Below are 126,538 nucleotides of genomic sequence, written 5' to 3' on the forward strand. Positions count from 1 at the left end.
GGGAGACAAAGGCAGATTGGGGCACAGTCCCCGAGGCAGGATGCGGCTTCAGGGTGGATCTGGAGGGCAAACTGGAGTCCTTCATAACTTTTGTCAACATTAGATCAGATTCCCCTCAACTCTCTCAGCCTCCGGTGCCTACCTGTAAAACAGCTGGGGCCATCTGCAGCTCACAAGATTGCTGTAGATTCGATGATGTGTCCATTGCATTTTAAGAACTAACGGCTAAAGCTGCACAACGCAGTAAATGCTGGCTTTGCTCGTTCAACTTCCTCTTCTCGTCCACGTGCAAAACTCGAAGCTGCTCTGAGCAAAACCAGTGGATGAACCTCATATGTAGCTGTCTGGGATGGGAGACCCTGCCCAACTCCACCTTCCTTTTCAACCTTCTCCCCAGAGGGAGAGGGATCTGGGGTGCCATTTAACGGGTCTCCCCACAGCCCAAATATCTGTGGTTCCTTCCATAGAGCATTCACTCAGGCTCTTCTTCCTTAGCCTCCTGTTTCCTCTTCATCCTCCAAATCCTACCCACCTTCAGGTCAAACGTCCTCCCACCCTCCCCAGTGGCAACTCTGTGATCACGCTATAGAAGGGGATTGGGGGCCATCTGGTCAGAAGGGAGCTCGGGGACTTGTCTGGATGCTGTCTTTGTGTAGCACTTCACATGAAAAGTTAAGGAAACCCAGGAGTTCCCGTCGTGGCTCCGTGGGTTAAGGACCCAACATTGTCTCTGTGAGGATGCAGGTTCAATCCCTGGCCTGACGCAGGCTCAGTGGGTTAAGGATCCAGTGCTGCTATAAGCTGCGGCATAGACTGGTAGCAGCAGCTCTGATTCGACTCCTAGCCTGGAAACTTCCATGTGCTGCAGGTGTGGCTACGAAAGAATGAAAGAAAGAAAGAGAAGGAAAAGAAAACCCAGGTCTCGCGTCTCATAGAATGCCTCAGAGGGGGCTGGGGGCAGCTCGCCTACCCCTCCTTGGTGCCTGCCCTGACCCCAGGCCACATGGCTCTGTCCTGTGGCTCTCACTGCTGGCACGTTCTCACCGGCATTGTTAGTCCATCCTCTTCCTTGGGTACAGGCAGTCTCCTCAGGCGGATTGTCAGCTTCTGGTGAACAGGGTCCAGTGTGGCTCTCTGGGGTCCTGCGAGGAGCTGGCATCAGGACGTGTGTGTGGACAGACATGTGACATGGCGAGGAGATGATGAATTGCGCCAGCTATGCTGCATCGAGGAGTGCTGTTGTGGGAGTCGGGGTTATTAGCCGCGGCAATCGTCGTAATTCCCGTGGCCCGGCTAATGAGTGGTTGCGTGTCCTGGGAATGGGATTCCTTGGATTCCCAGAGGATGGAAGGAGCAAGTTTTGGAGAGAGCCGGCAGATGGGTCAGGTGAGCCCAGCGGGGCAGGCAGGTGACCGGCTGACTTGAAGGAAGGAAGGTAGATGGGGGCGGGGGGGGGGGAGCGGGAGGCAGGGGGATACAGTCCTTGGGTGATGCCAGGTTATTTTTAGTGCTCACTGCGCCTGTGGGACACGTGGCAGGCGTTCCCTAACTCCTCTGGGAGTTGATTTCCCCTAAGCAGACAGCAGCACAGGGAATGCTGAGAGAGGGTGTGCCCGGCCGGCCCGAGGGCGAGGGGCGGGCAGAGAGCCCACCAGGAGAAGGGGGGAGGGGCGGGGGAACTACAAGCCTGTCCCCGAGGGAAGGCTGTCAGGCATGTCTGGCCCAGGGATGGGAAGTGCCAGGCCCTGCCTCCACCCTGAGACCACACACCCGCGGCAGAGTGTGCTCACTGCGCAAGTATTTATGAGACACCCATTACCAACCGAGCACCCTCAGGAGCACTCATAGGAAGCTTTCTTTCTCCTGGAGCTTATGTTCACAGGCTTAAAAGTAAACAAGCTAGGAGTTCCCATCGTGGCGCAGTGGTTAACGAATCCGACTAGGAACCATGAGGTCGCGGGTCCGGTCCCTGCCCTTGCTCAGTGGGTTAACGATCCGGCGTTGCTGTGAGCTGTGGTGTAGGCTCAGATCCCGAGTTGCTGTGGCTCTGGCGTAGGCCAGTGGCTACAGCTCCGATTAGACCCCTAGCCTGGGAACCTCCATATGCCGTGGGAGCGGCCCAAAGAAATAGCAAAAAGACAATAAATAAATAAATAAATAAAATAAAAAATAAACAAGCTAATGTTTCCAGCCCATAGTAAGTTCCATAATCACCGTAAGTTGGAGTGAGCCGGCAGAGAGGGATGGAGGGCAAGGGGACCCGGTTCAGATTGTGTGGTCGAGGAAGGCTTCTGTGAAGAGATGACTTTTGAGTAGTGATTTTTTTTTTTTTTTTTTTTTTGGTCTTTTTGCCTTTTCTGGGGCCGCTCCTGCATATGGAGGTTCCCAGGCTAGGGGTCTAATCAGAACTGCAGCTGCCGGCCACAGCCACAGCCACAACCACAGCCATAGCCGCAGCAATGCCAGATCCAAGCTGCGTCTGCGACCTACACCACAGCTCATGGCAATGCTGGATCCTTAACCCACTGAGCAAGGCCAGGGATTGAACCCGCAACCTCATGGTTCCTAGACGGATTCGTTAACCACTGAGCTACAACTGGAACTCCTGAGTCATAATTTGCACCATGAGTTCGAACCGTGACATCCACTGAAGATCTGGGGCAGGGGTACATTATTCAGGCAGAAGGAACAGCAAGTGCAAAGGCCCTGAGGTGGAACAGAATGAATGACCAGAGCAGGGAGAGGTTCAAGGTAAGATCTGAAAGGCAGGTTAGGGAGAGATCATCACAGGCCTGGGAGAGAGTGCAGGTTTCAGGCTGACAGAAGGAGCCACTGGTGTATTTCCCGTCACAGAGGGTGGTGATCTCACCATTAACAGGTGGGTGTAGTAACCGCATGGAAGCCGCCCATGGTCTGACGAGGCTGGGCTGGGAATATAGTTGGGAGGCAGAGCTGACAGGAAGTGCGTATGTTTTGAATATGGGGGTAGCGGTGGGAAGAGGACCCTTCCCCAGGGAGCCCAGACGTGTGGGGCCTTGAGATCTTTCTCACCAGATGTGGAGGCCGCTCCCTATCTGATCCAGCCTTAAGTTGACAGACCGGGCTACTGAAGAGAGAGCCTTAGAGGCTTCCTGGTCCTAAAGAGAAGCTGTAGATTCTTCAAGGTCCCTCTGAGGTCCAGTGGCGGAGCTGGCACTCAAACCCAGGCCTCTGGCACGCGGCCCTGCTGCTGCTCAGCTGAAGATGGCAGGGGGCAGGGCGGGGGGGGGGAATCAGTGCTGGAAACAGCCTGACCAGGCGTGAAGATGTGATGAGCTCACCCAGGAGAAGCATCCAAAAGCAGGGGAGTCTGGAGAGGCAAGAGGAGAGGCCAAGGCCCTTCCGAGATAGGGCACTGCCCTGGGAGCAGCCAGAGGTGGGTGGGACATCCTGGAAGGGCCACGGGGGCATGGAGAATGGGCCAGGGCAGCACTTCCAGGCTGGCACGCCTGAAGAGGACCTCTTAGAGCAGAGCCTGTGTGGGCTGCTGACCTCGGAGGTCTTGGAAGAGAGACAAGTAGGAAGACCCCAGAGAACCTCCCTGCAGAAGTTTCTAGAACCAAGACCACAGGGGTAGACAGAGAGTGGGCCAGGCCGCTGACTCGCCTGGGCCCACCCAGGTTGGTGTACCTCCATCCCCCCTGCACCTCCAAGGGGCTGCTGGCGGCCCCTCCAGGGGGAGATGAGGTAAGGAAAGAAGCCGGAGACACGCGGGGAGAAGGGATCCAAGGCAGGCGGCCTGCGTTTCCTCTGCTCTGCTCAGTAAGAGGACCAATGCCTTCGTCCTACTCAGGGGCTTTCTCCAGACGAAGGTGTTTTGTGCACGATCACCTGTGTTGTCTCCATCTCACAGACGAGGCTCAGGAAGTTTAAGGATTTCGCTAGGGTCACACGGAGTTTGAAAGCAGCAGAGTCAGCATGTGAAGGCAGCTTCTTCACCGCCGTGGGCTCCTGTCTCCGATTCCGTCTGTGACCTTGAGTAAGGCTCCCTGAGTCTCAGACTCTCTGCCTGTGAAATGATGGAGGCGGGTTAAATGAACCCCGTGAGGCCTTGTGGCTCTCGGCAGGGGCCCAGAGTTGCTTCTCTAGCAGGGGTCTGATGGAGGGGGACAGGGACTTGTCCAGGAGCAGTGTTCGCCATCAGCCGGGGGGGAACGAAGAGGGTGGGCTCTGCCAGGGAACTACCTCCGCTGAGGCTGGATGTGAGGACTGAATGTGGGTAACTCATAGAGGGCCTGGCACACAGTAGGTGCTCAAGAAGTGGTAGCTCTAATGTGTCCTCAGAGGGAGTGGAGGCTGTCCTTTCACGATCTAGCCATTCACTTGGGCAGCAAATATTTATTGAATCCCTCCCCTGTGCCAGACACTATTCTTTTTAAAACATTTTTTATTTTATTTTATTTTTTTATGGCTGCACCTGTGGCATAGAGAAGTTCCTGGCCCAAGGTTTGAATCCAAGCCTTGGCTGTGGCAACATCAGAGGCTTTTTAATCCATTGCGCCGGGCCAGAGATCCAACCCACACCTCTGAAGCAACTCAAGCTGCTGTAGTTGGATTCTTAACCCACTGCACCACAGCTGGAACTTCAAGACGCTATTCTTTTTTTTTTTTTTTTTTTTTTTCTTTTTATGGCCACATCTGCGGCATATGGAAGTTCCCAGACTAGGGGCTGAATCAGAATTACAGCTGCCAGCCTACACCGGCACATGCCAGATCATAGCAATGCCAGATCTGAGTTGCATCTGCAGCCTACATGTAGCTTGCATCAACGCTGGATCCTTAACCCACTGAGCAAGGCCAGGGATGGAACCCTCATCCTCATGGTTGTTAATCGGGTCCTTGACCCCTTAACCTACTGAGCCACAACTATTCTTTTTTTTTTTTTTAGGGCCACACCCACAGCATATGGTGGTTCCCAGACGAGGGGTCAAATCGAAGCTGTAGCTGCTGGCCTGCACCACAGCCATAGCAATTCGGGATCTGTGCCTTGTCTGCAACCTACACCACAGCTCATGGCAATGCCAGATCTTAACCCACTAACGAGGCCAGGGATCAAACCTGTGTCCTCATGGATGCCAGATTCATTTCCACTGAGCCACAATGGGAACTCAACTATTCTTGATAGTGGTGATGCAGATATGCCCCCAGATAACTTTAACCCCCTGCCTTTGTGCAACTGATATTCTAGTACAGGATGCAGACCAAAAAAAGAAAAAAAAAAAAAGGAGAAATAAGTACCATATAGATTATGTTAGATAGTGGTAAATGCCAGGGGATAAAATGAAGCAGAGGCGGGGAGGGAGGCAGTGCCCTGGGGTGAGGGTAGGGGGTGGAAATCTTTTTTTTTTTTTGACTGGCCTTCGGGCATATGTTCCCAGGCCAGGGATCAGATCGAGTCACAGTCCCAACCTAAGCTGCAGCTGTGGCAACGTCAGATGCTTAACCCACTGTGCCGGGCCAGAGATCGAACCTATATCCCCAGCTCTCCCAAAAGGCCACCAATCCTGTTGGGAGGAACTCCAGGGATGAAAATCTTTTGTGTGTGTGTGTGTGTGTGTGTGTATGTGTGTGTGTGTGTGTGTGTGTCTTTGTGTCTTTTTTTTTTGAGGGCCACACCCACAGCATATGAAGGTTCCCAGGCTGGGAGTCTAATCAGATCTGTAGCTGCCAGCCTATGCCACAGGCACAGCAACGCCAGATCCTTAACCCACTGAGCGAGGCCAGGGATTGAACCTGCAACCTCATGGTTCCTAGTTGGATTCGTTTCCGCTGTGCCATGACGGGAACTCGCAGGGGTGAAAATCTTAAATCAGGATTGGGAGTTCTCCCTGTGAAAGGGAGCTGAGGGTTGAGACCTGAGGGAAGCAAGGGAGACAGCCAGGGGAAAGTGCCCGGGGAAGCGGGAGAACCAGGCCTGAGGACAGATTGTACAGGGTTATTTTAAAGGACCCTCCCTCTGGTAAATCCAAGGTTTTACAGTTTTATGGGTGTTAAGCCCACCCCAGGTTGCAGGTCCCTTGGGCCAGGGCAGAAATCTTTCTCCCCACCACTGGGCTCATCTGTAGCATCATCCTCGGTCTGGCAGTGCCAGGGCATTGAGATGCCTGGCCCAGTGCCCTGGGGTGCCAGGGAAATTGGTGGAAACTGTCAGATTGGATAGGTGCTCCCTGGAACCAGTGCCAAGCCGCTAAACCCAGGGTGGGACCCAGGGCTGGCCTTCGCTGACACCTATTGTCCCAGGCCTGATTGCATCTGCTGGGTGGGTGGGTGGGTGGGTGGGGCATAGGGAGGGGGGTGAGGGGAACTCCATTTGGACACACCCTTGGGCTTTAAAGTTGGGAGTTAAATCTGGGAGGAATCATTAAGAATCCAGTCTGGAGCAAGAGGTCAGGCCCAGAGGCTGCCCGAATTCTGTAAGTTTTCTTTTCCTTGGGAATCACCGCCCCTCCTTGGCTGGGTTTTGTGTGCCCTAGGTTTCTCCCTGGAGCGGAACCGAGAAGCTCTTTGGAAGGACCCATAGGTGGTCTCGAGGAGTAGGGAGGAGACCTTGGGCCCCCAGAACAGCTAACTGGGGAGGGCGTAGGGGGAGCATTCTTCCAAAAGAGAGAATGGGTGGGGACAGGGGAGAGAGAGGCTGGGAGCAGGCCTTGCGGCAGGAGTGGGTTTTAAGACTGGTTGACCGGGATCTTTAATAGCGGTGTGGAAAAGGGCATGGGGCGTTAGTTACGAGTTCTGGTATGGGAGGGGACATGTGACAAGATTGGGAGGGGACAGAGTTCCCTGGTGGCTCAGCAGGTTGGGGTTCCATCCGTTTCACTGCTGGTGCGAGACTTCGATCCCCGCCTGGGAACTTCCTCTTGTCATGGGCGTGGCCAAGAAAAAGAGAGCAAGGGACTGGGAGGAGAAGCTGGGCCATCTGACTGTTAGTGTGTACCCTTAGGCAAACATTAGGAGCCTCAGTTTTCTCTGAGCCAGAGAAAAAACTGAGTAGGAATTGTCTGTTGTCGTTTGAAAGGATGAAATGAGACAACCACCTCTCCCAGTGTACTTCCTAGGTGCTGGAAGAGAACTAGTCCCTTCCTGGAGAGAGGGGACCATGATTGGGAAGCAGGGCCAGGCTGGAAGCGCCAGGGCCCCCAGGCCTGGACCTAGTCTCACTTAGAAGAACGTGCACACACAGGGAGGGCTGCCATCCCTGGACACTGGAAGCAGGATTCAGGGTTAGTGAGACTGGGATGGCATTGGTAGCCAAGCCTGGTCACTGGTCTCTAGGACAGGGTCACACTTGGGGACCTCCAGGAGATGAAGGAGTCCTAAAAATGGGTAAAACAAGCTGCCATGAGGAAGTGATCAAGGTGAGTCCTTGGTTGTGGTCAAGGTGAGTGGCTGCTGCCCAGGCCAGCTGAGTGTGGCCAGGGCTCAGTGTGAGTTTGGGCCTGGAGTGGCAGTTCTCCCAGTGCTTCCAGAGAAATAGGGAATACGGACCTGTAATATGAAATCTTTCCATTTTAAAACGTTGGGAATTGGAGTTCCCGTTGTGGCTCAGAGGATTAGGAACCTGATTAGTATTCATGAGGATGCAGGTTTGATCCCTAGCCTTGCTCAGTGGTTCAAGGATCCCACGTTGCCGCAAGTGGTGGCCTGGGTCACAGATGTGGCTCGGATCAGGTGTGGCTGTTGGTGTGATATAGGCTGGCAGCTCCAGCTCCAGCTCTGATTCAACCCCTAGCCTCCTAGCCTGGGAACTTTCATATGTCACAGGTGTGATCCTAAAAAAGACCAAAAAAAAAAAAAAAAAGAGTTGGGAATTAACTAACAAGACAAAAGAAAAAACCAACAAACCCCACCACTTTGGCTGGTGACCCTCTCCTCTGGCAAAAGTGGCACTGAGGGCAGGTCCCCAGTTGAGTGCCCTAAACCTTTCCTGGGAGGCTGGTCCTCACTCTCCTGCTCTTGGAAATGAGCCCATGACAGACTCAGTTTCCCAAGGACCAATGGGAGAACAGAGTCAGCGCTGTGTGGTCTGGGGCCAACCCCTTCCCCTCTCTGAGCTGCAGCTTCCTGCTCTAGGAAAAAAGAACCTGGTCTGAGGGGCTCCTGCCAGTTTGGACAGTGTGTGACTAAGTCCCTCAAACTCAAGGAAGATGTGGTATTGTGAGAGTGACTCTTCGTGGGAGCCATGCTTCTGGGATTGGATGCAGTGCACTCCAGCATTTTCTGTGTCCACAGCCTCAGCTGTATGCTGAGAATGGACATGTGTCATAATTTGGAGCTTTGCATGGTCCAGTGTAAATGTCATCGCCTTAATAACTATGCTTTGGAAGCCAGTAGAAAGCCTTAATTAATTCTTGGTGACCAGGAGAGGGACTGGTGCTCTTTCTCGATTTGCAGATTAGGAAGCCCAAGCCCCGAGCTGGGAGGGGACTTGGCTAAAAGTGTACCCACTTGGGACCTTGATTCAAGTGTTGGTCCCATAGCAGTGTGTGGGGTCCCTCATTAAAGAGGACTGGGATTGAGGTCAGCTCTGTGCCCATCACAGTTTGAGCTACTGGAGGAGGAGAAGGGAAGGGTCTTTGGCTTTGATTTTTCGGTAGGGGGATAGCACAGCACAGCTCCAGCTGCCTGTCTGGGCCTTTTGTCAATGTCCCTCCACCTCCTGCCGTCCTGTCCTGTTAAATCGTTGGCCCCTGAATCAAACTGGCCTGTGTGCTCTGCAGCACTCGGAGCCCCTAACTCACTAAACATTTTCCTTTTGCAGGAACCCACAAAAACACCCGCCTTCCGAGGGGCCCACTGCAAGGAGGTGAGAGGAAAGAGAACCTGGCCGAGGGAAGAGGAGGCTCTGAGTCTAGAAGACCCCAGCTTTCTGTATGCCCTCCTCCTCCCCACCCCCACCCAGGCTTTTCCACCTGTACCCCCATTGGCTCAGGGTGCTAGTGTCTGTGTGTGCTCTCAGGACCCACACGTAAGACTCCCTTCCTGCAAGGAGCTCCTCGCCAGCCTGGGGGTGGAGGGCGTGTTTCCTGGCTACAGACACCCCCCACCCCGCCCCCGCCCCAGCGTCCCCGGGAGCGGAGGGCTCGGGCCCTTTAAATCCTCCGGGGCGGCGGCGGGCCGGGGATGACATCACCGGGCGGGCCCGGGGCTCAATGGGAACCGGCGGGCGCGCGCCGGGCGGGAGCGCGCGAGCCGGCGGCGGGGGCGGGCAGGAGGGCCCGGAGGAGGGAGGCGGTGGCGGCGGCGTTGAGAACCTAGAGCCTGAGCCCGGCCGGGGCCGAGCAGAGCGGTGCGCGGCGGCGGCAGCGGCGGCGGTAGCTGGGCCGGGAGAGGCTGGCGCGCCGGGCGGCTCTGCGAATCCTCCGGCATCCGCCCCGGCGGGTCGCCCCCGCCCGCGGCAGCCCCCGAGCAGCGGCCCGGCACCGGCGCCTTCCCGGCGGGGTAAATATTGGGGGTCCTCGGGCCCGCGGAGGGGCGCAAACCTGGGGGGAAACCGGACTCCCTCCGCCTCTTTGTTTTTGCGCGAGAGGGAGGGGAAGGGAGGGCGGACACACGCGCGTTCGCACTCGGGTATGGGGGGGCAGCCCGGGCGCCGCCCGCTCGGCCCGGCGAGGACAAAGGCGCGGCTGGGGACGAGGAGGAGAAGGAGGAGGGTGACTATTATTTTGCAGGCTTGCCCGGGAGAGCCCCCCGCCCCCGCCAGTCCAGCCCGCCTCCCCCTCCCCCAGCTGGACCCTTCAAGGCCCCAGCCACCCGAGGTGGCCACCCCGGGCTGAGATTTGGGGACGCTGAGGGAGGGGCTCCTGGACGAGGGTGCTGGGGACACCCGATACTGTTGATTCGGGATCCCCGACCAGACCCTGGGCTTCAGCAGGCTCCACCAGACTATCAGCAGCGTCCCCCACCCCTTCGCTCCTGGGTCGGGTGCTCCAGACCTAGGGGTCAGGAGGGCTGCTCCCGCACGATGGATGGGGGCGCTTGGGGGCCCTAGGGTGATGGGGTGTGTGGTCACCCAGCCACCGATTCTCTTTTCCATTGTGGAGAGAAAGAAAGGGGTGGGGGTTATTTATCAGCTCAGATTCTCCGGTTTCTGCGCGTGAGAAATCCATGTTTTGCAAGTCTCTGTGCAACAGAAAACTCTGTTTGTGCCTGGGTGTCTTCAGAGAGAGGATTCCCAAGCTCCTCTTTGCACCCAAACTCCAAGCGGGGTGAGCCCCCTCCCCAACTTTCCCCTTAGTTTTCTTGCCTATTTTCTTCTCGGATCAGCCTTCAGGGAGAAGGATTTGGGGACAGGGGAAGGGGATCCCGAGTGTCTGAGGTGCACCCCATAAATGCCTGTGTTTGGGGCTCCTTTGCCTTGGTGTCTGGGGTGTCTCTCCAATTTTTATTTTAATGGTCCATGGTCAAGGGTGGGCAGGAAGCAAGAAAACTGCCCTTGTGCCGTTCTGCTTGGTAGTTTGTCTAATTTTTTTAACCAGTTGAAACTCCGGAATCTTCATCTTCACCTTTTTTTTTTTTTTTTTTCTTCATTTCATTTATTCCAATGCTGCCCTCCACCCCCAAAAAAACCTAAAGAAGGAGCAAAGAACTGGAAAGCCTCTCCCATTCCTGACTCAATCAATCCTCTCTCCTTTCCTCTGGGAGGCTTTTAGGGGGCCGGTGCCGGGACAGTCTAGGCTGTCCTTGGGCCCTGGGCCCCCCCTCCCCGGTGTAGGACGGGTGCTGGCGGGTCTGGGTGGCTAGCACGGAGCAGTGGCGGTTGCCCACAAGGCTGACGGTTTGCACCCTCCCTTGTCGGCGGCTCTGCCGGCAGCCTTGCCGGCAGCCCGGTGAGTGGGGAGGGGCTGGGGGGTCATGTGCAGTGTATTTATGTAAGACACCCAGACGGAGGGCATGGGTATTTATATAACCCGGCGTGGGTATTTATGTAATATAGGATGCGGGTATATTTATGTTCCTTTCCTAACCTGCGGCTTTCCCCGCTGCCATGTGTGGTCTCGGAATTGGCGGCGTTGGCGGAAAACAGGACTCGGGGATGTTTGTGTGTGTACACACTCCCCCCCCCAACCTCAGCAGGGCTCAGTGTGTGTCTGCGTGTCTGCATTTCTTTCTTCCTTTGGCGCTTGCCTTGGGGCCCGAGTGTATGTGGGGTGTGTGGCTTGTGAGTTTCCTGCGAATGTGGAGTGTGTTCTTCTGGCAGCCGTGGCGCCTCAGCTGGGGCCAGCCAGGCGTGTGGGCAGAGGCCCTCGGTGGAGAGCCCGGCGTTTGGCTGGCACGGGGTGGAGGTTCCTTCCTTGTGACCGCTGGTGAAGGGCTGCTGGCAGCTCCCTGGGAACTAGGTGCTGGTGCTGGCTGGCTCCTTGCTCTGCCAGGGGCTGTGTCGGGGGGGGGGGGGGGTGTTCCAGCCTGACCATCTGTGGAGGAGATCTTGCCCACCTTCCCTCCCAGGTGGGTCTGGCCTTGGGGGTAGTACTTGGCACGGGGAAGGGACAGAGCCTGTGTGCCACTCACAGCTGCTTCTGCGCCTTCCTGCTTGGCCTCTTGGCCCTGGCGTGAAATAAGTCCTGTTTGAGAGGGTGGGAGGACAGCAGGGACCCGGTCTGGGTCCTAGGTGAGGCAACCACCACTAACTGGCTGCTGGGGGACTGGGGGCAGGTGGCCTCCCTGGGCCAGAGTTCTCTGACTGCTGAGGGCAGCCCCTCTGATGGTTTTCTGTACCGGCCCTAGACACTGAGACCTCGGGGACCCCGCATCCCTCTCCTTACTGCGGAGGTTGACCTGCCCTGCCCCCCAGAGCGGAAACCACCTCCTGGCCTTTGAATTCCCCCCTGTGCTGGCCAGAACCTCAGAGTGCCCAGAACTTTGCCCTAGGCCAGAGCAGAGGGTGAACCCAGATGGCCCATGAGCTTGAACACCCACGGTGGGGTCCAGGAAGGCAGAAAGTGCTCCCCAGCCCTCCTCCCACCCCCCACCCCCCACCCCCACAGAAGCTGGCAGCTCAAAACCTGGCTCTGGTCCCCTCAGCGCTCTGCAGGGCTCCCCTAGGAGACCCACCTAGTCTTGAAGGAAGCCTTTCTTCCGAAGAGATCCACGCAGTTCTGCCTGAGGTTCTTGGTGTCGTGAGGCGACACAGGGAGGGGACAGGAAGGCCTCTGCCCATGCGCCGGTTCTGGGCCCCTTCCTTGCCTTTCCCCTGAGTTGGGAGGAGACGTCTTGCAGGGCACTCTGCCGCCGGGCCAGGTCTGACCTCTGAGAAGACCAGCCAGACTGGAGACCTGGTTTCCAGTCTTGGTGCTAGAAGCCTGGGGTGGGGATGGGAACACGGGGACAACCCTGTCATTCATTTCTGAGTCCTAATGAGGCTCAGGCACTCCTTTGGGGACCCTCCATAACCTGTCCTCCTGTCCCTGAAGGTTGGACTTTGCTGTCGGTTGCCAGGGCAGCTCCCCAGGATGACCAGCTCGGGCGTCCCCTCCCCAGCCTTCCCTTTGTCCTTGATTTCCCTTCCAGGGTCTTGGTCCACTGTGACTGCCCTGCCCCTGAGAGGCTCCTATTGGAGGGTCTGCACATGAGTGTCCCCCGAGGAGATGTTCCCTTCACTCTTTCCTCCCCAGCCTCGGGCCTTGTCTCCAATCCCCTTCTGTCTGGTGTCTGGCTATACCACCAACACCTGTTCTAAGCCTGCCTCAGCTATTTCCCACCTGTGGAGCCTGTGGGGCTACCTGACACCTGGTTGCCCTCAGGCAAAACGAGGCTAAACCCCGTCCCAGATGAGGGAGGGAGAATGGTGGTTTCCCAAATTTTTGGTGGCTTTGCCTGGCCTTTGGTGGGGGAGGGGTGGGTCCAGGGGCTGGGCCCCCTTCCCAGCTCCCTTCCTCCCTGACCCAGTGTTTCTGCTTCCTGCAGCAGGAGTGAACCATGGAGCTTCGTGTGGGGAACAAGTACCGCCTGGGCCGGAAGATCGGGAGCGGATCCTTTGGAGATATCTACCTGGGTGAGTGTTCCTGGCTCTGGCTCAGTGCTTCGGGAGCCCCTGGGACAGCCCTCGGGACTAGAAGGAGAGATGCCAAGATTTCACGCTCTGAAGCCAGAACATGGCTCTTGTGGCATGTTTTGGTCATTTTGTCTCAGAGCCATCCCAGGTGGTGGGGGGAAGTAATAGGCTGAGGGTGAGGCAGGCCCAGGGGCTCCTCAGTCAGGGCAGGGTGGGGTCCCCACCTGCAGGCTGGGCAGGGGAGGGCATTTTTAACTGGTTTCTAGCTGCAGTTGGCCTGGGTCTGCAGCTGGGCGTGGGAAGGCCCGGGCTGGGTCAGCACCCCCGTCTCTTGTCTCCTGAGGGAAGGATGCTGGTGGACAGAAGAGGCCTGGGCTGCTACTTGCTCCCAGCTAGGCCCCCGCTCTGCGGTCCGGCCTCCTGGAATCCAGCCCAGGGAGGCTTGGGAATGACGCAGGCTCCCCCTAACCTCAGGGCGGGGGTGTCATAGCTTTTAGGATCTCTCTCCCCGGATGTGCTTCCTGTTGAAAGTCTTGCGCTTGCTCTCATGTTGTCATTTGAAACAAATGACTGACATCTCAACCCTGTCCTCCCCCTGAGAGCAGGCCACTGTCTCAGCTGCCCTGGGGGCAGTTGGGAGGCATGGCCCTTCCTTGGCAGTTGTTGGTCCGCAGGGGAGAGGTTGCGTTGGTAATCGTGCGTTGGAGAGGCCAGCTCCTCAGCTTTATCCCCACTCCTGTCCCTGTGCCCTCGGAAGCATCTGCCTCTGTTTCCCTCCTGGGAAGTGAAGAGTAGGTCCGTTGGGTGCTGAGCAGTGGAGACTGACAAGGCAGTGTGACATGCTCACTGACACAGAACTCCAGACGTTTCTTCTACCTGGTGGTCTGGGTCCCTACCCTCTTAGGGTAGGAAGTCCACTTCTCAGTGAGCCACCCCTTGCCCATCAGAGGGGCCAGGTACACACACATTTTCTGGGCAGTGCCGCCCTGGGCCGGCCCTGTTTGAGTGTGGTCTCCCTCACAACAGCTTTTAGAGATGGTGCCAAGCTGGCCCCACTTCACACATCCGGAGGCAGGTGCAGCACGGTCAGGTCCACCACCTGAGGCTTCCCAAACCAGAGGAGGCTGCTTTCCCCGCAGGCCCCCGCAAGAGTGAGAGAGCGCGGGCCGGGGAGGCAGACGCTAGCCCTGGCTGTGCGCCGTCCCTGAGGTTTGTGAGGCTGATGCCCGGCGGACGGAGGGCTGTCATGCCGCCCAAGTGAAATGGCACGTGGGAAAGCATCTTGTCCGCTGCGACGTGCAGGTCATTGTCAGGCACCTGGTGGCTCACTCTCCTCTGTAAACACTGCCGAGCTGAGAACCAGGGAAGGCACGGGACAGGCTGCAGCTGTCGGAAAGCTTTGCTCTGTGACTCCCGCTCCTCCGGGAGAGGCAGGTGCCAGGTTGTGTTCATCCTCAGACCCCGTGCCCAGCACCCGGCACTCGGGTGTTCCGTGGAGGCCTCGCAGGTGAATTTGTGAGGAAGTGGGGGCTGATTCGGCGAGACGTGTGCAGTGGCCTCACTTAGGGCGGGGGAGAAGGCTGGGGTATCAGGCAGGGCAAGTTCGGGTCCCCGGTCTACTCGTCATGTGCTCTTTGACCTGGGATAAGTCACTTTGTCTTTCTGAGCCTCAGCATTCTCACTTGTGAAGGGGGTACCCATCTCTTTGCTGTTCATGAAATTGGGGGTGGGTATAAAGGACTCTTTTCATGGAGGCTTTGGGCTCAGAAGCCTGGAGCCACTGGCAGCTTTTGGCAGATGCATACCTGCTCCTGGACAGCACCCAGTCCCAGGCCTTCTCTTCGCAGAAGGGAAACAGGCCCAGAGGTGGAGGGGCAACCCAAAGTCGTCATTTAGAAAGCCAGGGTCCCTCGCCCTTGTGGTGGGACCTCCCTGGAGACAACACTTCCTGTTTATCCAGTAGTCATCTAGTTCGTTTTAAAAACTAGGTCCAGGGAGTTCCCATCATGGCGCAGTGGAAACGAATCCGACTAGGAACCATGAGGTTGCGGGTTCGATCCCTAGCCTCGCTCAGTGGGTTAAAGGGTCTGGTGTCGGCACAACCTGTGGTGTAGGTCGCAGACGCAGCTCGGGTCTAGCGTTGCTGAGGCTGTGGTATAGGCCGTAGCTGTAGCTTTGCTTAGACCCCTAGCCTGGGAACCTCCATATCCCACGGGTGCAGCCTAACACACACACACACACACACACACACACACACACACACACACACACACACACACCTAGGTCCAGACTTCTACACACACACACACACACACACACACCTAGGTCCAGACTTCTACACACACACACACACACACACACACACACACACACACCTAGGTCCAGACTTCTACACACACACACACCCACACACACCTAGGTCCAGACTTCTACACACACACACACACACACACACACACACACACACCTAGGTCCAGACTTCTACACACACACACACACACACACACCTAGGTCCAGACTTCTACACACACACACACACACACACACACACACACACACACACACCTAGGTCCAGACTTCTACACACACACACACACACACACACCTAGGTCCAGACTTCTACACACACACACACACACACACACACACACACACACACACACACACACACCTAGGTCCAGACTTCTCTTCATACAGGCTTTGGAGTAAATTTGACCAAGGTCTGAGTGCTAACGCTTCTTTTCCTCACTGTGTACCTTTGAGCAAGTCATGACCTCATCTGTAAACATCTGTCAGATGTGGTGAGGCCTTCCTGGTGGTAAGACGTGACGGGCTCACGGCATGTGGGACCTGTACCTGCTCGGCCAGCAGTGGTGCTCTTGGTTGGGATTTGTTCCTGTCAGAGGAGCTGGGTCCTCCTGGGCTGGTTCTCCCCTGACTGTTCAGCCTTCGCTGGGTTGCACGGGCCTCTCGGGCCTGATGCCGTGTCCTGCCAGCTTCCTGGGCCCCTCTTGCTGGTGTGGGGACAGTAGTGGTTGTAGGGCCTCCCCAGCTGGCCTTGCTGACTCCCTTTGTTCAAAGCTCTGGCCACATTCTTGTCGCAAGTGCCAGGGCCAGGGCCTAGCTCCAGATGGCCTCTGCAGGTGGGGCTGGGCGTGGCCTCCAGGCCCTGCTTTCCAGGATCGACTGAGGCCGAGCATGTTGGTGGATGCTCTTCTTCTGCTCCGTCCTCCCTGGCCCCTCAGCATCATAAGGGGCCAGCCAGGAGAGCAGGGCCAGCTCTGTCAGTGCCTCAGCGTGGCTGCATGGGGTCCAGAGGCGGCCGATCCTTTGCCACCTGCTCTACCAGCCACTGTCTGTGTGCCCTTGGGAACTCTGGAGACCTCTAAGACCTTCAGTTCTAAATGGGGCAGGAACAGTGCTCCCCAGCAGGTGATTGTGGGGGTACTTCGTCCCCACCTTCAGTCCAGCCAGGCCCTTGACTGCACTGTGTGAGTGTCATCATGAGCCCCACGGGCGGCCGGGTATCCCCCTCCTCACGTAGAACTTGCCAAGATCCTAGGCCCTCTTGGGCTGGCCAGATCCAGGCCCTTCTCTGAGTCCAAGTTTGTGTTCCAGACTTGACTCATCCTCCCACAGGGCTGCTCTAACTGACAGGCTACTTCTCCTGCCTCTGCCGGCACCTTTCCTTAGTCGGAGTTATCCTTGGTTCGCAGAGAAGGAAGTCCTTCAGGGCAGGGCTGCCTCAGCTGGCCCGAGGCTCAGTGTGTGTGTTGACGTAATGAATGAGATGTTAGGAAATTGCAGGAGACCAAAGCAGGGGCTCTAGAGACGAAGGTTCAGATCCTGGCTCTGCCCCAACCAGTTCTCTGTGACCTCGGGTCAATTACTTAACCTCTCTGAGCCTCAGGTCAGTAGTTGGGAGAATTAAGGGAGGTCAGAGGAAAGACTGGTGGCTTCCTGGTAGAGTTCAGATGTAGTGAAGGCGTCTGGTCGCATGGTGAGACCCATGGGCCGCTGGGCGGCTTTCCAGCAGCCCGTGGGGGTCAGAAGCCTCTATCCTGCAGTTTAGGTCCCTTCTCGGGGCAGTCAGGTGGCATTTGGCCCTTGACCTTTGGTGTCTCAGTTGCCACGTGTGTCAAATAGAGATACAGATGCTAGTACTTGGCGGGTGGGGTCAGAGATTGAGGGGACAAAGGGCTCCTTCCACCCTCCGGCTGCCCGTCTCTGGGATGGGCCTTCCCGGCACCTCTCCTCCCTGCGCACCTGCCGAATCCTAAGTGCCAGAGGCCCTTCGGCCTCTTCCGCCTGCCTGGGCTGAGCCACGTTGTCCAGACAATTGCTGCAGCCTCCTTCCTGCTCTCCCTCCCCCACCTCAAGTCCTCTCTAATCTATGAGTGGGTCTCAAGGGAGGGGGGCCAGATTTTGTCCCACAGGGAACATTTAGCAAGGCTGGGAGGGGTCCTGCAGCAGCTGGTGCGTAGAGCCAGGGATGCTGGTGAACACCCTGCAGGACACAGGACGGCCCCACACGTCAGCAGGGCCTGTAGTAAGGCATTGATGCCTGGCCCCAGAGCCTCAGGCTGACTGATGGCCAGGACCTTAGCTTGGCATTTGAGACCCTTCCCGTCTCTCCCTGGCTCACCTCTTCCGCTGGCTTCTTCAGCCACCTTGAGCTCCAGCTGCACCACACCACCCGGAGCTGACCACACCCCACTCCTGTAGGGCCTTTGCTGTGACTGCTGTCTGGCACAGTCCCGCTCACACAGCAGGAGCTCTTGCAGCCTTTGCTCCCACTGCATGGCTGGCCACCCCCACCCTCCTCCCCCGCCACATCCTCACTGTCCCCCAGAAACATGCCAGGCTCTCCCCAGTGATGAGTGCTGATATGTTAAAAGCACTTTACAGTTTCCAAAACACTTTCTCTCCCATTGCTGTGGGATTTAGGAATCTGCTTTTTTTTTCAATTTTCTTTCTTTCTTTGGTGTCCCACAGCATATGGATTTCTCAGGCCAGGTATCAATCTGAGCTTGCAGGGTAGGTCACAACGCTGGATCCTTTTTTTTTTTTTTTTTTTCTTTTCTGGCTACACTCGTGGCATATAGAAGTTCCTGGGCCAGGAATTGAATCCAAACTGCAGCTGCTACCTATGTTACAGCTGTGGCAATGCCAGATCTTTAACCCACTGTGCCGGGCCAGGGATCAAACCTGCGTCCAGGCACTGCAGAGACACCGCTGATCCCATTGTGCCACAGTGGGAGCCCAGTGTATTTAATTTCAATTTTATGTGGTTCAGAAATGAAAACATACAAAACCAAACACCAAAACACACCAAGTGAAAGAATTTGGTCACAGATTACACACTGTGTGATTCTGTTTATATGAAATGTCCAGAGCAGGTACATCCACAGAGATAGAAAGTGGCCTAGTAGCTGAATAGAGCCGGAGGGTTGGGGGGACATAGGGAGTGACTACTAAGATATTTTGGGGGATGGTGAAAAATGTTCTAAAATTCTATCGGTTGCATGACCTTGTAAATATACCAAAAATACCACTGAATTGTACACTTAAGGAAATCACATGAGCTCTAATGTGAATTATATCTTAACACAGATGTTGAAAAAAAAACGGTACCAGGTAACATGGTATCAAAGTACTCTCCTCCCCTGCCTGCATCCCGCCCAGATCGGGTGCTCCCCAGCCTTTACTGGTGTCTCGTGTTGCGTTTCAGTGTTGCTTTATGTAGATACAACCAAACACAGATACATATTGTTTCCCCACCTTTTTTTTTTTTGTCACAGCGGAGGGAGAGTGTAGAATACATACTGTTCTGTACTTGGCTTTTTCACTTCCTGTATCTTTGAGATCTTTCCACTTCTGCACAGAGAGAGCTTCCTCATTCTTTCTCCATTGTGTTGGGTTCCATGGATGGGCCATTCTTTATTTAACCCATCCCCACTGCGGGATGTTTGGGTCGTTGCCAAGCTTTTGCCCTTGCAAACAGCCTACAGCGGATGGCTTCGGCCAGGCCTTGTTTTGCACTGTGAGGGTGTTGTGTGAGGGTGTTGCGTAGACTCCGCAAAGTGGAAGCTGGAGGGAGCCAGGTGGCCCTGCAGCTGGGCTTTCCCAGCTCATACTGGGACTGCGAGGAAGGAATGCCCACTGCCCACAGCCCTGCCCACAGACAGTGTGTGCCGGCTTAGGTGGAAGTGGTCTTACAGGAGCATATTAACTTGCATTTCTCGTCCAAGGAGGTGGGGCATCTTTTCCTGTGAGTAAGCCATTTTTATTTGTTTTTAAAAAATTTAATGTAATGCAGTTTTTTTAAATGAAGTACAGTTGATTTACAATGTTGTATTCGTTTAGGGGTACAGCAGAGTGATTCAGTTATACATGTATATATTCTTTTTCAGATTCTTTCCAATATAGGTCATCACAACGTACTTAGTATAGTTCGCTGTGCTCTATGGCAGAGAACTGGCTGGGACCTTTTCCGTGTGGCAGTGTGTATATGTTAATCCCACACTCCTCTAATTTACCCCGCACCTCCCCTTTTCCCTTTGGTAACCACACATTTGTTTTCTATGTCTGAGTGTGTTTCTGCTTTATAAATAAGTTCATTTGTATGTATCGTTTTCTTAGATTGTACACATAAGCAATACCATGTATTTGTCTTTGGCTGAGTGAGCGATTTTTATACTGATGACTTATTTCTCTGTGAAGTGTCTGTCTCACTCCTTCACCCTGTTTCCTATGGAGTCATTGGTCTTTTTCCTACTCATTATAGGAACTCATTGTTCATCAATGATACCAGCTCTTTGTCATTGATCAGAGTTATGAGTATGTACTATTTCTTAGGACGTTGTTCCTGATGTTTTTGCCAGGGATTCCTTTATTGGAGAGGAGGGAGCCAGTTTTTTTTTCCTTTTTAAGGCTGCAGCTGCAGCCTGTGCCACAGCCATGGCAACACCAAATCTGAGCCTCATCTGTGACCTACACCACTGCTTAAGGCAATGCTGGATCCTTAACCCACGGAGCGAGGCCAGGGATCGAACCTGCATCCTCACAGAGGCAGTGTCGGGTCCTTAATGCACTGAGCCACAACAGGAACTCTGAGCCATATTTTTCTCGAATGGCTTCTGGATTTTTATTTAATTTTTTTTTTTGTCTTTTTGCTATTTCTTGGGCTGCTTCCGTGGCATATGGAGGTTCCCAGGCTAGGGGTCTAATCGGAGCTGTACCTGCCAGCCTACACCAGAGCCACAGCAACGCAGGATCCGAGCCGTGTCTGCAATCTACACCACAGCTCACGGCAACTCCGGATCGTTAACCCACTGAGCAAGGGCAGGGATCGAACTGGCAACCTCATGGTTCCTAGTCGGATTTGTTAATCACTGCGCCACGATGGGAACTCCGGCTTCTGGATCTTAAGTCAGGGTTAAAAAGCCTTGCCTACCCCCAAATTAAAAGACAGTGTTCCCTTCTGCATTGTTTTTTAAATTATGGTTATTAAATGTTGAGTAGATAAAAAGAACATAAAACATGTGCCTGACATAAGGCACCCTCTCCACCACCCAGGGGGCGGAGGACGTGCCTGTCCCCTGGAAGGCCCCTGGTATGCCACCCTGCCCCATCCTCTGCCTCCCCACACAGAAGTAACCGCTGCCTGGCGTTTTCAGTTAGTCTCTTTTGTCAGAGGGTTTTGTCTTTTGTTAGAGTTTTGGTTAGGGATGTGTGTTTACATCCCTAAACTATCTTTTTCAGTCGTGTGTGTTTTGAAATTGAGAGAAATAGATCTGTGTTTGCATCATCCTATCTCTTCCTTCCTCTTTTTTTCTCTTAAATTGAGGTGAAATTCGTACAATATAAAATTAACCATTTAAAAAGTACACAATTTAGTACAGCCGTCCGGGTCTTGTGCGACCGCCACGCCTATCTCGTTCCAAACCATTCTCTTCACCCAGAAGAAGACCCTGTACCTCAGAAGCAGGCACGTCCTATTTCCGCCTCCCCTGCCCCTGGCAAGCACCAGCCTACTTTGTGTCAGACATTTCATAGAATGGAATCATACAGTGCGTGGCCCTTTGTGTGTGGCTCGTCACTGAGCACAGTGGTGCAGGGTTCATCGCCGTCGCTGTGTGTGTCGGTGCCCCGATGCCTTTTAGGGCTGAGTAACACTCGCCTGCAGGGACGGGCCGCGGCTGCCCGTGCCTCTGTTGGGGAGTCAACAGTAGGGTTGTCTCCACCTTCTGGCTCCCAGAGCGGTGCCGCTTCCTGCTTCTGCAGCCACGTCTGTGCCCTTCCACTGCCAGGGCCGGTCCTCGGGACACCCGCGCCGCCCCGTGGCCATCGTTCTGTGCAGATTCTTGTCCTCCTGGTGCTCATGTTTCTGAAGGACATACACTTGGGAGCAGACTGGCTTGGTCAAGGGTTTGTGAATGTTAGCTTTACCAGATAAACACCAACCCAGTTTCCACAGTGGTTGAGCTGGAGATCCCATGTGGCTCAGCGGGTTAAGGGTCCTGTGTTGTCACTGCAGTGGCTGGGGTTGCTGCTGTGACACAGTTCAGTCCCTGGCCCAGGAACTTCCACACGCAGCCAAAAACAAAAATAAAGTGGTTGAGCAAACTTACACCCTGGTTTGTCCCCTGCCACGTATGATCTTTTGCCCAACTTAGGGCTTGTGATGCATGCTGTGAGCCGTGGTGTCTTCTCAGATGCCTGGCCAGGTGTTCCAAGAACGTTTGTGGCATAGCCCCGTCTTGTCCCCTGATTGGAGGTGCTAGCCTTAGAAGGAGACGTGTCTTGGCCTGGCTTGGGAGTCCTCATGGGCTCCCACTCTCCAGGATAAAGCTCCCTTTACTGTGAACTTTTCAGCCCCCCCACCCCAACCCCAACCCCTTTCGAATCCGGCCTTCCTGCTGCCCCAGCCACCAGTTCTCTGAACAGTCTGTAGTCCTCACCTTCCCCTGGCACGTGCTGCAGCTCTGGCTCTCCCCTCCCTCCCTCCCAAGCTGGGTCGGGAATCTGCTGTATGCTCCACGGTCCTCATGGTTCCCTTCTTGGATACAGAGCTGGGCCCTCTGACACCTTTCCCAGCACTGAGTTGGTCCTGGTCTCGTGACCCTGGTCCATTGCCCCTGGCAGGTGCCAACATTGCCTCTGGTGAAGAAGTTGCTATCAAGCTCGAGTGTGTGAAGACAAAGCACCCCCAGCTGCACATCGAGAGCAAGTTCTACAAGATGATGCAGGGGGGAGGTGAGGGCCAGAGGGGACCTGGGGGGTGGGGGCGGGGAGCCTGAGGAGCTGTGTCCCCATGCACACAGGAGGGGCCCTGGCGCTGGTTGGGGTGGGAAGTGACCACCCCTGACAACCTCGCATGTGTTCTGCAGTGGGAATCCCGTCCATCAAGTGGTGCGGGGCCGAGGGTGACTACAACGTGATGGTCATGGAGTTGCTGGGGCCCAGCCTCGAGGACCTCTTCAACTTCTGCTCCCGAAAGTTTAGCCTCAAGACGGTGCTGCTCCTGGCGGACCAGATGGTGAGTCCCCCACCCCCCCAGGCCGGGGACTGTGGGCCCTGTAGGCTCCCGGATTCCCTTCCAACCTCCTTGTTCCCGTTACGCCACTGGGCGCTGGGTACCTACCTGGAAGATGCTGGAACAGGAGGGAGTGACAGGGATGTAGGACAGGCTTGGTTCATAGACCAGGATCAGGGGACCTTGACCGTCAGCCATGGGGGGGGCCAGAGGGGTTAAAATGCAGATTCCTAGTTCTTCTTCTTCTTTTTTTTTTTTTTTTTTTTTTTTTTTGGCTGTAGGGTACAACAGCCTATCTGAGGTCTCCTCAAGTATGCTTCTGAGGGATCCTGTCCTTTCTAGTTTTCGTTCCGCTGCGCCACGATGGGGACTCGCCGCCTTCTTTTTTTTTTCTTTTTTAGGGCTGCACCTGCAGCATATGGAAGTTCCCAGGCTAGGAGTCAAATTGGAGCTATAGCTGCTGGCCTCAGGCACAGCCACAACAGTGCAGGATCCGAGCTGCAGCTGCAGCCTACACCACATATCACAGCAACACTGGATCCTTAAGCCACTGAGTGAGGCCAGGGGTCAAACCCACATCCTCATGGATACTAGTTGGGTTCGTAACTGCTGAGCCACAATGGAAACTCCCCTTTAGTTCTAACTCTAGACCTGCTGGGTCGGGCACCCAGGAAAGTCCTGGGACTCTGCCCTCCTATGCCTATAAAGCCTGTGTCACGCAGGCCTGGGTGCTGTCCCTGTGTGGTGACTGTAGGTGAGCTGCTGAGTTGCCCCAGGAGCATCTCCCCTTTGCCGGATTGTTTTGGAGTCACAGGGGCGCCATGCAGGGCCTGGACCAGAGCAGGTGCCCATGGAGAGCAGTCCTTAGATCCTCAAGCACTTTATAAATTCAAGGGAAGGAAACTTTAAAAAAATGTTTAAGGAGTTCCCATCGTGGCACAGTGGTTGGCGAATCCGACTAGCAACAATGAGGTTGCAGGTTCAATCCCTGGCCTTGCTCAGTGGGTTAAGAATCTGGCATTGCCGTGAGCTGTGGTGTAGGTTGCAGACACGACTCGGATCCCATGTTGCTGTGGCTCTGGTGTAAGCCGGTGGCTACAGCTTTGATTAGACCCCTAGCCTGGGACCTCCACATGCCGCTGGTGTGGCCCTGGAAAAGGCAAAAAGACCAAAAATAAATAAATAAATAAATAAGAAAAAATTAGAAAATGTTTAAAACCATAGAATTTCAGCCATGGAATGGTCCATGGAGATCTCGTTGTATAGGGGTCTGTGTCTGTGGCTGCCCTGCAGGAGGTCTTCAGACATCCTTTTTTTTTTTTTTTTTTTGTCTTTTTGCCATTTCTTGGATCGCTCCTGCAGCATATGGAGGTTCCCTGGCTAGGGGTTGTATCGGAGCTATAGCCACCAGCCTACGCCAGAGCCACAGCAACGCAAGATCCGAGCCGCGTGCGTCTGCACCCTACACTGTAGCTCACGCAACGCCAGATCCTTAACCCACTGAGCAAGGCCAGACATCGAACCCACAACCTCATGGTTCCTAGTTGGATTCATTAACCGCTGAGCCACGACGGGAGCTCCAGGACATCCTTTAGTTTTAGGCTAAATGTGTGTGTGCAGAGAAGGACGTGAGGCTCATGGGAAGAGACTCAGAAAAGGTTTGGGAAATACTCAGGAGCGTGACGCTCAGGGAGGGGACTAGCCTGCCAGAGGACACAGTCTGTGCACACGTTTTAATTTAAGTCGTTAACACAGCATTTGAAGGAAGACAGGGCCTGTGTGTCTGCCTGACCTCAGTGTCCTCTGGAAGCCAGGGACACATCCTGCCTGCGGGCTCCATCTCTGTCCCCGCTGCCAAGTTTATGCTTCACTGGTGCTCCTTGACCCCCAGTCTCGTGATCTGAACAACCTGCAAAATGCTTCTCTGGTTCCCTTGGGGACGTTTCATGTCCTCAGAGTGTGGAGCCAGGCAGGTGAGGCTCACGTGCCTTTATGGGCTTCGTTTCTAGATCTTGCCGTTAAATTTCCTACCTTCGGAGTTCCCACTTTGGTTCAGTCAGTGGGTTTAAGGACCCGACATTGTCTCTGAGGATGCGGGTTCAATCCCTGGCCTCCCTGGGTTAAGAATCTGGCATTTCCATGGCTGTGGCCTAGGCCTCATCTGCAGCTCCTATTTGACCCCTAGCCCAGGAACTTCCGTGTGCTGCGGGTGCGGCCATGGAAAGAAAAAGAAAAAATGTCCTGCCTTGCTTTCTTTACCTCTGTCATAGCAAACTTGGAGAACTCTTCCTTTGGAGTGAGTTTCTCTTTACCTTCACTTCCTCCAGGAAGCCTTCCCTGACCTGCCCCTCGAAGTTATCGTACACTGTTGCAGGCTGGTCTTTCTCCCCTGCCCACGGCCGGGACCACGGATGTGTTTTCCATCTCTGCAGCCTCAGCCCAGGGCCTGGCCCTGAGCGCCTGGGGAAGCCCCCCCAGGAACACTTGCTGAGTGACTCGCTTTCCCCTCCCCCAGATCAGCCGCATCGAGTACATCCACTCCAAGAACTTCATCCACCGGGACGTCAAACCCGACAACTTCCTCATGGGGCTGGGGAAGAAGGGCAACCTGGTGTACATCATCGACTTCGGGCTGGCCAAGAAGTACCGGGACGCCCGCACCCACCAGCACATCCCCTACCGGGAAAACAAGAACTTGACCGGCACGGCCCGCTACGCCTCCATCAACACCCACCTGGGCATCGGTGAGTGCGCCCTGCCCGGGAGCAGAGGGCACCCACAGGCACCCAGCCAGGGCCCTGGCTCTCTGTGGCCTGGCTTTATTCCCCGCTGCCACGAAGACAGCCCTCCTCTTTCACAAGAAGAGCTGCAGGGTGTGAGCATCTTCTGTCTTTCCTCATCCCCGCAGCAGCTTGGAGGGCAAGGGTGCTGCCCCGTGTTTCCAGGGTGGGAAACAGGCTCACAGTGAGACACACGATGCTTAAGGTCGTACAGCTTAGCAGGCGCCAAAGTCAGATCTGACCCCCAGCCTGTCTGATGCCTCTGCTTGTGTCTTATCTGCAGGGCAGGGCAGGCAAGGAGGCACTGGGGTGCATGAATGAATGAATGAATGAATAAGTGCCTGAGCTGGAAAAATTAGGCCTAGATTGAGCTGAAAAACCTCCGCCTCAGGCCTCTTCTCCGTAGAAGAGGGCAGTGCCATTGCCTGATTGCTGTGGGGCTGCAGCAAGCCAGCACGTGACCCGGGGGGGCGATGCTGCTGGGTGCCAGGATGGGTTGTTCCCCTCAGTCGAGGAGCATGTCCTGGGAAAGGGAGTCCTGGCCCCCAGAAGCCTGAGTGGACCCTGCCCCCTCACCTTGTCCTTGACTCTGCAGAGCAAAGCCGTCGAGATGACCTGGAGAGTCTGGGTTACGTGCTCATGTACTTCAACCTGGGCTCCCTGCCCTGGCAGGGCCTCAAGGCGGCCACCAAGCGCCAGAAGTATGAGCGCATCAGCGAGAAGAAGATGTCGACGCCCATCGAGGTCCTCTGCAAAGGCTACCCCTGTGAGTAGCCGGCATGGGCTGGGGGCGTGGTGCCCATGGGGCTCCTCCCGCTGCCACTGCCGGCCCCAGAACATCCAGCGCAGGCCCTGCTGCTGTTCGGGCCCGGCTGGGGGCCCTGGCTGGGAGCTGCCCAGGCCCCCCACCCTCACTCCTGCCCACCGCACTCCCACTTCCTGGGAGTCTCCTCTGCTGCTCCCACGGAGCACTTCTGACACTTGCTGTCACCAAAGGTCGGGGTTGTTTCCCCCTCACCAAGCAGTTCTCTGTGACACCGGCTGGGTGTCCTGCAGTTTGACTCAGTTCTGACACTGTCCACCTGGAGGTAGTGTCGCATCCCAGAGGTTGAGGGCTCGGTCCCACGAGGCTCTTCCCGCCACCTTTGAGGGCAGTCGCAAGTCAAGCTTGCCACCTGGGCTTCTGATCGATGGGCTGTAAATCCGAGGTTCCCATGACTCCCTCCTCGGATTGCGTTAATTTGGCTCACAGAACTTGGGGAAATACTACATTTCCCAGCTTATAAAAGGATGTGAGATCATTGTACCACTATAAATGTAATAAATTCATCGAGTAATAAATTTTTTTTTTTTTTTTTTTTAAGACGTGAGGAAGGACACAGATGAGGGAGTTCCTATTGTGACACAGTGGAAGTGAATCTGACTAGGAATCATGAGGTTGCGGGTTCGATCCCTGGCCTCTCTCAGTGGGTTAAGGATCCGATGTGAGCTGTGGTGTAGGTCGCAGACGCGGCTCGCATCCTGCGTTGCTGAGGCTGTGGTGTAGGCCAGCAGCTGTAGCTCCGATTTGACCCCTAGCCTGGGAACCTCCATGTGCCATTCCCTAAAAAGCAAAAAGCAAAAGAAAAAAAAAGACAGAAATGAACAGCCAGTTGAAAAGACACATGGGATGAGGAAGCTCCTCTCCCTGTGGAGTTGGGGTGTCACTCTCCTGATGTGAATGTGTTCAGCAACCGAGGGGCTCTCCAAACCCTTACTATTGGGATGTTTGTGGAGGCTCCATCATGTCAGCATAAGCGGTCAGTAATTCCATTTCCAGCCCCTCTCCCTTCTCTAGGGAAATGGGTAGGGGTGGGGGCTGGAAGTTCCAATCCTGGCAACCAGCCCCCTCCAGGAGCCCACCCTGAGTCTCCCCCTTAGAACAAAAGCTACTCCCAGTGCTCTTTCCACTCCGGAGATTATACAGGCTTTAGGAGCCCAGGGGCAGAGACCCATATAGAGATTTTCTATCATAAGGACAGGGGCGGGTTGTTGGGCGCTGGCTGTTGAGGGCCCTGGGAGCATGGGCCTCATGTGGCCCCTTCTGTCACCCCCCACCCCAGCTGAGTTCTCAACATACCTCAACTTCTGCCGTTCACTGCGGTTCGATGACAAGCCTGACTACTCCTACCTGCGCCAGCTCTTCCGCAACCTCTTCCACCGGCAGGGCTTCTCCTATGACTACGTCTTCGACTGGAACATGCTCAAATTCGTGAGTCACCTGGAGGCCAAGGAGGGCTTGGGGGACTGGACTGGGAAGGCGAACGTGACCTGGTGGCGGGCGGGGCTCCCGGAAGACGGGAGCTATGAGCCGGACAGCGCAAGTGACCTCACTGGGGTCCCGGGGCCCGCGTGCTCCCCCCACTCCAGCCTCACCCATGCTGATGACACGTGCCACCGTGGTCAGCGAGGCCCCTGTGGGATGCCTCCTCCCACCAGACCCAAGAGGGCTTGTCTGGGCCTGCCCTCCCTCCTAGGGTCCTGGAGGGGGGGTGCCTGGATGGCGCTGGCCGGCCCCCCCGCGGTCTTGATCATGGCCTACACTGTCCTGCTCTTGCTCTTCTGCACGTCCCAGGTGGCGGCCTTCACTCGGGCCCCCTTGGCCAGCCTGGACCCCTTCATTGTGCTCTCTTTCTTCTTGGTCATGGGCCCCTGGGTCTTGCTAGGCGCCTCTTTCATCTCTCTCTCTTAAGAGTGGGGGTGGTGGGGTGGGGAGTAGTGTTGGTTGGCTGGGCCTGGAGCTCAGGAATGTGTGAAATCCTGTGTCTTGTTTCGCATCTCTTCTGGAAAAGGGGGCTTCCTCGAGCCAGGCTCAGCCCCGTGACAGCGAAGCTATTGCACTGCCCTGCCCCCGCCCCTGTCCCTGTGCCGGGCCCACGTACCCACCCACATACTGGTAAGGACCCTCCAAGACCTGACCTCTCCAAGACTGACCGCTTGGCCGGGCGAGCACAGAGGCTGAGCCTCTGCTGTGCTCTCTCTGTCCCTTCCAGGTGCCCGGCGCCCCTGGGCACCCAGTTTCCCGCAGATAGGCCCATGGAGGAGGTGGAGAAGTTGCCTCCCCCAAACTACTGGCCTGTGGTCTGGACTCCTGGGCCCCAATTCTGACATCAGCAAGTGTGCCCGAGCCTATCGGGGCCAGGCCCGAGGAGACGTCCCTTGGCATGGTGGGGGCACAGTGGAGAGGGTGTGGCAGAGAAGGTCCTGCTGCGAGATTCCTGGGGACAAATCGGCTGCCTGATGAACAGAGCCTGAAGGAGAGATGATGTTCCCTGCCCTGGAGGGCCTGCCGAGAACGGGTACCAGATGCAGCCTCAGCCTGACCCTGTCAGCGGCCTCTGTCTTGAACCCGAACTCATTAAATGCCCGCCCCCCCCGTACTGCAGTTCATCGTCGTGTGCCTCTCTTTTCACGGCGGGCACCTTCAGCCCACGCCGCCAGCTGCTCAGGACCGAGGCCTTGTTCTCCAAGACGCTGGGATTGCACTGGCCTTGGTCTCCTTCTCTTTCTGGTTCTCAGACAGTGGCCTGGTACTGTTCCCTAAGGAGTGGGGCAGAGGTTGGGCAGAGGATGGGAGTTCATGGCCAAAGGACCCAGGGGTGACCGTGGGGTGCCTTTCACCCCAGACCTTTGGGCTGAGAGCACAGCCGAGGGCCTGGGGCCAGCTCTTCTTGCCCCTGGGCACTGCTCAGGGCGCTGGGCACTCACTCATTTATGTAGAGAGGTGTTCCTGTGTCTGGTTCTCGGCTGGGTTTGGCCCTTCTTCTTGGCACAGCTCCAGCAGAGGGGTCTGCGTTATCCAGGCCTGTCACCTCCCATAGGGTAGCCACTGGCTTCTTGTGGCTGGCTAAGTGAATTAAAGCTGGAAACATACTTCTGCAGTTGCCTTTGCCACATTCAGAGTTCAGGAGCCACAGGTGGCTGCCTAGTGGCTCTAATGAATACCCAGCAAGGCGGTTGTGAGCACATCCCTCATCACAGAGAGGCTGCGGGACCTGCCACTCCAGACGGCTCCTCAGAGAGCCTCTCATGGGACCATAAAGCCGACAAGATCCCACCTCAAGCCAGGCTAGGAGCTCCCTCTCCACCCATTGCTGGCACCCCGACCCCTGCCTGGGGTTCTCTTGGAGGCAGGCCCTGGGGTCAGAAGCTGAGCAGAGGTGCCAGCAGCCTTGTCCTGCACTGATTGATCTCTGGCTTGAGGGCCATCGGACTGGATAATTGGGCACCTTTGACCCCATCACCACGCCGGTGAGCTCACCATGGAGCCTCCAGCTGCCTGCGACGGAAACATCTGCAGGCACGCACTGGGGACCTACCACACTCATCTCAAGGCCAAGCCCCTCCCACATCAACCCCCACACCCCTGCAGGAAGCCTACGCCAGCACCTACCAGCAGGCTGGACACTCCGCTGGGCACTGTGGGCTGCAGACTCCCGTGGGAAGAATCCTGCCCTTGACTGAGAACTTGCCTCTTTGAAGTGCCCACCCCATATGGTTGGGTATCAGGGCCCTGGAATCCCTGGATCCCGGAGGCTGGGATGCTGCTCTCAGGATGCAGGGCCAGTGTCTTCCAAGGTCCAACTAGCTGGCCAGGTGGAAACTCAACACAGCTAAGGACAGGAGTCTGCACGACGTGGGTGGATGCCTGTGTGACTTTGACATTGACCTGTACTTTCTTGTGGGCAAATAAAAGCCAAGAGACCTCCCTAGTGTGCATTTCCTGAGGCGTCGCTTGGGTGGGGTGGAAACAGGGAGAGTAGCTCCCCTCCTGCCACAGGGCTGGGTCAGCCGATCCTGCTCTGGTCACAAGGGGCAGGGGCTCCAGCCCTCCGCTCAGCTTCAGCCTCTGTGCTGTGCGCCTCTGTGTGAATACCCTGGCTTCGCTCAGCCTCAGTTCCCCAACTGTGGAGTGAGCGCATAGCTGCCTTGCGAGTTGATGTGCCCCCGGGACATGTGACGAGTGGGTGCTGCAGCTCTTACTTCCAGGTGTTGCTGTGCTTCCGGCTGAATTGCTCTCTGTGCCCGTCTAACTGGGTGGGGGCCCTGGTTGAAGGCTGGAGGTCAGGAGATGGTGCCCTGGTGCTTCCACGCCTGCCTGGCCAGGCTTGTTGGGGGAGGGCTGGGAAGTGCGCCCCTGAAGTCTGCTGAGTCCTCCCGAGATACAGAGATCAGCTCAGAACAGCTCTGTGGCCCCAGGAGGGTCATGAGGCCTCTCTGGGCCTCGGTTCCGCACTAGGATTCAGGGATCATTCTGATCCCCGGCCACTACCTACTAGAGTTGCTTAAAGTTGAGGGCCACGCCCACCTCATCACCCAGGGATGATAGGGCTTCTTGACCAGTTCCCTGGGAGAGACAGGGTTGCAGGAGCCTGTACTCCATGGCCCCTGAGCAGTTCCCCAACTCAGCCCGCAGCTCTCTCCTCCACAGATGCGGCCCCCCTCATGCCAGCCCCCCGCCCTTCCCTGTGGACGACCCCAGGACCAACTAGGTAATGCGGCAAGGCGCTGCTCCCAAGCCGTGCTCCTCTTTCTGGGCCTTTCTTCTTTCCTCCTGTGCTGGGGGTGGCAGTGGCTGGAGGGCAGGGGCCCATGGCTCCCTTCTGTCCCAGCCTGCCTGCTGGGCCTCTCTCTTCATGGGGCATCTAGCCCATTCCTTTTCCAGCTCCCATCCCAGGTCAGGCAGTGTCTGCGTGGGTCCCCCGGGCCTCTTGGTTGTGACCTCCCCCAGCACCTGCCAGAGCTATTGCCAGAGCTATTGCCAGGTCCGGCCCTTTGAAAAGATCCCTGGTTAGGGACTGGGGGCCCTGGTTGGAGTCCTGGCCCTGCCTTCAGCTAGCCTCGTAACTCTCTGGGGCTCTGAACACCTCCTCTGCTGTGTCTGGAAACCCAGAGGGGAACCCAGGTTGGGAAGGTCAAGGAGTGCCCTTGGTCGTCCTGAGGTGTTGGCCCTCCCAGCTCTGACTCCAGCCCCATGGGACCAGGGCACAGTGACCTCCCTCCACCTCTCAGGTCCAGCTCTCTCCTTCCAGGCAGTTGTGTGGCTTTGTTTCTCTGCGGTGTGATTGTGGGTCATCTCCAGGTCTTGGGCTTCCTGCTTTGTGGGGAGGAGTTTGGACCAGAGGGTTTCTGAGATGCTACTTCCCCGAGATGCCCACCTGGCCTCCCTCCCCCTGCTCTGCCCCCAGGGGACTGCTGGGTCCCGGAGCTCCCTGCCCTGGCAGGGCTGACCAGGTCTCCTCTCACGCCCACAGGGTGCAGCCCGGAACCCCGAGGACGTGGACCGGGAGCGGCGAGAACACGAACGCGAGGAGAGAATGGGGCAGCTCCGAGGGTCCGCAACTCGAGCCCTGCCCCCTGGCCCACCCACGGGGGCCACCGCCAACCGGCTCCGCAGTGCTGCCGAGCCCGTGGCTTCCACCCCCGCCTCCCGCCTCCAGCAAGCTGGTGAGCGAGCGGGCACCCAGGCAGGGCGGGGGGAGCCGAGGGGTGGGGCTGCCCGGCCCTGGACACTGAGGGCCGCTCCCCCCGCCTCACCCTCCAGGCAATACTTCTCCCAGAGCGATCTCCCGGGTGGACAGAGAGAGGAAGGTGAGCATGAGGCTGCACAGGGGCGCACCTGCCAATGTCTCGTCCTCCGACCTCACTGGGCGGCAAGAGGTCTCCCGGATTTCAGCCTCACAGGTGAGCCGCCCTCACTCCAGCCTTGCTGTGCCTCGGCTGAGCCAGAGACCCCCCCCCGCCCCAGCACGGAATCAGGGGTCCTGCTCTCTCGCCTCCACTGATTCAGCGTGGCCTCATTGCATCTTCTGAGGAGTGACTGCCCAAGCCTGGCCTGGGTGGGCAGCAGGGAGCTCATGGAGGAGGGGCTCATGGTCCCTGTCAGCACAGATGGAGTGACGGGCAGAGCATGTGTGGTGGCCCTGCTAGGGTCACATTTGGACCAGGAAAGTCGAGAAGGCAGATCTGGGGTTGCCCAGGGAAGGATCCGACAGCGGTGGGCCAGAGACCTGCCCTGGGCTTCCTGCCTGCACCCGAGGCGCCTCGGCAGGACAGGTCACACGTTCAACTCATGTGTGGCCTTGAGCAGCTGTGTTGCCTCTCGGGGCAGTGTTCTTGCCTACAAAGCAGGAACACCCTGGGTCCTTGAGATACACACCCCTGCCTTTGACTCCAGGGGCTTGGTGGGCGTGGGCAGGGACTTGTCGACATGCTGTTGCCAGCAGCTCACCCCGTCCCCCCTTTCTGCCTCCCTCCTCATAGACAAGCGTGCCATTTGACCACCTCGGGAAGTGAGGAGGAGCCACCATCGGACCAGTATTTGCTTAGGTGAGTGGATGTCTGCTGTGTCTAGAAGCACGTGTGGCCCCAAGAGGAGCCCAGTGTGTGTCCTCTGCCCAGGCCTGGCCCATACCAGCTGATTTCTGCTGGAAACCCCTCTCTTTGCCATGGGGCCAGTCCTCCATCCCCGCTTTGTCGTAACTATTCTAGCAAGTTGGTAGCAGGCACTGAGCCTGGGGGCCCACAGGCCGACCTTCCCCAGGGCTTTAGCCGTGTCTCTGTCTCTGGGCTGTTAAAAGCTTTGTTCATGCAAAGTCCTTAGAACAGGGCCCTGTGCTTAGGAGCTGATCTGCTCTCAGAGAGGCCCCTGGTGGCCTCCTCAAGCCCAGGAGGGGCCGTCTGGCCAGTGTGAGCCTCAGTGGGACTTGTGGCTACATTTGGCCTTGAGGCAGGTACAGCAGCTCTGCCCTCTGCCCCCCCCCCTTTGGGAAGGGAAGTGGCTGGGGATGTTGGGGTGGGGCGAGGGGCTGGTGGCGCGAGGTGGGTCTGAACTCCCTGGGGAGTATATCTGAGGCTGGCAGTAGCTTGCAGTTCACGAGCTTGACTCGCACTAGGACATCCTGGGTATGATCTGCTTCGCGGAAATTTGTCCACAGTTAGCGCTGGGACCTAAATCGGTTTACCTTTGGCAGACCTCAGGCCCGGGAGCCAGTCTGTCCATGGCAGGGTGGGCAGATGTGTGGCTGGGGGTGGCTGCTTACCCACAAGAGGAGGAGTCTCTGTCTCTTCTGTGAAAATGGAGGGACCAGCTCAGAGCCTCAGGGGCAGGAAGACAGACGCTGAAGGTGGCTGGTGGGTGGGTGGTTCAGGCAGATGTGCACCTGATCTGTCTTCTCTCTCCCCTTTTCTAGTGTCTTCACTGTATTTTCTTTTAAAAAAAAAAAACCAACAACAAAAAGATGGGGAAGAAAAACCACTCAAAAGAACAAAAAAAGACAAAACCCAGCACAAAACTGACGATGGATATTGTTTCGATTCTTTTTTTTCTTCCCTTTTATTTCTTTCTTTTTTCTTTTTTCTTTTTTTTTTTTTTTTGCCAATGGCAAGAAGACGGGCTGCCCTCGGCACAGAGGATCCTTTTCCTCCGCATTTCCCGCTGCCCACAGCCTTGAGGCTGCCAAGCGCTCCCTACACCAGGCTACACCTGCCAGACGCCACGGCCCCACCCCTGCCGACGCCCGACATGGCTTGGAAGGGGGACGTTTCTGCACTGGAGAGGCCACGGGTCCTCACGGGCCCTTGCAAGGTGGCCCAAGGAGCTGGGGGGAATGGGTTGGTTGGCCAGAGGCAGGTCCCCACTGGGTGTTTGTGAGCCTTGGGGCCACAGGTGTGTGCAGCCCCCACCCCCTGAGATGATGGTCACTGACTTTCTGTGCTGGGTCTTCTCCAGTGCTTCCCTGACCGTTCGGGTCCCTTGGCCTCTCCATGGGGACCTTGAGGAGGAGGGTCAAGAGTCCCTGTGGGCGTGTGTGTATGTTTCTGACCTGTTATCTCCCAGGATGGCAGGTGTCCCACCCACCTGCCAGACCGACTCTCTGTTCTTATCCCCGCTAACAAGGATAGGGGTGGGCAGTGACCTCATGTCCCTCAAGAAGGGCACAGGCTTCGTGCCACCACCGAGCCTGACTGTCATCAGCCTGTGGTCCCCCTTGCCTGGTCTTAGGGCAGAATCTGTGGAGACTGCTTCCAGAAAGCCTCTAGCTCTTGGGTTATAGATGAATTCCCTGGTTCTGACTCTCCTGGGGCCTCCCCTCCCTGCGTGCTGCCTCTCTGAGGAGGAGGAGCCCAGGGTCAGGGCTGGGCACTGGATTTATCCATCCCTCCTAGTTAACACCCATTCTTTCTTTATTTTGTTTTTTTCCTGTGTGTATTTCCTAATTTATTTACCTCTGTTTCCCCTTTTTTCTCTTTCTTTTTTTTTAATTAAAGAGCAAAGCTTTTTATTACTTTGTAATTTAAAAAACTGAAAAAAAAATACTGAAGAACTTTGGGGGGAATTTTGTACTTTTTTCCTGTGTAAATATTGGACTTTTTTGAGCTTTATTGTGGTTGTTAATTTGAAGTAATAAAGTAGAAAAGGATAAAGTGACATGAGCAGTCCTTGGTCCACCTCTGCTCTGGGGGCTTCTCCCCAGCAGACCTGGGGGCTACATATGGCTGGGGACACTGGGGCGGTGGTTGGTACCTCTCAGGGCTACTTTAAATCTGTACTTAAAAACCGCATATGGGAGTTCCCTTCATGGCTCAACAGTTAACGAACCTGACTAGGATCCATGAGGATGCAAGTTTGATCCCTGGCCTCGCTCGGTGGGTTAAGGATCTGGCGTTGCCGTGAGCTGTGGTGTAGGTTGCAGCTGTGCTTTGGGTAAGATCCCTGGCCTGGGAACTTCATGTGCAGCGGGTGAGGCTGAAAAAGAAAAAAATGGTAATAAAGAGAAGAAGCTTTCTTTAAAAAAAAAAAAAAAAGCAGCTTCTGCCTCAGAAGGATGGACTAGAGTCTGCATCCTAACAAAGTTCCAGGGGCTGTGCCCACAGCCCGGGACCACGCTGATCAGGAAGGTGTCCACATTTCTGGAGTTATCTCACCCAGTAATTCTGAGTTAGGTGTTACTCTCCTGCCTTCAGAAGAAACTGAGTGAGGGTAAAATACTGTCCAAGGCCACAGCTCTCCTGGGTCCAGTGGCAACTGTGCCACAGATGACCCTGGGCGTTTCCTTCAGCCAAGTTTTGATAAAGGAACAGCCCTCAGCCTTGCCTGCCTGTGACCAGCTTGTAAAAGAATTTGTCAGCAATCCATGTTTATCCAACACACATTACTGTCCTACTTCTCATGCAACCCAAGGGCCACTTTCGCCATGGTCCACCCGCAAGCAAGAGCTCAGCCTGGGGAAGGGGTGGAGGGCTCTGAGAGGCCCCCCCCCAGAGCACTTATAAATCCTGGGTATAGCTCAACAACCCCCCCCCATAATTAAGGTCCCTTCCAGTGCTGGCATTTGAAGACCCTGTGAACCCATAGCTGGCTCAGGCCTGGTAAAGGGTCTCCTGCTGGCCCTCCATTGGGGGGCTGAGGCGGAAGTGGGTCCTTATTCCCAGTCACCAGGGATGGAGGGTGCTCCTCAAAGCTTGGGGTCCTGTAATGAACCACAGGAGGCCTTGGAGTGGGGTGACTAGTCAGTGACTCCAGCCCCAGACATCAAACAGTAAGTGTGTGGGAGTTCCCTGGTAGCTTAGTGGTTGAGGACTTGGTGTCATTGCTATGGCTCGAATTTGATCCCTGGCCTGGAAACTTCCACATGCTGCAGGCACGGCCAAAAGAGAAAATATTACAATTTTAATATTACTATACCTATGGAGTAAAGAGGTTTTGACAGGGTTTTTTTCCCCTTTAGAATGTATCTAAGGAAAGACTGGCAAAGTACAGTGCCCAGAAGTAACTTGAAGTTATTCTTTGGGTTCTATGTAGTGGTTTTATTAATTTTAATAATGCGTTTGGGTCCCCCTCCCTTTTTGGCTTAAAGTTTGGTTTGGGGAGGTATTACATGTGTAATCACAAAGCCGGATGAAAGTCACGTTGCAGAGAACCCATCCCGGCCCCTCCACTGTGTTCCTACCCACGATCCTCACTGGTTTCTGGTTTCTCCTTCCTGTGTTTCTTATTCAGGGAGCTAATGTATATGGGAGGGGGTGGTGGCTGACAGCCTCTGAGGAAGTGATATTTAAGCTGAGACCAGAGGAGTGACCAGGATGCGTCAACCATGCAAACAGTTTATTTTTATAAAGTACGCCAAACAATTGCCCAGAAATTTTGCCCAGACTGGAGGGGGCAAACATGCCACTTGGTGAATCATTTTTAGTCATGCAACAAACAAACATTGACTGGGCCCGTGGATGCCAGGTCCTGGGCCAAGGTGGAATGGATGTACAGGGTGAGGGGAGGAGAGCCCAGGGCTCGAGTCCAGAGAGCTGGCTGGGTCTCTCTGCAGCCTTGGGCATTGCCTGAGTCTTGGTTTCCTCTTCTGTAAAGTGGAGGTGATAATAGCTGCTTCAGAGGTTGTAGGATTAAATACAACCACACATGTGCATAAGCGCTGAAATAATTGGCGGCTCACAGTGCCAGGCCCTGTTTCCAACCCTCTGCTCATTAACAGTCTTAGGAGGTGGGTGTATTATACCCATTTTATGGATGAGGACATTGAAGCACAGAGAAGACAGGCTGGCTCCATAGCCCATGCTCGCTTGCTCTTTTTTTTTTTTTTTTTTTTTTTTTTTTCTTTTGAAGTTCCTCAGCCAGGGATTGAATCCGAGTCACAGCTGTAACCAGAGCCACAGCAGTGACAGCACTGGATCCTTAACCTACTGAGCCACCAGGGGACTCCTCCACAACCCATGATCTTAGCTTTCACTATAGCCAGGCACCTGGTAAGTGCTCAGCAATGGGAACTACACGTTTCAAACACAAGGTGTGACTTGGCTTCCAGGGACCAAGGTCAGGGCAAAGACTCAGGTTAGCAAATGGCTCATCCCAATCCAAAATCCAGTGTGAGAAGCCCAGTGAACGAGGGACAAAGGAGGAAGGAAGGCGATGTCATCAGGAAGGTGATTCAAAGATACCTGACCTGAGCCTTGAAATGTGAGTAGTTGACTGGATAGGGGTTGAGGAGGGGACAGACATTTCCGACAGAGGAAACAGCATATGCAAAGGCCCAGAGGAGCCCCCCCCCCAAAGAAAAGGGGGGGGAAAGGACTTCCCACTGTGGCTCAGCGGGTTATGAACCCCACTGTTGTCCATGAGGATATTGGTTCGATCCCTGGCCTAGCTCAGTGAGTTAAGGATCTGGTGTGGCTGCAAGCTGTGTGTGGTGTAGGTCGCAGATGCAGCTCAGACTCCGAGTGGCTGTGGCTGTGGCGTAGGTTGGCAGCTGCTGCTCCCACTTGACCCCTGGCCTGGGAACTTCCATATGCCATGGGTTCGGCCCTAGATTGAAAAAAAAAAAAGAGAGAGAGAGAGAGAGAAAGGCCTAGAGGCATGAACTAGCCTGATTTACTCAAACTAGGGAGCACAGAGGGGAAAGGAGACCTACAGCAGCCGAGGCTGGAGGAGGCAGAAGGCAGGCAGAGGCCAGATCCCACTCGCCTGACTTCCACGCCCCTGTGCCTGCACTGTGGGGAACTGCTGATTAGAGAAGAGGGCACGACGGATGTGAACTTGAGGAATATGAATCTGGCAACAGTGGGCGGGGAGATTGGAGGATGGAGAAGAGATGGAGAGGTCAGGGAGCTAAGGTCACAATCATCCAGAAGGCAAGGATGACGGAACCGCTTCTGAACAGAGGTCTGCTCTTGGCCCAGAGAGAGGGAGGACTCGCAGGCTCTGAGGCCACCTGCCTGGGAGCCTGAGGGCACAGCCAGGACCGCCGACAGAAAGCTGGAACCAGTTGGGGGAGAACCGGGTTCTCAGAGCCAGACCACGGGGGCGTGGCCAGAGAGGGAGGAGCCTGATGGGGGCGGGGCTTCAGGAGGAGGGTGTGGTCAGCGGGCTCAAAGCAACCGAGCCGAGGAAAAGGGGGGGAAGCTGGCCGGAAAGCAAGATTCCTACTGACCATTTCCCCTCGCTCCTTTTCGTTTTTTAGAATTGAAGTATAGCTTATGTACAGAGAAACACACATCGTACATGCGCACGGATCCAGTGCTTCTTACGTCTTTCTATACAACTTCTGTAATCACCACCTGACGGGATGTGGGCGATTGTCACTGCCCCAGCAAGTTCCCGCACGCCCCTTCCCGTGCAGGGTGCCCCCTGAGACACACTGGTAACCACTCTTCTAAAAACCAGCGGGTGGCCTTTTGACTTGGGGGTGGGGATGGGCGGTGGAGAGTGGGGACAGAGGCAGAGCCAGCGCTGAGAAGAGAAGCTTCTGGCAGGACAAACTGCCTGGAACAAACTTCCCTGGGGATGAGGGGTGGGAGGAGGTGGTTTTGAGAATCCAAGAAGTCTGCTCTTGTTTGGAGTCTAAAGAACCCTTGAGGAGGGGGTTGAAGACGGGGTGGCAGAGGGTTTGGAGAAAGAAGATGAGGAGGAGACGCCAGGAGAACTTGGCCTGGGACAAAAGGAGGGATTGGGCTTCCTCTGAACTTAGTTCGGTCAATTCCCCCCATAAAGCTAAACTGCCCAGCCACTGGCCTGCTGCCTCCTGGGTGGTGGCCTCTGCTCTCCTTTCCTACCCACATTTTGATGCCCCCCCAAGCTAGGGCCTCCCACGGGGAAGTGGATCAGGCAGACCCCTGCCTGCGGCTCCTGTGGGGGCCCCTCCAATGTAGCTTTAGCTAAGTGGAGAGCCTTCCACCCCCACATTCTCACTCCTTCTCTCCCTCCCCCTCCCCCATCCACACTCTATTTCAGAAACAGATATGGGAATAGTTCCAGCTAAGAAGGCTGAGCCCCCGCGTCACATCCTCTTTCCCAGAGCCTGCAACACAGGCGCCCACAGGAACCCAACTAATCACTCAGAGGAGTAAATACATTCCAAGCTCCAACCTCCAACTGGCCCATCACCAGACATCTCTCGCCCAAGCCACACTTCTCTGGGGCCTGCTTTCCTGTCTACACGTGGGTGGTTGAGGGAGAAGGGGTCTGGTGAGCAGGATAAACGCTGCCATGGTGACACCTAGCTGCCGTCCCCTCCTCTTCCTCTGGTCTGCTCCCTGCCATCTTTCCTTTCACCCTAGCGAGGCACCAACAGCATCTTCCTGTCCTCCCAACTGTCCATGTGAGGCCGTGTCCCATGGCCTACTGACGTTCAGGAAGCCACACATCTGGAGCCTGGCTTCACTGAAGATGGGAGAGCGGTCCAGTCAGCAGCTGGCGTGCAGGGAGCAGGGGGCCCAGCCTTGGGGTACTGCCCCTTTAAGACGGCACCCCTGGGAACCCCCACAACACATCCCTGCAGAGAGTAACTGGAGCTCCTGCAGGCCCCTGGGAGAACAGCATCTCAGGTAATTATGCCTCCCAAGGCCTTTTATCCCAGCATCTTCAAAGCACCTGTGATTAAGGTGCAGCCCGTCTGAACTCATCCCATCCAGGTTTACTGAGTCACCTCGGCTCTGAGACTGGGACACCCAGGCCTCTTTCCCCTTCTCTCCTCCCTCTCATTAAAACCTTTCCAAGGAAACGTGGACTGAGCTGCCCCCCTCCCTGCACAGCCCTGACCTGTGGGTGCACCTCCCTTTCCTGACGGCAAACGCTCCAGAGAGTTGGCTGCAATCTGGGATTTTGTAGAGAACCTGAATCACGTTCCTAGCGATTCCAAGGAAACTGGCAGTAAATCCTCCTCTTTGGCCTGTTTTCATTTGCTTGTTTATTTTGGCTGGGTAAGTTTGAAGTGGGACCTCCCTCACCTAGGCTGAAGGTGCGGGTGTGTGTGTATGTGCTTGGGCAATTGACAGACACAGAAAGAGGAAGCTCCTCCTCTTATATCTCCAACTCAGGCTCTTTTTGCAGCAACCTATATCTATTTTTCGGGAGCGGCGGGGGAGGGGTGGTGGTGGTGCGTCTGTGGCATGTGGAAGTTCCCTGGCCAGGGATCAGATCTGCACCACATTAGCAACCCGAGCCACTGCAGTGACAACGCTGGATCGTTAACCTCCTGTGCCACAGCGGGAACTCCAACACAGCAACCTGTAAATCATCACCAGCCACATCCCTGATTATTCTGACACATGTACAAACCCAAAATAGGGTCACCCAGGAATGGCCTTGTTCTCCTTGCTAATGGCTGTTGAGTCCCTGAATGTCACGACCCAACAGGAAAGGCTTTGTGAGGTCAGAAAGCATTTTCCCTTCCTGGGTCCCTCTGGGGGCTGGTGTAGAGCCTGGCTTCATTTATCAAATATCCACAAGGGCCTTGTGTGGGCCAGGTGGCTCAGGTGTGACCTTGACCAGATAATGATGCCTCTCTGTGCCTCAGTTTCCTCATCTGCCAGATGGCAGTCGCTGCTGCCTGCTGAAAGAATGACGAGCTGAGCGCACTGCTTTCCGCGTAGCAATTGCTCAGTGAATAGCAGTTGTGATGAAGCTGATGACCCTGTGTGTCTGGTGCTGAGCATGCAAAGATGACTAAGACCTAGTCCTTGCTCGCCCTCTGTTCCTCTGAGGGCCCATTCGCCTATCTTCCAGAAAATTTCTATGCATTTTAAATCATACACACACACACACACACACACTCTCTCTCTCTCTCTCTCACGCACATAAATACTTGCATAAAGATACATCCAATACTGTATATTTTCTTTTTTTCCATTTAATGACATATCCAGGGGGATCCACTTTACTTTTTTTTTGTTTTTTATTGTTTTTGCTCTTTAGGGCAGCACCTGTGGCACATGGAAGTTCCCAGGCTAGAGGTCAAATCACAACTGCAGCTGCCAGCCTACGCCACAGTCACGCACGATCCTTAACCCACGTAGCAAGGCTAGGGATCGAACCTGCGTCTTTATGGATCCTAGTTGGGCTCGTTACCGCTGAGCCACAATGGGAACTCTGGGAATCAACTTTTAATCAGGAACCGAGGGAGGGGCAGAAATTAACAAGAAGTAAGGAAAGAGAGTGAGGAGACGCAAGCATGTTCTGGGTGATGGGAATAGCAGCGGCAAGGCCCTGCCGCCAGATGCAAGGTGGTAGCTGGGACTAGAACCCACTGATGGCAGAGTTTGAGATGGGTTCATCAAAATCAGCCTAATTGGGCCGGTTTTGCAAAAAGGAAATTGAGGACTGACCTTCTCACTGTTTATAAATATTAGAAACAGCATTTCCTGGGTGCTTAGAGTGTGCTAGGCCTCATGCTAACAGCCTTCCTTGTGTTATCTCATTTCATCTTCACGTCAGCTCTGAATTGATGGCGTGGTTATTAATCCCATTTTACAGATGAAGAAACTGAGGCTCAGAGAAGCTAAGTGATTTGCTCAAAGTCTCACAGACTGTCAGTGGTGGAGTGGGATTTGAACCAGGCGGTCTGGCTGATTTCGAAGAGAGGGCAGTGGATGATGGCTTGAAGCAAAGTCTTAATTCTCTGCTCAGGAATTGAACCTGGGCAGCCTGGATGAACACCAGGAATCCTAGCCACTAGACTGGTTAGAGGCTAAAAGCAGAATTGCCTTGATTCTTGCCCCCTGTTGAAAGCAAGAATGATTCAAGGAGGCTAAGACTGTAAAAATAGGTGTAAAATTTATTGTTAGAACACTGTACAACATGTGGGAGAGCACAGAAATACAGAGAATTAGACTATTTATCTCAGGCAGAAGTAAAGCGGTAATACACACCCAAAGGAGATGGGAGCGTGCGGGCGTCCCCCTGAAGGAAGAGCACGCCAGGGAGGTGATTTAAATTACTTATATAGGACAGTTCCTCTGGGTCTTTGTCTTCCCTTGGCCGGTTAGTTTGTTTTATTTTTCACACCTGACCAGATCTAGGGCCCTCCCCTGATCTGAGTGCACATCTTTTGGCCAAGATGGATCCAAAGCAGAGCATGGTGGGAAGGTGATCCGGATTTATTGCGGCCTGGCACCCCTCCCTTTCTGACCCAGAAGGGTCTCTCTGCGCATGCGTAGCTGGCGTCTCCCCGATCCTGTGGATGGGGAGTACAGGACCTCTTTGTTCCGTCCAAGCAGGGCTCAGCCCCTCTTTTGATCTTGTCATCACATGACATTAAGTTCACAGAAGACAAGTACCCGTTATTTGCCTTGTGCCTGTTATTTCTATCTTGAAGCATAGATAGGTGGCTGGTTGTAAATGTTTATCCCGGAGCCCGCCTATCTCCTTCCTCAGGAAGTATAAATAAGAGGCTAGTTGCAAATGTCATCCTGGAGCCCATCTACCTCCCGCCTCATGGCCACTGCACAGGCTAAAGGCCTCCAAAGAGCCACCCCATCTGGATGGCTCTCCTAGTTCCCCCTATCTCTGCTCTGCTTGAGGTTACACTTCTGCCCTGTACCTGATCTTCCTTTCTGGGTGACCTGGAGAGTCACTGACACTGACTCTGAGCCACTGAAACTCCCTTAGTTGCGGAACATCTGAAGTTCTTTCGTCCTCAACACTCTTTTCTGGTTCCCTTGGTCACAGCGTCCCATTTTCCTTAAGGGACCCACCCTCTCTCTCAGTACTTTTGGTTCAGAAGGGACTGACTCCTCCCACTGGCTTCAGGGGTGGGGCCATTTACCTAAGCCTGGCCAATTGGAGCACTGCAGTTCTTGGCTACGATGATTGGCTCAAAGAAGGTAAAGTGACTCAAGATGGGCCAATCAGAGACAAGTACTGAAACCAACTTCGGAATTCTTAGGAAAACACACACATAACACCCAAGAGGCCGAGAGCATCATGATTGTCAGTCGTGTGCAAAATACTGTACCAACATTTTCACACATATTGATGGAGAAACCGAGGCTCAGAGAGGCAAAGCCCCATTCCTAAGACCATACTACTATGCTAGGAAGTAAATGGAGCTGGTCCACACCACACCACGCTGCCCCGCCAGGTGCTCCTACAGCATCCTTGGGGACAAGTGGGAGGCACAGAGAGGGCAGGTAAAAGATCCGGAGTGCTCTGGGCCACTCATCAGCCTGCACTGCTGAGGCCTTGGCTCTTTCCTCTGCACTGCCCTATCAATGCTAGGAGTGGGTTTTGGATGCAGAAGTAATCCAATCTGGTCCCTGCTACCTTCGAGAGGCCCTTGGTCTTGTGGGGGAAACAGATGCATTCAGATGATTTATGATGCACAGTGAGAAGAAAACACAAGGGGACAACAAATCAGTTCTTTAAATTATATATATATATATATATATATATATATATATATATTTTTTTTTTTTTTTTAAGTAAGGGCTGCACCTGCAGTATATGGAAATACCCAGGCAAGGGGTTGAATCAGAGCTGCACCACAGCCACAGCAACGCAGGATCCAGGCCGCACCTGCTACCTACACCACAGCTCACGGCAACGCCAAATCCTTAACCCACTGAGTGAGGCCAGGGATCGAACCCGCATCCTCATGGATCCTAGTCGGGTTCGTTAACCACTGAGCCATGACAGGAACTCCTCATTTAGTATTATTCCTAATTACTTGCCTGTGTTATTTGAAATGTGTAAAGATGCTGTTTTTAAAATGAATTTATTTACATTTTTATTTTGGCTGCATCTGTGGCATGTGGAAGTTCTGGGTCTAACCCATGCAACTCAACCTGCAGCAGTGCCAACGCTGGACCCTTAACCTGCCATGCCACCAAGGGAACTCCAAGAGGCTGTTTTAATATACCATGGTATGGATCTACCATAATTTACTTAACTGTTCTTTGATGAGCTTCTGATTATTTCTGATATTTTTAAGGGAGAAATTAATTAAAGCAGAATGGGGAGGGAAGAGTGGGGGAGGTGGGGATTAAGAAGGAACCAAAAAATTACATCTGATCTGGCCTTTGAAGGAAGAGTAGAATTCTTCCTTTAGTAACCAGTGAGCAGGGGTAAAGCTGACTGGTGGTGGGAACTGTTATAATATTCCAGAAGGAAGGGGACCTGAACCAAGATGGTGGCCCTAGACATGCAAGGGAGAGGAGAGGGAGGTGAGTGGCATCTTTGAGCCAGGGTGAATGGGTATTTGCATGGAGCAGGGAGGCCATGGAAGGGGGTAAATGTTTATCTTCTAAATTAGCTTGGGGAGGAGTTCCTGTCATGGCTCAGTGGTTAATGAATCTGACTAGGAACCATGGGGTTGCGGGTTTGATCCCTGGCCTTGCTCAGAGGGTTAAGGATCTGGCATTGCCGTGAGCTGTGGTGTAGGTTGCAGACTTGGCTCGGATCCATCGTTGCTGTGTCTGTGGCGTAGGCCGGCGGCTACAGCGCCAATTAAATCCCTAGCGTGGGAACCTCCATGTTCCGTGAGTGCGGCCCTAGAAAAGACAAAAAAAAAAAAAAAAAAAAAAGTTAGCTGGGGACAGGATGAGGCAAGGCGGGAAGCCACCAACTCAGGCTCCTAGTGCCACCTGCTGCTTACCTGCCATGTCATTCAGGCCAGGTGACTTTCTGTCTTTGAGCCCCTTTCTGGCAACCCAAGCCTAAAAATACCCACCACCTGCCCCTGCCCCTGCCCCTGCCAGCCTGGGGCCTCTGTAAGTTGAGACCCAAAGAATGCCCCTGTTGAACAGGGGCTGAGAACCGGCATTTGAGTGTGGCTTGGCCTGACTGCTCTGAATGTCAGGTGGTGTCTGGTTTCCATGTAAGCATAAGATATGGTGAGATAAATGAGACCAGGACTTTGCCCTGGAGGGGTTCCTGTGTAGAGAGGAAGAGCCAGGAAGTCATGAACAAATGGTGATGATAAGTCTTGTTTGTTTGCTGGGAAAGCCCTGAGCAACTTCCTACCTGGAGCTGGGAAGGAATTTCCCTATAGGACTCTTTCTGGAGGATCTTTATTCATGCTACAAATTTATTTTGAACATGTTCTCTATACTAGCCCTTATACTAAGTACTGCGATTATATCAGGAAAGAAAAAGGACAAAAATCTTTGTTCTTGCAGGGCTTATGTTTTACGGGAGGAAGCCGAATAGTAAATCAGGCAAACTCTGTTATGACAGCAATTAAATGACGTGGGGGACAGCTAGAGCTTGGAGAGGGGGCATCAGGACCGCATGTAGTGGCTTTGGCGATGTTACTCAGGTGATCAGGGCAAGCCTTGCTGAGTGGGGAATATGCGAGCAAACCGTTGCAGAAAGTGAGGGAGGGAGCATTCAGATACCTGAGGGAACAGCAATCCCAGCAGAGGGAACAGCCAATGCAAAGGACTTGAGGCCAACAGTGCTTCATTTGTTCTAGGAACAGCAAAGGGTCAGTGCAGGGGGGAAGAAGGGAAGAGATCAGACAAGGCTGGTTGGGTGGGTGGAATATTAGATGAAGCAAGTTTCTGCTGGGATTTTTAAGGACCTTGGCTCTTACTTTTGTGAAATGGGCAGCTAGTGGAGGGTTTTGAGCAAAGCAGTGCCATGTTCTGATTTAGGTTTTAAAATAATCCCTCTGGTTCCTGCATTAAAGTAGACTGGAACAGGGGGCAAGTTTGGAAAAAGGGAAAAAGGTTAGAACATTGCAATAATCCTGGGCCACTTGGGCTGCTAGAACAAATTACCATAGACTGGGTGGCTTATCAACAACAGCCTTTTTTTTTTTTTTTTAAAGAGCTGTACCTGCGGCATATGGAGGTTCCCAGGCTAGGGGTTGAATTGGAACTGTCGCTGCCAGCCTACACCACAGCCACAGCAATGCCAGATCCGAGCCGCATCTGCAACCTACAGTGAAGCTCAAGACAACATCAGATCCTTAACCCACTGAACGAGGCCAGGGATCGAACCCGCATCCTCATGGATATCAGTCAGGTTTCTTAACCTGCTGAGCCGCAACAGGAACTCCAACAATAGACGTTTATTTCCTGTTGTTCAGGAGGCTGAAAGTCCAAGATCAGGGTGGCTGTCAGCACGATCAGGTTCTGGTGAGGGCCCTTTTCTAGGTTACAGACTGCGATTCTTATTATATTCTCATGTGGCAGAAAGGCTAGAGTTCCCTGGTGTCTCTCTTTTAAAGACACCAGTCTCATCCATGAAGACGCCACCCATACGACCTAACCACCTCCTAAGGCCCTGACATTGGGGGTTAGGATTTCAACATATGAATGGGGGAAGGGGACACAAACATTCAGTCCCTAACAAGAATATTGCAATAATCATGGATGCGGGGTGATAGCAATGGAGATGAAGTGGAAGTGGTCAGAGGCTAGATCAATTTTGCTGGTAGAGCCAATATAATTTCCTGCTCCAGTGGGTAAGGGGGTGGGAGGAGAGATTCAAGGATGACTTGGAGTTTCCTGGTGGCAGAGCTGGTTAAAAATCCAGTGTTGTCATTGCAACAGGTGGGTTCCATCCCTGGCTCAGGGAACTTTCACATGCCGCGGGCGCAGCCAAAAGAAAAGAAAAAACAAAAAACAATCAAAGAAGGAGTTCCCGTCGTGGCTCAGTGGTTAACGAATCCGACTAGGAACCATGAGGTTGCGGGTTCGATCCCTGGCCTTGCTCAGTGGGTTGAGGATCCGGCATTGCCGTGAGCTGGGGTGTAGGTGGCAGAGGTGGCTCGGATCCCAAGGCTCTGTGGCTCTGGCGTAGGCTGGCTAGAGCTCCGATTAGACCCCTAGCCTGGGAATCTCCACATGCCACTTGGGAATCTCCACATGCCTAGGGTGCGGCCCTAGAAAAGACAAAAACAAACAAACAAACAAACAAACCAACAAAAAACAATCAAAGAAGACTGCAGGAGTTCTGGGCTGGGGCTGAAAGGATGGAATTGCTAACTGCTGTTGTGAGGCTAAGCAGGTGCAGGTCTCTTCTGCCTTTGAAAGATGGTTCTACTGTGGGCATGTTGAGTAGGGCTTCAGTGGGCCTGTTGAGATCCTCTTGGACCTCAAGTATGAAGTGTTGAGTACACAGTTCGGGGGAGGAGTCTGGGCTAGGGGTAGAAATAAATTTGGGGATCTTGAACACATTAAAGCCAGAACTTGCTTGGATTTTGTTTTTCAGTTAAACCGAGTTGGGTGTGGACCTGGCAAACAGAAATGGGCTAGGTGACTAGAATGCTATCTGAAGAATTTTGCTAGTTAGGCCACCTAGAGCGAGATGGGGCAAGAAAAAGCGCTGCTAAGTGAAGGAGGAAGAAAAACCGCATCCTCAACTTTGCAATTTCATCTCGCTTTACTGCCCACAGCACCTCTCTATACATTCATTCCACAGTTCCACATGCATCCTTCAGCCGACAACTTGCCGTTCGATCTTGCTTCATCTTCAAACGGGCCCAAATGGAGGCAACTAGCGTTAAAAGAAGTGTAGCGCCATACTGCCAGCGAGTGCCAGGGACAGAGATTGGAGCCTGTGACTCTGTCCCTGCACTCCAAGAAGCTCAGCGGCGGGTAGGGTTGGAGGTCGGATGGAGGTGGGGAGGCGACTCTTGGCAGGTCTGTGAGCGGCGGGAGAACCGGGAACCATCCCAGCGGCGAGGGTAGGGGACAGCGGCTCCTTTAAGGCCGGGCGGGTGATCTCAGCCTCGGGTTTGCCGCCCCGCCCTCCCCGGCGGCGCGCTCAGTGCGCAGGCGCGCCGCGGCGGCACTCCGCTGGGCCCCGGACGCGCCGGCGGCGGCGAGACGCCGGGGCTGCGGTGCTGTCCGCTTGCCTCTCCCGCAGAGTCCAGCTGCCGAGCATCGCCCGCCCGCGCCGCCGCCATGGGCTCCTGAGGTACCCCTCCCGCTCGCCCTGCGCTGGAGGCCCTGAGGGGGGCGGCCGAGGGCTCCCGGGGCTGGGGGTGCTGCTCCGTTCTGGAGAGGCCCGTTCTGGGGGCGCCCGATGGGTCGCCTTGGCCGCGGGTCCCCGGTTGGGGAGGGGACTAAGGTGGCCGGCCTAGCCCCGGAGGGAAGGGGCGTCGGGCGGCCCCGCCAGGGCCGCCCTGCGCCCCCTGCTCGCCCTGCGAGGTCGCGGGGCCGCCCGTGGGTGTGCCCTGGCCCCCTCCTCGCCAACGTGGCGGGGCCCGCGCCTGGAGTGTAATCGGACCTGCCCGTGGGGGTGGCTGAGGGAGAGGGGAGGCGGATGGACAGGCCGTTTGCAAGTGGGATTGTGTGCGCCCGGTGGGTGTGCTGGCGCCTGGCACTGCCGAGCGAGCGGGGGAGTCAGCCTTGCCCTGTGCCGGTAGCTGTGATCTGGGATGGTGGCTGGCCTGGCCAGGCCTTTGGGGATGCATGCTTGAAGGTGTACACACGCCTTGTGTACAGGTGGGCAATCCGGAGGGTCCCCCACGGGAACCTGGGGCTCTAAAGATATTTGCTTGGAGAGGGACCACAGAGATGGTTCAGAGTGTGTGCCTCCACCTTGTACCTTTCCTTCCTGAGCACACTGCTGGGGGCTAGTGCTGGTCGACTCCAGGCCAAAGGCAAGGTGATGGGGTTGAGAGGTGGGCATGGCTATCTGTTCCCATCCCTTACCCCTCTGGGGTTGTGCAAGGCCAGACATTACACATGCACACACACCCAGGGAGCTGTGGGGCAAAGCAGGTGTTTGCATGTCTGATACCTGTGTGTGAGGTGAAGGCCATGTATTATTTATCTGACTGCCTGGTACCTTATGTAAGGAAAGAAGCAGCAATCTGTGCCCTGGAGGCCATTGTGCCGCCGAGGCCGCCAGGCAAACAAGCTCACGCACCTGCAGCCGAGGCGCAGGTCTCAGAGGTGTGACTCCTTCACAGGCTATGTATGTGTGCAGCATCCCTGCCTGTCGCCCTTCCTTTTCAGCGTGCTTGGTGGACCCTCTGGATTCTGCACATCAGGACATCTTGCCAGCGGGGGCTGTGTCCATCAGGATGGGGACGGTGGAGCGGGAAGGCCCCAGCAGTCAGACCTATGTGTCCATTTTATCAGGCTTTGGACACAAACCTCTCAGGTTGATGGGGGAATCAAACCTAGAAACAAGTAGTTACAGTGATGTGAAAACCTATAAAATAGAGGGAATGCAGAGTGGGTTTGGCACTGGGGGAGAGGGAACAGGGCCAGCAGAGAAGGCTCCAACAGGAGGGGAGAGCCGAGCTGGAGCTGGAAGGGTGACTAGCATTCCACCCAGGGGGAGCCCATGTCTCCTTGTCTGTGTACGTGGCAGGCCCGGATGGAGCTGTCGGTGAACCAGGACCTCTCTCTTGCTGCCCGATCTTGCCACCTTGTAACTTACTGAGCATCTACTCCGTGCCAGATGCTCTAAAGATGAATGAGACCTTGTGCCCCGCCTCTGAGGGCTTCCAGTTTGCTGGGGAGATGGAAATAGACAGTGACCCCAATCCAAAGATGAGGCCCCGGTAGCCAGTATGATAGCCACTGTGCAGGAAAAGGCACTGTCCATCCCTCACCACTCCCCCCACCCCAGACTACAGGCATCCTGGTTCCTTTGTGCAGCCTTTGGGATCCTGGGTGTGTTGTAAGTTGCTTAAGGATTCTGGATGTGTTGGAAGTTGCTTGGGGATTCTGGATGTGTTGGAAGTTGCCCTCCCGTGGTAGTGGGTTATACCAGGAAGTCCTTCTAAAGGTCTCCGGGTGGTGGGAAGGAGAGCTTCAAGGCACAGTGGGCGCAAGTGATCTTGCCCTAGTTCAGCGGTGTTGGCCGAGTTCTGTGTCTGGAGGCTGTTTTCTCCTCCTCTGCCTTTGAGGTTTCGCTCCTGGTTTCTGGCGGGGCCAGCCCAGCTCTCTCCTTGAGAGGAGCTCCGTGCTATTTCCAGTCCCTGCTGTGCTCATTTCTCCCGTAAATTCCCTCGAGTGGATGCAGCCTGGGAAGGCAGAGTACGGCTCTTTATTGTTTTGAAACCAAGTAACTGAAAGCCCTTCTCACTGCAGGGCCTCGAGACTGGGGATTGGGTGTGTGAGCAGCTGGGAAAGTCAGCAGCTGGGAGAGCTCTGGGGGCCTGCCTCTGGACCTTCATGGGCAGTGAGCATTGGCTGAAGACCTACTGTGTGCCCAGCGCGGTGCTGTGTGGTGGGTGGTGTCTTCTCAGAGGCTGTGGTTGCCTGAGGCCGTTCACCGTGTAACAGATAGGCCACAGACAGTGCTCTGCTTGTGGTGGAAACAGGGCCAGAAGACAATGGGAACAACAGCTCGTTTATTAAGCACTTACTGTGTGCCAGGCACAGTTCAAAGCACTTGCATGAATTACTGCGTTTCATCCTCCCACCACCCAGGGAGGTGGGGCGGTTACCTTCACCCTTTGCAGAGGCGGCAGCCTAGGAGGGTAAAGCCGCGCTGGTCCGTGGAGCTGACCTCGGAGCCCATGCTCTTCCCCGCTAACCCTGGAGTGTGCCAGGCGTCATCCTAAAAGTGACACATCCTGCGCCGTGAAGGACAGGTCTGCTCTGCCCTGGAGGGAGAGGGCCTTCTGGGCAGAGGTGTGGGGGCCTGAAATACCTCCCAGATGTGGCCGAGGTGGGCCCGGGGCATGAAGACCTTTGAAGGTCCTGCTGAGGAATTTGAACTTGACTCTGCTGCAGTCAACAGGGAGCACTGCAAGTTTCCCAAAGGAAGAGGCTCCCTGAGCCGGATGTTACAGGACAGCATGGCCGCGTCGTCTTCCTTTCTTCCCGCAAGTAGCTCCAGGAAGGCTGGGCCTCTCTCCCCTTTGCTTTCCCTCAGGTCACTGGCATCTTTGTTAGTCCCTGCTGCCTTTCCCTTTTATTCTTCCAGCAGCTTCTGGTCTTGACAGCCCTGCGTGACTCAGGGCAGGCCTCCGGAGCCCACTGCTGCAATGGTGTCTGCTCTACCCCAGCCGGGCTGGCTGTGGGGTGGCTCCCTGAGCTGGAACCGAGGTTCTTCCTGGCTGTCCTGGGTCTCGCAGGTCCTTGCCGCCTCCTCACACTGTGGATCTGGGTGGGCAGCTGCCTTGCCCAGGTGAGCACTGTTGAGCTTGTCCATCTCCCAGGCCCCTGTGCTCGTCAGTGCTGTAAACACAGGCAGAGGAGACTGGGGACATCGTGGGAACTGGGGCTCAGGGAGCCGGCTCTCACTGCCAGATCCCACGTGCGGGGTCATGAAGGGGATGCCCGCCCCACCCACCTGCTTTGCTGGGTGTTGAGCGGCCAGCTGAGCACCCCGGTTCCTCCTTCCCTGCAGGGCTGGAAGACTAGGGGTCTTCGCACAAGACATCTGTTGAGGCACAGCTGAGGGGGTCCATGTCAGCTGTGGGAGCCCATGGGTGTAGCACATGCGGGGAGGAATCAGAAGACTAATGAATTGGGTGCTTTAGGAGAGGAGGCTGAGAATTCAGGAAGGGGACAGAAGTGGTCATGGGGAGAGCGGGAGGTCAGCTGAGCATTCTAGAGAGAGAATTGGGACTGCGGTTGAAACTTCCCTCTCTCGTTAGCCCTGTGGCCTCGGACACGTTGCTTATCAGGTTCAAATTCCCATACTTTAAACATGGGGGGAGGAGTTCTCTGGTGGCTCAGTGGGTTAAGGATCCAGTGTTGTCACTGCTGGGTTCGAACCCTGGCCTGGGAACTTATGCATGCTCTGGGCCCAGAAAAAAAAAAAAGTAGCGGGAAGATGATGCCCTTTCCTTCATCTGTAAAAGGGGCGTAATAGTAATACAGCCATCGTGTGGCCGTCACGTCCTGATGTCTCCGAGGAGCTCAGCACAGCCCTGGGCACATAGGACATGCTCAGTAAACACTGGCTTTTGTTAATACCTTACAGCCTGTTTAATTCATTCAGGGAAGAGGTATTGCCTGTGTGCCTGGGAGTGCAGAGAGCCGAGTCCAGCTGGGGAGGGAGCTGTTCCAGTTGTCCTGGGTGCTCTGAGGGAACACGGGGCATTCCTTCCTGGGTAGGCACTTGGCTGTCGAGGTGACATTTAAGCTGTCACCGTGTGTAAGGAGAGGAAGCAGGTTCCAGGTAGGGGGAACCTTTACATATGCAAAGCCAAGGGCTGCTGTTCTTTGTCTGCAGAATTGTTTGGCATCGGGGCTCAGCGCATAGTAGACCTTGAGTAAATGTTAATTGGATATGATCTTCTCGGCCTCAAAGAGGACAGGAAGGGGGAGAAGTTTGGATGATCCCCAAGTTTCAGGTTTTCTTTTTTGCCCTCCCCATCTTGTCTGCCGGGTGGGATACAGGGCAGGTACCTTAATGCAGTGCAGCTAAGCTGCCAGCGTTCTTATCAGGGACTTGGCCCCAGCTTTGCCTGAGCCTTGGGAGGGGAGGCGCTGGAATTAGCGTTTGTTCACATTCCTGTTTGCTGCTGTTTTAGTGCATCTGAAACCCTACACTTGGGTTAGAAGGATGACACGGGGCCTCTGTCTGATTGGTCGTTTTTCCAGTCTTGGGTTAATGGTGGCTCAGTATCTCGCATGATGCCATGCACCAAGTAGGTGCTGAAATAACTCGCCTTTTTTTTTTTTTTTTTTTTTTTTTTTGCTTTTTGGGCCGCCCTCGTGGCATATGGAGGTTCCCAGGCTAGGGGTCAAATCGGAACTATAGCTGCTGGCCTAAGCCACAGCCACAGTCACACAGGATCTGAGCCACATCTGCAACCTACACCACAGTTCACGATAGTGCTGGATCCTTAACCCACTGAGCAAGATCGAACCCACAACCTCATGGTTCCTAGTCAGATTGGTTTCCACTGCGCCACATGGGAACTCCTGAAATAGCTTTTGATTAAACAAACTAATGGTTGGGTGAGTTAGTATCATTGCCACTCAGGATAAGGCTGGAATTATTCTTGAGAAGTGACAGATCAGAGCAGGGTTGGTTTACTAGAACTGAGTTTATATCAGGAGCTGACAGGTACATTAAATGGCCTTGGGTCTGCCCAAGGGAAGGCTCCAGCCGATGGTCTGGAGTCTCAGGCCTGGGCTGGGAGGCAGGAAGCCCCAGGGTCACCTCCTTTCCCTTCTCCTCTGGGGCGGAAACCAGAGAGGGAAGATCCCACCCAGAAAAGCTTTGTGCCTGACCTGCGTCACTTCCAGCTCCACCATGTTTAAAAAAAGTCACACACAACTAATTAAGTATTTCACGGAAAGTTTGCAGTGTTGATCTCAGTGTTTCAGCCTGTGAGAAACAGTAGACTTCTCTGCTTTTGAAAACAGTACTTTCTGATTAAATTTGGAACACAAAAGATTGAAGGGTAAGAATAAAAATCACCCCAACTTCTAATAAGCAAGAAATACTCACTGTTGAAGCTTGAGCACCTTTTCCTTCTGGGCGTAACCCTGCATTATCCCACTGTTCACAGAAGGCCGAGTCAGAACCCCTGACGCGGAAAAGCTAGCCGTAGACAGGGAAGAATGAGAGACTTCCTAAAACAGAGCCCTCGGGGCTTTATTTCAAGGTGTCCGTGGGAAAGATGTGGTCCCCCCCGGATGGTGGATGGCACTGTGGCGTGAGGGCAGGCGGAGCGCTGCCCGGAGTCAGAGGGCCTGGTGATGCCCTTGGGCCAGGCACTTGCCCTCCAGTGGGGCTGCTCATCCCCCTCCGCCCACCTCCTGGCTGCCACAGGGCTCGGGTAAGGTTCCAGGATGGAAAGCCCTGGCCCCTCAGGGGGGCCTGTTTCTTTTTGGAGGGAGAGCAGGTCTTTACAGTCAGGTGAAGACGGGATGGAGAAGGGTGTGTGTGTGTGTGTGTGTGTGTCCTTTTCCAACCTGAAATCTGTTTGGTGATCCTCCTAAAGACTCCAGTCTCCTTACTGGGGAACCTTGGTCTGCGGACCCTATAGCTTCTGGCCATGGGTTGTCCTGGGTGGCTGTCCCTCACCTCAGCAAAGGGGGTGGAGTGAGACCTCTAGAAGTTACCATCTCTGTCGCCCTGGAAGGGATTTTCAGATCAGATAGCCTTCCCATGCTGAGAGAAATGCGTGGAGTTTGGTGCCTTTATCGCCCCCGTGCCCCCTGCCGTGGACAGCCCGCCCTCAGGGAGGCCCTGTCCTACTGGCAGGTGGCCGAGCACCTCCGCTCTGCTTTGGTGCCGTTCCCCAGAGCCGTCTGGGTCATCACTTACAGGAAAGCTCCGAGGGAAAGCTAACTAACCCCATGGCTGCTGCTGCTGCAGCCCCGGCAGAGGCTTCTGGTCTCCATCTCTAGCAGCTGTGTTTTTTTATTCCATCTAGAATGAACGGAAAATCTGGGATTCCATCAGCAGTCATTTTGGGCGCCTGCAGGTGCAATGATAGGTGTTGGTGAAGGGATATGTGTGAAAAAACTAATATTAATTAATATTAACATACTAATTAGTACTAATATGACTAATCCTTACCGGAATTGGTGTAGGACTTTGCAGTTTACAAATTACTTTTCACAAATATCGTTTCATTTTATCCTCCCAGTGGCCCTGGAATCTTGGAATTATTGCACCTCTTTCATAGATGGATAGACTGAATTTGCCTAAGATCCTGTGGAAGGAAGCACCTGGGTTTTCCATTTCAAATCCTGGGCCCTCGCTGCTGTGAGTGGCCCCTCCAGCACAGCCATGCCCCCAGGGAGCCTGCAGCCCCACTGGGAAGCCCGGCAGGTGGAATTGCTGCTTAGACGTGGAAAGCACATTAATGGAGCACCAGGTCGAAGCAGTGGGGGCCCCAGGAGGCAGCAGTCTGTTCTGCTGAGGCTCCCTGGGGACAAGGCAGTTGAACTGGGGGCCCTGACGGTGGCAGGTGGTAGGTGCAGAAGTGGGGAGGCCTTCCAGGTAGTGGGGCCACCTGGAGCACACGCACGGGCAGGTCAGTGGAGGAGCGGAGGGGGCGAACTCCCCCAGAGCACTTGTCGTCAAGGCCTCGCCTCCAGGAAGAGAAGTGCATCTCTGCACGAGTTTGTCAGTGGGTTTTAAACAAATAAGGTATGTGAAAGTCTAGATGCTCCAAACAGTACATATTTGCTTTACCCCCCCCCCAAAAAAAGGTTGAGGAGTTCCCATCGTGGCGCAGCGGAAGTGAATCCAACTAGGAACCATGATGTTGCAGGTTCGATCCCTAGCCTTGCTCAGTAGGTTAAGGATCTGGTGTTGCTGTGGCTGTGGTGTAGGCTGGCAGCTGTAGCTCCGAGTAGACCCCTAGCCTGGGAACCTCCATATGCCACAGGTGCAGCCCTAAAAAAAAACAAAAAAAAAAGGTTGATACAGGAGTTCCCTTCATGGGGAGTGGAAACAAATCCGACTAGTGTCCATGAGGATGCAGGTTCGATCCCTGGCCTCGCTTAGTGGGTTAAGGAGCCGTGAGCTGTGGTGGAGGCTGCAGACATGGCTGGGATCTGATGTTGCTGTGGCTGTGACGTAGGCCAGCAGCTACAGCTCTGATTCAATCCCTAGCCTGGGTGCAGCCCTAAAAAGCCAAAAAAAAAAAAAAAAAAAATGAGGCACTGTGCAGTGGTGACAAAAATGTCGGTAGCAGTAACCTCAGTGCACTCGAGTATGCTTTCACTTACAGGAGTTCTTGGCCGTCCAGTGTGCTGGAGCAGGGCACAGGAAATGGGCAGGTTGGCGAGGGTTCTTCCTCTCCCGTGCCGGTTGGTGTGCCAAGAGGTAGCCCCCACTCCACTGGGGGCAGAAGACCGTTTCTTCCATTTGCAGTTTGTGGAGCTGTGTGGGGGTGGGAGGAAGCCGGTCCCTGCCTGCGGCGTTTGCCCGGCTGTCCTCACTCACAGCGCGGACACCAGGAACCCAGAGGCACGCCTCTGTCCTCTGCCAGCTGCCCGCTTGGTGAGTGACGAGTGAGGTTTAGGTGGCCCTTGCTGTTACGTAACAGGTCCATGATGGACACGGCAGTGAGTGTCACAGAGCCTGAGTGTGTCTTGCGTGGCTGTGGTGCCCCTCCAGCTCGTGCAGGGGAAGTGCCAAGAGATGCTTATCGCTCATGCAGGATGGCCAGACTCTACTCCCACCCCCTCCCTGCCAGGCCTGCCTCTCGTGCACAGTCCTGGCCTGTCTGCTCCTCCCCTGGCGCCAGTGCCCAGGGAGACCAATTAAGGCTGGGTGTCCTGGAAACTGTAGTCACCGTCCACCCTTCCACCTGCCCTGGGACCAGGGCACCAGAGCCTCTGTGTGCTGGGAAGGGCCAAGGGGCCAAGCGGGTCTGGCCCTTCGTTCACAGGTGAGGAAATGTGAGTTCGTGGACCAGGGCACTGGGCACCTTGGGGCTGATCCAGATTCAGAGCCATCTCCTGCCCCGTGCTCTCTTAGTCTGCTGAAAATGGGGCTTTTCTTTACTGTTTCTTCATCTGGCATCCTTGGAACCACACATTGTCAGTAATTTCCCCAATAATTAAGCTTATTTTTTTTGGATGAGTGATTAAAATGTATGCTGCCTCTTTGGCAACATTTTCAAAATTACGGATGCCTAAAGGCTTTTACCCAGCAGTTGCACTTCTAGGAATTTATCTGACAGAGGAGTTACCGCATATGCAAAATAACTGATTTGCAAGGTTAGTCATTGCCGCCTCATTTTTAAAATGTTTCTGACCACGCCCCCCCAAAATTCTCCGGGCCACGTTATCAAGCCTGTGCCACAGCAGTGACCTGAGCCACAGCAGTGACAACACCGATCCTTAACTGCTAGGCCACTGGGGAATTGTGCTGCCTCATTTTTCATAGCAAAAGGTTGGAAGCAACCTGAAGGTCCATCAGCAGGGGGCCAGGAGCCAGTGCAAACCACAGAATACTCTGCTGCCATAAGAAATAAGATGGAGACCCCATGCACAGATACAGAGCCATTGCCAAGATAGACCGCCGTGAAAGAAGTGGGCACGGGGCCATGCGTCCGTGTGAAGTGAAGGGAAGTAGTAAGTGCCTTTGCTACTGTATTTGCTCGGAGCCCCTGGGGAGTCGCAAGAAGCTGGCGATTGGGTGCCCCTGGGTTGGGGCTGGTGCCAGGAGACTGTTCACTGGAGACCCTTCATATCTTTTGAGTGCTGATTCATGTGAATATGTGACTTTTTAAAAAAATTAAAATGAATAAAATCAAGTAAACATGAACCCTGAGGAATGTATTGTCACCTCTTGTCCAATGAAGGAAAGTCAAGGCCACCCCTTCAAGGGCTGGCCGTCTGCACTTAGGCCCCTGACCACCAGCTAATCAAAAATACAGGCTTGGGAGTTTCCGTTGTGACTCAGAGGGTTAAGAATCCGACTGGTATCCATGAGGATGCAGGTTTGATCCCTGGCCTCCCTCAGTGGTTAAGGATCCAGCATTGCTGCAAGCTGTGCCAAAGGTCACAGATGCAGCTTGGATCTGGTGTTGCCATGGCTGTGGCTGTGGCCAGCAGCTGCAGTTCCGAATCAACCCTAGCCTGGGACCTTCCATGTGCCACTGGAGTGGCCTTAAAAAAAAAAAAAATGCAGGCTTGGGTTTCACAAATGTGGACCAGATGTGGGGGTTTGGGTGTTTCTTGGGAAATCTGGCTCCTAGCCCTGGCCCTGGAGAAATGCAGTCCCCTCCCGTTGGCCCCTCTGAAACACTGCTGTTGTCTGATTCGTCATTTTAAATCCTTGCTCTGATATGCTTATTTCCTGACCCCGGAAGCCTTCAGAGCCTTCCCCACTGACATAAACAAAGCCCTGTCCCAGGCCCTGTTTACCCGGCCTCCCTTGTTGAGCCGCAGTTGACTGGTCTCTTTTTCCTCCCTCTATCTCCTCACCTTCCCACCTCTGTGCCTTTGCTCATGCTCTTCCCTCTGCCTGCTTGCCTTTCCTTCCCTTCGTCTCCACGTGCCCACATCCTGTCTGCCTCTCAAGGCCCAGCTCAGTTTCCACCTCCGCACAGCCCTCTGTCCTCCTCTGCTCTTTCTCTGTTCCTCTCCGCTGGCACTTAAGCCTTTTACCTTGGGTCTCAGGTGTCTGACTGGGCTGCAGGCTCCTTTAGGGCAGAGTCCACGTAATGCTCACAGCCCTGGATGTTCCGTGTTCGCTGAGTGGGTGAGTGGTAGCTGTCCTCTTCATGGTGGGGTTGGGAGCCCTGGGGGAGGGGGCAAGGCCTGTTTCACATCCGCCAGCCCCGGTGCCTGGCACGGGGCGGACCCAGCCCCGCCGCAGGAATCACGCAGCTCCTGCCCGGGTGCTCGTGTATGTTCTTTCCCGCATCTGCACAAGAACCGTCAAGCGTGGTGGCTGTGGGTCACTATACGGATAAAGGAGCAGAGCAAACATCGTGTCCAGGTCACAGTGAGAAGCAGGATTTGGACACAGGTCTGGCTGCCACCTGACTCCTGCATTTGATCGGTTTATTCTCCCCCTCCCCTAAGTCGTCATACTGATCCCTCAGGGCACTCATTCCCTGTCCCACTGGCCCCGGCAACCTTGTATTTGAGTGTATTTTCTTCCCCACTGGGCTGTAAACTCGTAAGGCTTAGAGTCTTGCCTGAGTCTCTTACCCTTGGACTTGGCACACAGAAGGTGCCCAAAGGCCTACGTGTATTAACTTACTACAGTAAAGTACACACACAGATGTGCAGTGCAATGGATTTTTACATCTGTAGATACTCATGTAAACCACTGTCCAGATCAAGCTGCACAATATCCCCAGCCCTCCCTGGAGTTCCCTGGGGGCTCCCTAGGTCCTCCTCCAGGTCACGAACCTCCAAGGTAACCACTTCTCAAACCTCATCACGATGGACTTGTTTTGACCTTGCAAATGGAATCACAGGAAGTCCTCTAGTGAGAGGCACTCGGGTTGTGTCCACCGTGACATAGAGGTCCTCTGTTTAAACATACGGTTGACCCTTGAACAACATGGCTTTGAGCTGCTGGGTCCATTTATACATGGGGTTTTTTCAATGAATACATGCAGTACTGCATGACCTACAGCTGGTTGAATCCCGAGATGTGGAATCGCAGCTACAGAGGGCTCGCAGATACAGAGGGCCGACCTTAAGTCATACCTGGATTCTCAACCCCCGAGGGTTGGCACCGCTAACCCAACTGTTTTTCAAGGGTCAGCCACCACTGTGTAGTCATTCTGAGGATGGGCATTTGGGTTGTGTCCAGGCTTTTGCTGTTATAAACAGGGCTGCTCTGGGGTCCCAGGGTCAGGGCAGGGTCGGGGGTCTCCGCTTAGCCAGCCTGCTCCCACGGCCAGTGGGACTCTTGAGGTTCAAGGTTTCGCATCCAAAGGGGAGCCGTTTGCCTGGGGAGGGGGGTGTTAGCTGGCTGGGAAGGTTGTCCCATTAGAGGGACACAGCGTCCAGTTAGAAAGGCCGAGCCCTGGCCCATCTGTTCTCAGTTTGGGAGAAAACTGTAAGAATCAAGATTTGGCCTGCTATGGATTGAAAAAAAACAAAACAAAATGACAGGGCTGCATTAAGCCCTCGCTGAAGGATTTTGGATTACTTTCTTGTTCTCACTTGTGTCAGCACCTACCCTCCACCCAACACCAAGTGAAAGATAGACACAATTGGATGATTTTTCTTTCCTGGTTGAGAGATGCGTGGGAATGTGGCCCCGGGAGAAGAGGGACAGATGCCACTGGAGTGGCCACGGCTTGTGTGTGTTGATTGAAGGGGAGCGGAACTAGGAGCCAGGACCCTGCCCCCTCGTGAGGGCATGTGGTCCTCTTTCCAAAGGCCAGCGGGCAGAGCTGCCCAGCCCCTGGCTGCTCTTTGCCTCTGATCCCCTCTGGAGAAGGGCCAGGCTGGGGGTTGCTGACCTGCTCTGATGTGGGTCAACTCCCCCCTCCCCCCACCAAAAAAAGCAGCCACCCAGAAGTTCCCAGAGCAGACAGCCCCAGGGGGGACCAGAGGACCTGTCATCCCCAGGCGGCTGCAGTGGGAGCGGTGGCCAGTTCAGATTAACCCAGCTCTAGTCAAGGGCTGCCCAGTGAGCTCAGCAAAGGTGGCAGTTTCTCCACGCAGCTTAAATAAAAGGGCCCAAACCCCTCCCAGGCTGTGTTAATATTCCAGAGACGCGTTGCCTGCCCGGCTCGGCCCATGGGTGTGTGGTGACTGCCCGCGTGAGCACTTCATGGTCGCAGCTCACAAGGCTTTGGATGTGAAACTAATGAATGAAAATATGACCTCAGAAGGTTTAAGAAAGAGCCAACAACCAGAGGCAGGACTGGCCCGGGTCTCGAAGGAGACTGTTGGGAGTGTGCACGTCTGGCCTGGCTGGAGGATGAAATGACTGAAACAGGAGCAGGTCATGCCAGGGGACATGGGGTGTGTGGGCCATGTTCTCAGCGCCTTCCTACGGTGACTTGTTTATTCCCCGCAGCTCTTCTCAGTGCTAAGCATGTCTGCAATCCCATTTTACAGCTGAGGAAGCTGCAGCGAGGAGAGGTAGCAGAACTTGCCCACAGACACAAAGCGAGTAAGGGGCAAGGCTGAAAGTCAAGTCCGGGGGTCTGACTCCAGAGCCCACGGCCCTTTGACAGCGCTTGGGAATCTGGGGACCTGACAGAGCGGCTCAGGCAGTGTGAGGACCCCTTTCCCAGGATTCTGGGCAAGCAGCTTTAGCCCTCCATGCCTCTGTTTTCTCATCTGTAAAGGGATTCTTCGTTTCCTACTGCTGCTGTAACAAGTTGTCAGAAGCTGGAGTTCCCATGGTGGCTCAGCGGGTTAAGAACCTGACATAGTGTTTGTGAGGATGCAGCCTTGCTCAGTGGGTTAAGGATCCAGCATTGCTGCAAGTTGGGACATAGGTTGCAGATGCAGCTCAGATCTGGTGTGGCTGTGGCTGTGGTGTAGGCCAGCAGCTGCAGCTCTGATTCGACCCCTAGTCTGGGAACTTCCATGTCCTGCAGGTGCGGTCTTTAAAAAAAAAAAGTAAAAAATGTAGTGGCTTAACATGCAAATATGTTACCATCCAGTTTTAAGGTCAGGAGTCCAGAATGTATTTCACGGGGCTAAAGTCAAGGTGTTGGCAGGGCCACTTTCCTTCTGGAGGCTCAAGGGGAGAATCTATTTCCTTGCCTTTTCCAGCTTCCTCCAACGCCTCTCTTTCTTCCTCCTATAAGGACCCCAGTGATTATATCTGGCCTACTCAGATAATCTGGAATGAAATCTCTTTATCTCAAGATCCTTAACTTAGGAGTTCCCCGTCTCCTGGTGCAGCAAAATCAAATCCAATTAGGAACCATGAGGTTGCAGGTTGGATCCCTGGCTTTGTGCACTGGGTTAAGGATCTGGGGTTGCTGTGAGCTGCTGCTTGAATCTGCTGTGGTGTAGGCTGGCGGCTACAGCTCCCATTAGACCCCTAGCTTGGGAGCTTCCGTATGCTTTGAGTGTGGCCCTAAAAAGACAAAAAAAAAAAAAAAAAATCCTTAACTTAATCACACCTGCCGCATCCCTTTGGCCGCGTAAGGTAAAATATTCACAGCTTCGGGGTTTAGGATGCGGGCATCTTTGGGAGGCCTTTTTTTAGCTTTCCACACAGGAAATCTGTGGGGGACACAGAACAGCAAAGTGTCCCCCAAGCATGAAGTGAAACGACCCAGAATGAAATCTGGGCGAGGTGGTGAGATTCTCTGAAATACCTTGTCCCCAAGGCAGGTGGCTGAGTCTGGTGACTATACAACACTCGGCAGCTTTTCTGGAAAAGGTGGGCATCCTCAGAAGGGGCGTCAGCCAGAAGACCTCTGTCCCGGAGAGGGATGGGGTGAGGGCTCTATTAGGGGAGGCGAGTGTTTGCTTCACTCCTAGTCGTTTTCTGGGGTGTGATGTGGTCCATCAGGCCTCGCCGGGGCCTGGAAGCAGGGCCCCCCCTCTTCGCTGTGCTCTGATCTCGTGCTTTCAAGCCCCCTTCTGGCAGCTGATAGCAGATGGAGGGGACATTCATAAACGGGCATTCCTCCCTTTTCTTGTGAGCCGGGTTCGCCCGACCCTGGCCCCCGACCCTGTGGAGCCTGGCTTTCCACAGGCGCGAGGTGAGCTCTGTCCAGTGGCGCTCGTGCCCGTCTGGGGATGCTCTGACTGCAGAAGACCCACCCCACATGCTGTCAGAGCGCCTGTCAACTGCAGAGTGCCACGGGTGCCCGTCACTCAGGCTGCGGTGCCCCTCGCCCTCCCCAGCAGCAGCCTGATGCAGGCATCCTGCCCAGGCACACCCCTGGCTCAGTGTCTGTCAGCTTCTCCCCAGAGCCGTCATTCAGCAAGTCCTTTTGCCCACATGGTCCCTGCCCTCATGGAGCCTGACTCAGATCGTTAAGGGAACAAATCTGATCACAATGATGGTAAATGCTAGAAAAGACCAGGGGAGACATGCCACATGCAAACTCCAGCAGGTCCTAGAAGGTGGTCGTTATCAAGGCAGGTGGGCATGAGGTCTGTGGGGGGAGCAAGAGAGCGTGCCAGTCCCGGCGGTTGGCACGGGGGTGTGGAGAGTGTCGTGAGTTTTAGAGTTGGAAGGAACTGCAAAGGGAACCTTCATTCCGTTGCCTCCTTATGCAGCCAAAGCCGGATGAGCACTGACCACGTCCAGGCTCTGACGTAGGTGCTGGGATCACAGCTACGCATAAGACGTGACTTCTGATCTCTGCCGGCTCCAGGCTGCTTGGGAAAAAGTCAGGGAAGAGTGAGCCACCCTGCAGAGGCTCCTCCATCACTGTTCCTGCCCCAGGAGACTTCTTGTCCTGTTTGATTGGGAGCTTCCTTATTCTGGAAGCAACTAGAACATTGCTAGACTGTGCCAGTTGGTAAAAGCATCTGTCTTGGCAGACTCACCTTCCTGTTGCTCATACCAGGTGGACCGGGCTGTGTCCTGATGGAGCTTGCAGGATAAGTCCCTTTGCCCTCGTTGCCACGTTGCAGGATGTGCGTGAGACGGTGTGACTCAGCCTCCATCCTCTGCCCTCACCCGGCCCTTCCTCCCTCCAGCCACACATCCAGGTCCTTCAGTGGCGCTCCGGATGGTGGGGAGGGGACCACATGACAGAAATCGGGCAGTGTGCAGCACATGGCTTAATGCCGGGCCTTCAGTCAGTCCTTTGATTGACTGGTTCTTCCTTTCCAGATCCCTGCTGTGTGTCTGGCACGGTGTCAGGCCTGGAGATGGAGCATGCGGGTGTGGGAGGCGGGAGCGCTGTCAGAACCAACCTCATGGAGGGAGCTCGGGGCGGCTGGGCGGGGTGGGCCGGCGCGCCGGGTGGTTTTAGGATGACTCGTGAGAGGCAGTTGTCACGTGCCACCAGGACCAGGTTGAGGGAGGGTGCATTGGCACAGGGCTACTTGGGGAGCAGGCAGGGAGGGCGGTTGGGACCCAGCCGCCCAGGGCCGCGGGCCCCGAGGAGGAGTTGGGACTGCATCCACTGTCAGAGCCTGCCCTGTTCTCAGAGGGTTTCAGGTCAGGAGGGAGGTGCTCATGTTTGCAAACAGGTGAAAAGAAGAAAGCACACTTGACTCCTGCTTCCCGGAGCATCCGCTCCCGGCAGCTCGGGAGGATGGTCCAGGCCCACCTCCTTTCTCCACCTTTCTGGAATCCAGAACGCTCGAAATCCCAGAGGTTCTTCCTAAGTCTGCAGCAAACTAATTTTGTGGCAAAAATCTGACCTGAATTGGTGCGAGACTAATTACGGTCTTTAAAAATATCTCACCTTCTCTGCGGAAACACTACGTGTTTGATTTTGGGGTGCTGCTCAGACCCCTCTGAGGGTGTTACTGCTTAAGCACTGTATACCATCACCGTAATCCTTCCTCAAATCTGAAAACCCGAATTCCCAAACCCATGTGGCCCACGGGCCCTGGCTATAGCACGGCGCACCCAAGAGACAGATACACAGATAGCCACGTCGCCTGCCCAGGCACAGCTGGGTGCCAACACCAAGATTCCAGCTCAGTTGCCTTGACTCGGTGAAGCCCTGGACCAAGGGCAGACTGTGGCCTGGCCTCTTCCCAGGTGGGGAGCCACCTCGCTGGTAGGTGGGCCGCTGGGAGAGAAGTGGAACCAAGCCTTGACTGCTTTGGGTCTGCTACAGCCTGGGATTGAGCAGGTGGGAGGACAGAGGCAGAGACATGGCAGAGAAAGTCAGCAGCTGGGTCACCAACTGGTTTCCCCACCGCTGATAGCACCTTCAGGCTTTCCTCACCCACACACCCCTATCAGTAGAGGAACTCTTGGGGGCATGCACCCCAACATCTGGATATTGATGCAGTTACTCTGTACCTGTACTACCTTCCTGGGACACTGTGTATATCATAAAATTTACACCAAAAATAGAAACCTGAGGTTGGGACTTCCCGTCGTGGCACAGCGGAAACGAATCTGACGAGGGACCATGACGTTGGGGGTTCGATCCCTGGCCTCACTCAGTGGGTTAAGGATCTGGCGTTGTCATGAGCTATGGTGTAGGTCGCAGACGCAACTCAGATCTAGCGTTGCTGTGACTGTGGTGTAGGCCAGCAGCTGTAGCTCAGATCAGACCCCTAGCCTGGGAACCTCCATATTCCGAGGATGCGGCCCTAAAAAGCAAAAAGAAAGGAAGGAAGGAAGAAAGAAAGAAACCCAAGGATGGGTTAAAGATGTAATGGTTTTTTTAAAGTTAAAAAACCTTCTGGCTTCATATACTTATTTTGTGCTTTAATGTTCTGTGAGAGAGCAGTTTGTTTAGATACTTGGTTTTAAGGGCCGCCCTCCCTGAAAAAGATCCCTGCCTGGGACACGTAGCTGCGCACAGAGGAAACGCATCATTGGCTTTCTTTCTAAATCGGGTTACTCATTTTTCCAGCCCATCCACTGCGTGCGCAGAGGATTTGTTTGGCTGGTACATTTCCATCCTCCCCGATGCCAATCAGATGTTTTTGTAAACTAAATGGAAAGTATTTTAAAGTTCTTAACACGAGTCCAGAACCCACTCAAATGCTTTGGAAATTTTTAAACAGATTAGAAGATTCTGTTACGTAGGTTTTAGGAGCTCAGATATGAGAGTGTTGGCAAATTACAGACATACTGTTTTTGATGACAAAATCCTACAACAGAAGAAACAGGAATATACTTTTCCAGAAAGCTCTGCCCTACCTGAGGTTTTTTTCTTCAAAGAGCAGTTTCTTTTGCATCCCCTGATAACATGCCTTTCCTGTGAAGGGACATTTAAACATCCTTAAAGATGCTTTGAAAACATAGCTGGGAAGCAGCCATTGACCATAGGAAAAAATGGGCCCATTTGAAACTGTTTTTTTTTTTTTTTTTTTTTTTTGGTAAAACAAAGATGTGTTGAGCTCTGTTTTGACAAATCTTTTCGATTGCTTTTCTTATTTGCTTTTTCTCTCTTGTCAGATAACCATAAATCTGTGATAGATAATTTCCTGAGTCACTGCCCATCTCATTACAATTTTGGTGGAAAATTCTCCTGTTCTACAGTCTAAAGCTTTTTATTATGGAAAATTTCTAGCACAAAAGTAAAGCACATTGTGGAATGTGTTTCTGCCTGTCAGTCACTCCGCTTCAGCAGTTAGCAACACTTTGCAGTCTTGCTGCATCTGTCCCTCTCCCCTTTTTTATTTTTTTAAATTTAATTCATTCGTTCATTCATTTTTTGGTTGTACCTGCAGCCAGAGTTCCTGGGTCAGGGATGGCACCTGAGCCACAGCAGTGACAACACTGGATCTTGAACCTACTGAACCACCAGGGAACTCCCCACTCCCCCTTTTTAAAGAGTAAAATCCCAGATGTGATGTTTCTTCTCACCCTTAAATAGTTCAGGATGCATCTCTACTTGAGGACCTTTCTTTCTTTTCCATCCTTCCCCCCGCCACCCGGCCCCCGCACCTGCGGCATATGGATTCCCAGGTTCCTTTTGGTTGCTGAGTAGCTGTCCGTGGTTTGGATGTACCAAAGTTGAACCTTTCGCATGTTTTAGGACATTTAGATTGTTTTCAGGTTTTGCTCCTTACAAACACATTTGCATAGAGTTCCTGTTGTGGTGCATCGGAAACGAATCTGACTAGTATCCATGAGGTTACGGGTTTGATCCCTGGCCTTGCTCAGTGGGTTAAGGATCTGGCATTGCCGTGAGCTGCGGTGTAGGTCGTGGACACGGCTCAGATCCCTCGTTGCTGTGGCTGTGGTGTAGGCTGGCAGCTATAGCTCTGATTGGACCCCTGGCCTGGGAACCTCCATATGCGGGTGTGGCCCTAAGAAGCAAAAATAAATAAATAAACAAAACACATTTGTGTTTGTGAACACTCGTGTATAGTTTTTTTCCCCCTTTTTTTGCTCCCTCCCCTTCCCCCTGTGGCCTATGGAAGTTCCTGGGTCAGGGATCAAATCTGAGCCAGAGCTGTGATCTACACCACAGCTGCAGCCAACGCCAGATCCTTAACCCACTGTCCCGGGCCAAGAATTGAACTGGTACCTCCAGAGAGCAAGCCGGATCGTCACCCCATTGCACCACGGCAGTAGTTCCACAAATATGTTTTTGCGGAGCATATATTTTCGTTTCTCTAGGATAAATGTCTAAGAGTGATTACTGGGTTGTATGATAAATGTATGTTAGCTTTATAAGAAACTGCCAAACTCTTTTCCAGAGTGACTCTACCATTTTATACTTCTATCAGGTTTGTGTGTGAGATTCGTTTCATTGCATCCTCACCAGCATTTAATGCCACTGTTTTGTATTTTTAGGTGGGAACTAATATCTTATTGTGTTTTTAGTTTTATTTCCCTAATTGCCAGTGTTGAACAGCTGTTTATGTGTTGGCGGTGGTCCTCCTTGAGTGAAATCTTTCTTCATGTCTTTTGTGCATTTTCTGATTGAATTTTTTTTTCTTCTTCTTTAGGGCTGCGTGTGCAGCATATAGAGGTTCCCAGGCTAGGGGTTGAATTGGAGCTGCAGCTGCCGGCCTACGCCACAGCCACAGCAACGCCAGATCCTTAACCCACTGAGTCAGATTCGTTACCACTGAGCCACAACAGGAAAAAACCGCCCTTTTTTTTTTAACTCCTGAGCTTTGAGCATTCTTGCTATATGCTGTATTCTAGATGCTGGTCATTTGTTGGATACGTGGATTGCAAATATTTTGTTTTCCTGTGTGGCTTGTCTTTTCATCCTCTTCACAGAGTCACAGCATGAAAGTTTTTACGTTTGGTGAAGTCCAGCTTATCAGTTTTTCCTTTTATGGATCATAGTTTTGCTTGCAAGTCTAAGAACACTGCCTAGGAGTTCCCGTTGTGGCACAGCGGGTTAAGAATCCGACTGCAGCAGCTCAGGTCACTGCGGAGGTGCAGATTGAACAGATTTGATCACCGGCTCGGTGGCCTAAAGGATCTGATGTAGGTCACAGCAGCGGCTCAGATTCAGTCCCTGGCCCAGGAACTTCCATATGCTGTGGGTGTGGCCATTGAAAACATTTTGAAAAAGAACACTTTGCCTAGCCCTAGATTTCAAAGAGTTTCTCTTGTGTCTTCAAAAGTTTTATAGCCTCAAATTGGATTGTGATGATCATTGTACAACTATAAATGTAATAAATTCAGTGAGTAATAAAAAATTTTTTTTAAATTTTAAAAAGTTTTATAGCCTTACTTTTACATTTAAACCCATGATCCATTCGGAATTAATTTTTGTATATAGTATACAGGTTTAGGTTCAGGATCCTCTTTTTTTTTTTTTTTTTGGCCTCCTCTGGGTATCCAGTTGTTCCAGCATTGTTTATTGAAAAGATTATTCTTCCTCCATTAATAAGGACTTCATATTTACATACCTACCATGCCATTATCACGCCTAGCAAAACTGGCAAGAATTGCTGTGTACTCTCTATTTCACAGATGTCTCCTTTTCATTGTTGATTTGTTAGCATCAGGATTCAGTAAGGTCCACGCATTGCCTTAAGCTATAACGTCTCCTCAGCCTCTTGTTCCATAACCACCCCCCAGCCACCTTTGTCTCTAAGTCACCAATTTGTGGAAGCAACCAAGTCACTGGTCTTGCAGGCTGCCCCGTGGTCTGGCTCTGGCTGCTGCTTCCTCATGGCATCATTTCGTCTGTTCCCCTACCCTCTGTGTGTCCTGGGTCCTGGTGGTTAGCGCTAGGTCACTTTTTGGGTCAGATCCTTCCCAGGGTGGTGCTCTCTGCTTGAAACTGCCAGCTGCCCCTTTTAAGTGACGTTGGCTTAGACTGTGGGTTCAGAGGGTACGGCCTCTTCCATCCCTCGTCAGGTTCCCCATCAGCCTCTCACCTGCTCGTTCTATCATCCCTGGATGATCCAGATCTCTGTCCATTATTTGTGTTAGGAGTTGCAAAATGGTCCTTTCGGGGTTGCATCTCCTCTTGTGAATGGGACTTGTAGCAAGTAGAACACTCCCTCGTCAATTATGTCGTTCCCCCCAAAGATTACGGATGAAGCAACGGAAGCTCTGAGAGATGAGGTCAAGCCAGCAGGTGGTGGCGTCTGGTGGGAACCCAGCTTGGTGACTTCACGGCTGGAGCTTGATTATGCTCCATAAAGTCCTTGTCCCTTCGAAGCCGTCCCTGACCCTCTCCCCAGCCTCGGCCCAGGCACTGGGTGCCTCCTCAGGTCTCCCTTGGTGCCAGGCACTAAGATGTAGGTAATGTTTCTTACTGTGGAGTTGCCGTGACAAAAAATATGAGTTCGTGTTGGGGTTTGTCAACAGTGAGGGCCGCCCAGGGCGGGGGGTGAATGGTGTGTAAATCACAGGGCCCCCGGCGTGGAAACGTGGCCAGCGTGGCTCAGGCCACGGAGTCGCTCGCCAAGGCTGTGGCTTCCGCTCCTGGGAAGCAGCTTCCTTCCTTTCCTGCAAGAAGGGTCAGGGCTCTTTCCTAGGAGGGACTGCAGAGCCAGAGGACAGCTCATCCATGGCCCCACTTGATGGATAGACAGTAGGCTCCCGAAATGTTCTAGGATCTGGTTTAAGTCCAGACAAAACAGCGTTTGACACCCCAGCCCTTGCTCAGAAGGAGAAGATCGGGGGGGTGTTTGTCCTTCCTGTAACCCCCCCATTTCCCCGTGTTTATTCATTTCATTTGGGATGATAGACAAAGATGATGATTTACAACCCAAATCTTCTTTTTTAGGAAATATTTCTGGCACTGGTTTTCAATTTTGCAACCATACTTGCAGGAGCTATTCTTAGACTCATCACTGTGTCTCTTTTTCAAAGCTCCACCAGGCTGTATATAGACACCTTCTCCAGTTTTGAGTTTCTTTATATAGATGCTTTCTCCACTTTTGAGTTTTTAAGTCTAGAAAACACGCTCTTGGTCGATGTGTTCGAGATCATTTATTTTTACAGGAAAATAGAATGATAAAGGGCTCTCCTAAGGTAGAAACTTAGAGCTGAGAGCAAACATGGCTCAGACGGGGGCAGAGGGCACTGGAGAGGGGGCAGGGGTGGGGGTGGGGGAGACAGGGGGCAAAGAGGGCATCAGCTCAGACTTGGAGGGGATAGGAGGGGTCATCTGGGCAGACCTCAGGGTTCAGGCTGAGATGGTTGGGTTTGGGGGTTTGGCCGTTTTCTGGGCCCACTGAACCTGTGCAGGCACGTGGCTGGTTGGGGTGGAGCTGAGACTCGAGCTCCGCCCAGGGCTCTTTGCACCTGTTTGCATCAGTGGTTGGCTTTTCTCCTGGCCCGTTGCAGGTTAGTCTTCTAGGGCCTCTGCCGCAGGGAGACTCCATGACCCCAGGATGTTGTTGCCCAGCCTGTCAACAGGTGGCAGCACTGAGAGGGACTTCCATCAGAGCCATGGGTCTCTGAAGCCCATAGATGCAGGAGTGGCCAGCCCTCCCAAGAGCAATTCCAGGTGGTCCCGCCTGAATCGCTTGGCTCTTTGAAAGCAGCTGCAGCCCCCGGCCTGGCCTGGGTCCCTGTTTGTACCCTTGCCAGGTGAACCCTAACAACAGCTCTTCCTTGCAACATCAGTGTTCCTTTCCAGTGGAAAACCACTAATGTGGTGCCCCAGGTACTGAAGGTGCCACCAGGAAGTGTGGGGCCGACATGAGAGCCCACCTGGGGTAACAGCACAGGGTCCTGGAGCGCGGTCTGTGTCCTTCCCACTCCCACCTTTACTTTCCCACCTGGAATCTTCCTTTATGCCAACTTTCTCAGCTCTGTTGCTTCTCTCTGAAGTACCTCAAATTCCTTTTGAAATAAAGAATGCAAATCAAGGGATCATAAAATAAACGTTATAAATGGCCTTGGTGCTGGGGATTCACAGATGGAAATGTGGTCTTGCCTCAAAGAGTAGAGGGTCTTAGGAGGATAAACATGAGCAAGTGACAGAGCTGCGTGTTACACAGAACAGCAGAGGCAGCAAAATGCATGGAAGGCCCTGATCAGAGCAAGTGAACAGGGCAGGCTTTTAGGAAGATGGATGCATGAGCTCAATTAAAAGTCAGCCAGTTTGGAATTCCGGTCGTGGCTCAGTGGTTAACAAATCCGACTGGATTTGATCCCTGACCTTGCTCGTGGGTGAAGGGTCCGGTGTTGCCGTGAGCTGTGGTGTAGGTCACAGACACGGTTCGGATCCTGTGTTGCTGTGGCTCTGGTGTAGGCTGGCAGCTACATCTCCGATTAGACCCCTAGCCTGGGAACCTCCATATGCTGCAGGAGCAGCCCCAGAAAAGGCGAAAGGCAAAAGGCCAAAAAAAAAAAAAAAAAAAAAAAAAAGTCAGGCAGTTTGAAGCGGGGGGAGGGCCACAAAGTCTCCAAAACTGCACAGCTGGATGGTGAGGAATGGCTGCCAGCTGTTAGGGAGACTGGGGGAAAATGGCGAAGAAGAGACACAGGTCCTCAGAGGAGATGCCTCAGCACTAAAGTGATCTTGCTAGACTAGGAGGTGTAAAGATGGGCGGAGCCAGCAGGTAACTTCTGAACACCTGCCGAGTGCCTGCACCGTTCCAGCTGCCAGAGGGCCAGTCTTGAGCAGAACAGAGCGCCTGCCCCCAGGGAGATGATGTCTGGTGCAGGAGGCAGTTAACAAATAGTGTCTTGTTTGTCAGGTGCAGTCGGTGTAAGGAGGGCTCTGGAGAGGGACAGAGCAGAGCAGAGTTGTGGGAGCACCTGCGCTGAGGGAGGGCTTGGCACGTTTGAGCGGGCGGTCAGGGCAGAGACCTAAGGACGTTCGGGAGCGAGCTCTGTGATTGGGTAGAGACAGCCCGTGCAAAGGCCCTGCGGTAGGATCGGGCTTGGCCTGTTCAAGGAGCAGCAGGAGGCCAGTGTGCTGGAGTGCAGGATTGAGATGGAAATTAAGATCGGGCAGTCTTATGGTCAGCAGCTTATCCTCCCCTGGAGATGGGAGCTGTTGGAGGGTTTTGGGTAGAGGAGAGGCCCAGTCCGACTGATGCCTTAGGAGGCGTGAGAATGGCAGGGTCAAGGGTCAAGGGCAGAAGCAGAGAGATGGTCAGGAGCCAGTCCATTAAGCCAGGGGAGACATGCTGGGGGCTGGAGTGAGGTGTGGTCAAGGTCCGGTCACATTTTGAAGGTGGGTGTCGAGCCCTGGAGGGTTCTTCCTGACACCACCATTGATGCTGGAAGGAGGCTCACATCGTGCTTCCTTCTGTCTAGGCCCGCTCGTCGCCTGCTCTGAGGTTCTCTCAGGGAGCCCCCTGCTTCTGGGCACCATGACCGTGAGGGGGGCCGTGCTGGCCCCGGATCCAGCCTCGCCCACCACAGCAGCAGCCTCGCCCAGCATCTCCGTGATCCCCGAGGGCAGCCCCACGGCCATGGAGCAGCCTGTGTTCCTGATGACAACCGCCGCTCAGGCCATCTCTGGCTTCTTCGTTTGGACAGCCCTGCTCATCACCTGCCACCAGGTATCCAGGCCAGGGAGGAACCCCAGCCCTCTAGGGAGGTCCTGAGAGCTTTCTTGTCCAATAGAGAATCAGTTAGACCAGGTCAAGCTATGCTGGAGTAATAAGCAAGCCCCAAATCTCAGGGGCTTCAACCAGGAGAATCAGTTTCTCTCTCTTTTTTTTTTTTTAAAGTTTTTTCGCCTTTTTTTAGGGCTGCTCCTGGGACACATGGAAGTTCCCAGGCTAGGGGTCGAATCGGAGCTGCAGCTGCCAGCCTACACCACAGCCACAGCAACCCCAGATCTGAGGCACGTCTGTGACCTACGCCACAGCTAGGGCAATGCCAGATCCTTAACCCACTGAGCGAGGCCGAGGATCAGACCTGCATCCTCATGGATACTGGTCAGGTTCTTAACCTGAGGAGCCATAATGGGAACTCCGAGAATCAGTTTCTTGCTCAGCCTGCACAGTGCAGGTCAGGTTCCTTTTTGTGGCTCCAGCATCGTGCAGCTTCGAGACATTGTCTGTCTGACAACTGCGTGTCAGGAAGGGTGTGTGCGGAAGGCACTCTGGGCATTTAACCTTCTCAACCAGCAATGGCCCTTGTCGTTTCTGCTTACCTTCCGTGGGCCAGACCTGGTCATGCGACCAGCCTAAGCTGTAGGGGAGCCTGGAGACTGAGGAGGAACACAGGATGGCAGTGGTCCCTTGGTAGATGAGAACACTGACACCCAGCGAGGGAGGACGGAGGGAGAACTTGCCTAGTCACGAACAAGTTGGTGGCAGAGCTGGGACACAAGTCAAGTCTCCCGTCCCCCGTCGCCATCCCCAGGGAAGCTGCCTGAGGAAGCGGGTTTGAGGGTTGCCTAGTGAAGAGGGGAGGCTGAGCGTTCAGGTCCCAGCGTTCCCCTTCCCTTCTAGAACCCTAGTGCTTCCAAGGCGGTTGGCTCACAGCAGATGGGGAATTCTGTTCTCCTCCCAAGCCCAGGGCTTGGCTGGGCCAAGCATGAAATCATGGGAGCCGGGACAAGAGACTCTGGCTGTGGGACTGTGCAGCGTGGCTAGAGCAGTTCTTGGCATTTGTGCGTAGCTTTATTTTTACCCCTGCTTTCTAAAAACCACATTTCAACTTCCCAGGGAGGCAGGCAGCGCTGCCTCTGCTCAGCAGATGGGAAAATGAGACACAGGATGAGGACATCACTGCGGACCCTCAGCCAGGAAGAGCTTCCACCTTCTGTGGAAGTGAGGGGCCCTCCTGTCTCTCCCCATACACCCTGCGTCAGCTAAGGGCCGGGGTGGGCGGGCGACCACCTGGATGCCGGTGTTCTAGCTCCACGCCCCAGGGCCCAGGTGTTTAGAGAGGCCGGGTGGCGGGGGACACACACATGCACGCGAACAGCCCCTGCACCACGCGCCTGCGGTTCCCAGACCTGGCTGTGCACCCGAATCCCCAGGGAGCTTGTCACGGCTGCGGCTCCCCAGCCTGGCCCTGACTCATCTGCTCTTGTGGCCCGTGTCTGTGAGGTGGCTGCAAGCTCCACGCTCCCCTTGATTTGATGCTCACAGCAGCCTCGCAGTGGACGTTGTGTCGTTGCACTTTGCCAAGGGGCCGCTGATAAGGCTCGTTCCGCGCCCTGGGCCGGGCTCCTCCTCCAGTGGTGCCGAAGGGCTGAGGCAGCTGCGGGCACAGTCGGGGCTCCAGCTGACCCGGCCCTCTGCCCCCAGATCTACATGCACCTGCGCTGCTACAGCTGCCCCAACGAGCAGCGCTACATCGTCCGCATCCTCTTCATCGTGCCCATCTACGCCTTCGACTCCTGGCTCAGCCTCCTCTTCTTCACCAACGACCAGTACTACGTGTACTTCGGCACCGTGCGGGACTGCTACGAGGGTGAGGACGGCGCGGCCCGGGAGGGCTGGGTGGGAAGGGGGCTGCACGCCCCCCTTGTCCGGGAGCCAGGAGCCCCTCTTCCTGGCTTCCTCCCTGGCCTGGGGTGGGCAGGGAGCGGGGACGAGCATTTGCTCTGGGCAGAGAGGCATCCTAACCTGCGGGCCAGTCGGCAGGTGCCAGGGGCTGTGCAGGCGGCAGAGGCCAAGTGGTTAGAGGGTCTGCCCTGGAGGCAGGGACGGGGCAGGTACAGCCCTGCAGGACAGACAGGGCCCCCAAGACAGGTCACAGACCATCAGGAATATGGAAGAAGGGCCCTGAATTCAAGATCCCTGGTCTCACGCCCACCCTGCTCGTGGTCCTACGTTTTCCTGTTTCCTCCCGGACGCATACTGCCGCTTTCAGGTAGAGCAGCCAGGTGTGATTTCCTCATGCCAAGGCCAGGCAGCCTTGGTGTCTGAACTGGTATCTGCTTCCCAGACCCGGGAGGGCTTTGCCCCGGCCCTGGGCTCTGTGGATGTTGGGGTGCAGCATGCTCATCCCCAAAGAAGCCAGAGCCTCTTTCCATCCCACCTCGAACCTGTGGGTCCCCGAGGACGCACAGGGCACGGGAAATGCCTTTGGACTTGGCAAGGAAACGCAGGCACCCAGTAGGCACAGACTGCACTGCACCAGCCCCTTGGCCACACTGGCCTCCTATCCTGTCCCTGCCAGCCCCCTCTCCAGGGCACATCCATGTCCCCAGTGCCTGAAGAGCTCTCCCACCCACTTCTCCTCCTGCGTCTTGACTCCAGCCTCTCCTCAGCACGGCCTTCCCCGTAGCCCCCGTTCCCAGCCCCTGCCCGAGTCCCTGCACCCTCACTGCAGTGGGCAGTTTAGCGCAGACAGCGTGCCGCCTGGTTCGCTCTGTCTCCCTCCATCACTGTCGACTCTGCAAGAGCAGGAATAGACGGGGAGCCCGAGCCAGCAGAGCTGGGCACGTGATGGTGCTCACAGCCTCCCTATTTTTTGAATGAATAAGGGACTTTATTAAACACCTGCCTGGTGCCTTGTGTTCACCCTCTTAGGGCCTCATCGAATTCCCAGGCTGGCGTCCTGGCCCAGCTCTGTCAGGTGCGAACACCGATGGTGGGTGGGGACCTGCTCCAGGCATGACTAGGCCTCCAGTGCCTGATGTTCCTGGAAGCAGTGGACTCCTCAGGGACACCTCTAGGAACCTGGGGAGCTGTAAAGCCTGGGGCTGGGGCAGGTGGGGCTGAGAACCCATTGCTGTTCAGCGGCCAGCCTTGCACGGGTGCCTGGGGCAGCCTCTGCCGATGGTTCCTTCAGGAGCAAAAAGCTGTTCCCCGCCAAAGGAAGGGGTCTCTCCGTGTAATGGGGGCAGGTATAGGCTCCCTTCTCCCTCAGGCCGTGAGGACTGTGTGCGTGGCAGAAGTGGGGGCACAGCCAAGGAGCCTCCACACCATCCTGAGTCCTTACCCGTGCCCCAGAAGTGGCAGAGGTGGTTGGTGCCCCCCCCCCGAAGCCCTTTTGTTCAGGCCCGCCTGTCCCAGCCTTCCTCCCCGCCGTGTAAGGTCCTCGGAGGGAGCCCGCCGCTCTGCGAAGCCCATCTCCTAGCAACGCCATCACCCCGTGGCCTCTCCTGCGGAGTTTACAGACAGCATGGCAGCTGCTCTGAAGGTCAGGCTGCCCCGAGTCCACCAGCTCGCCGTGTCTGAGTCTGTGGGCTTGGCCCTGGCCTGGCCTTTTCCTGCACCTCCGCTCTGTCTCGGACCCATTCCCTCTGCACTCTTACCTGCAGGTGCTGGCAGCCGTCTGCAAGGGCTGCCCCTGCAGAATGGTGACGGGGCATGTCCCTTAAAATTCAAAAAGAGCCCCCTTCGTTCTCCCCCTTCCTCCTCACTGTCCTCACTGTAGGAAGGGACAGGGATCGACTAGGCTGGAGGCCCCTCATTTCAGACCTGGCCGGTCCCTCCTCAGGCCAGCTCGGAGCTGGGCTCTCTGCCAGGCGTCACCCAGACATTTACTTTTCTTTTTAATGAAATTAAAGTGACTAAAATTTTACATTCATTCCTTCATTCATTAGTTTTAGGGCCACGCCCACGGCACTTGGAAGTTCCCAGACTAGGGTCGCATTGGAGCTGCAGCTGCCGGCCTGCACCACAGCCACAGTAATGCAGGATCCGAGCCACGTTTTCAACCTACACCACAACTCACAGCAGTGCCAGATCCTTAACCCACTGAGTGAGGCCAGGGATCGAACCCGTGTCCTCATGGACACTAGTTGGGTTCCTAACTCGCTGAGCCACAATGGGAACTCCAAATTTTACTTTTATTAGAGGAATATGTGAATATGATTGAAACACAAAACTGCCTCAACTCCTCTTCACTCCCAAGATCACCGTACTTTCGACTCTTTAAAATGGTTTCTTTTGGAGGAGTTCCCGTCGTGGCGCAGCGGAAACGAATCTGACTAGGAACTAAGGGGTTGAGGGTTCGATCCCTGGCCTCGCTTAGTGGGTTACGGATCCCGTGTTGCCAGCTGTATCTCCAGTTGGACCCCTAGCTTGGGAACCTCCATGTGTTGCGGGTGTGGTCCTAAAAAGACAAAAAAAAAAAAAGGTTTCTTTTTCTAGAATAACCTGAAAATATGCTTTTATTGTTGATTCTTGATTTTAAATTTTATTTAGAGTTACATAATGACTTCCTGCTGTGGAAGGTTTGGATTTAGGTAGCTTACCTCCAGCTAACACACACATACATACATGCGTGCACACACCACACACACACACACACACACCACACACACACAGAGTTTTCTTCTTTTTAATATGACTGTCATAATTATTTCTAAGTCTGCATTCAGTGTGTATGTTATTATTTTTTTCTTTTGTGGCCACACTGTGGCATATAGAGTTCCTGAGCCATAGTTGCAGCCTATACCGCAGCTTCAGTAGCACCAGATCTTTTTTTTTCCCTTGCTTTTTAGGGCCACACCTGTGGCATATGGAGGTTCCCAGGTTAGGGGTCGAACTGAAGCTACAGCTGCCACCCTACGCCACAGCCACAGCAACATCCGATCCACAGCCGAGTCTGCGACCTACACCACAGCTCACGCCAGATCTTTAACCCACTGAGAGAGGCCAGGGATTGAACCCACAACCTCGTGGTTCCTAGTTGGATTCATTTCCACTGCACCACGACGGAACTCCAGTAGCACCAGATCTTTAACCCACTGTTCTGAGCTGCGCCCCAGCGCTCCACAGACACCACTGATCCCGTTGCGCCACAGGGGAAACCCAAGGTGTGCATTATTACATGTGTGTAAATATTGTTCAGAGCTGAGCCTGACAGTGTCCCAAGACTGCATTTCCTGGTTCATCTTGGATTTTCCTCTGGTTACTGCTTGTCTTGCTTTTTGGTTTGTTCTGTTTATTCCCAATGCTTCAACTGGATAAAAGAAAGAAGCCCTCCTGTCAGTGCGGTCAGATGCATCAGCTCATCTCCAGGCTGGCTTTTCTGGAGTGGGGATCCTCCCGGAGCCTGGCCCTTGTGCTCCTGTCTGGATTGGCTGCCCTCGAGGCCTCTTGCTCTCAGCTGTTGTCCCGGGTCTTTCGTTCGCTGTCATCCTGGGACTCCTGTCGCCACTCCTGTCCTGAGTCGCCTGTTCCCCGGATGCCATCCTTGCGGGGAACATTTGCTCTCCCTCTGGTTAGCGTATGTCTTCCAGGAGCTCCCTGAGGAAAAAAGGGTGCTTGGTGTCTGTTTTTTTTTAAATCTGAAAATCATCTGCAAGTGTCTTCATTATATTGTTCTATTTGATTGGTGTTTGGTATGAATATAATTCTGAACTGGAAATCGTTCTCCCTCTGAATTTGAAGGCATGAGTTTCACTGTCTGAGGCTTAGCTTCCAGTGTTGTGTTTTGGAAAGTCTGATGGATTCGGATCCTTAGTGCCTGCATGTGACCTGCTTTTGCCTTTGTTTTCCCACCAGCTTTTAGGCTCCTGCCTTTATCCCCAGTGTCCTGAAATCTCACAAGAGGTGGCGTGTTCATTGTGCGGGGCCCCTGGTGGGCCCTTTCAGTGTGGAAACAACTCCTGGCCGAGGTTCTGGGAGATTTTCTCGTTTGTTCCTTTGGAGATGACTCCCCCTTCCCCTCCACTTTATTATCCCTTTCTGGAATTCCTGTCAAGTAGGATGCTGCACTTCTGGATTGAGCCTCACGTTTTCTTTACAATTTTCCAGCTCTTTTTTGTTCTACTTCCTAGGAGGATGGCTGTGTGTGTTTAATCTTTGGGCTTTTCTTTCTTTCTTTATTTATTTTTTTGTCTTTCTGTCTTTTCTAGGCCAGCACCCGCGGCATATGGAGGTTCCCAGGCTAGGAGTCTAATCGGAGCTCTAGCCGCCGGCCTACACCACAGCCACAGCAACGCGGGATCCGAGCCACGTCTGTGACCTACACCACACACAGCTCGCAGCAACGCTGGATCCTTCACCCACTGAGTGAGGCCAGGAATCGAACCCACACCCTCATAGTTCCTAGTCAGATTTGTTAACCACTGCGCCACGACGGGAACTCCTCTACTGAAGGTTTTATTTCCTTCATCATGTTGTAAAATGTCAGACGCTCTTCCCTGCTTCGCTGCTCTTTTTTATCCTCGCCTCTTGTTCTTGGCATTGGTTCTTCTCTCTCTGGGAATGTTAATTACAGTTTTCTTCTGTTCCCTGCATTATCTCTGTGTCCTGAGTTCCTTCCCTCTGTTGGCTTTGCTCTTCGACCTTCGGGTTAGAAGCTCTCCTCAAATATCTGGTGTCCTTGGCTCTCTATAATTAAGAAAGGGGGAGTTCCCTTCGTGGCGCAGCAGAAACAAATCTGACTAGGAACCATGAGGTTGCAGGTTTGATCCCTGGCCTCACCCAGTGGGTTAAGGATCTGGCATTGCTGTGAGCTGTGGGGTAGGTTGCAGATGAGGCTTGGATCTGGCGTTGCTGTGGCTGTGGTCTAATCGGCAGCTATAGCTCCGATTAGACCCCTGGCCTGGGAACCTCCATATGCCACGGCTGCAGCCCTAGAAAAAAAGAAAGGGGCTTAAAACTGCTGGGCCTCCTCCCACTTCAGTGACAGGACCTGGGGCGTGTCCTCCACCATTTGCATGCAGTGGTGGGACACCAGGCGCTACATGAAGCCTCTTGATTCTGGGCCTGTCTCCCCAGAGAATGGTGTTCTCATCTCCTGCCTGGGAGGCGGGAGCTGAGGGGCTGAGCTCCGGGTGCAGCCGGGACAGGGCCCTGGAATCTCCCCTTCGTAGTTCGACTTCCTCTCTGTGTTTTCTGTAAGTCTCCTCATTGCTGCCCCAGCCAGGCCAGGTTCTGGGAAAACAGAACCATCTCCACGTGTCTTGAAAGGAAAAACCCAAGAGCCCCGCCTGGAGACACGTAGCCAGGCCTCTCGTCCGTACCCTCGAGCCCAGCCGCTGGAACTGCCCGGCGTGCCCAGTGCTGCGGGCTCCTGGGGGGCCTCACTGGCTCCCACCCCTCCCCCGGGTCAGTCCACATCCCTTGTCTGCTGCCTCTGCTGCCATGTCCTTGTCCGTGAAGGTTTGGCCCTTTCCCTCCATTCATTCTCATTTCAGGGACCTTTTGGGGGAGGAGGAGGGCAGAGTGGAGATAAACCCTGCACGTTGGGGGTGGAATTTCCATCATCCAGGGAGAAGGGGATGCTTGCCCGAGGCCCCACTGCTCTGTATTTACTGCCTGGCAAAGGGCTGGAAGTCAGAGCCTGGGCTGTGCCACCATGGGGCAGGCAGAGGGTGGAGGTGGGGTCCAGCCCCTTACCTGCATTTAGTGTTTGACCGTGGTCAGGGAGTGGTCCCCGAAGATGACTCTGAGACAGCCCTGGGGAGCTGTGCGGCCAGAAGGGTACAGGGGGGCAGAGCGCAGAGGGAGGCACCTTCCACAGCTGCTTCGTGCAGACACTGTTGTGTTAGTAACGTTTGTGCGGCACTTCCCAGTTTGCGGTATATTTTTCATTACCATTATCTCATCTCACCTCTCATTACCTGGTGGAGTATATATATATCATTGTCCACATTTTTGCCAATGTGAAAAAAAAACCTCACGTCGGCTAAGGAACTCGCCCAAGTTACCTAGAGATTAATGGCCGGAGGCCAGCCCCCACCCTGGGTCTCCTGGGCCCAGAAGCTGCTCTGTGCCAGGCCTGGTGAAGAAACACAGGACCAGTTTCTCCCCTGCAAAGTGTGACCTCGTATTACTGGCAGAGATTTTACATGCATGAAAGAAACCAAGAAGGGGGCTTTCTTCACCCAGTTTCAGATTTTGGACAAACTTGGCCTCCTGGAATCTGGTGCAAAGTAGAAGAAACATCCTCCCACAGAGCAACACAGCTGAGGACCACGAAAGGCCCAAAGGCGGTGTGCTGCCACGGAGACTCGGGCTGGCGGTGGCCCTGGCTGGCCTGGGCTCTGACCAAGCGAGGCTTCGGAAGAGCTCAACCGATCTGAATAAAGACAGACATCCAGAAGAAACCAGTAGAAAGAGGGCTCTAAATCAGCCTTCCGAGTGGCAGGAAACAGCCATGAGCAGGGACAGCGAAGGACAGGAAACCATGAGAGAGGAAGAGCAAAGTGCCACGGGAGCAGCTCAGAGTCTGGGGCCCCCTGCCTGCCTGGCTGTCACATGTTGCCTCCGTTATGGTCCATGATGATCACCAGTCACTGACAAAGTGGGAACGAGTGTTTGGATGCCCCTGTTTGCTGAGCAGAGATGGTTTCTCTCCAGAGTGGTCAAAATTGACTTCTCTGGGCTCCTCCACAAGTTAATCTGGAATGTGTCTTTCCACACAACCGAAGCGTCTCTCTGCAGTGGAGAAGGCTGCGCCACACGGCTGGTGCTGCTGGTGTGCAGAGGAGGTGAGCTTAGGATGATCAGTGAGCTGCGGCCAAGGTCACCTGCAGTGGGGAACTTGTGAGGACCCCAGGCCCCGGGGGCTGCCCTTCCTGTCTGGGCAGCTCCTGGTAGAAGATGCCAGTGTCTTGGAGTCAGAAGGGACCCGTAAAGTCATAGCTGCTCAGAACAGCTGTGTCCTTTACAGCTTGTACAGCTTGATGTCTCTGTACAGAGGCTACCCGGCTTCTGATTGCATGCTTCCACTCTCAGGGAGCTCACCACCTTTCATCTCTGAAGAATGCCTTTCAAAAATTGTTTCTTATACTGAACTGAAGTCCTAGGGTCTTTCCCTGGGGTGAGTGGGTCCCGCCTGACCCTCTGGACAAAGGTGGCCATGACTTAAATGTGAGAAAATCACCCCTGATGTCTTTTCTCCAGGCCTCACGTCTCCAGTACCTTCTTCCTTTTATCACCGTTTGGGTCCTGGGCCTCTGTTGCATTTCTTGCAAGTTCATTTAAGATTCAGTATCTAGAATGGAGCCAAAAGTTCCAGGGACCTGACTGTCCAGGGTGAGAGAGAGAAAAAGACCCATCCCTTCCCTCATGCCGGGTGCCCCCTGTGTGTCCCTCGGTCACTTGTACATCGGGGGCCTCCCCCGGGGTCCAGAACCGGAGCCGTGCTCAGAAGCGGTCAGGCGACAGTGCTGCTGGCTGAGAACTCCATTCGTAATCGCTTCTGCTGTCCAGGGCCAGCCTGTCTGTGTGGGTCGAGGTGTCCATTCGAAACGGTCTTGCTGGGGTGTGGGGGTGGTGTTTTGCATGGCTCTGTCATTCCCCAGGAGGGGCATTGATGGGTCCAGACGGTCACTGGGTCTTGGCGTGGGCTGGCTGAGTCATCTTGAGATTCTCTTGTTCCCCTTCTCCTGGAGTGCGTGATTGACTCACGAATGATTCTTTAACAGAATCCATCAGCAAATTGGTATTTTACCGACTGGTTGGCCCCAGAACCCTGCTGAAAGGTCAAGAATCCTCAGCTGAGAGAGGTGGGTGACCAGTTGAATGCAGAGCTGGGTGTGGACAGACCAGCTGCCCGACCACGTCATTCAGGACGCATGTTGCGACGCGGGAAAGGATGTGATCTCAGGCAGCAGGCTCTTCCCGGGAGTGGACGGCAGGACTGCCTGGCTGCGGGAGGCTCAGCCCCCTGTGCCTCCTCTGGAGGGGTTTGTCTTTGGTGACCGGAAGTCTGATCGTCTTGGGGAAGGTGCAGCTGCCTGGCCTGTGAGCGGGTGAGCTCCTTGAGTGCGGGCTACCCCCCGCGTGCCCGCCCCTCTGAGCCTCACCTGGCACCATGGCCCGTATCCAGCAACTCATTCCTCCCGTGTTGATTGAGTGTGGATGTGCCAGACCCTCTGCTAGTTGTTGGGGGCGGGCCTCAGTGCCTGCGTGCAAGGCGTTTACAGTCTTGAATAGAGTGGGTAGCAGGATGGACATTGGGCATGGGCCCAGTGCTCAAAGGAGCCGTTGTCATCCCCGGCTTTGAGATGAGGAACCCGAAGCACAGAGCTCTCAAGAAACGTGCCCCAGACCACACAGCTCCTCAGTAGTGGAGCCACAATTCATACCCACACCGTCTGACTCCGGGATCCATGGCTTTCCTGCTACTTCTTGCAGCCTCTTGTGCTGGAAGACTCGGACGGATCAGCAGAGATTGTGGAGTGTGTGAGCGTGGCGACAGGAGAGGGAGGCTGCCCAGGATGAGATGGCATTCAGCTGGGTCTGCCCCTGGGTGGCATTCGGCTGGGTCTGCCCCTGGGATTTAGCAGAGACCAGGTGTGCCTCCGAGGGCAGGCGTGAGAGATGGTGGCCCGGCCTGGGAGCTCCGGAGATAGTTTGATGTGCGTTCCGCTTATAGCGGCGGTGGACGTAACGACCCCGAACACGCTAGTGTCAAACAGCCATTTGTTTTGTTCCTGGGTATTAAGGTCAGGCCTTTGAACGGGACACGCTGGGGACAGCACGGCCCTGCTCTGTGATACCTGGGCCCCCGCTGGAGAACCTGACGGCTGCGGGAGGGCTCATCTGATGTCTGGTTTACGCACGTGTCTGGCAGTCGATGCCGACGTCAGCCGGAGGCCTCCGTTCCTCCCACACGAGCCTCTCCTTGTGGACTCTCCACGTGGGCCAGCGTGGGCTTCCTCCTGGCCTGGTGACTGGTCCAAGGGCAAGCGTCTCAAGTGAGAAAAGAGCCAAAGGGAAGAGGCCTTTTCTAACCCCAGCATCAGATGTCACCAAGCGTCGCTTTGCTCTAGTCACCCCAGTTTGCTCAGATGCAAGGAGAGGACGAGAATCCTGTCTCTCAGCAGAGGCGTGTCAGTGTCACAGGATGTGACCACATTGACCACAACATAGCCAGAGCCAGATTAGAATGGACCATCCATTCTCCTTGACCTCATGTGGTTTTGGACAGAGGTTATTAATTAGCAGGCTGACATCAGATTTGGCTTGATACCCCCTCGCCCCCGCTTCAGATGCCCCAAAGATTTTTTTTTTTTTTTTTTGGCTGCCCCTCAGCCTATGGAGTTCCTGGGCCAGGGATCAGACCTGAGCCACAGCTGTAACCTAAGCTGCAGCTACAGCAACACTGGATCCTTAACCCACCGTGCCGGGCTGGGCCAGGGATCAAATCCGAGTCCCAGGGCTCCCAAGATGCTGCTGATCCCATTGCGCTCCAGTGGGAACTCCGCCCCAAAGTTCTTATCAGCAGAGAGTGATCCGGAGCCCATTCAGTGGAGATTCCTGCAGTCGCCAGACATCCTGAGCTGCTTCCGTGCCAGGCAGGCAGCACACAGGGTCCTCAGCCTTGTCAGGGGACAGCAGGCCCCTGAGGAAGGCAGGCAGATAAACAGTGGCCATGACAGCCAACATGGAGAGTGCTGGCCACTCTTCGGAGCACTGTGCATGCTTCTCAAAACCCCACAACCTCCCAACTCAAGAGGGGCACCTGTTGTCCCCATTTAACAGATGAGGCAACTGAGTCTCAGAGAGGCTCCCAGCAGTGCCCCATTGCAGACCCCTTGCTGTCTGTCTGTACGGAGATAGTCAGCGTATAGGTAGTAGGTGCTTGGGGACAGGATTACGCAGGGTGCCGCCTGGGGCGCCTGTTCCCCAGCCCCAGATGTGAGCTCTTAATAGGTTAGAGCAGCTGAGTGGCATCGAGCCCACAAACGTATCCCTTTCCAAGTTGCTGAAGGCCAACTTTGACCTCAAAACATATGGCCAGGATTTTCCGTGCTACAGTTCCAGGCGGTCAAGCGTCTGGCGGGTTTGGTATGTGCCAAGGGCTGGGCCTACTAGGCGGTCACACTGTCAGGGGAGAGGACTGCACGGCGCCCACACATTAATTAGCAGGTTCCATGGGGGAGGACTTCTCAGGGTGGGTGGTGTCCGACGGGTTGATGGTTCCAGGAGCGTGAAGGGCACAAGCAGGGAGGGCCCAGTAACCTGCCAAGGGGAAGGGGGCATCTAGTGTTGCTGGGAAGGAAGGAAGCATGAGGGGCGGGCGGGAACCAGACCACCTGTTGAAAGACCTTGAGCCAAGCCAGCGGGGCTGCACTGGGGGCCTCGAAGGCCTTCCTGCTGTGCTGGGATGGCGGGGATCGATGAGAAGGAGCCTCTCCCTTCATCTTCTCAACCCCAACCCCGTTCTTTTTTTTCTTTCGTCTTTTTAGGGCCACACCTGTGGCATGTGGAGGTTCCCAGGCTAAGGCTAGAATCGGAGCTGTTTCAACCCTTAGCTGCAGCCACTCGGGATCCAAGCCACATCTGTGACCTACACCACAGCTCATGGCAACACCAGGTTCTTAACCCACTGAGCAAGACCAGGGATCGAACCTGCGTCCTCGTGGATGCTAGTCAGATTCAAAGTTTCCTCTGAGCCACAACGGGAACCCCCCCGACCCTGTTTCCACCCCCGCCCCCCGGGGCCTGACTCTGCTGGATGCCGCTGCTCTTGTTGCCCTGCTCCAGGGCCCTGATCGTCCCCCTGCGCCCTCTCCTTCCTGTCCTTCTCCCTGCGCTCCCCCTGCTCCTCCACCCCCACCACCCCCTCCAGGCACACCCGTGCGCTTCTAGCGCCCTGCAGGCAACAGCCTTCCTTTTGCTGACCCAGCAGAACTCCGCTGACCAGGGGACCAGTTTCAAATAGTAGTGCTCTATTTATAGCATATGGCATACTTGTACTGTGCCATCCGTGCTGTTGCAAATGTTGTATCCTGGTGGGTGATGTCAAGCCGTGTCCTGATTCAGAACGAGCTGGCCCAGCTTCCCGGTCATGTGCACTCAATTCTGTGCACCTCTCACAGGCTTTGTTAGAGCTTGTGGTGCCCTGCGTGCAAAAGGTGCTGCTTGCTACACACTCTCGAACACAATAAGGGTTCTCCTGTCTCATCTGGCATAGAATGTCTCCTGAGATCCCTCTGGGGGACGTTCTGTCGTTGTTTTGTCATAAAATTGTGATCTGTAACACTTAACCAGGAAAGTGCAGAAAACTCAGACATAATTAGAAAGCCAAAACCCGTTGAAGCCCAGCACAGGCACACGGCCATCTCCCCAAGCCCCCAGAGGCCATCCAGCCTCCCCACACAGTCCTGAATTCAGTGGCACAGCACCTTTCTTGCTTTTCTTTATGGTGTGACTGGCAGTGTTTGTATGCATCCCTGAACGACGTGCCTTAGCTGCGCCTGGTTTTGATTACAAATGGAATAGTCTCTGTGCAGGTCCTTGTGCCCTTGAGGTGTCCCCCCCCCAACCCATTGCTGCCTGTGACTGTGGTTCTTTCAATTTTGCTGCCATTTGGAATTCTACCATCTGTTTATCCATCCTGTTGATTGGAGTGGTTTTCTCTGGACACTGTTTTCACAGCCCTGGTCATCTACAATTTCCTGAGCCTGTGCTATGAATACCTCGGAGGGGAAAGTTCCATCATGTCAGAGATCAGAGGGAAGCCCATTGAGTGAGTTTGAAGACCCCCTGGAGCCCCCCTCACCACCCCGTTTCCCAGGGCTGCTCTTCTCCGAGCTCTCCCAGCCTCAGCTGGTCCCACAGACCATCTCTGCCCCTGACCTTGACCTGCTGTGTCTCTCCCACACTTGGGAGCCAGGCCGTCACTGGGACTCTTGGGAGGGCCTCTCTGGCTTTTTCTCCTCCTCTCTCTTCCTGTCCTTTCCTGTTTTGCCTGTTTCTCCCTCTTGCAGTTTCAGTGCCTTTCAGGTTGGTTTGTTACCCCAAGGCCGGTGTCGCCCTGCTCTGTACATGCAGATGCTCTGGGCTTGACCTTGGGCTCAAAGACTGCCCTCTGAGCCCCATCCCTACCCCGCCCCCTCTGCCCCTGGCTTGTCTGGATGTGAAGGAGGGTGGTCTCCCCCAGCCCTGCGTCCCTGAGTCCTTTTTGCTCACCAGCCCCATCTCTGCTCGTCTCTTCCAGGTCCAGCTGTGTGTATGGCACGTGCTGCCTCTGGGGAAAGACTTATTCCATCGGGTTCCTGCGGTTCTGCAAGCAGGTGTGTTACCCCTAGCAACTGCCCTGCTCAAGAGTTGCAGACCAGGGGTCAGGAGCCTGGATCCGTGCCCCGGAGAAGCAGCTGCAGGGGCCGTGCTGCCCCTGGTTGACAGAGTAGCAAAGGCTGGCGTAAGGCCAGGAGGACTCTGCCACAGGGTCCACCTTCCTGCAAGCACCCCAAGCCCCACACCCACTTCCCAAACTATTAGGGATGCAATGCATTGGCAGGGTGTGTTCAGAGGGGCAGCAGCAGGCGTCCTGGAGTGTCTGATGCAGCCCTGGGCAGAAAAGGTCCCCAACCCTTGCTTGCTTTAACCAAGTCATCCGTGGGTGTGAGAGTCCAAAGAAGCGCGCTGGGGATTCAGTTTGAAAATTCTCATCAGCTGTGGCTGGAGGCCAGGAGGGTTTCTGTGTTACAGAACAGGACAGAGCAGGCCTGTGCAGCCTCTGGCCTCTTCCCCCTTCTCCCACTTGGCCGGCAGTCCAGCAGCTTCCAGTTTCCAGCACTGCCCTCACTGTGGTCTGGAGGGGCCAGGGTGGGGGCCGGGGGGGGGGTGTTGTGCTTAAATGCTTGGGATTGGGTGTCTGTTCCATTTCCAGCTTCTCCTCTGACTGTGTGACCTTGGATAAGTTACGAAACCTCTCTGAGCCTTAGTTTCCTCTTCTGTAAAGTGAGCATAAGGATGCTTATCTCAAGGGAGGGTTTAAGGAACCGGTGAGGGAAAGCCCTTAAGGCAGTTCTGGCTCAGAGCCCGAGGTCTCTTGCTCAGGAGTGAGAGCAGGTGCCACATCCAGCAGACCTGACGGAGACTTAGTCTCCTCTGGGGCTCCCCAGGGCCTGTCAGCCCCTCCAGCACCGCCCGCTGCCGCCGTCTTCAGGAGGGGAAATGAAACCCGCAATCACTGGGACCGGCTGGAGGGCTGGCCTTTCTGTTCCCTTCTGTGCGGGGCGCCGCCTGTGGCTCAGGCGGCTCCAGTTCTGCTTCCAGATCTTGCCTCCCTGGGGTGTTTCTAAATATAGGACCTGCAGGGAAGGAGTTAAAACTGTCCCGGGGTCAGGGTGGGGCCTTTCAGAGCCCTTGTTTACCAGTCCTTGGCCCAGCGGTGACTCACTGCCTTCTTTGATGATTTTGTTGTGTATGAGGTTGTGACCGCAGGTCACTAGCCAGGTTGCTGGAAATGACCCCCAGCCCCATGGGCTTGGATGTTGCGCTGCTGTGCCTAGAGGTGGCAAGGATGGGTAGTAAAAGGAAGGAACTAGAGAAGCCTCTTAACCCCCTTCCCATGTGAGAGAGGACACTGCCCTTGTCATCGGGGCCAGTCTCGGACTCCTGGAGAGTTTGCCTCTTCTGCCGCTTCAGCTTCTCTGTGCCTCCGTTTCCTCATCTGTACCCTTCGCATGACGATGGCCCTCCTGCAGCAGCCAGCGAGCTGGTCCAGGGCGGCACCAGCCTACGGGCAGCTTGCACCGCTCACCTGGGGAGTTCTCCTGTGGTGCAGCAGGTTAAGGATCCGGTGTCACTGAAAGCGGCTTGGATCACTGCTGTGATGCGGGTTCCATCCCTGGCCCCAGAACTTCCACGCGCCACAGGCGTGGCCCCTCCCCCCCAAAAAGTGCTCACGTGGGACAAACTGCAGCCCCTCCTCTCCCCCAAAGTGTGCTGTCGGGCTTCCTCTACAAGGGGGCTGGGGGGTAGGGGGATGGGAGGGGAGCTCACCCCTCTAGGTCCTGTCTCCTCTCAGCAGCCCCCCAGTACAGGCCGCCCAGGGCTCCCCTGCAGACTTCACGCGAGCCCTCTTCAGGGCAGAAAGTGTGGGCTCCACAGTTTACTCTCTGCTCCGGGGTCCTCACCCATTTAGAACCTTAAAACTATTCCCATCTTGGAGTTTCTATTGTGGCTCAGCAGGTTAACCCAACTAGTATCCATGAGGATGCAGGTTCAATCCCTGGCCTCGCTCAGTGGGTTAAGGATATGGCCTTGCAACAAGTTGCAGCATAGGTCACAGATGTGGCTTGGATCCCGCGTGGCTGTGGCTGTGGCTGTGGCGTGGCTGGCAGCTGCAGCTCCAATTCGACCTCTAGCCTGGGAACCTCCACATGCCGCAGGTGCGGCCCTAAAAAAAAAAGTCTTTAAAACAAAACTATTCCCATCTTCACTAAAGGGGCCTTGGCTTAGATTTATTGGGTTTCAAGGGAATGGTGCTTTAGTGATGTTCTGGGCCCGTGGGTACCCCTGGCATTTACTGGGGCCTTTGTCAGGCCCTGTGGAACCCTGGCTGAGGGGGTCTTCCAGCCGCCGAGGCCTCTGCTGAGGGCTCGGGGGTGGGAGGCCGCCAGGGAGACCCTGTGCTTTCTTGCTCTTCAGCCCCGCACAGCGACCCTGCAATATGGGGCTGGTTCCATCCATCTGGCACAGGCAGCTGCTCAGAGGCTAAGTGACTGTCCACTCGAGCTTCCGCAGCTGGTCATTGGCGAGGCCAGAATTTAGACTCAGATGTCAGGACTTCGGACCTTGTGCTTCGGGCCGTTTCCTATTTTGTGTTCCTGTGGGTCATCAGCTCTGTTCCCAATAAGCCCGCAGCTTGGCATAAGCCCCAGAGCCAGGCCTGAGTGGACCGGGAGGCCCTCACCCACCCCTGCTCCCGGTGGAGACAGCGCCCTGCTGCCGCCCGTCACCACACTTAACCCTGACCCTGCTCCGCTCTCTGCCCCGGACCTTGGCACGAGCTGCTTCCTCTGCCCGACCCATCTCTCTGGCACTTTCCTGCTGGCCCCTTCTCTGGTGGGTCTCTGTCTCCGGCTCCCCCTCCGTTCTCCCTCTGTGTCCTCCTGGGTTCTCCCACTGCCTCGTCTTGTTAGCATCTCCTGGATTCTGCCTCCCCGCCTCCAGACCGCAGTTCCCTCGGGGGCAGGACCTCAGGCCCCCACCCAGTCCCCGGGCCTCCGGCTCAGGCCCAGCTGGCCAGAGAGGTGCTTGTTCTGTGGTCTCTCTGCTCATCCTTGACTTCTGACCCGCTCCCCCCACAGGCCACCCTGCAGTTCTGCGTGGTCAAGCCGCTCATGGCCGTCAGCACCGTGGTCCTCCAGGCCTTCGGCAAGTACCGGGATGGTGACTTTGAGTAAGCCGCGGGTCCCCTCAGGCAGGGAGGGGCAGGTGTCCTGGCTGAGGGAGAGGGGGGCCGCAGACCGGCCCCACCACCATGTCCTTCCCCTGGGTGGAAGCCCGACCCGGGCCTCCCTCTCGCTTCCTGGCAGCCCTGAGCGGCGAGGCCTGGCTCGTGACACCATCACACGTGGCCCTGCCTCTGGCCCGCGAGTGAGCTACTCAGCGTCTGTCGCCTTCATGCACTCACTCCCGGGGGTGGGCCAAGAAGGGACAGTGACCCTTCCCAGGGCAGAGGGCGAGAGGCCAGAGCCCTGAGAGGCCCGCCCCGAGTCCCCTCTCCTGTGAATCGACACATGCACACATACATCCCCTTGGGGGTTAGTAAGAGTGACCTCGTGTCCAGGCGCTGAGCTTCCACGCACTTTGCACACGCACACTCCCTGTGCCCGACAGGACAGCCCCCAGGGACCGGTGAGCAGAGGCTCAGAGGGGGACAGAACGTGGCTCAAGTGACAAGAGCAAAGCTGAGCTCCCGGTCGTGCTGACACCTGTCATCTGACCATCAGGCCAAGGCCCCACCCCCGAGGACCCCTGGCGTCCTCGTCCTCTGCTAGGAGCGTGGACACCAGAGCTGCAGGCGGCAGGGCCGGCCAGCCTGTGGGGCTCACCCTTGCTCTGCCCCCAGTCCTTCGATCCCTTTGATCCCCGTGCCCTCCTTCGTGGAGCACGGCTTGGGGAGCAATGCTGAGAGCCGCGCGGGTTGGCCTGCGGGCAGAGCAAGGGGGGGAGGGAGGCGCCTTGCCCCGCAGAGGGGCCTCGTCCAGCCAGCGCGTGTCCCCGTTCCCGCAGTGTCACCAGCGGCTACCTCTACGTGACCATCATCTACAACATCTCCGTGAGCCTGGCCCTCTACGCCCTCTTCCTCTTCTACTTCGCCACCCGGGAGCTGCTCAGCCCTTACAGCCCCGTCCTCAAGTTCTTCATGGTCAAGTCCGTCATCTTCCTTTCCTTCTGGCAAGGTGAGCCTCCTCCCAGCCCCCGTGAGGCTAGCCGGTGCCTCCCTGTGCCCTAGAGCTTGCCCCCTTCCTCCTGCTCACCGTCCCCAGGGCCCTTAGGGCGATCCTGGCCTGGAGCTCCAAAGGACCTCTGTCCACTGAGCACCTGTGGGCTGCGACCGCTGGGCCCTCAGGGGCCTTCCCCAGGAGCCATGAGCTTGGTGGGACCGCTTCAGGGATGGGGGGACCCCGCTGTTGTCTCAGCCGGGACCTAGGAGGGTGTGGTTTCCCAGAGGCCTTGGCTTATGTCAGCATCCCTGCCCGATAGGAGCAGCCGTGGACCCTCCTTCCTTCCATCCCCTCTGGGCAGTGTGGCCTTTGGGGAACTGGGTAGAGGGAGGGAGACCGGGCAAGGCAACCATTCTGGGGCCAGACGCCCGCGCCTCCCCTTCCAGGCATGCTCCTGGCCATCCTGGAGAAGTGCGGGGCCATCCCCAAGATCCACTCGGCCCGCGTGTCCGTGGGCGAGGGCACCGTGGCCGCTGGCTACCAGGACTTCATCATCTGCGTGGAGATGTTCTTCGCAGCCCTGGCCCTGCGGCACGCCTTCACCTACAAGGTCTATGCCGACAAGAGGCTGGACGCACAAGGTGGGAGCCGGTCCCGGGGACGACCTCCGGGGGGAGGGGCGCTCCCTGGCCCCGCCCCCAGATCCCTCCAGCCTTCCAGGGTCCTGCAGGTGCTGATGGGTAGGGAAGGGGCCGCAGAGGGTGAGGATCCCCTGCCACCTGTCACAAGGTGTCAGGGGCCATGGCGCTCCCGGAAGCTAGACCATCTGTATCTTGCAGCATGTCAGGTGCATGGAGACCCCGAGATGCTGTACATGGCACAGCATCCTCATAGGAAGGTCAAGACAAAGACCGTAGCATTAGCAAGTTCTTAGGCGTTCCTGACATCAAACACCCTTATCCATTTTGTCCTAGAATTCCCTCGTCTCTAAAATTCTTTTTTTTTTTCCAAACCCGATTACTTCTAAGAAACAGACTCAGATGGTAGCAGCTTTTAACAGCTTTCTTTTTACACCTGCGGATCTTCCCTTTGTCAGACCAGCGGTTGGCAACCCGATGTATATCGAATGCCCTGGAGAGTCGTAAAAGTCCGTGCTGTCCAGGCACCACCCCCCCGCCCTGCGCCCCACGTGGAGACTCTGCAGGGATTGGCCTGGGTTGGGGCCCCTGGCAGCATCTCAGGCAGTTCTAACGTGGGGGCTGGAGAAGCAGGGGCTGGAGCCTGCAGAAGCAGGGGCTGGGGCCTGCCTCTGGCCGCTGCTCGGCGAAGGGGATGCGGAAGGCAGATGAGAAGGAGGGGGCGGAGGCGGGGGCGGAGGAAGCCTGCTAGTCTAACATGTCACCCAGGGGATGGGCCGCTGCCCACTGCCTTCCTGCATGGCTGGGGGCGGGTCCCTCTTGGCCAGGCCCCCCACCTGTGCCCACCACAGGCTCCAGGGAGCAGTGTGCTGGGCGGAGCACAGAAGTGATAGCCTGGCCTGCGCAGGGCTCCCCTCCCACCACCGCCCCCCACCTCCCTACCAGCCTCTCAGGTCCCACCTAACGTGCCATGGTCTTTGGCTGGGTGGGAAGAGGCCTTGAAATACTCGCGGCTGCTGGAGGCCACGTGTGGACTGAACCGCCTTCCAGGCCTGTCGCCTCTGGGGCACCTGACTGTGCTCTGCAGACGCGCTTGCTGGCTGGGTGCTCCATACTCTTTCCGATTTTGATTGCGCACTTAGCGCCAGGCGCTGTGATGCCAGGCACTGCACTGCCAGGGCTCACCCCTGCTGGCTGGTGGCCCACCTGCTTCCTGCCAGGCCCCCAGTTGGAAGGATCTGGCCCGCACCCACACAGCATTGAGGACGATGTCCCTTCAACCTGGTACTGACAGCCCGTACCCTTGGGAAAGATGCCCTTGTGCCTGAGCCTGAGGCCATGGCCGAGAACCCTTTCTACAGCCTTTCTGCGCTGGTGGCCCTGCAGAGGCTCTCGTCGGACCCTGGGTTGTCTTCCCGCCCGGTGCCCCCTAGACACATCCACCCCCAGAGAGAAACAGCTTGGCCAGGCAGCCAGCTGTAGGGACGCCCACTCAGCCTGCCCAGGAAAGCTGCTGCCTGCCCTCGCCCACCGCCGTGCTGGTCCCGGGCTGTGGTTCACCCGTTAACCCCTAACCATGGCACCCAACCCCTCTCAGCCCCAGTGAGGGTTGGGTACAGAGCCAGCTCGGCAGTGTGGTCTGTACAGGTCACCCACCCCCTCCTCTGTGTCCCCCTCTGTGAAGGAAGCGTTGTGAGGTTTGTAAAGCACGTTGCTCAGCAGTTCCAGCCAAGCGGGAAGAGAAGCATTGCCAGGGGGTCCCTACTTAGGTTCAGAGGTTGAACTCCCACCACTATCCTGGGTGTCCACTCTTTGTCCCCCACCAGAAGAAAACAGGAGCCCCCAGGAGGAGTCTTCTAGATGGACACAGCCCCGGGCCCTGAGGGGGCACTGGGGTCGCCTGGGTGCTGGGCAGGGCCTGGGGTGGGGAGGGCCGGGTGCTGCGGGGCCGGCCCGGTGGTGGCGCGAGGTGTTCACTCGCCTGTCTCTTGTCTTCTCTATTTCTCTGGCTCCTCTCCCCCTCCCCCTGCCCTGCTTTTGCCCCGGGTTTGGCCGTGGGCAGTGCCGACATATGGCCCTTACGGTAGGTTCTGCTGTCAGTCTGCACGTCTGTCCTGCACGCCCGTCCTGGCCCCTGTCACCAGCATGTGTCTCTCCCTAGCTCCTTCTCTGTGTCCCCATCTCTTCCCTCACAGGCCCCGCTGGGTGGCAGAACCCAGAGCACCTGCTTGCCCGAGGGCCGCCCTCCATAGAGCTTGCCTGCTTCTGTCCTGGTCTCTCGTTGTTCTGGAAAAGAACCTATGCGGTCTGGGGCGCAGTGCTTATTGAGGGGAAATTGGGGCCTTGCGTTTTGTTCCGTGGCAGAACGTGAAGGTAGAAAGAGCACGCGAGTCTGGCCTGGGTGGGGCTGGAATCCGCCTCCCCCCTTAACATCACGATTTTGGGGCTTGCACCCTTTCTGCCCCCCAGAGCCGGTGGGGACGATTCGTTAGGGAGTGAGGAGGAAGGACCTCAAGGCATGTGGCCCCCACCCTCTCAGGGCGAAGATGTCAGCTCCGCTCCGTGGGTCCAGGCAGGTCCCTGGCCCACTGCCCAGAGTGAAGGGAGCATCCTGCAGGCGAGGGGGGCGTGGGCTGGTGCCTGTGGGCCCTGGGCCCCCTTCCCCCCACTTCCTGTCTTCATTTCCCAGGCCGGGGCCTGTCTCCCCCCCAACTCCCTTCCCAGCCACCAGACGTTCCCCCAGTGTCTGCTTACCCTCTCCCTTCGGCAGTGCGCTCCACTCTGCACCCCAGCCAAAGGACCTGTTTCTTTGCTTGTCCTGTCTCGCGTCTGGGACCCCATTCTATGTCCCGGGGGGGTTGGTTAGATGACACAGCCTGGTGGCCGGGGATTCGGTTCCCGGACCAGGGGCGGGGGCCAGGCTGCCTTCCCCCGTCCTGCCCCACCACTGCCCCGGCCCCTCACCCCCACCTGCTGCCTCCTGCCCTGCAGGCCGCTGCGCCCCCATGAAGAGCATCTCGAGCAGCCTCAAGGAGACCATGAACCCGCACGACATCGTGCAGGACGCCATCCACAACTTCTCACCCGCCTACCAGCAATACACACAGCAGTCCACCCTGGAGCCCGGGCCCACCTGGCGCGGGGGCGCGCACGGCCTCTCGCGCTCCCACAGCCTCAGCGGCGCCCGCGACAACGAGAAGACTCTCCTGCTCAGCTCTGATGACGAGTTCTAGGCGTTGCCAGTGGGGAAGGATGGGCGCCTCGGCCCAGGGCAGGGCCTGCCCCACCTCCAGCCTCACGTCCAGGCCGGGAGGCGGGCAGGCACAGCTTCGGCATCGCCCTTTAATTTATTGGACCAGAAACACATATCGCTTCCAGAGGATCTGCCCAGGGGACAGCCCAGGCTCACCCAGGAGCCTTCAGGAATATTTATACAAGGCCGTGGCTCTACCACCTGGGCGAGGGGCAGAGGACACTGGGAGCCACTCCTGTGCCCTTGCAGCTCTCCCCGTGGTGGTGGCCTGTTGGGACCAGCCGTGCCCGGGCCAGACACGTGTGCTGTGGACCAGCGAGCGGCTGCAGCCTTCCCAGCCCACCACCCCCAGACTTCCAGCGACCCCCCCGCCCCCCCCCGCCCCCAACACCGTGCAATACTTCTGACCTGGGCTCTTCCCCGCTTGCTCCCTGCCCATCCCCCTTTGTCTGACGCCTCACCCTGGGCAGGAGGAAGGAGGAGGGGACATGGATGCTCTCTGTGGACCCCCCTCCTGACCCAGGCCTGCCTGGCATGCTGCAAGGATCAGAGCCAGACCCCCAGAGTCCTGGGTCCCACCTCGGAAGGGGACTCAGATGTGTCTGAGCTCCTGAGTGTCCCCTCTGTGGCTGCCCCTTCTGCTTGCCTCATGCCCCGGCTCCTGGCCTACTTCTGGCCAGCCGCCCACACTGCCCTCCCACTTGGGGTCCTTCTTCTTGAGAGCATCTTAGGTGGAGCCCATGCTTTCCCAGCTGCTCAGAGGATCAGGGGCTCCCACCCCTCCTGCCCAGGCTGAGCCATCAGCACCTCTGCTGGATCCTGGTCTCTCCCTGGGCCTTCTCCCTCCTGTGTCGGGGGTCTCCGCATTTCAGACTAGCTTCCCGGGGAGAACGGTCCTGCTGGAGGGAGGAAGGGGATGGGGCACGTGGCGGGGAGCCGGGAGACAGGGGACTCCTCTCTCTGGTCCTGTATCTGCCCAGGGCCGGGTGTCCCGCCTCGTCTGGCCCCACAGCCCGTCTCTTCTGTGCCTTAGTCACATATGAAAGCTCCCCCTCCCCAGGCCCTCAGTCTGTCCCAGACACTCTCTGGGGGCTCCCTGCCAGCCCGGCCCGCAGAGGATCCTGCAATGCTGGGCCAAGTGCCCTGGGACAGGCCTCAGCTATGATCCCTCCCTTCGCCCACCTCCATGCCCATCTACCTGGAGTCTCCCAGGGCCAGAGCCCCCAGACAGGCCAGGCTGACACTGGCCCCTGCCTTGGGAGGCACCTTGTGGTGGCATAGTGCGAGTGTATTCAGGCTGTGCCTCCATGGCTCGAACCCCAGAGAGCACCGGGTTTGGGCTGCAGTAGCCTTGGGGGTGGGGGGGTGGGGAGCAGGGCCCGCCCTGCCCTCTGGCATCAGAGCTTTCCTTTCAGTCACCCCTGGGCTGAACTGTGCTGAGGGTCGGGTAGGGGATGCCTCCCAGTCTGCCCGGGCCTCCTCTGGCCTTTGTGACCCAGCCAGCCCCCGGGGGACGGGGAACAGTGGCCTGCATGACTGGTACCCTAGGCCAGCTTTCGGGCCCCTGGCTGGTGGGCCAGGCCACCTGATACCAAGCTGGCCTGGAAGGTGCGGGCTCTCCGAGGAGAACCCCCAGCCCGCCCCTGCCATTCGCTTTCATGTTCCTCTGATTCTCCTTCCAGGCCAAAGTGTGCTGCTGCCCCCCTGCCCCCTGGTCCTTGCCTGCCCCGGTACCTGCCCGCTAGCATGGTGGGTGGGGGAGGTGGGGGCTCCACGGCAGGGAGCTAGCAGCCCCTGGGGAGACCGGGGCTGGGAACTCGTGCCTCCTTCCCAGGATGCGTAACCTACCGTGTCTTTTTTTTTTTTTTTTTTTTTTTTTTTTGTAATTTTTTCCCCCAATAGAGTAGCTCTTTGTACATAAAAAATACTTGAAAAATTAATTGTATGATGTATGAGAAGACAGAGTCCCCTAGTTTTGTATCTCGTGTATGACTGCCATGAGTTCCACCAGAAAGCCGCTCTATTTTGGTCTCTGTGACATTTTAAATGCGTGACAGAAGTGAGCAAATAAAGTGAGAAAGAAATATATATATGAGATAATATAGATTGTATTGAAATCTCTTCTGCCTGTGGGTGAGGTTTTTTCCCTTCCTCTTCCGTGCCTCCCGTGTGTGGCGGGGGGAGTGGGTTTGGTGGTCGTGGGCAAGGGCGTCCCGGGAAACCTCCTTCCTTCTGGGGTACAGGTATAGGCGGTGGGACGATTCGCGTTGCCAGAGACAAAAACGGGGGTCCAGGTCCCCATTGGGTAAAGCGTTTCCCCCTCCCCCGGCCAGTGGGACACAGTGTCGGCCAGCTGGATGGGACCCGCCCTCGGGCAGCCCCTCCCGTGGCGTGTCTCCCAGGGCTTTGAAGAGATTCCCCTGGGATCCTCCCTCCTCCCAAGCAGCCCTCCTGCCTGCCAGAGCCCACCCACCCCCCGGGACCCTAGGCACCTTACCCTTTGGGTCAGTGGGCATGCGCCAGACACCTGGCCCCCTCCTGCCGCCACTGCGTGCCTGCCCAGGGCCTGGCCTGCGCTGACAGGACGCTCAGGAATGCGGCGTGGGCGGGGGAAGTTCCCGCCGCCCGGCCACCTCCACTGGGCCCTCCTGAAGCTTCCTGTTGCCCTTTCCACAGGCCTGAGCTCAGCGTCTCAGGATCAGGACCCTGGGCCCTGACCTGAGACGGGAGAAGGGCCCACGGACCAAGCCAACCCATGGGGTTTGGCCCGTCCCCAGCTTTCAGATCCTGCCCCTTGGACAGCAACAAATTTCTTCCAGCCCCACCATCCTTCCATCCCGAGCCACATGGAAATGTCACCGCACCCAGCTTCTCTCTGCGTGTCAAAGCTCACAGCTGCTGTGGCTCCCAGGGCTTGTCACACCCGGGCCCTTAGAGTACTTGACCTGCACAGATGGGTAAACTGAGGCTGCAGGAAGCTAAGTCATCAAAGGCCGTGCAGCTAGAGAGAAACACACCTCGATTCAAACCCTGATGTCCCGGATCCACAAACCCCAGAATGCCCTTCTTCCTCGGGGTGCCCACGAGGGCTGGGCATGGGGTTGAATTGAGTTTGGGGCCTCGGATGAGACGTAGGTTGTGTTTTAGGCCTGCAGGCTGAGGCTGAGGGGTCCACTGCCTCCTTGTGCCTTCTGGAACATGAGGAAAATATGTTTTCCTTGGCTGTACAAAGTCAGGCCTCAATGTGAAAGTGCTGGAAAGATTACTCTTAAATGGGGGAATTTTCCTCTGTGGGCAGGACTGTTTATTTGCTGATGGGATGCCCAGGGCATTTAACTCTGCATTTCATTGTCCTCTGGGGCTTGCCTTCCCAGGAAGCTCCTTGCCTTCAGGTAACCTGATGGAAAGACGGAGGGGTTTATGGTCCCCTGCAGCCCTCACTCCACTCCCCCACCCCCCACCTCCCAGCCCCAGCCCCGCCCACAGCCCAGGCGCAGGAGCTGCTAACAGGGCAGTCTCTTCATCTGCAACTTGGGGCCAGCCTTCCCACCCAGCAGAGGGTCCTGCTTGAGGTTGAAAGCATCTTGGGTCCCTCATTCGGGACCCACCCCCCACCCCCCTCCCCCCAAAAAACATAGACCAGGACATACACTTCTAAACTGTGGAAAAAGAGAACTTGACTTTATTCAGAAAGTCTACAAAATACAGAAGGCGGATAACTCGCTTACTGTAAGTCGGAAAAATAAATAAAATCTAGGGACCGGGCAATTTTTTTTAAAACAGTTTTTGATTGCTTTTGTCAGCCGGCTTTCCCTAAATATAAGATAAAATGTGATTTATTTGCAGATATAAAACACAAAGTCCAGCACAGGACCGCATACCACTTTTCCCAGGCAGTGGGTGCTAGGGCTCTGGCTGGGGGAGAATAACTTAGATTCGTGTAATAAATAAACAGCAGGGACAGGAAGCTCTATAGTGGGCGTGGGGCTAGGGCCCAGCCTTCCCAGGAGAATGGCAATCAATGGCAGGGGTTGGCCCCCAGCCCACAGCAGACCCTCACAGGAGGACAGGTGGGACCCTTTCCTTTTAAGGACCCCCATCCCAGGCTGCAGGGCAGTTGGATCTGTCTTCTCATCTCCCCACTTGCCACTGTGATCACCTCCTTGGTCCCCTTTCTCTCCGGCTGGCCAGCTCCCTGGCTGCAGCGAGAGCCCAGGACTGAGCCAGGCCAGCTCCTTCCCTCTCTTCCATCTGCATCACCTTCTCTCTCCTTCTGCTTCTCTTCCCCTGCCTCACAAAGAGCCGTCTGTCAAGCCAGGGAGGCCCTGGCACCACCTTTTTCAGATGCTGCCCACTGTCTCCCCCTGCCCTGCCCCCGGCCGACCATGGCAGGAATCTCAGGGCAGCAGCAGGAAGCCGTGGCTTTTAGTTCTAGCTCAACCACTAAGCATGTATGGCCTTGGGCATTGTCATGTCCACTGGAGGCTTGTCTTCCCATCTGTTAACTGGACTTCACTAGGCAATTTCTAAAGACGCTTTGGAAGGCCAGGCATCCAGGACCAAAGCAGAGGTGGGAGCATCCGCGTCCCAGCTGGACAGCTCCGCAAGACACAGATGGGGCTGTATCCTGGGAGGGTGAAGAGGGGCCGCTGGCGCAAGCTGAGCAGTTACAAAATGAGGGGTGGCCCTCTTCCCCCTGATGGCCCTTTTCCAATCTGCTCTGTAGCCCATCCTCCCAAACCAAGAAGGATGAAGTTTCTGCCAAAAAAGACCTCACTCAGACCCTGACCTCACCCAACCTCCTATCTCACCAGAGCTGCCCCTCCCCAGGGCCATCAAGTCCCAGTTTCAGGGACCACACGAGGAAGACAGGCTCGGGGGAGGGAACGTGTGTTCATTTCGAGGACTGGTGGCTGCAGAGAAATGGCTGCAGAGAAATGGGAGAGAGAATGAGCTTAGGCACTTTCTTAGGGAAGGCAGCTGGGGTCGGAAGGGCGTGCTTTGGAGGGTGGGCGTGGGCAGGGCGCGCGGGGGCGGGGCTCAGTGGGCACTAGGAGCAGGCGGCGGGGGCGGGCCCGGGGGCGGGGCCAGCGGCGGGGGCGGGGCCCGGCCCCGGACTCGGGGCGGATTTGACGATGGTGATGACGCTGGCTGGCGCCACGAGCGCGGCCGGCCCGCGGGCCGCTGCCACCGAGCGCGCGAAGCCCTGCAGCGCCTCGCACTTGCCGCGCAGCGCGTCGAGCTCCAAGCGCATGGCGGCGTTCTCGCGCGCCAGCTTGTCCACCTCGCGCTCCAGCTCCGACTTCTGCTTCTGCAGCTCCTCCTTCTGGCACACACGCTTCACGCGGCAGCTGGCGGCGTAGCCACGGTTCTTGAGTGTGCGGCGCCGCTGTTTGAGCCGGGTCACCTCCTCCGCCGAGAGTCCGCGCAGGTGCCGGTTCAGCTCCCGCACTGACAGCCCCATCAACGCCTCGTCTGACAGGTGCGGTGTGTTCTCGCTCAGCTCGCGCTTGATCTGCGGGCAGCAGGTTGGGCATAGGGGGAGACTGAAGCCCAGGGTCCACCACGGGCCTGCAGGCCGTGAGCCCTGGCCTCGGAGGGCAGCAGAGGCTCTGGACGACTCCCCCTCCACCGCTAGTGTTCCCCCTTCGCCCCAGGGACACTGAGATGGTAGCTGGACTTGCTCCAAGACTCCGAAGGGGGGCAGAAATCCCAAAAGGGTAAATCTAAAACGGGCCAAACCGGGATCTGAACACAAAAGAGCCACCCCAGAACTCAGCCAGGATTCTAACCCAGTGACGGGGCCACACTCAGCCCCAGAAACCCAGGGAAGTACCTTTGAAGGCCTACAGCCCCGTGGACATTGTCCTCATGGAGAAGCAGGACCTGAGAGGAAAGTGACCCTCCCCCTGGAGGCACACAGCCTATGGCCTCCTGCTTCCCGGCCCAGGGCCCTTCCAATGGCTTCCTGAATGCCTGATGCCTGCAGAGCCCTTCTTGGGGATTCCACGAACTGAAGGGGAAGCTGGGATGGGAGCTCAGCCTGGGCAAGGAGGGAGAGGACCAGAGACAATGAGGGCTGCCTTCTCACCTTCAGGGCTTTGCTGGATAAGGGATCCACAGACATGTTTGCAAAAGGTGCCCTCCCGGCTGAGACCTAGGAGAGAGAAGAGGCCAAGGTCAGTTTTGTTTTGTTTTGTTTTTTTCACTTAGAACAAAATCCAAACTCACTATCTTGGTATTCAAGGCCCCTGCTCTCTCAGAACTCATCTCATACCACTTTCCTCTGTCCCAGTGGTCCGGGCACATTGGCCTCATTAAATGATTCATTCCAGCCTCAGGGCCTTTGCACTTGCTGTTCTCCTTCCCGTCCTTTTTCCTTTTTTTCCTTTTTTCTTTTTTTCCTCTTTGGCTGCCCCGAGGCACATGGAGTTTCCGGGCCAGGGATTGAATATGAGCCTCACTTGCAACTTATACCACAGCTGTGGCAACGCTGGATCCTTAACCCACTGTGCCAGGCCAGGGGTTGAACATGTGTCCCTGCGGCTGCACGGCCACCATGGATCCCCTTGCACCACAGCAGGAACTCCACTGTTCTCTTCCCTTTTATCTCCCCATAGACTCTTCAACATTTGGGTCTTTGCTCAATGCCACCTCTTCAAAGAGGTCTGACTATCTGGTGAGAAAACCCTTTGTGCCATGTCACAGAGCCCCATTTACTAGCCCACATGAGGGTCTCTGTAGTCATTGCGATGGCTTGTTTGTGGTCTGTCTCTTGCTTTCACCCCTTCTCCTCCAAAATGTGAGTCCATGAGGGTCAAGGACCTGCCTGTCCTACCACTGCCTAAGTAAGTGCTGGCACATAGTAGGTGCTCACAAATATATATGCACCAGTGCACCCCTCCCTCCCCCATCCATTCTTCCACCTGGGAATTTTATTTATTTTTTTCTTTTTTCTTTTTTTGGTCGTACCCATGGCATATGGAAGTTCCCAGGCCAGGAATCAAATTTGAGCCGGAGCTTCAGCCTGCACCACAGCTGCAGCAACGCTGCACTGGGCTGGGGATCAAACTGGTGCCTCCACAGAAACAGGCTGGATCATGAACCTACTGCACCACAGCAGGAACTCCACAGTTTTATTTTTTTTAATTTTTCATTCAAGTATAACCCACATTCAGGAGTTCCCATTGTGGCTCAGCAGAAACTAATCTGACTAGTATCCACGAGGATACGGGTTCTATCCTGGCCTCATTTAGGGGTTAAGGATCCAGCCTTGCCATGAGCTGTGGTGTAGGTCACAGACATGGCTCGGGTCCCACGTTGCTGTGGCTGTGGTGTAGGCCAGCAGCTGGAGCTCTGATTCAACCCCTGGCCTGGGAACCTCTGGATGCCGCAGGTGCAGCCCTAAAAAGACAAAAACAAAAACACAGCCAGCAATCCTCTCTGTCTCCAGCTGACCTGCCCATCTCCCCTGAAAGTGCTCTGAGAGGCAGTGTCCTGTCAGTTCTCTTTAGCAACACCCAGCTTGACAGAGAGCAGCAGGGAGTAAAACCCGGTCTGCAGCCCGGCCCCTTGAGCTGTCTGTGGGGGCAGCCTCTCAGCCTCATCTCACCGTCCCTGCCGGCCTGAGGGTCTCTCGGAGACACTGGAGAAACGGCAAGTGGCTGGGCTTTGGCACCAGACCACTGGGGCCTTTCAGAGGTGGTCCCCCTCTGTAGCTGTGGGACCCCGGCAGATCAGTTAACCTCTCTGTGCCTCTGTTTCCCCCTGGGTGACACAGGGTAGCTGTCTGTTATGTCAGATCCTTTACTCCTCCCGCAGGACCCTCCCATGGCTCCCATCTCACTCGGATCAGAGCCCAAATCACCACAGTGGCCCACGAGGCACCGCACCACGTGACCTCAGCAAACGCCCACCTCCTTGCTGTTCCTCAGACACACCACGCATGCTCCCCCTCCGGGCCTCACTGTCCCCTTTTCCATGGCATTCTCTTCCTGAGATGGCCACCAGCGTTCCTTCAGATCTCTCTTCAAATGTCATGGTCTCCTTCAATTTAGAATTCCCAGCCCTTGGAGTTCCCGTTGGGGCGCAACGGGTTCAGAGCCTGGCATAGTGCCTGAGAGCACGCAGGTTTGATCCCTGGCCTCGCTCATTGGGTGAAGAATCCAGCATTGCTGCAGCTGCGGTGTAAGTTGCCGATGCAGCTCAGATGCAGTGGCTGTGGTGTAGGCTAGCAGCTGCAGCTCCGATTCAATCCCTGGCCCTTATGCAATGGGTGTGGCCATAAAAAGAAAAAAAAAAATCCCCAGCCCTTGAAACTCGCTCCCTCCCTCCCCTCCCCCGCCACCCCCCTTCCCTGCTTCATGTGTCTCTGTAGCATCTCTCTGCGTGTAGAACTATTATCACCCACATAGGTTTTCTGTATTTGTTCAGTGTCCGTGTCCGCATTAGAATGCCAGCTCACAACAGCGGGGCTCTTGTCCTGCCCATGGCTGTATCCCCAGTGTTTAGAGCAGCGCCTGGCACATAGTAGATGCTCAGGTAATGGTTGCTGAATTCTCAGTGTGACTCAGGCCAAGGTGGGGACAATCCGGGGCTTCTCAGGAGCCCCCCAGCAGCTCCCAGCCCACACAGCCCAGAGAGAAGCAAGGAGTTGGACAGGAAAGGGAAGCTGGCGTTTCTAGAGCTTCCCTGACACAGGCGGCCATCCTGGCCCTTGGGCTGGGAGGGCCCCTTCAGAGCCACCCAAGCCTCTTGTGGTTTAGCTGGGGGAAACTGAGGCCCCCAGAGTCCCGAGTCAGGACCCTAACTTTTCACAGATACTACCTGGAGGCCCTCATACACCGCCCGCACCCGTCCTATCCTTCCATACGGGCCTCTTAAACAGCCACCTACCCCCAACACACACACACACACACACACACACACACACACAGGCTTCCCTGCTGGCCTCCGCGCATGCTCCACCGTGTGACTCTGACCATGTCACCACCCAGGTGCACACCCTCCATGGCTCCCTACCATTCTGGGGACAGAGTCCAGGCCCAACCGCATGGCACCCTGAGCTCTTTTTCCACCTCTGCCCGCCTCCGCCTCCATTCTGCCCTCCAGCCATGAGGAATTTCTTTCACTTCCTCTCACCCCATGCTTTCTTGCCGCCTCAAACCTCATGACACATCGCCCCCCACCCCCGCTTCATCCGGCAGACTCCTACTCCTCAGCCTTCTGCCCTGGGCATAGACACCTCCTCCTCCAGGAAGCCCTCCCTGACTCCATCCACCCCGCAGTCCTCCCTTATGTTATAGCGGTCTGTTTCCTGTCTTCCTACCAGACAGGGAGCTTCATAGGCAGGAACCAGGCTGAGGCAGCTCTGGTGCCGAGGCTGCCAGTACAAGGGCTGCCAGAGAGCAGGTGCCAGTGAGGGGTGGATGGGGGATGGGGGGTGGTCTATGACACTGTCCCTCACCCAGCTTGTCGGGGCCTGAACCGAGTGCCAAGGCCAAGCCCTACTGAATACCTCTGAGAGAAACACCTCGCGGCCCCGCTTCTGCTTCTCGCTTCTTTCCATCTGCCTCCCTGCTTCTGCATGGCAGGGATGGCACACAGACCAGGAAGGGGAGAAGGGAGCAGAGGGGATTCTATCCTCGTGTCTGACCCCTGGGGCGGGGGGACAAGGAGAGGAGCAGGGGATTCAGGGTCAAGTCTGGGTTTGAGTCCCACCTGTTTTCTCGGGGCTCTGTGCCTGGGGGCCAGCCGCTCCACCTCTCTCGGTCTCTGCTTTCCCATCTCCAGGATGGGAACCTGCTCTGCAGGGGTTTAGTGGAACCAAGTGGTACAAACCAGAGAGAGAGCACCTGGGCAGTTGTCACAACTGCTGAGTCTATCCAGGAGGGTCAGGCCTGCAGCCATCCCTAGGACCTCGCTTTGACTCGGCATCCCCAGGCTGGCCGGGCCCACACAGGAAAAGTCCTGAGAGACCATCTGGCCCCTGCCTCTTCTCATCCTCCAAGGGGAGAAGGAGACCAGAGAGGGGCATCTCTTGCCTGAAGCCACACAGCAGGTGAATGGCTGACTCCCCCCAGATCGGAGGAATTGTCAACACTTGTAAAGGCCCCTTTCACACCATCCTCACCCCGATTCTCCTGACAACCCTGGGAGATAATAGCCAGAGAAGTCAATACAGTAGTCCAGAGTCACACAGCAAACAGGGTGGTAGAGCCCGGGACTGAGGCCACACTGAGCCATGTGTCTCCTCCCATTGTGGCCCTTACAGGGCACCCTTTCTGGGCTCTGATTCCCCACCCCTGGGAAGAGGAAGACTCGCCAGTCTCCAAGGCTGCCCAGCTCAGATGTCCCAGGATTTGCGTGGGGTCTGCTAGGCATATGCAAACAACATACAGATATCTAGGCCCCCCCCCTGCCGGCTCTTCAGGGAGCTGGGGTGTTAGGTGACACCCAGGCAGTCTGGGCTACACAGCCTGATTGGGAGAGGGGAAGCCCCTTTTTACAAAGGTTCACTAAGCCTGCTGGGTGCTGAGCACTGGGTGCTGTGGCTAAGACAGAACCTTGGAGCACAGCCTCTGGAACAAGTCATTTTTCCTCGCTGAACCTCAGTTTCCACACTTACAAAGTGGGGACAATCCTAATAGTATCAGCGGGTAAAATACAAGAGGCTGGAGCTCCCTCTGTGGCACAATGGGATCTGCAGCATCTCTGTAGTGCCAGGCTGTGCAGGTTCCATCCCTGCCAGGCAGGCACTGTGGGTTAAAAGATCCCGAGATGCTGGAGCTGAGGCATAAGTCACAACTGTGACTTGGATCTGATCCCTGGCCTGGGAATTCCAGCTGCCACAGGGCAGCCAAAAAAGAAAAGAAACAAAAACACAACAAAAGAAAAACAAAACAAGAGGCGTAGACAAGCTCAGAAGAGACAAATGGTTGACCTCACCGTTGCCTCCCCCTTTGCTCCCGACACTGATGTCAGTGACCATTCGCAGCACTTTTTCCCACCGAGTCTGGACACGGCCCCTGAATCTTTGTCTACACAGACCTCCGCAGTGGGCCACGCCCATTCTATATAATCGCTAAAGGTTTCACCCCCTCTGCTGGCTGCAATTCTAAGTACTTTGGGGGCCCGTCCGCTGTCTCCTCCTGCCCTAGCCCTCAGCCCCTTCAAGCACATGCTGGATGTCAGCTGAGACACCCATGTTTGCTCAGGAATGTCCTAGCTCAGCAAAGTCGGGCCATCACACAGGGACGGTCACCAGAAGGGGGGAACTTTCTGATACCCTCAGGCTTTTCAGCCTCCAACTTGCGGGGCTGTCGGCCAAGGGGCCCGGGCCCTCCACTGGCTCTCAGACCTTGGACCTGAGTCAGCAGCTGATCCATCCTCCTTGTTGTGTAACGGAGGCAACCAAGCAGCTGTTAGGTGGTAGTGGTGGGAGTCCCGACCTCCCTGGCTCAGGGCTCTTTCCTCAATGCCAGGCGCCTCCCCCCCCAACCCCACCCCGCCCCCGCTTCTTCCCTTCCTCTTTCTGAGGCCCGCAGAGCTGCCCTCCAGGGTCCGCAGGTTCCTAACATTCCTTTGGAGGCACAGAGTCAATTTACTCTTGGGGGATTGACAGCTGCCTCGCCCAATCAGCAGCCACCTCCCTGGCCTCCAGTCCACTCAGAGGCTCCCTGCAGACCGCCCACCCGCTGGCCTGGGCTCCTCTCTGGCTGCTGAGCCATTTTGCTTCCTCTGTGAGGACAGAGGGAAAAAATGTGTTTTCCTGGGCTTTGGCAGCCGGTGCTGGTGGAGCCTCCTCCCTACTGGGAGGGGAGCAAAGCTGGGAGAATCCAGCACTGCAGGGAAGTAGGAGCCGCCCCGGGGTCCAGCTCTGGTTCTACCACCCGCTCACACTCGCTGTGTGACTTCAGGTCTGTCACTCCCTCTCTCTGGGCCCAACACGCCAAACCTCCAAGCCTAAGGTAACTCCTAGCACTGACAATCTTAGAGTTTAGAGTGTCTGATCCTGACCCAGAATGGAGCGCCAAGACCACCAGCAGAGTACAGGTCCTGGAGGAAGGGAGAGGAAATCAGGGAGGGCTTCCTGGGGGCAGAGGTGTGAGAGCACCCATGCAGAGACTATCAGACTTGACCATCCTTCTGCCCCACCTGCATAGCCAGGGACTACTTCCTCTTTTAGCTGAACCATGATCAAAGCCACCTCCTCACTGGCCTCTAGCCTTGCCTGCCTCCACCACTGGCCCCACCTTCTGTCCCCCCCCCAAGAGATAGCAGAGGGATCATTACTGACACAGATCTACAAACATAACCATGTGCGGCCCATTCAAAACCCAGTGGAGTTCCCTGGTGGCTCAGTGGGAACTGAGCCTTGTCACTGTTGTGGCTTGGGTCACTGCCGTGGTGTGACCCTGATCCCTGGTCCCAGGAACTTCCATATGCCATATGCACAGACAAACAAACAAACAAAAAAGGGAGTTCCTGTCGTGCTCAACAGAAATGAATCTGACTAGCCTCCAAGAGGATGCAGGTTCAATCCCTGGCCTCGCTCAGTGGGTTAAGGATCCAGCATTGCTGTGGCTGTGGTGTAGGCCAGCAGCTACAGCTCCAATTCGACCCCGAGCCTGGGAACTTCCATATACCACAAAGTGCAATCCGAAAAAGACAAAAAAAGCAAACCAAACCAAAAAAAAAAAAAAACCCACTAAACACCAACAAGCAAAACCCCATGATGCAGGTCTCCCCTCTAGCCCGTGTGGTGGGGCTTTCAGGTCTCCCCGTGTTCTCTCCCCACTTTCTCCCAGGATCCTCATGCTGACAACAAATGAGCAAGAAGACAGCAAACTCTACCATTCCCGCACATTTCCCAAAGGGACACGGGGGGGGGGGGGGTGGATGTCGCCTGGGCCCTGAAGGATCTGCTCGTTTTGGGGAGACTGCTTCAAGAATCTTACATCCCATGTCCAGGCTTCTTGCTTCTCTGGGGTTCCCAGGCCTTTTCTCTAGGCGTTGGGGAGCTCTACCAGACACAGACCCAGCGCTCCTTCACTCATTCAATCAGCAAACATCCAAGAAGCACCTACTCTTTAGGTGCCAGGCTCGGTGTGAGCCCTGAAGGCCCAAAGTTGCATCGAAGCCTCTGGCCCTCAAGGGCTTCACAGATAATCATCACTTGATCTGGCTCACTGGTCACCTCCTCAGGGAAGCCTTCCTTGATTGCTCTGGCTAAGTCAGAGCTCTGTTACATCCTTTCAAACCACAGCGGCTGCCGTCTCATACTACGCATCTCAGCTGTGGTTTTGCATTTAGTTTGGTGCCTCTTCCTTGATCTTTGTCTCCCTCCCTTGACTGTAAGCTCCCAGAGGGCAGGCTCTGGATCTGATGTGTTCACCATCTGATCCCCAGCATGTAGTCCTTGATGGGCTCCATGGCAACTGCAGGACCCCCAAAAAAGGGTCAGGACTAGAGTTCCCTTGTGGCCTAGCGGTTAAGGATCTGGCCTTGTCACTGCTGTGGTTCGGGTCATTGTGAGTTTGTTCCCTGGCCTGGGAACTTCTCCATGCTGTGGGTGTGGCCTAAATAAATAAATAATACTGGCAGGACTGAGGGAGGCTCAGGGGCCCAGGGAACCCAGACTGGGTCCCGGGACCTCCTGATGGCCCCGGGGGTGGGGGTGGTGGTGATTGAGACGGAGTTGAAAGCTTTCAGTACCAGCTTTCCATCTATGAGGAGTCAACCACCACTTCCTCTCGTTCCCTGATCCCTAGCCCTACTCAGGGATGCTTCTTGCCCAGCTTTGAGGATGGGACTGCCCGAGTCCCGTGTTCCAGGTGGCCACCTCCCTTACTCGAACCCCACATATTACTGGACATCCCCGGCCTCAGCCTGGGGCTGGTGGCTCTGCTTTCTTTCCCACAGTTTCCCGGGAAAATAGGCTGTGTGCAGACTACCATACCTCCCCTGTTCCACCCTTATCCTACCATCTTGGATGTTGCCTAGTCCCTCTGCAGATGGGGACACCGAGATTCCCGGCTGTGATAGCCACTCAAAGATTCTAAATTAAAGATACTCTTGTTTCTTCTCCAGCAAGCTCAATGCCCTCACCGCCCTCAAGATTCCATAGCCCTGGAGTTCCCGTCGTGGCTCAGTGGTTAACGAATCCGACTAGGAACCATAAGGTTGCGGGTTCGATCCCTGGCCTTGCTCAGTGGGTTAGAGATCGGCTTTGCCGTGAGCTGTGGTTTAAGTCACAGATGTGGCTCGGATCCCAAGTTGCTATGGTGTAGGCTCCGATTAGACCCCCTAGCCTGGGAACCTCCATATGCCGTGGGAGCAGCCCTAGAAAAGGCAAAAAGACAAAAAAAAAAAGATTCTATAGCCCTATGGCGGGGAGGACAGGGAGGGCAGAATAGAACCAAGGAATATCCTGATCTTCAGCCTTTCCCTCCCGCATCCAACAGCGGGAGGGGGAGTGGCCAGGTCTGGCCCCACCCCCTCAAATTAACCCTTCAAGTACCAAGACCAGCGGTCCCACTGCCTATTGACCCTGCCTGTCCCAGGTCCTCAGCTAGCTCCTCAGGTCCAGCCATCAGCAAGTAGGTCTGTCTGACTAGCCCCACCTGTGAACTGAAACCACCAGGAGGCCAGAAACCAGCTCCACCCCAACCTTAGGTTCTCACCCTCCCTGACCCAGCAGGTACAACCTCTAGAGCCCAGACCAGTCAGAGCAATAGCCACCAAAGGGAGGAAGCCTGTATCCCTTTCTACCTCCAACCTTCCCTGTGGGTTTTTCTGGCCCTTCCTGTTTCTCCTGAGGCTGAGGTGTTGGGCAACCCTGGGGATGAAGGAGAGTCTCAAAGGGAGGGTCTGTCTTCCCCAGGCAGCCGGAAAACCTGGGGACAAGGACCTGGGTGCCAGCCCACATTGTTGCCAGACCCACCAGGGTGCTGGGCCCAGGAGTGGCTCCCTCACCCCCTCCCGCAGCTGAGCCTGGTGGCATCTTTCATGTTTCACCCCACCCTGTGGCTGAAGGCGCCGGCTCTGGGCGGGGGACAAATATCTCCGTCACATGGTCGTGGCCCTGGGAAACTCCAGGGAGAGCAAGGGCCCGGCTGCCGCCGGTCAGTAGGAAGGGGACAGAATTCCCGGACCCCTTGTAACTATGGACTGGGCCGCTTCCCTCGCTCAGTTCTTACTCCGTGTTTATTCCAGCGGGCACACTCTCTCCGAGGTATAGTCGGCTGGTACACAGGCCCCAGGGTCCTCACCCGCCTGAGAGCGCCCGGACACACACCATCAATCTCTCTCTCCCCCCCCCCCACTCCCTCCAAGGTACGCGGCACACGCACCGGGCAGGATACCCAGAACGCTGGCCAGGAAACACACACGCACGCCCGCCCTTCGGACGTAAACAAACCGCGCACGCACCGCCCGCGGGCACCAGTCCAGGGACTGTTCTCACAGAGTCACGTACTTGCACTCACCGCCCCCCGCCCCGCCTGGGCGGACGCTGACGCTCGCTGGCCCGCGCTGCCCCTTCCTGCCCGGCTTCTCCGCCGGGGGGCCCGCGCCCCCAAAAGGGGCCCGTCCCCCCGGACCGGCCAAACTTGCTTCGGCCGCGTCACGGTCCCACCGGACCTCTGCCTCCTGCCCCTCTCTCCCCATGCCAGCCGTCCCGGCGAGGTGTCTGCGGGAGCACCGACGGAATGGACCCCGGCGCTCCGCCCCAGGCACGTTCCGGGGTCGCGGAGACCTCGCCGCCTCGGGGCCCCGCGCGCCCGTCCGGCTTCGGAACCCGCGACTCTCACCCGACTCTCGGCCTGCTTCGCCTGGCGTCCCGGGCACGCGTGGGTCCCGCTGCTGTCCCAGCTGCTGTCCTGGCCCGAACCCTGCTCCGTCTCCCCTTTGGTCCCAATCGCAGGTCGCTTTGAGCCCAGCTCCAGCGAGAGCCGCGCGGAGTTTTGTTGTGGGGCGGGCAGCGCTGGGGGCCGCGCAGAGTTGTAAGGCGAGCTTCCCGGAATTACTCACTCACAGGATTCCTTTCATTCATAAAAACCCAGTCATGCGCTGACGTCACCGCGCCGGCCGCCCCCCAGCCCCTGGAGCGGCCTCCCGGCTCCTCAGCCCCGCCCCCACCAGCTCCTCCCCGGCAAAGACCACGCCCACACCCAGGCCCCGCCCCCTGGAGTCTCAATCCCAGTTAGAGCGCTGGCTGGGGGCGTTCACGTGACACCTCACCAGAGCTGCGCGGGTGAAGGTGTCATTTGTCTCATTTTACAGTCCACAGTCCTGGGCCTCTTCTCCTTTCGACCTACACACTCTGCCTTAATGATCTCATCTGGTCTCGTGGTTTTAAATGCCATCTATAAGCTCTGGAGCCCCAAATTTGTATTTCCAGAGCAAACAGCTTCTCTAAATTCCAGACTGAATCCAACTGCCCACTCAGCTCCGACATGTGGGTACCAGATGGGGACTGCATATACCCAGAATCCCACTCCTGAGCATCAACCTTACCTCAGCATCCTACACCCCCAGTTTCCACCATCTCAGCTGTTCTAGCCCAGACCCAGGAGTCTTGCTCCACCCCTTTCTCCTTCCTCACTTCCCCCCAGTCAGGCTGGCTCTACCTCCAACACTACCTGCATCTGACCCCACCTCTGGTCCTACTACCTGACCCAGGGACCATCAACTTACCTGGACAATAGCCACAGCCCCCTGAGAGCTTCCTCGCTTTGTCCCTACAGGGCTTCTTCACATCTCAGACCATGTTCTTCTCAAAATGAAAAAATGAGACTGTTTCACACACTCCCACCCTCTGGCTGAACACCCTCAAAAGTTCCCCTTTGCGTTTAGGATATAAACTCGACTCCTTCCCTTGGCCTCCAGCCATCTGGCCTCTCCCCAGCTCTGCAGCCTCACCTCCTGTCACCTTCCTGGCACCACTACTCTTCAGACACACGGCCCTTCTTACTGTTCCTCAAACACACCAAGCTCATTCCTGCCACAGGTCCTTTGCACTTGCTCTTTCCTCTTCTGTTCACTGCCTGGCTCTTTCTCATCTTTCAGGTCAGCTCAGATGTCACTGCCTCAGAGAGACCTTTCCTGAAAGCCCCCACCTCTGAAATTTTTTTTTTTTTTTTTGTTAGGGCCATACCCGTGGCATATGGAGGTTCCCAGGCTAGGGGTCCAATGGGAGCTATAGCTGCCAGCTGACACCACAGCCACAGCAACATGGGATTGGAGCCGTGTCTGCAACCTACACCACAGCTCATGGCAATGCCAGATCCTTAACCCACTGAGAGAGGCCAGGGATCGAACCCTTGTCCTCATGGTTCCTAGTCGGATTCATTAACCACTGAGCCACGACGAGAACCCCTGAAATTCGTTTTTATATTAACTTAATATCTCCATGGGGTATTATCTTGCTTATTTGCTTATTGTTCAGGTCTGTCTTCAATCAGAATGCAAGTTTCATGTAAGTAGACCCTTGTCTATCTTGCTGACCACTGCATGTCCTGTGCCTAGCACAGTAAGCCCTCAATAAATGCACGTTGAAGAAATAAATGAGTGACAGTCCAGAGAGGTAAAGTGACTTTCCAAAGGCACCCAGCCTGGAAGTACAAGACTGGAATTTGAATCCAAGACTGACTAATTCCTGGTCCAGACATTTGGGGCTGTGCCCCAAAATGTGAAGGATGTATTTAGGGCCTGGAGCTCCGCCCCAAAGAGGTGGCTTTGGGGGCAAAACAGGGGCGTGTCCCAGTTCATTCTTTCTTTGCTCACGTGTTTCCATTGCCTGAAGGGCCTGCTGTCACTCCAAGAGCCATCTCGTCTGTGAAACTGACATCACAGCAGCTACCTTATTTTACTGAGTAAGACGCAGGACCTGTCCCTCTAGGAGGTCTTTGGGTGGAGTGCTGGTCACCAGCAAGGCTCCTTCTTCCCTTGATGTAGTGTAATTTGATTTCGGAGCCCTTGTCAGGCTTCCTCTCATCTGGGCCTTAGTCTGCCTGGAACTGTGACAGCCATCCCTTAAACCTCCCAAAGGCCGTGGGTTTCATATGCACATTGACCCCTAGCTTCCCAAGTGATCAAATGTTGCAGCCGCTTTGTCTGGTACTCAAACTCTTCCCCTCAAAAATTGCCCCTGTTCTTACACTGACGTATCTAAGGGAGCCATTCGCCTTACCTCTTGGGGTACAAAAGTTCTTCATTGGTTTTTCTTGGTTTTTGTTTGTTTGCTTGTTTGGTTTGGGGTTTTTGGTTTGTTTGGGGGCTGCACCTGTGGCACATGGAAGTTCCCAGGCTAGGGGTCCAATCAGAGCTGCAGCCACGGCAGCAGCACCTCGGGATCCAAGTGGTGTCTTTGACCGACACCAGAAGTTGCCACAACACCGGATGGTTAACCCACCAAGTGAGGCCAGAGATGAAACCCACATCCTTCTGGATACTAGTCGGGTTCATAACCACTGAGTCACAACAGGAACTCCTTTTTTGTGTCTTTTTTTTTTTGCCTTTTCTTTCCTTCTTTTTTTTTTTTTTTTTTTTGCCTTTTTAGGGCCACACCCCTGTCATATGGAAGTTCCCAGGGTAGGGGGTCAACTTGGAGCTACAGCTGCTGGCCTACACCACGGCCACAGCAATGTTGGAGTCAAGCCTCATTTGTGACCTACACCACAACTCAAGGCAATGCCAGATCCTTAGCCCACCGAGCGAGGCCAGGGATCAAACCCACATCCTCATGGATACTAGTCGGATTCATTACCACTGAGCCACAACAAGAACTCCTGGTTTTTTTCTCTCCATTTTCTATGAGCTTTTCAAAAGCGGAGGCCACAGTAGGTGCTCAGGTAGTGAATGAATCCCCAGTGGGTCTGCCCGACACCCCTGGACACCATGCGGCCTAAGCCCTCTCCCATCCCCTGCCTGCCCAACTGAGAGGGTAAGTGCTTTAACATCTACCCGGTAGGGGCTGCTCCCTTCAGGTGTGGCTCCCTTTCTGGTCAAGGTCAAGGGACACGGTGCAGTGTCATATTTATTTATTTATTTATTTGTTTGTTTATTTTTTTTCCCACTATATAGCAAGGGGGTCAGGTTCAGTGTCATATTTAAAAGTGGGAGCTCTCTGGCTTGAAGGGGGCTCCTAATGCCAAATCTTGGACAATGTGAGCATCTAAAAAAATAACAGTAACCATGGGTTATAACCTATTGAAAAAGAGAAGAATCCATGACTCCATATTCATATGAATAAATAAGCAAATAAGGAGAAGCGAGAACCCCTTTTTCAAGTAGAAACAATAGTAAAATTAGAAAGCAACCACCAGGACCGCTAAGTAATAACAGATTCCAACAAGAATCAATAGGCAGGAAAATTTGATGCGAAACAAGGTATTACACGTTTCAAAGTGTTGCTCCAGAGACACTTATTATTATTTTTTAATCTATTTTTTATGGCTGCTCATGCGGCATATGGAGGTTCCCAGGCTAGGGGTCAAATCGGAGCTGTAGCCGCCAGCCTATGCCAGAGCCACAGCAACGCAGAATCCGAGCTACATCTGCGACCTACACAACAGCTCATGGCAACCCTGGATCCTTAACCCACAAGCAAGGCCGGGGATCGAACCTTCGTCCTCAAGGATGCTAGTCAGATTAATTTCCGCTGAGCCACGATGGAAACCCCCAGAGACAATTTTCATTACAGATAGAAAGCCAGTAACCTTACAGTGGAGACACCTGGCAGGTACCCTTGTCACTAAGTGACCAAAGTTAATATCACCAGGAATAGGACAAATTGAGATGGATAGCTCCTGAGTGATGCTACAGAGAAAGACACAGCATCACTTTTGTGGAGTTCCTGCCAAAAATTCATGCAAGGAATCTCATCGTGGGGAAACATCGAACCTAAACTGAGAGGCGTTCTCCCAAATAACTGAGAGCGTACACTTAAAAAAAATAAGATCCCGGAGTTCCCGTCGTGGCGCAGTGGTTAACGAATCCGACTAGGAACCATGAGGTTGCGGGTTCGGTCCCTGCCCTTGCTCAGTGGGTTAACGATCCAGCGTTGCCCTGAGCTGTGGTGTAGGTTGCAGACGCGGCTCGGATCCCGCATTGCTGTGGCTCTGGCGTAGGCCGGTGGCTACAGCTCCGATTCGACCCCTAGCCTGGGAACCTCCATATGCCGCGGGAGCGGCCCAAAGAAATAGCAAAAAGACCAAAAAAAAAAAAAAATAAGATCCTAAAAGACAAAGAATGGGGAGCTCTTCCAGATTAAAGGAGTCGAAGGAGGTGAGTGAAGGCAACACGTGATCCAGAATTTTCTTGGCTGTGAAGGACGTTATGAAGATTAAAATCTGAATAAGGTCAATAACCCCTGTACGGGATTGATACTAGGTTTGTATCAATCGTATTGATGTTCATTTCCCAGTTTTGATCATTTTCCTGTGGTCATGGACGAGAATGCCCTTATTTTACAAATCACACACTGAAGTGCTGTGAGGTAAAGGGCATCGCTGTAATTTACTCTCAGATAATTCAAATCAAGATCGATTGAGAAGGGATTATAGAGAAAATGCGATAAAACGTTAACAATTGGGGAATCTGGGTGAAGAGCAGATGGAAATTCTCTATCATTCCTGCAGTTTTTTTGGGGGGGGTTGTTTTTTTTCGTTTTAGGGCTACACCCCAGGCTATGGGTTGAATTGGAGCTGCAGCTGCCGGCCTACACCACAGCCACAGCAAGCCAGGATCCAAGCCTCATCAGCAACCTACACCACAGCTCACAGCAATGATGGATCCTTAAGCCACTGAGCAAGGCCAGGGATTGAACCCCTGTCCTCATGGATACCAATAAGGTTCTTTTTTCAATTTTTTCTTTTTTCTTTTTAGGGCCACACCCGAGGCATATGGAGGTTCCCAGGCTAGGGGTCAAGCCCAACCTGTAGCCACCGGCCTATGCCACAGCCACAGCAATGTGGGATCCATGCCTCATCTGCGACCTACACCACAACTCAAGGCAACGCCGGATCCATAACCCCTTGAGCAAGGCCAGGGATTGAACCTGTGTCCTCATGGGTACTACTCAGATTCGTTTCCACTGAGCCATGATGGGAACTCCCTCCAATAAGGTTCTTAACCCACTGCGCCACAAGGGGAACTCCCCCTGCAGTTATGGTTTTAATAAAAAAAAGTTGTGTTTGTTTAAAGTAGGGACTCTCTTGGAGTTCCCGTCGTGGCTCAGTGGTTAGCGAATCCGACCAGGAACCATGCGGTTGTGGGTTTGGTCCCTGGCCTTGCTCAGTGGGTTAAGGATCCGGCGTTGCCGTGAGCTGTGGTGTGGGTCCCAGACGCGGCCCGGATCCCGCAGTGCTGTGGCTCTGGCGTAGGCTGGTGGCTACAGCTCCGATTCAACCCTTAGCCTGGGAACCTCCATATGCCGCGGGAGCAGCCCAAGAAATGGCAAAAAGACAAAAATAAATAAATAAATAAATAATAAAGTAGGGACTGTCAAATCGCCTGGGGGCTCCAACCCTGGCCTCACCCCTCCCCAGCTGAGTGACTTAACCTCTCCCTGTCTCGGGCTCCTTTGTAAACTGGGTTTACTAATCGTGCCTGCTTCCAGGATTGTGAAACAATTTATTGGGTTTACATTAGAAGCATTGGGCACAGTGCCTAGTATGGAATAAAAGATGGATAAATACTGGGCTAGGGAGACATGAGTCCTCCGAAGTCCCCAAGGACACTCCCTCTGAGAAGCCTGCTTCTTCTCCAGGTGAGTGAAACCAAACCAGTGATGACCTCACGGGGTCCAGAGACCCCACCTCCTGGCCACAGGGAGGGGCCTTGCGGTCAGTTTCTAGAAAGGGAGCCACCCTCTGCCAGCAGAGCCTCTCACTGGCCCAGCTGGTCCCTGTTCACCTGCCCGAGGGTCCAAAACACCAAAGAGCACCCAGGCAGGTCCCTGTGGGATCCTGGCCCACAGGAGGTGCCTTGCCCAAGAATAGCTGCTCAGTAATCACGCTTGACGCAAGCCAGGATCTCAGGTTGGACCCCTCGCTGACTCTGGGGTGGGGCAACCCTCGCTCCCAGTCTGTTTCCCCACCTGCAGAGTGAGGGTAGGATTAGGTCAGTGGGTCTTCTTGTTTTGTTTAGTTTTGCTTTTTAGGGCCACACCTGTGGCATATGGAAATTCCCAGGCTAGGGGTCAAATCAGAGCTGTAGCTGCTGGCCTACACCACAGCCACAGCAACACAGGATCCGAGCTGCATCTGTGACCTACATCACAGCTCATGGCAATGCTGGACCCTTAACCCACTGAGCAAGGCCAGGGATCAGACCCGCATCCTCAAGGATACTAGTCAGATTCGTTACTGCTGTGCCACAACAGGAACTCCAGTGGGGTTTTTTTGTTCTGTTTTGTTTTGGGTTTTTTGGCCACACCTGCAGTTTCCTGTGGTATAAAGAAATTCCTGGAGTTCCCACCGTGGTGCAGCAGAAACGAATCCAACGAGGGAACCACGAGGTTGCAGGTTCAATCCCTGGCCTTGCTCAGTGGGTTAAGGATCCAGCGTTGCCATGAGCTGCGGCTCAGATCCTGCATTGCTGTGGCTGTGGTGTAGGCCAGCAACTGTAGCTCTGATTCGACCCCTAGTCTGGGAACCTCCATATGCCACGGGTGTGGCCCTAGAAAGACAAAAAAGACAAAAAAGAAAAGAAAAGAAAAGAAAGAGATTCCTTGGCCAGGGATCAAAACTGTGCCACAGCAGAGACCTGAACCACTGTAGTGACAATGCCAGATCCTTAACCCATTGAGCCACCAGGGAACTCCAGGCCAGTGATGTTTAAACCATCTCAAACCGCAGTAAACTTTCTTCAAATGAAAGTCGGCTCTGAGACTGGATAAGCAACGAGGTTCTACTGTACAGCACAGGGAACTATATCCAGTCTTTTAGGATAAAGACCATGATGGAAGACAAGAAGGGGAACGTATGTATGTATATGGCTGGATCATTTTGCTGTACAGCAGCAATTGGCCCAACATTGTAAATCAACTATACTTTAATAAATATTTAAAATATTTTTGGAGTTCCCGTAGTGGCACAGTGGTTAGTGAATCTGACTAGGAACCATGAGGTTGCAGGTTCGATCCCTGGCCTTGCTCAGTGGGTTAAGGATCCAGCATTGTCATGAGTTGTGGTGTAGGTTGCAGATGCCGCTCGGATCCCAGGTTGCTGTGGCTGTGGTGTAGGCCGGTAGCTGCAGCTCCAATTAGACCCCTAGCCTGGGAACCTCCATATGCCGTGGGAGTGGCCCTAGAAAAGGCAAAAAGACAAAAGAAAAAAAAAATTATAAAAAGCTCACTGTGAGGCACATCCTGCCTTATAAAACAGCGAGAGGCTGGGCTGCCATGGAAGAGACCAGAGCTGGCCTAAGGTTTCCCTGTTGGGTGTTTTCTGGGGGCCCTTCCTGCCCTGAGATTTGATTTCCAGGCCCCCATGAACTCCTGTCCCTGGATCCCTTGGCCTTCCCTGGCCCGCTGTCCCAGACAGCTCCATAAGCCAGGTGAGGTGCCACGTTGCCTGTGGGTCCCTCTACCAGGTGGGAGTGATAATCAGGGCATCTCTTTCAGCATCGTCAGGCACCTTATCTTGTCCCAGCTCTTCCACCCGTCACATGCCCTGTGCCATTTCCTTATGACTGCTTGTTCCTTCTGACTCTACTTATTCCTATTATATTTATGAGAGGCTTCCTTTGAGCCCGGCACTGTGCCAAGTGCCCAAGACCTCTTGGCATAGTCTATAGTCTCCCAGCCCTTTTCTCCCACCGCTAAATAAACCAACCACCCCCCGAAGGATCTGCACTTTGATCACATCAATGTCTTTATAACTTCAAATTTTCCTTTTCATAATAACCCTTCCCAGTAAGGGGGAACGATGGTACAGAAATGGTCAGCCCCATTTTATTGATTTATTTTTATTACTTTTTTTTTTCTTTTTATAGCCGCACCTGTGGCATATGGAAGTTCCCAAGCTAGGGGTCGAATTGGAGCTGCAGCTGCCAGGCTAAGCCAGAGCCACAGCCACACCGGGATCAGAGCCACATCTTCGACCTATGCTGCACCTTTTGGCAATGCTGGATCCTTAACGCACTGAGAGAGGCCAGGGATCAAACCTGCATCCTCATGGAGTTCCCGTTGTGGCGCAGTGGTTAACGAATCGGACTAGGAACCATGAGGTTGCGGGTTCGGTCCCTGCCCTTGCTCAGTGGGTTAACGATCCAGCGTTGCTGTGAGCTGTGGTGTAGGTTGCAGACGCGGCTCGGATCCTGCGTTGCTGTGGCTCTGGCGTAGGCTGGCAGCTACAGCTCCGATTAGACCCCTAGCCTGGGAACCTCCATATGCCGTGGCAGCGGCCCAAGAAATAGCAAAAAAGACAAAAAAAAAAAAACAAAAAAACAAAACAAAAAAAAAACCTGCATCCTCATGGATACAATGTTGGGTTCTTAACCTGGTGAGCCATGATGGGAACTCCCAGCCCCATTTTAAAGCTGAGGAAATGGACTGATTTCCCAATTGCCCAGGGGCTACCCCTGGTTGCTGGGTGTGGTGTTCCCTGACGCCCTTAATCCTCCCCATCTTAGGCGTTAGGTAGTATTGTTGCTATGTTGCAGGGGAGGAAATTGAGACTCTGAGAGGTGAGCAAACTTGCCCAGTATCACACAGTTAGTCCCTGGGGGAGGACGACTTGAACTCAGGTTGGTCTGACTCACGGGCCATGCTCTCACCTGCCACCCATGCCAGGCACAACCCTGGGCTTCTTTGGAGAAAGATGTGCTGTTTCCCACAGGCTGTTCCTCCCGTGGGGAATCCTGGGCCCTCCTCCCCCTCCTCTTCCCTCCTCCTTTGAAATCAAAGGCAAATGGGAGGGGCTGGCAGACAGTGTCCCTGCACTGGGCTGGGCTACAAATTGTTGTCCTGTGTACCGTACGCATCCTTTGTGAACCTGTTATCTCACAAAGTGCTGTGAGGTGTGTATCTTTTGAATCAGAGCTACAGCTGCCAGCCTACACCACAGCCACAGCAACACGGGCTCTGAGCCTCATCTGTGACCTACGCCACAGCTCACGGCAACGCCGGATCCTTAACCCAGTGAGGTAGGCCAGGGATCGAACTCTCTTCCTCATGGATACTAGTGGGATTCGTTTCCGCTGCGCCATGACAAAAACTCCAGAAAATCAAGATTCTTGATGTGGAACAAAAGAGATACTGGGGGAATAGAGAAGAGGTTAAGTAAAAATCTGGTGCTGAATCTGAACTGGAAGTATCAGTATGAATTTATCAAGTGTTCTTTCTATTTAACTCTATATATCAGATGCGCGTATGTGTGTATTGTTTGTATGTTGACAGAAGCAACGGCAATATTAATCAAGATGATTTTCCGATTTGTAAAGTAGGAAAATAAAGTAGTACTGTTAGATTCAACAGTAAAACATTGGTGAATTCACTTGGCTAAATCTGCTAAGCATGCCTGCTTTCAAGGATTGTTGTAAAGTGGTTTGTTTTTTTGTTTTGTTTTTGTCTTTTTAGGGTCACACTCAGGGCATATGGAGGTTCCCAGGCTAGGGGTCGAATCAGAGCTACAGCTGCCGGCCTACACCGCAGCCGCAGCCACACCAGATCCAAGCCAAGTCTACGACCTACACCACAGCTCACGGCAACGCCAGTTCCTTAACCTACTGAGTGAGGCCAGGGATCAAACCTGAGCCCTAGTGGATACTAGCTTACTGCTGAGCCACAACGGAACTCCTCTCCAGTACAAATTTTTATTTTATAGTAACTTTAATTTCTTTTTTATTTTATTTTTAGGGCCACACGCGTGGCATGTGGAGGTTCCCAGGCTGGGGGTCCAATCGGTCGGCCTATACCACGCCAGATCCGAGCTGCATCTGCGACTTACAACACAGCTCACAGCAATGCCGGATCCTTAACCCACTGAGAGAGGCCAGGGATCAAAGCCGCATGCTCATGGATCCTAGTTGGGTTCATTAACCACTGAGCCACAACGGGAACTCCTAAATTTTTTAAATTAAAAACATTTTATTGGAGCGTAGTTGACTTACAATGTTGTGTTAGTTTCAGGTGTACAACAAAGTGGATCAGTTATACATATAACTATATCCATTTTTTCCCATATAGGTTATTACAAACTATTGAGTAGATTTCCCTGTGCTATTCAGTAGGTTCTAGTTTATCATCTGTTTTATAGTGTGGTGTGTATATATCACTCCCAACCTCCCAATTCCTCCCTCCCCGTAATGGTTTTATGTACGGTAACCATAAGATTGGTTCTGAAATCTGTGTTTGCTCCTGTTTTATAAATAAGTTCTTTTGCATCATTTTTAGTAGATTCCACATATAAGCGATATCATATGATATTTATCTTTCTCTAACTTCACTCAGTATGACAATCTCTAGGTCCATCCATGCTGCTACAGGTGGCGTTATTCATTCTTTTTTATGGCTGCATAACATTCCATCATTATACATATACGCCACGTCTTCTTTATCCATTCCTCTGTTGATGGACATTTGTGTTGCTTTCCTGTCTTGGCTATTGTAATAGTGCTGCAATGAGCCTGGGGTGCCTTCTTGACCTCTCAATGATCGGTGATGTTCAGAGCTTCGGCCCTGGCCCTTGACTCTTCTCCCAGGAGAGTCCTATTGCCCCTCAAGAGCTTAGGCAACATCTGATGCTGACGGCTCCAACCTCTCTCACTGCTCGCCTCTGTTTCTCATGAGCCAGATCTGTCTAAGCATCTGCACAGCAAGCATGAATTTCCCCTGCCCTTCCCCCAGCACGTCCACCCCAACGCAGTCACAACACCACTTCGAGTCACCCTCCCAGCCTGTGCCTCCCTGCGTTTCTTGAATAGGCTGGTGACACCACTTCCACTCAGTCACCCTAGAGAGAAACCAGACCACCATCCTTGCCGCATCCCTCTCCCTCACGCCCCCAGCCAACCAGTCACCATATCCCTGTGACCTTATCACCTTAGCTCCCCTGCATCCTCCCTCGCTTCCCTCCGCTGTGGCTTCAGTTCAAATCACAGCATCCCCCTCCTGGGCAATGGCAAGGGCGTCCTGCCTGGTCTTCCTGCCTCCAGCACCTTCTAATCCAGCCTCCATGAGGAAGGCAGAGAGAGCTTTCTAACACGTCATCACGACCAGGAAGCTCCTCTGCTCAGAAACTACCATGGCTCCCCAGTGCCTTCAGAACAAAGTTCAGACTCCTTTTCTTTTTTGGCCATGCCCATAGCACATAAAATTTCCTGGGCTGGGGATCGAACCCGTGCCCCAGCAGTGACCCAAGTCACAGCAGTGACAATGCCTGGTCCTTAACCATTAGGCCACCAGGGAACTCCCCACACTCTTTTCACATAGACCTTCTAGATCGGGCCTCTGCTTCCTCTGCTCTCTCAGCTCTCACCACCCTCCCTGGGCTCTGGCTCCTTTGGATTCCGAGTCATCCACACCCCCACACTCTGGCTCTTGCAGACCCCTCTGCTGGAAACCACCCCCTATCCACTCCCCCCAGCTTCAGCTTGTCCTTCTATACCAGCTCACATGTCACTTTATTTATTTATTTATTTTTTGGCCTTTTTTTTTAGGGCTGCACCTACGGCATATGGAAGTTCCCAGCCACAGCACAGCAATGCCAGGTCTGAGCCGCATCTTCGACCTACACCACAGCTCATGGCAACGCCAGATCCTTAACCCACTGAGCGAGGCCAGGAATCGAACCCACATCCTCATGGATATTAGTTGGGTTCTTAACCTGCTGAGCCACAATAGGAACTTCTGATTATCTCTGTATTTGAGGCAACTATGTATTAAATTGTGAACTTTCAGGACAGGGATATGCATCTTTCATGTGGCCCCACAGCACCAGAAGTGATGGCCTGTGCACGTAGGTCCTTCATAATTGCTGGCTGAAGGAACGGAAGTGAAGTGAGGATGAGGAGCCCAGGAGAAAGCAGAAAGGGATGAAGGCCTTGCACACTCTGACCCCCAGGAGCTTCCCATTAGACCCCGTCCTGAGAAGTCAGATTCTGCAAGATCATTAGCAGGGCCTGCATCTTTGTCTGACATGCCCTCTGCTCACTCAGCCTCTCCAAACCCTCCCCATCCAAGCTTCCCTGGCTCCCTGGCCCTGAGAACCAGCCTCCACTCAGCCCACAACCTGTGCCGTGAGCTCCCGAGCTGGGCCGAGGGGCCCCCAGCTTGGGGAAATCCTGCCTTGGCTGGCCAGGACTGGCTTCCCCCTTGCGCCAGAAGACACATGGCTGCCACCTCATAGCTCAAGGTCACCTGTACTCATTTCCTTCCCAAGGAGGCCGCAAGTCCCAGTGGCCCCCTCCTCAGGTCAGAAGCCACCTAATTAGTGTAATCATTACACAGCTGCCTCATGGCCTCTGGGCCCTCCAATCACCTCTCCCACAGAAGCAGGGTGATTTTTTTTTTTTCCAGTTACTTCCCTGCTTTTATCCCTTCCAGGGCTCCCACTGCCTGCAGGGCAAGGTCCTCCTCCCCCTCCTCCTGGCTCCTGAGACCCTTCGTGCTTGGCCTCTGGGGCCCACCTGCCCTCGCATTTGCTCACATACTGGGTTCCAACAATGTTCGACCTCTAGCAGCTCCTCCAATGATCCGCACAATCTCATGATGTTACCATGAGATTCTTTCCACGTGGAATGTTCTTACTTTCCTAATCCAGCTGGCCAACTCCTATTCAACCTTTGAAACCCAACGTAAGAATAAGGGTTGGTAATTTTTTTTTTTTTTTCTGTAACGGTCCAGATAGACATATTTCAGGCCTTGTGGGCCATACAGTTTCTGTCATGATGACTCATCTCTGCCTTTGGAGAAATCGTAGACATGTAAACAAGTGGTGCTGTGTTTCCAATAAAATGTTCTCTCCAGGAACAGGTGGCAGGCAGGAGAGTTTGCCCGCCCCTGCTCAAGAATCATCTTTTCATAAAGCTTCCCCCAGGACAGAGTCCAACCACGCCTTCTCAGAATGCCCTCTGTACCTTAAACATTTTTTTTATTACTCAATGAATTTATTACATCTATAGTTGTACAATGATCATCACAATCCAATTTTATAGGATTTCCATCCCACAACCCCAGAGCATCCCCCCACCCCCCAAACTGTCTCCTTTGGAAACGGTAAGTTTTCCCAAGTCTGTGAGTCATTGCCTATTCTGCAAAGTTCACTGTGTCCTTTTTTCAGATTCCACATGTCAGTGAAAGCGTTTGATGTTGGCGTCTCATTGTCTGGCTGACTTCACTTGGCATGATAATTTCTAGGTCCATCCATGTTGCTAAAAATGCTGGTATTTCGTTCCTTTTAATGGCTGAGTAATATTCCATCATGTGTATGTACCACATCTTCTTTATCTACTCCTCTGTCGATGGACATTTAGGTTGTTTCCATGTCTTGGCTATTGAAAATAGTGCCGCAACGAATATTGGAGTGTACCTTACATATTTTATCATCATGCAAATCCCAACTGCAATGATTCTACACTTGTGATGATTGAATGGGCTGGTGGTTGTGCCACCATCTCTCACCTGGGTTTCAGCAGTAGCTGCCTCATTGGTCTCCCAGCCTCTGCCTTGCCTTGCAGCCCGTTCCTTCCAAACAGACACAGTTTCTTAAAATCTAAGTGGATCAGGTTCCTCCTGTGCCCCAAACTTCCCATGGCTCCCCATTTCCCTCAGAGTGAAAGCCAAGGTTGAAAAATGGTCTATAGTGTCCTGCAGGCCCCGACAGGCCCTTGACCTCATACCGACCAAGCTCCCTCACATTCTACTTCAGGCACAGCGGCCTCTTTGCTTTTCCTGAAACAGGTGAAGGAGACTGCTGCCTCAGGGCCTTTGCTCTTGCTTTTCCCTCCATCTGGAATGCCCTGCCCTGGGTTATCTATCACAGCGCTTGCTCTCATCTCCCTCTTTTTTTTTTTTTTTTTTAAATGTCTCTCTTCTCAATCAGGCCTTCCCTGGCCACTTTTTAAAACTGCAGTCCTCCGAGTTCCTGCTGGGGCGCAGTGGGTTAAGAATCCAACTGCACGGCGTTCCCATTACGGCTCAGGGGAAACGAATCTGACTAGCATCCATGAGGATGCAGGTTCAATCCCTGGTTTCACTCAGTGGGTTAAGGATCCGGCATTGCCGTGAGCCGTGGTGTAGGTCACAGACACAGCCCTGAGCTGGCATTGCTGTGGCTGTGGTGTAGGCCAGCAGCTACAGCTCCGATTCAATCCCTAGCCTGGAAAATTCCAGTTGCTGTGGGTCCGGCCCTAAAAAGATGGAAAAAAAAAATCCAATGGCTCAGGTCATTGCGGAGGCTTGGGTTTGATCCCTGGCCCAGGGCGGTGGGTTAAAGGATCCAGTTTTGCCCCAGCTGTGGCTCGGATGCAATCCCTGGCCTGCGAACTTCCATATGCAGTGGGTTTGGCCGTAAAACACAAAAACAAAAAATTGCAGTCCTCCCCGTTTCCCTCCCTGCTTTCACCCCACAGCCTATATCACCCACCAAACCACTGTATTTCTTCCCAACTTTTTTTTTTTTTCTTTTTAGGGCTGCACCCGAGGCATGTGGAGTTTCCCAGACTAGGGGTCCAATCAGCCCCGTCTGTGACCTACACCACAGCTCAAGGCAATGCCAGATCCTTTAACCCACTGAGGGAGGCCAGGGATCCAACCTGCATCCTCATGGATCCTAGTCAGGTTCTTAACCTGCTAGGCCCCAATGGGAACTCCTTTCCCAACTTTTTAATTATAAAGTGTTCAAACACACAGGAAATGGGAGGACCAGCACAAAGGCACTCATGTACGCAACCCCACATTCAACACTCTAGGTTTTTTGAAAGTAAGATGCTAATGCCACGATGCTTCACCAAACACTTTAGCAGAACACACTCTGTGCCTGACCTCTCTGCCTTGTGTATGGTCTGTCTCTCCCCCCAGGACTGTCAACATTACGAGGGCAGGATTTTTGTCTATTGTGTTTGTTGTGGTTTCCTTAGCACCAAGAACACTGCCTGAAACACAGCAGGTCCTCTGATAGTTTTGCGAAAGAAAAGCCAATTCCCAGAGTCACGTCTGGTTCTGCCTCTCATTAACAGGTGACTCTGCAAATCATTTCCCCTCAGGATTCTTTTTTTTTTTTTTTTTTCCTTTTTATGGCCACACCTTCCTGAAGTTCCTGGGCTAGGGGTCGAATCAGAGTGGTAGCTGAGACCTACGCCCCAGCCAGGGCAACATCCGATCTGAGCCACCTCTGCAACTTACACTGCAGCTTGTGGCAATGCTGGATCCTTAACCCCCTGAGCAAGGTCAGGGTTCCAACCCACATCCTCACAGATACCACGTCGGATTCTTAATCGACTGAGTCACAATGGGATAAGGTGGAGATAACAGTACTTCTTCTTTTTCTTCTTCTTCTTTGATTGTTGTGAAGATCAAACAAGATAAGAGGGTAAAATTGCACATGTGAGCATGTTTGTTAAATTTCCATTGAACTCCATGAGGCAGGGGACTTGGTCTAATCTGACCCTTTGGGCTCTGAGATGATTGTAGCTACAGGGCCTAGCACAGCCCCTCAAGAGAAGCTCTTTGACTTGAATTGATCCAACACAAACTCCAGCAGTATTCTGTGTTGGAGCAATTCTACTAGTAACTCCCTAACTTTTCTTTTTTTTTTTTCTGATTGCACCTACAGCATGTGGAAGTTCCAAGTCAGGGATTGAACTCATGCCACAGCAGCGACCCTAGCCCCAGCAGTGACAATGCCAGATCTTAATCCACTGCACCACCAGGGAACTCTTAACTCCCTGTTCTCCATTTCTTGTTTTGTCCACTCATTTAACAGTTTCCACCAGAAATACCCAGGGGAGGGGCACTCAACTCATCAGGCCTTGAGTCCATCATATTATTTTCTTCTAGGTATTTCTTTCTGCTCTATTTTATTGATTTCCTCTGTGGGTCTTTGCGTGGTTCTAATGATTGATCCAGATGATTGATCTGGCTCTCTTCCTTGGCCTTTTCTGCATTTCAGACTCAGTTGTGTGTCTGTTTCCAAACCTGCCTCGAAGACCCACCTTGAATAAGGGAGGGTACTTGCTAGGGAATGGGACTCATCCTGTTGAA

General features: G+C 54.8%; 3 protein-coding genes across 23 annotated transcripts; 2 read left to right on the forward strand and 1 right to left on the reverse strand.

Annotated features, from left to right (window-relative positions):
* On the forward strand, positions 8,795-34,817 carry LOC100523244 (casein kinase I). Of its 17 annotated transcripts, none has more exons than XM_005655506.3 (12): positions 9,220-9,477; positions 12,943-13,030; positions 22,178-22,288; positions 22,423-22,571; positions 25,084-25,312; positions 25,944-26,114; positions 27,451-27,599; positions 30,819-30,879; positions 31,642-31,834; positions 31,932-32,071; positions 32,651-32,716; positions 33,580-34,817. In XM_005655506.3, exons 2-11 carry the CDS (start codon positions 12,955-12,957, stop codon positions 32,665-32,667), a joined length of 1,296 nt encoding a protein of 431 aa, XP_005655563.1. In that variant the 5' UTR covers positions 9,220-9,477; positions 12,943-12,954; the 3' UTR covers positions 32,668-32,716; positions 33,580-34,817. The 17 variants fall into 17 exon arrangements, 10 of the variants coding, with proteins under 10 accessions (XP_005655563.1, XP_005655561.1, XP_005655562.1 ...); XM_005655504.3 differs by having other exon boundaries at positions 33,776-34,817; XM_005655505.3 differs by having other exon boundaries at positions 33,779-34,817.
* TMEM184B (transmembrane protein 184B) lies at positions 47,888-96,450 on the forward strand. 3 transcript variants are annotated; one of them, XM_005655511.3, is made up of 10 exons: positions 47,888-48,038; positions 71,745-71,992; positions 73,697-73,862; positions 85,691-85,781; positions 86,253-86,328; positions 89,356-89,447; positions 90,284-90,453; positions 90,885-91,079; positions 93,139-93,159; positions 94,068-96,450. In XM_005655511.3, exons 2-10 carry the CDS (start codon positions 71,801-71,803, stop codon positions 94,307-94,309), a joined length of 1,245 nt encoding a protein of 414 aa, XP_005655568.1. In that variant the 5' UTR covers positions 47,888-48,038; positions 71,745-71,800; the 3' UTR covers positions 94,310-96,450. The 3 variants fall into 3 exon arrangements, with proteins under 3 accessions (XP_005655568.1, XP_001924263.1, XP_013843657.1); XM_001924228.6 differs by lacking the exon at positions 93,139-93,159; XM_013988203.2 differs by lacking the exon at positions 94,068-96,450 and having other exon boundaries at positions 47,904-48,038; positions 93,139-94,055.
* MAFF (MAF bZIP transcription factor F) lies at positions 97,985-110,462 on the reverse strand. 3 transcript variants are annotated; one of them, XM_001924465.4, is made up of 3 exons: positions 110,142-110,462; positions 100,421-100,486; positions 97,985-99,844 (listed from the first exon to the last, which is right to left on the reverse strand). In XM_001924465.4, the coding sequence occupies exons 2-3, from the start codon at positions 100,454-100,456 to the stop codon at positions 99,380-99,382; spliced, it is 501 nt and encodes a 166-aa protein (XP_001924500.1). In that variant the 5' UTR covers positions 100,457-100,486; positions 110,142-110,462; the 3' UTR covers positions 97,985-99,379. The 3 variants fall into 3 exon arrangements, with proteins under 3 accessions (XP_001924500.1, XP_020947157.1, XP_013843663.1); XM_021091498.1 differs by lacking the exon at positions 110,142-110,462 and adding an exon at positions 109,530-109,657; XM_013988209.2 differs by lacking the exon at positions 110,142-110,462 and adding an exon at positions 102,246-102,537.

This window comes from Sus scrofa, chromosome 5, assembly GCF_000003025.6.
Source record: "Sus scrofa isolate TJ Tabasco breed Duroc chromosome 5, Sscrofa11.1, whole genome shotgun sequence".
In the NCBI taxonomy this organism is placed as follows: Eukaryota; Metazoa; Chordata; class Mammalia; order Artiodactyla; family Suidae; genus Sus; species Sus scrofa.

Bases quoted from the DNA above. Each gene is read 5' to 3' on its own strand.
- LOC100523244 (XM_005655506.3), top strand. From the start codon at position 12,955: ATGGAGCTTCGTGTGGGGAACAAGTACCGCCTGGGCCGGAAGATCGGG. The intron at 22,572-25,083 runs GTGAGTCCCCCA...CCCCTCCCCCAG, and splicing joins TGCTCCTGGCGGACCAGATG to ATCAGCCGCATCGAGTACAT. The intron at 30,880-31,641 runs GTAATGCGGCAA...TCACGCCCACAG, and splicing joins ACGACCCCAGGACCAACTAG to GGTGCAGCCCGGAACCCCGA.
- TMEM184B (XM_013988203.2), top strand. From the start codon at position 71,801: ATGACCGTGAGGGGGGCCGTGCTGGCCCCGGATCCAGCCTCGCCCACC. The intron at 73,863-85,690 runs GTGAGGACGGCG...CTGTTTTCACAG, and splicing joins CGTGCGGGACTGCTACGAGG to CCCTGGTCATCTACAATTTC. The intron at 90,454-90,884 runs GTGAGCCTCCTC...CTCCCCTTCCAG, and splicing joins CTTCCTTTCCTTCTGGCAAG to GCATGCTCCTGGCCATCCTG.
- MAFF (XM_013988209.2), bottom strand. From the start codon at position 102,311: ATGGAAAAGGGGACAGTGAGGCCCGGAGGGGGAGCATGCGTGGTGTGT. The intron at 100,487-102,245 runs GTGGGCGTTTGC...TCTCTCTCCTAG, and splicing joins GTCTGAGGAACAGCAAGGAG to GTCTCAGCCGGGAGGGCACC. The intron at 99,845-100,420 runs GTGAGAAGGCAG...TGCTGCCCGCAG, and splicing joins TATCCAGCAAAGCCCTGAAG to ATCAAGCGCGAGCTGAGCGA.